Source organism: Oncorhynchus mykiss, chromosome 18 (genome assembly GCF_057628025.1).
Source record: "Oncorhynchus mykiss isolate SJ-2025 chromosome 18, ASM5762802v1, whole genome shotgun sequence".
Taxonomy (NCBI): Eukaryota; Metazoa; Chordata; class Actinopteri; order Salmoniformes; family Salmonidae; genus Oncorhynchus; species Oncorhynchus mykiss.
Genome location: NC_143039.1, coordinates 24,565,734 through 24,708,207, shown reverse-complemented (window position 1 = coordinate 24,708,207; position 142,474 = coordinate 24,565,734). Strand labels below are relative to the sequence as shown.

Below are 142,474 nucleotides of genomic sequence, written 5' to 3'. Positions count from 1 at the left end.
TGTATTTACATACTGAAAGGTCACAAATAGCCTCCAGGCGCTGTGCTAATTAGACTGTGCTAAAAAAAAACTCCAAAGATACATTAAAAAGACAAAAATTGAGTAACATCTAAGCATGTTTAGGTGTTGAAGGTGGAGGAAAAGACAGATGAAAGTGAATGAAAGTAGTACGGGACAGAGAGGAAGCTTCTGGTGTTTGGCTTGAGACGTGGGCCATCAAATGCAGGATTGCAGACTGGGAGTTTGGATGGTGAGATAAGCCTCAGCTGGCCGAGTGAACATCCCGTGACTTTCAGAAGGGTCGCTGTCCGTTTGGCTGAGGTTGGCCTAACTTCAGAGTAGCTTCCCCTGTAACTCTGGTTAGCCCAGTTAGCCTAGCTCTTCCCCTGTAACTCTGGTTAGCCCAGTTAGCCTAGCTCTTCCCCTGTAATTCTGGTTAGCCCAGTTAGCCTAGCTCTTCCCCTGTAACTCTGGTTAGCCCAGTTAGCCTAGCTCTTTCACTGGAGACGTTGACCATATGATGATATTCAGATGACCGGGCCTGTGTGATCGCACTTAGCCAAATAAGCGAATCAACCTTTATAATTCAAAGTGACAAGCTGACAGGGAAAATGAGTGTAAAATGATATACTTATATGAATTTGTGTGTCACATCGCCGTCTGTGCACTTGTTTATCTCCGTGGCCATAGCCGAAGGCTTCTTTCTCCACTGTGCGAGAGCACTTTGTTTCCCCGGCCTTCAGACTGATCCCCCTTCGCCCTGGTGAATTTGCTGATTAATTTTGGATGCTCTCCTTAATTAACACCCCAAAGGAAGAAGTGTAGATTTCCTAGCCGCGCGTAGCAACCACCCAAAACAAATGAGTCTGAGGGAAGGATGGGAGGGCCCTTAGGGAGACAGACGTGCTGATGTCCGAAATGACATTACAGGAGCAATCTAGAGTTCCCCTACCCAATGTGATGTAGGAGACCTGGACGCAGGCGATGCCTCGGGAGCTCCATAGACCTTTTAATCAGCGGCTGCCTGGAAACTAGCTTCCTATTAGTCTCATTTCATTTGCTTTACCGTTGATGAAGAGCCGGCCTCACAAGATGCCACCCGACGCTTGAAACATGCTGCACCAGTGCCAGGGAGGGCAGGGTGGTGGTGGGTGGTGCCGCCGGTGGTGGGTGGTGCCGCCGCCGGACCCCGGTCATTAATTGGTGCACTCTTACTTCCAGTGAAATTGGCAGATGATGGACGCGGGCGAAATAAAAATGCGATTTGTTTTAGAAAATCTGAAAGGATTTGGCTAATTGGGGTGAATTGCGCCCATCTCGTCCGTTGACAGCCAAGTGGAAATGCGTGAGGAGCTGCAGGCATGCAGCTTGTTGTGCTCTCACCCCTCGCATGACAACTTTTAAGACTCTGACAGGAGGGGGATGAAATAACAAAAGGCCAACAGAAATAGCCAAAAGCACACAGAGACATGGCACAGAAGTCTATGAAGCCACGCGACCTTGAAAGGCCAAACCAGCGCTGCCTCACAGAGTCCTACTGGGTAGAAACTTGATTGGTCAAACATGCACCAAGAAAGTACACCAAACTTAAACCCTAAGAGACAGGTCTCAGCCTCGGCCCCAGTATGGTCACACCACAGAGATGATATGGTCTAGATCACCATATCAGGAACTGAACAAAGTCAAGCCATGTGAAATGGACTAAACTTTATGACTGTACGCAATCTTGAAAAACGTTGTGCCAAACACAATCATTTAGCAACTGCAAAGGACAAAGGTTGCCAAACAGTAGCAGTAATGTCAGCATAAACAAGATCCGGGAAGCTAAAGAATCCATGATGCCCAGATCAATAACATTGTACATGACCCACAGCAGCTGTAAAATGTCAGTTTACAGAACAGTGGCCTGATACAGTGTTCAATTGAGGCCATTAAAAGCACATACGATCCTCTAACTTCCTGTCAAACAGACATGCCTGCTTGAGCACGTCGTCTGAGCTACTCCACTGGACAACTGTGGACTTTGTGCTCTCGGGGTCCAGAAAAAAATACACAGGGAGAATTCCTGTTACAAAAGGACAAGAAGTGCTAGTGTAATTGGGATATTTGGGAGCGTCTCGTTTCAGGGCCAGGTGAACTAACGCTGGTGAAATTAAGCCGGTAAGGGTAGAGCCCTGGTCCTGGTCTCACTGACTGGCTGGCTGGGAGCTTGGCCTCCCTCTATCCTCTTTCCCCTTAGTCTCCCCCACCTCTCTACCCTCTCTCTCTCGTTCTCCCCTCTGACTGTGACACTGTAGCAGATCCTGGCCGGGTCTAGGACTCTCTTTGGGACAGCCCAGCAATGATAGCAGCTTGATCGGAGAGGTATAAGTAACAAATTAGATCAATTAAAGTGTCCGAGAGGGGCACCTGCCCCAGAGTCCTGTTACACTAAACAATCCCCTCATCTTTGTTTCCTCCTGCAGGATTCCATTTGCAACCTCATCACTTCCAAAGGCTCCACAATGGTCCTGTTTGTTCGCTAATGGAGACGGCCAAGGAAACGACTGACCCTTTCCCCCTCGTTACTATCAGACCTCCACACTCGGGAACTAGGGGCAGAGGCAAGTTTGCAGAAACCAATCCCAGCCGCTCCCTCAGCCCCCCCCCCCCCCCCCCCCCGCTCCCTCAGTCCGTCTCAAAGCAGGATCTCAACAACCTTGATTTGTAACAAATTTGTAACTCCAACTATCTTTAATTGCCTGAAAGTGGCTCAAACAAGGAGCTGATTGAGATAAATAATGGTAGCGCTGAGAATATCAGAGCTGGGAGTTAGAGAGCCCTCTGGTCTGTCCTCAGCTCTTATTCACTACATAGTACTGCAGTGTGTTTATCACTACCTCCCAAATGACTGGACAGCAGACCAGAGGAGTTCAGAAGGACCAGATCACAGACTGTCAGGATTGTTTCTCAGACCAGAGGAGTTCAGAAGGACCAGATCACAGACTGTCAGGATGGTTTCTCAGACCAGAGGAGTTCAGAAGGACCAGATCACAGACTGTCAGGATTGTTTCTCAGACCAGAGGAGTTCAGAAGGACCAGATCACAGACTGTCAGGATTGTTTCTCAGACCAGAGGAGTTCAGAAGGACCAGATCACAGACTGTCAGGATTGTTTCTCAGACCAGAGGAGTTCAGAAGGACCAGATCACAGACTGTCAGGATTGTTTCTCAGACCAGAGGAGTTCAGAAGGACCAGATCACAGACTGTCAGAATTGTTTCTCAGACCAGAGGAGTTCAGAAGGACCAGATCACAGACTGTCAGGATTGTTTGTGATAACCTCTGATTTTCAACTCTTTGCTAGCAGAACGGGCTCTAAGGAATCAATTCAATACAACCAGCACTGCAATGTTCATACGGTTGCATTTAATACACCTTTCCCCTGTGGTCAAATACAATTGATGAATGGTAAAAATAGCAGGTAGATCCCGTCCAGTTATCAGAATAAGTGTCAGTAGGCAGAAGTGTAAACAAAGACAGTGAAGCAGAAGCATTAGTAATGTAATGGGCACAGCAAGACCATACAGTGCAGTATAACCCCATGCCAGCACGGTAAACCAGTGTCCATGCATTTTCAATACACCATAAGTCTGCACAGAGTGTTATGGGCATCATATGAATGAACCAAGGTGCACCTCAACATCATGATGAATGAGATGCTTCATATTGTTAATTGGTTATTAGGCTAAAATCCTCACAGGTTGTGTCTATAACCTGGCTATTTATTTGTATTAGGCTTACAACACTTCTCAAAATCAGCCTTTTCAAAAACTGCAGGACCATTTGTCAGTCACTCTTTAAAGTACTTTCTCCAGTGATAAAGCAACTCAGCTTGATGGTTAGAAGCATGATAACTAGGTAGAGGGCTGCAAAAATCACACCAGAGTAGAATGGCCAATTATCAGGAGAGTTAGAGAAGCGACGGTGGCCCCAACTATTGCACCCAACCAGGCAGACAGGCAGCGAGTCTGTTTGAATCTGCTTGATGAATGTGATGTGTGCTCCTCTTTCTCTCATCCCCCCCCCCTCCAATTCATCGGGAGTGAGCGCTTAGAGCCGATTGTTTACTATAACCTTGTAATCAACCTGGCTGACAGCACACTATTACCCATGATAGCAGGCCTAGCTGCAATTTGGGGACTGAAAGAAAAGCCCACCTCCTAGATGGAGCCCTTCTGATGCTGTACTGACAGAGCGCTGCCCTGTTATCTTTCGCCCTAATTTGTTTTCAAGAACTGTGATTTACATTTCAGTTGGATGACACCTTTTAATGTTGCAGCACAGGGATGAGAAGTGGGCCGGAGCGTCGCCGGGGCTGAATATTATTCCACATCTCCGGCTGCAGTGTTTCAAATGACGGCAGCGGCGTTTCCACCGTCCTCAAGTGGAGAGGATTACAATTAAAAATCAAAAGGCGGCGTGTCCATCAAACGATGGCCCACAACCCTTTGTGTACCACTACATATGATGTGGGCTCAGCCAGTGGAGGGGCTGGCAGATGCTAAACGGTTTCCAGCTAATCATAATGTACTAGTGACTGAGGCCCGCTCTCATTTGAATATTACGCAATGAGTGTTATTTCAGAGAAAAGGGCAGATTGCTAAAGAGCATGCAAGTCATTTGGCCAGCAGGTAAAAGAAAATCCATGCCCACCTCTATTAAAACAATAGAGGGGAGGCTTATTGCTAAGTTCAATTATCCTTTGCGGCAGTCCCTTGAAGTAGGGCGGCAGGTTATAGGAGCATCTCCCTTCCATTTGGTGCACCCCTTCATGTTGTTACCATAGATTTCAGTTGGTGAACAGGTTTTCTAGACAGCTGTATATTGAAGCAGAACGGTCTCTTTTATTCAGAATTCCAGTTTGGAATCCCAAAAACATTACCATTGAACCAGCGAGGGAAACTTGCACGGAGAAGAGATATTGTTTCACTGCCTACAGTAATAGGCCGTAGTACACAAATAACGCACAGTCGCCACAACTACTTCTACAGTGAGACATCAAGAGAGAGAGAGCGTGAGAGTGTGTGTGTGTGTTCTAAATATGTTGTAAATAAATCATTTATTTCATGTGTTTCTAAGGTATTAGATTCATATCATTGATGTGCAGCACATTTATCTTGAACGGCAAGATAAGTGGATTTTTGTTGTAATTTCTTGTCATACATCATTTATTTATTTAAATTCAATAGCATTTGAACATACACAATGTAGGCTACATAAAGTAGTGTAACCTTCTACAGTATTGACATGATAGCCGCCTTCATAGATCCTTAACATGTCTTAATCATGTGCTCTTTCTTGCTATGCAATTTAGATTGTGGCATTTTACATAATCCATTGTTTATTCATTTTGTTTCAATCGTCAATGAAATTATGTAAAACAACCTCTCAAAGCATGCTCAGAGTGTAGTAAAATGCAGACTTCATGTTATTCAAATACCTTCAGTTACTCGAAGGCAAAGGATTCTCATTTAAATAAGAATTGCACTTAAATGTCACATGGGTTTATCTAAAATTATGAGATTATGTATTTATTTCATTAAACTGGATTCTAATGCATGTTTGGGGAAAGTAAAATGAGGAAATGTGCTCCTAGCAAAATTCAAAAACGAATGAACATTTTAATTGTAAACGTTTTTTATTTTATTATTATTCTCCAGACATTGCACCTGAAGATTTGGTACTTGAATAGAAACTGCCTATGAGACCGCAAGTAACAATTTACTTTTATTCAAGTGATTATATCAAACTATTAGCCGCAGTCAAAAACCTAAGGGTCTTTCAACGGTCTCCCAGATAATACAATCTCTACAATACCTCTTGATAAGAAGTCATCATTATATTCCCTAATGAATTAGCTTGTAAGAAGATAATGCAACAACCGCTATTCAGGACGGAGTCGTCGAGATATCACGCCTCGTGTGCCGTGCTGGGAGCAGGAAAGAGGAGAAGAGCCTCTTGAAGGTTGTGTTATTCCGGGGCAAACCGTGGCGACTGCAAGGAGAGAGGAGAACAATTCGCCTACCTCATCAGTCGCCTTTGTGGGAAGACAGCATTCGTGCAAATCAGCATTGCAAGGAGGTGCGTGAAGAAGTTGTTCAAACGCAATCAATGTGATAGGTCTACCTGTCGAGTCGAGTGTTTAGTTAGTTCAGCTTCTCACACACACACTGGGCAGCAAAGTGAAAATGGCCATTAGCAGTTAACTCACTTGACCATCTTTTAATAACATTGCGAGTATTTATATTGAACACGATCTGACACAACAGAAGAACTGTCTGTCACTTCCTGTATCAATAACGTTTGTACATCAGTAATGGAAAGGCCAATTACAAAACAGATCATTAGTTCCCAGGTAAATAGTAGTTTACAAAACACCTGTTTCCATACGCTCACAGAGCCCAGTAATGGTGCACATACAATAATCTTACTGCAACATAAAGCATATCATGTTTATTAAAATGCTTTGTAAAAAGAAAAGCATAAGCTGAGTCAAATAAAACCAGCAATAATAGATTCTGTTTCATTTTATAGGGTCCTATGTTACAATATAATTAGATTGGTTATCGTCCCAGATGTTAGCCTCCCATCCCCAGCAGTTTGGTCCATATGTGTCTGCATTATGGAGATAAACAGAAGCATGTGCGTGTTGATGCTAATCAAGCATATGGGCACTTTACAAAAGGTTACCCCGAATAAATTGGATTGAATGACAATCTGTTTGGGAGATGTGATCTAGGACCTACTATGGGATCTCACTGTCTGAATGCTACAAGAAATAGTTAGGTGTTCCAACTTTCTGATCACACAGGCTTGGATCCGTATCACAAGGGGCACCGCCAATCGAGTTGTTGAGTTAGAGAAGGAGAAGTTATTTCCTGCAGTCAGCCACTCTCTAAAACTAATTGTGTGGTTGCACTCTCAAACAACATAAACAAGTAGCAATTGTAATCTGGAGAGAGAGAGAGAGAGACTTTGGTATGTGATTTGTCCTCCATCTTTCCTTTGTGATGACCGGGAGAGATGTAAAGCTTATCAGCGACTCATTTCAATGGACTTGATCATTTCGCTGAACTCCAGGGGTTTCTTATCAGTAGAACTAGGATAGAATGATGTATGCTGCTACATCCCTGCCTCACTCCCCTTCTCTTCATCTCCACAATGTGCTATACCATCAGCCACCGTCTATTGTTTATCTAAGCAGATTGTTGTGGATGTTCTTTTTTTATTGGCTAGTCAGATCATTGGCTATAGTTCAGTCTTTCTGGTTGATCCTTTGAAAATCTAACTTTTGTAAAGATTATGTTTACGTTTTATAGAGTGCATGTAGGATTCTCAGCATGTCTCGAAATGATATTATTACGTGGCTTTTGTATGAGTCTCAGATAGAAGGAATGGGATTCTTAACTACAAGAGAGCAAGTGTTTTGATGAGTAGCTATTTGCTTCGCTTCATAAATATATTATAATGCCAAAATAATAGATTATTTACACTACAATATTGGTAGACATGATATACCTCTGTTGAATAGGCCTTTGCTCTGTCACTTGCACTCAGATAACGTTGATTAGAATTTTTCCCCATGTCTTATAGTGACATCTAGCGGCCAAATAGTGAACTTCCTTCAAAATGTCCAATCAGACATTGCACCTCTACTTTGTATATTTTAGCATTAGTAGACATGATGACAAAGTGAGGAAATTTCCAACATCATTATTATTATTATTATTTATTTCCTCCAGGAGAGGAATATGCCACTTTTGACCTGTTCATCACCCTCATATTCTCTTCTGGGATCATGTGGACATATGGATGGACGAACTGCATGGATCTGTACATGGTTCTGGTGTCCCTAACCCTAGCCTCTACCCCTCTTCATCATCTTTAACCACCATCTCACACACACACACACATCTACCTCCAGCACTGATAACACTCCCTCTCTGATCCGCCTGTGTTTGCTCTCATCCAGAAGTTACCTTGATCACGATGCCCAGGGTTTTCAGTTGATTAGAAACAACAGCAGCTGACGATGTTGTAATAATTCACCCAAACAAAGCTGAAGCCTGATTCAAGAGGGTCTGTGATAGGGGGGGGGACAAGGGATAGGACGTGGCTGATGTCGCCGCTGCGTGGAGTTCTGAAGTGGGGCTAATTGAGCCTTTGTGGGCCAGATCGGGAGGAGGGGGAGGTTCAAAGACAACGTTGGAGCAACAACATTGTGTTTCATTAGGAGGACGTGGGGGAGCTTTGATGTGAAGCCACTCGTGCAGCACCTGTAGCTTTGATAGTGGGGGTCACAGAGTAGGGTCGAGAGGGCTCCACGGAGCACGGTACAGTACAGCCTGATGGGATAGCAGGGAGGGATTAGGCCCAAGAACAAGCCACTGGACAGGCCTGAAGTGGGAAAATCCATATTCATCTCTCCCTTCTTCATCTCTAATGAACATTCGTTTTTGATGCCGGTTAATTCTGTGCCAATGTAATTGTTTCATTGGTCGTTGGTCAATCCTAGCAGTTGTACTTGTAATGTCAGAAAACTGGCAAATGCGCCCTCCAATTTGGTGGTGGTTCTTGAGAACATGATAACTCTTTCCTCGTGGTATTACAGGTGACGTGGTCAGTGATAAACTGAGGTTGAGGGATCCGTAAGGCCCTTTTAACTGGAGATTAAGTACTGCTTAGATAAATGTCTTCACCTTAACAAGGTTCTCTTTTCTCTAAGACTGACACTTCTTCTTAGTGTAAATAACCAATGACATTTAGTCAAACCAGCCCTTTGGTTTTGTCTTTACCATCGATGGTCCCTAACTCACCCTGTCTCTGGCCTTTCACTGGTTATGCTTTTGTTCTGCAACATAAAAGGAGAGAAGAAGGGAGAGGAGCTACATGGGGGGAGGAGGGACATTTTGAATGAACCGCTGATCAATATTATGCCCCATCTAGCAGTGAGATAGTGGGGAAGACGGATGCTTCATGGATCTGGAGAGCAGGTCATTGTGGTGTCAGAAGCAAACAACCCTGGAATACATGGGCAGTTAATGGTCTCTTTCTTTTAGTTGACCCTGGAGCTCAATTCAAGTTCTGTCCAGTTTCCCGTCCAACTGTTACAGTCTGAATCTACTGTCTAATGACAACTTCCTCATGCTGTTCTATCTGACCTGGGGCCGGTTCAACCTCATACTGTTCTATCTGGCCTGGGGCCGGTTCAACCTCATGCTGTTCTGTTAGTCTGGGCTGGGGCTGGTTCTACCTCATGCTGTTCTGTTAGTCTGGGCTGGGGCTGGTTCTACCTCATACTGTTCTGTTAGTCTGGGCTGTGGCTGGTTCTACCTCATGCTGTTCTGTTAGTCTGGGCTGAGGCTGGGGCTGGTTCTACGTCATACTGTTTTGTTAGTCTGTGCTGGGGCTGGTTCTACCTCATGCTGTTCTATCTGGACTGGGGCCGGTTCTACCTCATGCTGTTCTGTTAGTCTGGTCTGGGGCAGGTTCTACCTCATCCTGTTCTGTTAACCTGGACTGCAACTGGTTCTACCTCATACTGTTCTGTTAGTCTGGGCTGGGGCTGGTTCTACCTCATGCTGTTCTAATAGGGCGGTGGCCGGTTCTACCTCATGCTGTTCTATTAGTCTGGGCTGGGGCTGGTTCTACATCATACTGTTCTGTTAGTCTGGGATGGGACTGGATCTACCTCAGACTGTTCTGTTAGTCTGGGCTGGGCCGGTTCTACTTCATGCTATTCTGTAAGTCTGGACTTGGAATGGTTCTACCTCATACTGTTCTGTTAGTTTTGGCTGGGGCTGGTTCTACGTCATACTTTTCTGTTAGTCTTGGCTGAGGCTGGTTCTACCTCATACTGTTCTGTTAGTCTGCGCTGGGGCTGGTTCTACCACATACTGTTCTGTTAATCTGGGCTGGGGCTCGTTCTACCTCATACTGTTCTGTTAGTCTGGGCTGGGGCTGGTTCTACATCATACTGTTCTGTTAGTCTGGGATGGGGCTGGTTCTATCTCATACTGTTCTGTTAGTCTGGGCTGGGGCTGGTTCTACCTCATACTGTTCTATCTGGGCTGGGGACAGTTCTACCTCATGCTGTTCTGTTAGTCTGGGCTGGGGCAGGGGCTGGTTCTACGTCATACTGTTTTGTTAGTCTGTGCTGGGGCTGGTTCTACCTCATGCTGTTCTATCTGGACTGGGGCCGGTTCTACCTCATGCTGTTCTGTTAGTCTGGTCTGGGGCAGGTTCTACCTCATCCTGTTCTGTTAACCTGGACTGGCGCTGGTTCTACATTATCTGTTCTGTTAGTCTGTGATGGGGCTAGTTCTACCTCATGCTGTTCTATCTGGGCTGGGGACAGTTCTACCTCATGCTGTTCTGTTAGTCTGGGCTGGGGCTGGTTCTACCTCATGCTGTTCTGTTAGTCTGGGCTGGGGCTGGTTCTACCTCATACTGTTCTGTTAGTCTGGGCTGTGGCTGGTTCTACCTCATGCTGTTCTGTTAGTCTGGGCTGGGGCAGGGGCTGGTTCTACGTCATACTGTTTTGTTAGTCTGTGCTGGGGCTGGTTCTACCTCATGCTGTTCTATCTGGACTGGGGCCGGTTCTACCTCATGCTGTTCTGTTAGTCTGGTCTGGGGCTGGTTCTACCTCATCCTGTTCTGTTAACCTGGACTGCCGCTGGTTCTACTTCATACTGTTCTGTTAGTCTGGGCTGGGGCTGGTTCTACCTAATGCTGTTCTAATAGGGCGGTGGCCGGTTCTACCTCATGCTGTTCTATTAGTCTGGGCTGGGGCTGGTTCTACATCATACTGTTCTGTTAGTCTGGGATGGGACTGGATCTACCTCAGACTGTTCTGTTAGTCTGGGCTGGGCCGGTTCTACTTCACGCTATTCTGTAAGTCTGGAGTTGGAATGGTTCTACCTCATACTGTTCTGTTAGTTTTGGCTGGGGCTGGTTCTACGTCATACTTTTCTGTTAGTCTTGGCTGGGGCTGGTTCTACCTCATACTTTTCTGTTAGTCTTGGCTGGGGTTGGTTCTACCTCATACTGTTCTGTTAGTCTGGGCTGGGGCTGGTTCTACCTCATACTGTTCTGTTAGTCTGGGCTGGGGCTGGTTATACGTCATACTGTTCTGTTAGTCTGGGATGGGGCTGGTTCTACCTTATACTGACTGTCCTGTTAGTCTGGGCTGGGGTTGGTTCTACCTCATGCTGTTCTATCTGGGCTGGGGCTGGTTCTATCTCATACTGTTCTGTTAGTCTGGGCTGGGGCTGGTTCTACGTCATACTTTTCTGTTAGTCTTGGCTGGGGCTGGTTCTACCTCATACTTTTCTGTTAGTCTGGGCTGTGGCTGGTTCTACCTCATGCTGTTCTGTTAGTCTGGGCTGGGGCTGGTTCTACCTCATACTGTTCTGTTAGTCTGGGCTGGGGCTGGTTATACGTCATACTGTTCTGTTAGTCTGGGATGGGGCTGGTTCTACCTCATGCTGTTCTATCTGGGCTGGGGCTGGTTCTACGTCATACTTTTCTGTTATTCTTGGCTGGGGCTGGTTCTACCTCATACTTTTCTGTTAGTCTGGGCTGTGGCTGGTTCTACCTCATACTGTTCTATCTGGCCCGGGGCCGTTTCAACCTCATGCTGTTCTTTTAGTCTGGGCTGGGGCTGGTTCTACATTATCTGTTCTGTTAGTCTGTGATGGGGCTAGTTCTACCTCATGCTGTTCTATCTGGGCTGGGGCCAGTTCTACCTCATGCTGTTCTGTTAGTCTGGTCTGGGGCTGGTTCTACCTCTACCTGTTCTGTTAGTCTGAGCTGGGGCTGGTTCTACCTCATGCTGTTCTGTTAGCCTGGGCTGGGGCTGGTTCTACCTCATACTGTTCTGTTAGTCTGGGCTGTGGCTGGTTCTACCTCATGCTGTTCTGTTAGTCTGGGCTGGGGCTGGGGCTGGTTCTACGCCATATTGTTTTGTTAGTCTGTGCTGGGGCTGGTTCTACCTCATGCTGTTCTATCTGGACTGGGGCCGGTTCTACCTCATGCTGTTCTGTTAATCTGGGCTGGGGTTGGTACTACCACATACTGTTCTGTTAGTCTGGGCTGGGGTTGGTACTACCACACACTGTTCTGTTAGTCTGGGCTGGGTTTGGTACTACCACATACTGTTCTGTTAGCCTGGGCTGGGGCTGGTTCTACCTCATGCTATTCTGTTAATCTGGGCTGGGGTTGGTACTACCTCATGCTGTTCTGTTAGTCTGGGCTGGGTTTGGTACTACCACATACTGTTCTGTTAGTCTTGGCTGGGTTTGGTACTACCACATACTGTTCTGTTAGTCTGGGCTGGTGATATCATATGCCGTTCTGCTTGTCTGGGCTGGTTCTACCTCATATTTTTCTGTTAGTCTCCGCTGGGGCTGGTTCTACCTCATACTGCAACAAATAATCTGCTCAGACCCCAACCAAGGAACATCAAAAGTCGTGCTATAAATTCACAGACAACACAAAGATTCCTTGATGTCCTTCCAGATTCCCTCTGTCTACCCAAGGACGCCAGAGGACAAAAATCAGTTAACCACCTAACTGAGGAACTCAATTTAACCTTGCGCAATACCCTAGATGCAGTTGCACCGCTAAAAACTAAAAACATTTCTCATAAGAAACTAGCTCCCTGGTTCACAGAAAATACCCGAGCTCTGAAGCAAGCTTCCAGAAAATTGGAACGGAAATGGCGCCACACCAAACTGGAAGTCTTCCGACTAGCTTGGAAAGACAGTACCGTGCAGTACCGAAGAGCCCTTACTGCTGCTCGATCATACTATTTTTCTAACTTAATTGAGGAAAATAAGAACAATCCGAAATTCCTTTTTGATACAGCTGCAAAGCTAACTAAAAAGCAGAATTCCCCAAAAGAGGATGGCTTTCACTTTAGCAGTGATAAATTCATGAACTTCTTTGAGGAAAAGATCATGATTATTAGAAAGAAAATTACGGACTCCTCTTTAAATCTGCGTATTCCTTCAAAGCTCAGTTGTCCTGAGTCTGCACAGCTCTGCCAGGACCTAGGATCAAGAGAGACGCTCAAGTGTCTTAGTACTATATCTCTTTACACAATGATGAAAATAATCATGGCCTCTAAACCTTCAAGCTGCATACTGGACCCTATTCCAACTAAACTACTGAAAGAGCTGCTTCCTGTGCTTGGCCCTCCTATGTTGAACAGAATAAACGTCTCTCTATCCACCGGATGTGTACCAAACTCACTAAAAGTGGCAGTAATAAAGCCTCTCTTGAAAAAGCCAAACCTTAACCCAGAAAATATAAAAAACTATCGGCCTATATCGAATCTTCCATTCCTCTCAAAAATTTTAGAAAAGGCTGTTGCACAGCAACTCACTGCCTTCCTGAAGACAAACAATGTATACGAAATGCTTCCGTCTGGTTTTAGACCCCATCATAGCACTGAGACTGCACTTGTGAAGGTGGTAAATTACCTTTTAATGGCATCAGACCGAGGCTCTGCATCTGTCCTCGTGCTGCTTTTGATACCATCGATCACCACATTCTTTTGGAGAGATTGGAAAACCAAATTGGTCTACACGGACAAGTTCTGGCCTGGTTTAGATCTTATCTGTCGGAAAGATATCAGTTTGTCTCTGTGAATGGTTTGTCCTCTGACAAATCAACTGTAAATTTTGGTGTTCCTCAAGGTTCCGTTTTAGGACCACTATTGTTTTCACTATATATTTTACCTTTTGGGGATGTCATTCAAAAACATAATGTTAACTTTCACTGCTATGCGGATGACACACAGCTGTACATTTCAATGAAACATGGTGAAGCCCCAAAATTGCCCTCGCTAGAAGCATGTGTTTCAGACATAAGGAAGTGGATGGCTGCAAACTTTCTACTTTTAAACACGGACAAAACAGAGATGCTTGTTCTAGGTCCCAAGAAACAAAGAGATCTTCTGTTGAATCTGACAATTAATCTTAATAGTTGTACAGTCGTCTCAAATAAAACTGTGAAGGACCTCGGGGTTACTCTGAACCCTGATCTCTCTTTTGAAGAACATATCAAGACCATTTCAAGGACAGCTTTTTTCCATCTACGTAACATCGCAAAAATCAGAAACTTTCTGTCCAAAACTGACGCAGAAAAATTAATCCATGCTTTTGTCACTTCTAGATTAGACTACTGCAATGCTCTACTTTCCGGCTACCCGGATAAAGCACTAAATAAACTTCAGTTAGTGCTAAATACGGCTGCTAGAATCCTGACTAGAACCAAAAAATGTGATCATATTACTCCAGTGCTAGCCTCCCTACACTGGCTTCCTGTCAAAGCAAGGGCTGATTTCAAGGTTTTACTGCTAACCTACAAAGCATTACATGGGCTTGCTCCTACCTATCTCTCTGATTTGGTCCTGCCGTACATACCTACACGTACGCTACGGTCACAAGACGCAGGCCTCCTAATTGTCCCTAGAATTTCTAAGCAAACAGCTGGAGGCAGGGCTTTCTCCTATAGAGCTCCATTTTTATGGAACGGTCTGCCTACCCATGTCAGAGACGCAATCTCGGTCTCAACCTTTAAGTCTTTACTGAAGACTCATCTCTTCAGTGGGTCATATGATTGAGTGTAGTCTGGCCCAGGAGTGGGAAGGTGAACGGAAAGGCTCTGGAGCAACGAACCGCCCTTGCTGTCTCTCCCTGGCTGGTTCCCCTCTTTCCACCAGGATTCTCTGCCTCTAACCCTATTACAGGGGCTGAGTCACTGGCTTACTGGGGCTCTCTCATACTGTCCCTGGGAGGGGTGCGTCACCTGAGTGGGTTGAGTCACTGATGTGATCATCCTGTCTGGGTTGTCCCCCCCCCCCCCCCCCTTGGGTTGTGCCGTGGCGGAGATCTTTGTGGGCTATACTCAGCCTTGTCTCAGGATGGTAAGGCTGTGCTTTGGCAAAGTGGGTGGGGTTATATCCTTCCCGTTTGGCCCTGTCAGGGGGTGTCCTCAGATGGGGCCACAGTGTCTCCTGACCCCTCCTGTCTCAGCCTCCAGTATTTATGCTGCAGTAGTTTATGTGTCGGGGGCTAGGGTCAGTTTGTTATATCTGGAGAACTTCTCCTGTCCTAATCGGTGTCCTGTGTGAATTTAAGTGTGCTCTCTCTAATTCTCTCTTTCTTTCTCTCTCCCGGAGGACCTAAGTCCTGGGACCTTGCCTCAGGACTACCTGACATGATGACTCCTTGCTGTCCCCAGTCCACCTGGCCGTGCTGCTGATCCAGTTTCAACTGTTCTGCCTTATTATTATTGGACCATGCTGGTAATTTATGAACATTTGAACATCTTGGCCATGTTCTGTTATAATCTCCACCCGGCACAGCCAGAAGAGGACTGGCCACCCCACATAGCCTGGTTCCTCTCTAGGTTTCTTCCTAGGTTTTGGCCTTTCTAGGGAGTTTTTCCTAGCCACCGTGCTTCTACACCTGCATTGCTAGCTGTTTGGGGTTTTAGGCTGGGTTTCTGTACAGCACTTTGAGATATCAGCTGATGTACGAAGGGCTATATAAATTTCATTTGATACTCTTCTATTAGTCTGGGCTGGGGATGGTTTTACCTCATTCTGTTCCATTAGTCTGGGCTGGGGCTGGTTCTACCTCATGCTGTTTCATCTGGGCTGGGGCAGGTTCTACCTCATGCTGATCTATTAGTCTGGGCTGGGGCTGGTTCTACCTCATGCTGTTCTATTAATCTGGGCTGGGATTGGTACTACCACATACTGTTCTGTTAGTCTGGGCTGGGGCTGGTTCTACCTCATGCTGTTCTGTTAGTCTGGGCTGGGGCTGGTACTACCACATACTGTTCTGTTAGTCTGGGCTGGGGCTGGTTCTACCTCATGCAGTTCTGTTAATCTGGGCTGGGGTTGGTTCTACCTCATGCTGTTCTGTTAGTCTGGGCTGGGGCTGGTTCTACCTCATGCTGTTCTGTTAGTCTGGGCTGGGGCTGGTACTACCACATACTGTTCTGTTAGTCTGGGCTGGGGCTGGTACTACCACATACTGTCATGTTAGTCTGGGCTGGGGCTGGTACTACCACATACTGTTCTGTTAGTCTGGGCTGGGTTTGGTACTACTACATACTGTTCTCTTAGTCTGGGCTGGTTATATCATATGCCGTTCTGTTTGTCTGGGCTGGTTCTACCTCATACTGTTCTGTTAGTCTGGGCTCTGGCTGGTTCTACCTCATTCTGTTCCTTTAGTTTGGGCTGTAGCTGGTTCTACCTCATGCTGTTCTATCTGGGCTGGAGCCGGTTCTACCTCATGCTGTTCTATTAGTCTGGGCTGGGGTTGGTTCTACCTCATATTGCTCTTTTAGTCTGGGCTGGGACTTGTTCTCCCTCATACTGTTCTGTTAGTCTGCGCTGGGGGTGGTTCTACCTCATACTGTTCTGTTAGTCTGGGCTGGGGCGGGTTCTACGTCATACTGTTCTGTTAGTCTTTGCCTGGGGCTGGGTCTACCTCATGCTGTTCTGTTAGTCTGGGCTGGTTCTACCGCATACTGTTCTTTTAGTCTGGGCTGGGGCTGGTTCTACATCATGCTGTTCTGTTATTCTGGGCTGGGACTGGTTCTACCTCATGCTGTTCTGTTAGTCTGGGCTGAGGCTGGTTCTATGTCATACTGTTCTGTTAGTCTGGGCTGGGGCTGGTTCTACCTAGTACTGTTCTGTTAGTCTGCGCTGGGGCTGGTTCTACCTCATACTGTTTTTTAGTCTGGGCTGGAGCTGGTTCTATGTCTTCCTGTTCATTTCGTCTGGGCTGGGGCTGGTTCTACCTCATACTGTTCTGTTAGTCTGGGCTGGAGCTGGTTCTACGTCATACTCATCATTTAGTCTGGGCTGGGGCTGGTTCTACCTCATACTGTTCTGTTAGTCTGGGCTGCAGCTGGTTCTACGTCATACTCATCATTTTGTCTGGGCTGGGGCTGGTTCTACCTCATACTGTTCTGTTAATCTGGGCTGGGGCTGGTTCTACCTCATACTGTTCTGTTAGTCTGGGCTGGGATTTGTTCTACCTCATGCTGTTCGATCTAGGCTGGGACCGGTTCTACCTCATGCTGTTCTGTTTGTCTGGGCTGGGACTGGTTCTACCTCATGCTGTTCTGTTAGTCTGGGCTGGTTCTACCTCATACTGTTTTGTTAGTCTGGGCTGGGGCTGGTTCTACCTCATGCTGTTCTGTTAGTCTGGGTTGGGGTTGGTACTACCACATACTGTTCTGTTAGTCTGGGTTGGGGTTGGTACTACCACATACTGTTCTGTTAGTCTGGGCTGGGGCTGGTTCTACCTCATACTGTTCTGTTAGTCTGAGCTGGTTCTACTTCATACTTTTCTTTTAGTCTGGGCTGGGGCTGGTTCTACCTCATACTGTTCTGTTAGTCTGGGTTGGTTCTACCTTATACTGTTCTGTTAGTCTGGGCTGGGGCTGGTTCTACCTCATGCTGTTCTGTTTGTCTGGGCTGGGACTGGTTCTACCTCATGCTGTTCTGTTAGTCTGGGATGGGGTTGGTACTACTACATACTGTTCTGTTAGTCTGTGTTGGTTCTACCTCATGCTGTTCTGTTAGTCTGGGCTGGGGCTGGTTCTACCTCATACTGTTCTGTTAGTCTTGGCTGGGGCTGGTTCTACCTCATACTGTTCTGTTAGTCTGGGCTGGGGCTGGTTCTACGTCATACTGTTCTGTTAGTCTGGGCTGGGGCTGGTTCTACCTCATACTGTTCTGTTAGTCTGGGCTGGGGCTGGTTCTACCTCATACTGTTCTGTTCGTCTGCGCTGGGGCTGGTTCTACCACATCCTGTTCTGTTAGTCTTGGCTGCGGCTGGTTCTACTTCATACTGTTCTGTTAGTCTGTGCTGGAGCTGGTTCTACCTCATACTGTTCTGTTAGTCTGTGCTGGGGCTTACTGCTATTGAAATGGCCAAACACAGAGGTCATTGAACCCATGTTTAGATCCTTCCATCTTCAGTAAGATTGTTGGTCTTTCCAAAACTGACCATTAAGGAACAGCTGACATCCTTCCCCGATTCCTCTATTTAAACACTGTCTTGTCTGGAGTGACTGCAGTGAAGGTGTGTGTGGTGTGTGTGTGTGTGTGGCAACATTAGCGAAATATCAGTGTTATCACCTGCTCCTTTCACTCTGTGTCTCCTGATGGCAGAGATGTGTGTTGCCTGCTGCAGAGTCTGTTGTTGGCTAAATCCTCCCAACAGCAGTCTGTGTAATCACACACCCCAATTATCCCAACCCCTGCTCTCCCTTTCTCCTTTTCTTTCCCCTATTTCCTCTCCTCCACCAACACAGCGGCCTCTCCTCTTCTCCTCCTCGCTACACGGCGTAATTAGCTTTCATCAGGCAAAGCGTAGGACAGGAGAATGAAAAAGAGCACCTCAGCGATTGTGCAAGCCACTCTCCTCCCTCCTCTCCCTCTATCTCTCTCATAATCAGACGCAATTTCAATCAGATGGATTTTTATCGCTAACACTAAGGAGAATTGGCCTTTGTCCCAGGCAACCCCCTCTCAACCCTCCCTCCCTCCTCTGAGTGGTTGCCTGGTGAAGCCGTCACTTAGGGGAACTCCTCTGTGCCTGAAGGACACCTTGTCTTCGGAATGAAATGTATATTTTGTCACAGTGACTCACGGACCTACCAAGGTGTACAGTAAGAAGTCAAGAATCTTCTCTGAGCGATAATTAGTCACTTTTGGAGATAATTGGTGGACACATTTTATTGAACCCCCCTTTTTCTCTCATGGTGGCTCAATGTCATTAGTAGATCCGAATGTATGTGTTTAGAAATCTTGTCCGGTACGACTCTGTTCTGTGGCTTTGTGCTCTCTGTCATCCCACCATATGGGGCAGAACAGAGGTGGCCTTATTCCTCAGAGATATCTAAGACATGTCATCTGCTTCCCCAGATGTTGGATAAAGGAAGAGCTGTACTGTGCTGTACACATGCACCTCCTCAACTGTATTTCTCAGGTGCTTAGTAAGACAGCAGATGCTACGGCAAATCAACCATGTGTTTAGCAGAGGAGATATTTTCTGATGAACAGTGGAGGCTTCTAGAGGAGGAAGGGGAGGATCATCCTTCTCAGTGAATTTAATTAAAAGAGTGAAACATTGAAAAAGTTATCCTTTTTAGAATTGACTATAGTAAATGTATGTCACCAAAACTGATTAAAACACACTGCTTTGCAATGAAGGTCTACAGTAGCCTCAACAGCACTCTTTAGGGTATCACCATGGTATAGCCGGAGGACAGCTAGCTTCCGTCCTCCTCTGGGTACATTGACTTCAATACATAACCTAGGAGGCTCATGGTTTTCACCCCCTTCCATAGACTTACACAGTAATTACTACGACTTCCGGAGGACATCTTCCAATCTTTCAGAGCTCTTGCATCATGAACTGACATGTTGTCCATCCAATCAAAGGATCAGAGAATGAATAGTACTGAAAGCAAAAGGTGCAGCTTCTGTAGCTTCCACTGCAGTGCATAAAATGTGGTAAGTTGTTGACTCAGAGAGAGAAAGATAATAGTTAAACAGTTTTGAACAAATAAATTTATTCACAAATTAAGGAGAAACAGCAGAGAGAGAGAGCTATATATATTTAAAAATTAACTTTCACTTACTTAGCTACCTAATGCAGCTAGCTAATTTAGCCTACTCAACAACCTGACTCAAAAAGAGAGGAATGCTATTTATGTTAGCTAGCTGGCTAAGGCTATCCAACACAGGAACTCTTCCAAGTCAAGGTAAGCTTTCGGTTTTATTTATTTATTGCCACCGGGACCCACCAGTGTAACTGCTAAACTGCTTGCTGTACACTGCCCTGTGTGATTGTAGCAAGTTTACTAACGCGTTAGTTCTAGTAGCTATGTTGACTATAACGTTAGCTAATATGGTGACAACGATGTAACTGTTGGCGTTTATGGTATGAATGTTTGGCTTGGATAGTTTTTTCCGCCTGGTCACAGACAGCTGTTGTGTTGTGCGCTGAAGTCCACAAGCAAAGGGAAAAGATGAGAGGAGGAATTATACAAAGAGCAAAGTGTTGATGTTGTTTGTATGTGGCTGCTATGAAAGTGAACTGTGGGTGTATTCCTTCTGCTGAATCTATTGCAAAACGTTACTTAAATGGAAGCAAACGGAACAAAATGGGGCTGGACCTACCAGAATTTGTCCAATAGAGACTCTCGTTTGCAAGAGTGTGCAAGGCAGTATTGAAACTGTGTCTGTGTGTCACCTTGATTACTCCAATTTTCTCTCGACCTGTGCTCCTACATTATAAATGTTCATTTGCAGGCTAAGTTGAAGCAACCTCATGATGGGTATAGGGCAAATTTGAGTATCATGTAGTAGCCTAAACCTAGCAATGTTACATTGAACTGGGTGAATGGAATATGAATGACAGTCATCCAATATGCTGTAATAGAAATACGGTCATTCCCATACAAATAAAATTGTCCTCCTTAATCTTATAGGGCACCGACTGCCACTGCTGGTGAGGTACTGTTCAATAGTGTGACTGTTCACACAGGTAATGTTAAATTAGCACCATACTGTATTTTGGCGTTACACAGTGTACAGCTCCAGGAGGATAAGGTAGCAGCTAATCATTGTTCACCCATGCATGTGGACTGATTCTTAATAGTACCACTCTCTGTATTTGGCCATGGTTGACATTTACTTGATAATGCGTGTTTGATCCTGTTTCTGAGGCGATTTGCAGGTAGAACGAACGGAGACCTTCAGTATATAACCATAGAAGAGAGAGGAGAGGAGAGAAGAGAGAGAGGAGAGGAGAGAGAAGAGAGAAGAGAAAGGATAGAGGAGAGAAGAGAGGAATGAGAGGAGAGAGGAGAGAAGACTGAATCTGGATCTCTCTCTATTCATCTCTCCTCTTCCTCCCTCTAATTATCTTTCTCTCGCTCTCTCGTCTCATTTTCTCTCTCTCCGCTCTTCTCTCCCTCTCAATTCAATTCAAGGGGCTTTGTTGGCATAGGAAACATACTGTATGTTTACATTGCCAAAGCAAGTTAAAATGATTGTCACGACTTCCGCCGAAGTTGGCTCTCTTGCCTGTTCGGGCGGTGCTCGGCGGTCGTCGTCACCGTCCTACTAGCCACCACCGATCCCTTTTTCGTTTGTCTGTTGGTTTTGTCTTATTAGTTTCACCTGTGTGTATTTTAGTTTAATTAACGTCCTTATATGTAGTAGGTTGTCCCGCCCTTGTTTTGTGCGGGATTGTTTGTATTCATGTATTTGGTGTAGTACGTGTGTGTTATTTCTCCGGTCTATTTTTGATCCTGTGTTGGATTATTTCACCCTGTATGTTGGGTTGACCGTGTTTTTGTGCGCCGGAGAATAAACTGTCGAATCACTGAAACCTGCTCTCTGAACAGTAAATATTACACTCACACAAGTTACAAAAGAATAAAGACATTTCAAATGTCATATTGTGTCTATATACAGTATATGTGCAAATAGTACAAAACGTGAAAATAAATAACATAAATATGGGTTGTATTTACAATGGTGTTTGTTCTTCACTGGTTCCCCTTTTCTTGTGGCAACAGGTCACAAATCTTGCTGCTGTGATGGCACACTGTGGTATTTCACCCAGAAGATATGGGAGTTTATCAAAATAGGATTTGTTTTCAAATTCTTTGTGGATCTGTGTAATCTGAGGGAAATATGTGTCTCTAATATGGTCATACACTTGGCAGGAGGTTAGGAAGTGCAGCTCAGTTTCCACCTCATTTTGTGGGCAGTGAGCACATAGCCTGTCTTCTCTTGAGAGCCAGGTCTGCCTACGGTGGCCTTTCTCAATAGCAAGGCTATGCTCACTGAGTCTGTACATAGTCAAAGCTTTCCTTACTTGTGGGTCAGTCACAGTGGTCAGGTATTCTGCCACTGTGTACTCTCTGTTTAGGGCCAAATAGCATTCTAGTTTGCTCAGTTTTTTTGTTAATTCTTTCCAAGTAATTATCTTTTTGTTTTCTCATAATTTGGTTGGGTCTAATTGTGTTGCTGTCCTGGGGCTCTGTGGGGTGTGTTTGTGAACAAAGCCCCAGGACCAGCTTGTTTAGGGGACTCTTCTCCAGGTTCATCTGTCTGTAGTTGATGGCTTTGTTATGGAAAGTCTGGGAATCGCTTCCTTTTAGGTGGTTGTTGAATTTAACGGCTCTTTTCTGGATTTTGATAATTAGCGGGTATCGGCCTAATTCTGCTCTGCATGCATTATTTGGTGTTTTACGTTGTACACGGAGGGTATTTAATTTTTTTTAAATGTGTTGAATTTTACCCCTTTTTCTCCCCAATTTCGTGGTATCCAATTGTTTTTAGTAGCTACTATCTTGTCTCATCGCTACAACTCCCGTACAGGCTCAGGAGAGACGAAGGTTGAAAGTCATGCGTCCTCCGATACACAACCCAACCAAGCCGCACTGTTTCTTAACACAGCGTGTATCCAACCCGGAAGCCAGCCGCACCAATGTGTCGGAGGAAACACCGTGCACCTGTCAACCTTGGTTAGCGCGCACTGCGCCCGGCCCGCCACAGGAGTCGCTGGTGCGCGATGAGACAAGGATATCCCTACCGGCCAAGCCCTCCCTAACCCGGACAACGCTAGGCCAATTGTGCGTCGCCCCACGGACCTCCCGGTCGCGGCTGGTTACGACAGAGCCTGGGCGCGAATCCAGAGTCTCTGGTGGCACATCTGGCGCTGCAGTACAGCGCCCTTAACCACTGCGCCACCCGGGAGGCCCCACGGAGGATATTTTTGCAAAATTCTGCATGCAGACTCTCAATATGGTGTTTGCCCCATTTTGTGAATTATTGGTTGAGTGGACCCCAGACCCCAGACCAGACCTCACAACCAGACCTCACAACCATAAAGGGCAATGGATTATATAACTGATTCAAGTATCTTTAGCCAGATCCTAATTGGTATATCAAATTGTATGTTCCTTCGGATGGCATAGAAGGCCGTTCTTGCTTTGTCTCTCAAATTGTTCACAGCTTTGTGGAAGTTACCTATGTTTTGGCCAAGGTATGTATAGTTTTTTGGAACACCAGTATTTGTGTCTTACTGAGATTTACTGTCAGGATTCAGGTCTGACAGAATCTGTGCAGAAGATCTAGGTGCTGCTGTAGGCCCTCCTTGGTTGGGGACAGAAGCACCAGATCATCAGCAAACAGTAGACATTTGACATCAGATTCTAGCAGGTTGAGGCCGGGTGCTGCAGACTGATCTAGTGCCCGCGCCAATTTGTTGATATATTATGTTGAAAAAGGTGTGGCTTAAGCTGCATCCCTGTCTCAACCCACAGTCCTGTGGAAAGAAATATGTGTTTTTTGCCAATTTAAAACACACAGTTTTTGTTTGTGTATATGGATTTTATGATGTCGTATGTTTTTCCCCCAACCCCACTTTCCATCAGTTTGTAAAGCAGACCCTCATGCCGATTTGAGTCAAAAGCTTTTTTGAAGTCAAGAAAGCAGGAGAAGACTTTGTCTTTGCCTTTGTTTTGGTTTGTTTGTTTGTCAATGAAGGTGTGCAGGGTGAATATGTGGTCCTTCATACGGTAATTTGGTTAAAAGGCAATTTGACATTTGCTCAGTACATTGTTTTCACTGAGGAAATGTACAAGTCCGCTGTTAATGATAATGCAGAGGATTTCCCCAAGGTTACTGTTGACGCATATCCATATACGGTAGTTATTGGGGTCAAATTTGTCTCCACTTTTGTGGATTGGGGTTATCAGTTCTTGGTTCCAAATATTGGGGAAGATCCCAGAGCTAAGGATGATGTTAAAGAGTTTAAGTATAGTCAATTGGAATTTGTGGTCTGTATATTTTATAATTTCCTGTAGGATAGCATCAACACCACAGGCCTTTTCGGGTTGGAGGGTTTGTATTTTGTCCTCTTCAAATCAAACTTTATTTGTCACATGCGCCGAATACAACAAGTGTAGACTTTACCGTGAAATGCTGACTTACAAGCCCTTAACCGACAGTGCAGTTCAAGAAGAGTTAAGGAAATATTTACCAAGTAGACTAAAATAAAAAGTAATAATAAAAAGTAACACAGTAAGAATAACAATAACAAGGTCATAGACAGGGGGCACCGGTACCGAGTCAGTGTGCAGGGGTACAGGCTAGTTGAGGTAATCTGTACATGTAGGTGGGGGCGAAGTGACTATGCATAGATAATAAACAGCGAGTAACAGCAGTATACAAAAGGGGGGGGGGGGTCAATGTAAATTGTCCAGTGGCGATTTTATGAGTTGTTCAGCAGTCTTATGGCTTGGGGTAGAAGCTGTTGAGGAGCCTTTTGGTCCTGGACTTGGCGCTCCTGTACTTCTTGTCGTGCGGTAACAGAGAAATCAGTCTATAACTTGGGTGACTAGAGTCTCTGACAATTTTATGGGCTTTCCTCTGACACCGCCTGGTATAGAGGTCCTTGATGGCAGTAAGCTTGGCCCCATTGATGAACTGGGCCGTTCGCACTACCCTCTGTAGTGCCTTAGAGTCAGATGCCGAGCAGTTGCCATACCAGGCGGTGATGCAACCGATCAGGATGCTCTCGATGGTGTAGCTGTAGAACCTTTTGAGGATCTGGGGACCCGTGACAAATCTTTTCAGTCTCCTGTGGGGGAAGAGGTTTTGTCGTGCCCTCTTCACGACTATCTTGGTATGTTTGGACCATGATAGTTTGTTGGTGATGTGGACACCAAGGAACTTGAAACTCTCGACCCGCTCCACTACAGCCGCCTTTTCCTGTAGTCTACGATCAGCTCCTTTGTCTAGCTCACATTGAACCAGAGGTTGTTGTCCTGGCACCACACTGCCAGTTCTCTGACCTTCTCCCTCTCTCATTGTTGTCGGTGATCAGGCCTACCACTGTTGTGTCGTCAGCAAACTTAAGGACAAGATGAAAGGAGGGATGGGGAGGACAGGAGGAAAGGACGGATGGGGATGACAGGAGGAAAGGAGGGATGGGGAGGACAGGAGGAAGGGAGGGAAAGAGGGATGGTGAGGAACGGATGAAAGGAGGTATGGGGAGGACAGGAGGAAAGGAGGGATGGGGAGGACAGGAGGAAAGGAGGGATGGGAGGACAGGAGGAAAGGAGGGATGGGAGGACAGGAGGAACGGAGGGATGGGGAGGACAGGAGGAAAGGAGAGATGGGGAGGACAGGAGGAAGGGAGGGAAAGGAGGGATGGTGAGGCAGGAGGAAGGGAGGGATGGGGAGGACAGGGGGGACAGAGGGAAAGGAGGGATGGTGAGGAAAGGAGGGATGAGGAGGACAGGAGGAAAGGAGGGATGAGGAGGACAGGAGGAAAGGATGGATGGGGAGGACAGGAGGAACGGAGGGATGGGGAGGAAAGGAGGGATGGGGAGGGCAGGAGGAAGGGAGGACAGGAGGAAGGGAGGGAAAGGAGGGATGGTGAGGACAGGAGGAAGGGAGGGATGGGGAGGACAGGAGGAAAGGAGGGATGGGGAGGACAAGAGGAAGGGAGGGATAGGGAGGACAGGAGGAAAGGAGGGATGGGGAGGACAGAAGGAAAGGAGGGATGAGGAGGAAAGGAGGGATGGGGAGGACAGGAGGAAGGGAGGGAAAGGAGGGATGGTGAGGACAGGAGGAAGGGAGGGATGGGGAGGACAGGGGGGACAGAGGGAAAGGAGGGACAGGAGGAAAGGAGGGATGAGGAGGACAGGAGGAAAGGATGGATGGGGAGGACAGGAGGAACGGAGGGATGGGGAGGAAAGGAGGGATGGGGAGGGCAGGAGGAAGGGAGGGATGGGGATGACAGGAGGAAAGGAGGGATGGGGAGGACAGGAGGAAGGGAGGGATGGGGAGCACAGGAGGAAATAAGGGATGGGGAGGACAGGAGGAAAGGACGGATGGGGAGGACAGGAGGAAAGGATGGATGGGGAGGACAGGAGGAAAGAAGGGATGGGGAGGACAGGAGGAAAGGAGGGATGGGGAGGAAAGGGGGGACAGAGGAAAATGAGGGATGGGGAGGACAGGAGGAAGGGAGGGATGGGGAGGACAGGATGAAGGGAGAGATGGGGAGGAAAGGAGGGATGAGAGGACAGGAGGAAGGGAGGGATGGGGAGGACAGGGGGGACAGAGGGAAAGGAGTGATGGGGAGGACAGGAGGAAGGGATGGATGGGGAGGACAGGAGGAAAGGAGGGATGGGGAGGACAGGATGAAAGTAGGGATGGGGAGGACAGGATGAAAGGAGGGATGGGGAGGACAGGGGGAAAGGAGGGATGGGATGACAGGAGGAAGGGAGGGATTGGGAGGACAGGAGAAAAGGAGGGATGGGGAGGACAGGAGGAAAGGAGGGATGGGGAGGAAAGGAGGGATGGGGAGGACAGGGGGGAAGGGGGGACAGGGAAAAAGGAGGGATGGGGATGGCAGGAGGAAAGGAGGTTTGGGGATGACAGGAGGAAATGAGGGATGGGGATGACAGGAGGAAAGGAGGGATGGGGATGACAGGAGGAAAGGAGGGAATGGAGTGATGGGGAGGACAGGAGGAAAGGAGGGATTGGGAGGACAGGAGGAAAGGAGGGATGGGGAGGACAGGAGGAAAGGAGGGATGGGGAGGACAGGAGGAAGGGAGGGAATGGAGTGATGGGGAGGAAAGGAGGGATGGGGAGGACAGGAGGAAAGGAGGGATGGGGTGGACAGGAGGAAAGGAGAGATGGGGAGGACAGGAGGAAAGGAAGGATGGGGAGGACAGGAGGAAGGGAGGGAATGGAGTGATGGGAGGACTGGAGGAAAGGAGGGATGGGGAGGACAGGAGGAAAGGAGGGAATGGAGTGATGGGAGGACAGGAGAAAAGGAGGGATGGGGAGGACAGGAGGGAAGATGGAATGGGGAGGACAGAGGGGACAGGGAAGGGAACAGGGGGACAGTGACAAAAAATGAAGCTCTTCTATAACCTGCATGTCCCATGTCGACCTTGCAAGCTGAAACCAATAAGGTTGGAGGGCCACAATGCAGCCGTATCTTAGTTCTGTAAGACACAGAACAGTCAAAGCATAACACAAGTCAAAACGGAAAAACTAAATTAATTTCGACTAAAGAAAAATCAAACTTGTCATACAACATTAAGAATAATGTTATTACACTACTATGCAAATGAGCATTGCTTCAGGCTGGTGATCATGGTTGCTTATGCATGAGCAAATCTAAGATGCTTCTCCCTGTGTCTACAGGAGGAAATGATGCAGGATCCATTTGGGCTTGTTTCAGACCATGAATATGTATTTGAAATCAAGGAAAATATTACTGTTTTCATAATGATTCGTTATTTACACACAATTTCTATGGAATTATTAGCCTATTTTGAATAAGAAAGAGAAACGTCTTGGAAAAGTTTGTCAAAGTAAGGCAAAACATTTTTTTATAATAATGATTTCCTGCTGATGGTAATGGTGAAGAACAGACATGGATAGATAGACTGTTCATGTCTTTGGATGGCATCGCCTTATAGCGGAACAGTGTTGGTAAAGAAACCCATAATGGGTTCAGAAACACGTGAATAATGAAACCTATTTGATGCATTTTAAATGATGATAGAACACATCTTGTGCTATTGGCATCCATTGTCTGTGTGGCGATTCAAAAGGGGGTATCTGGTATCTGTGAAACATCTTCCAGGTTTTCCGGGTCAACTCTTTTAAAGGGGGTACAGAAAGCAGGTATGTTTTATCAGTGGCCCTCCAGTGTACCCACCTCACATTAACCACACACCTGGCCCCTGCTCAGGTCGATTGAGATGAATTAGCCTGGACCGGAAGCCAATGGCAGGACAGTGTGAGAGCTCTGAGAGAGTGTCGACCCCTTGCATGTGGGAACGGCTTCCGCCCTGCTTCAGACCCCTTTCTGGGCTGTCTACATAGAGCAGCTTATCCTCTTAATAAATAAACCTGGAACAGGGAATCGGAAAACACAGGGATCAGTGGTTGGATCCAGCTGGCATGCATCTAGCGCTCCTCTGTGGAACGAGGGAGGGATTATCGCTTTCACTTAGCGCCGCCGTTAATTTCTTCTGCCAGGTTGAACTCCCAGAATGCACCAGGGGGATTGGCTGTCGACTCGCTCCCTCTCTCCCGACTTTCTTAGAGGCAGCGAGAACAGAGCAGGAGATATAGAGTTTGCCGCCCTCTTTGATGCTGTTTTATACATTCACCCCACCAAGCTTTGGAGAGAGCGTTCTGAGACAAAGTGTTCTCCAGTCTCAGCCCAACAATGTACTGTAAGTCTCTGTTTTCAGTCATCGTTAAAAAAAAAACATTTAAAAAACAACATCAATAGTGTTAGATCCCTGTTTTAACACATAAGGCATCTGTTGTTTTGTTCCCTCGAAGCCGAGATGTTTGTAATCTGTTTTAAACCTGTCGTTAACAGCATAACGACTTGTGTTATGTCTCTAACAACATACTGTAGCGTGGAGAAACTGTTGGAAACAGAGATGGCTTGGATGCCAATATACTCTCAATGGACTAATAAAAGCATCCATCTTGGATCCCATGCTAGAGTTTGTCTTCCAGCCCAGGATTGTATTCAGTCAGGATAATTGTTCAAAACGTTGCAGGTTGAGAATCAGATGTGTTCTATACCATACAATACAGTTCTGTTTGAACACACTGTAACCTTGCACCATGCTGAACGGGGCCTCTTTTCTCTTCTTGTTTTGTTGACAGAGTGCCATCTTGGGCTCTACAATGGGCACAACCTGGCCTCAGGGCAATTCGTATGATTTAAGATGTACTTTCCTATCCCTCCATTTAGTATGATATGTTACGAACAGAATAGCGGTCACACAATATCCTACAAATTGGATGACGTAACATATCATACATCTTGCAGGATGTCTAGTATTAGGCGTCTTTCTTTGAGACCAGGCTGCTTGTTGCATCATAACAACAAAGGTTAGGAGAGATTACATTGCAGGTTAGGAGAACTAACGACAAAGCAGTGGAGGCTCCTCAGAGGAGGAAGGGAAGGACCATCCTACTCAATGAATTTCATACAAATTAAAGTAGTGAAACATTGAAAAGTTAGCATTTTTAGATAAAACTACACTAAATATATTCACGTCACCAAATAACTGATTAAAATTAAGGTTTAAAGAATTACGAATATATCAATATTTGGACGACCCATGTCGGAGTGGAATAGACTAAAATACAGTAGAATAGAATACAGTATATACATATGAGATGAGTAATGCAAAATATATACACATTATAAAGTGACTACTGTTGCATTATTAAAGTGGCCAGTGATTTCAAGTCTATGTATATAGGGCAGCAGCCTCTAAGGTGCTAGTGATGGCTATTTAACAGTCTGATGGCCTTGAGATATAAGCTGTTTTTCAGTCTCTCGGTCCCTGCTTTGATGCATCTGTACTGACCTCACCTTCTGGATGATAGAGGGGTGAACAGGCAGTGGCTCGGGTGGTTGTTGTCCTTGATGATCTTTTTGGCCTTCCTGTGACATCGGGTGCTTTAGGTGTCCTGGGGGGCAGGTAGCTTGCTCCCGGTGATGCATTGGGCAGACCACACCACCCTCTGGAGAGCGCTGCTGTTGCAGGGCTAATATTCTGGGCTAATAATGTAAGAAATAACACACACAAACAAAAAAAAAATACTACCAAGTTGCTTAGGAGCTAGAAGCACTGCTGCCCTATCTGTCAGAGCCATTACGTTACGTTCAACGGCACTCTGTAGGGTATCACCATGGTTAACCGGAGGGCAGCTATTTTACATCCTCCTTTGGGTGCATTGACTTCAATACAAAAACCTAGGAGGCTCATGGTTCTCATCCCCTTCCATAGACTTACACAGTAAGTATGACGACTTCCGGAGGACGTCCTCCAAGCTATCGGAGCTTTTGCATCATGATCTGACATGTTGTCCATCCAATCAAAGGATCAGAGAATTAATCTAGAACTGAAAGAATAAGCTACAGCTAGCTAGCACTGCAGTGGAAATAAATTTCTTCTAAAATTAAGGAGAAGCAGCAGAAGGTGTGAGAGATATTTTGTTGTATTTTTATTTTCTTAACTTTCACTTATGCTAGCTAATTTAGCCTACTCAACAATCTGACTCAAACAGACGTGCAAGGGCCATCTTGTTTCTCTGTGAATAGATCAGACTAACTAGGGCAAACCAGGTGATAGGGGTGTGAGAGGGGAGAGGGAGAGAGGGGGAATGGGCTGGAGGATGTATATACCACTGTGTTTCCCATCAACCCTAGGGCACGACAGGAAATTACATTACTGTTCGGAAAGGCAGAAACGTACTACATATAAAATATATAGCTATATTATAAGGGCTATAGGTATGATGGAAACCAGATTGTTCGTAGCTTTTGCCCACGCTCATCAATAATATAGTCATACTACTGTAATAATGTGCAAAAAATAATATGTTGTCAATGATGATACTGTGTTTTCCTGTCTTCGTTTACTCGGCAGACTGGGGTTGTCTCTCAGTTCCCAGTGATTTCTCTCACCTTCCATATGAAGCTAATGAGACTCAGTGCTTTGTACCAGGAAATGGATACGTCAAATAATGAAGGTATCATGTTTTGAATCCTATTCAGCAACTTTCAGAGCTATTCACCACTGTCATATGATAACAGTCTTATTTTTGGCGAGTGTAAGTTGGAACCATAGAAAAAGAGTTTGGACATCTCAGTGGGACAGCCTGGTTTGGACATCTCAGTGGGACAGCCTGGTTTGGACATCTCAGTGGGACAGCCTGGTTTGGACATCTCAGTGGGACAGCCTGGTTTGGACATCTCAGTGGGACAGCCTGGTTTGGACATCTCAGTGGGACAGCCTGGTTTGGACATCTCAGTGGGACAGCCTGGTTTGGACATCTCAGTGGGACAGCCTGGTTTGGACATCTCAGTGGGACAGCCTGGTTTGAATAAAGGCTAAATATATAAATCCAAGTGTCACAAAAATATCCCACTGCCAAGAATGTACAGAACAAAATGCCTCAACAAATGCAAAAACATTTTCTTTGATTTCTGGTACTCTTAGTCCTTTTCTCTCCCTGTCTGACCCTGCATGCTGCCCAGTACTTCTGGAAACCTCTGGAAGTGTCTTCTCCTCTCTGTCAACCTTGGCACCTGAACGCAGCCAGCATCACAAGTGACACGCTCCTTCTGACTCCCGTCTCCCCCCTGCTCGCCACCGCTCCCTCGCTAGCTCGCTGCTGACTGTTTGTTTAGGAATCTGGGCTCGAAAATGTTATTCCATCGACCATGCTCGCTATCAACACACAATTATCTGGGTTAATCATGTGGAACAGTGGCAAATTCACCTGGGGCTTAGGAACTAATGACATTCTCGTCTGGCCTGCTTTAGTGAAATGGCCTAGCACCTGCAGCAGAAACAGGGAGATTGCCAAAGAAAATGTGGTCTCATTTCGTCCTCCTTCCCCTCCACTCCTCACCACCAACCTCCCTCTCCCCCGGCCCCCAGCCCCCACCTTGCGATTCTCTTTCTCCTACTCCCTCTCTCTCTCTCTCTCTCTCTCTCTCTTGCTCTATCTTTCTCTATCTCTTTCTTTCTCTCTCTCTCTCTCTCTCTCTCTCTCTCTCTCTCTCTCTCTCTCTCTGTCTGTCTCCACACCTATACTATGTCTCTCTTCCTCTCTCCTGTACATATTAATCTCTTTCAGGTTTCCCTCTATTGTTTTGTTTCTCTTGTCTCGCTTTTCATTCCACATCTACAGACACTCCACTGTTCATCTTCAAAGGCCAAATTAATAGAGGCAGTCATATCAAATCAAATGTTATTTGTCACATGCTTCGTAAACATCAGGTGTAGACTAACAGCCCTTCCCAGCAATGCAGAGAGAAAAATGTAGAAATAATAGAAAAATAATAATACAAGGAATAAATACACAATGAGTAACAATAACTTGGCTATATACACAGGGTACCAGTACCGACTCGATGTGCAGGGGTACGAGGAAATTGAGGTACATATGTACATATAGGCAGGGATAAAGTAACTAGGCAACAGGATAGATGATAGACAGTAAGCAGCAGCTGTTGGAGAGTTGGAGACTTTTATTTCCTTCACCAACTTTAAACATCAACTATCTGAGCAGCTAACCGATCACTGCAGCTGTACATAGTCCATCTGTAAATAGCCCACCCAATCTACCTACCTCATCCCCATACTGTTTTTATTTTATTTTTTTATTTTTTATTTTGCACACTAGTATCTCTACTTGCACATCATCATCTGCTCATTTATCACTCCAGTGTTAATCTGCTAAATTGCAATTATTCACTCCTATGACCTATTTATTGCCTACCTCCTCATGCCTCTTGCACACACTGTATATAAGACTTTCTTTTCTCTACTGTGTCATTGACTTGTTTGTGTTGTTGGCTTGTTTATTGTTTACTCCATGTGTAACTCTGTGTTGTTGTCTGTGTCACACTGCTTTGCTTTATCTTGGCCAGGTTGCAGTGGTAAATGAGAACTTGTTCTCAACTAGCCTACCTGGTTAAATAAAGGTGAAATAAAATAAAAAAATTAAAAAGTGTTGCTTGCCTCGAAGAGAGCAAAGAAGGAATTTAATTTGTCTGGTAGGCTCGCGTCATTGAGCAGTGGCTGGGTTTCTCTTTGTAATCCGTGGTAGTTTGCAATCCCTTCCACATCTGATGAGCTTCAGAGCCGGCGTAGTAGTCCTGTACTGACATGTTGACTGTTTGATGGCTTGCCAGATGTCATAGTGGGATTTCTTATAAGCATCCAAATTAGTGTCCCGCTCCTTGAAAGCGGAAGCTCTAGCCTTTAGCTCAGTGCGGATGTAATCCATTACTCCTGGTTGGAATACTTCTGGTAGGGCTCCCAAGTGGTGCAGCGGTCTAAGGCACTGCATCTCACTGCTAGAGGGGTCACTACAGACACCCTGGTTCAAATCCAGGCCGTGATGGGGAGTCCAATAGGGTGGCGCACAATTGGCCCAGTGTCGTCTGGGTTTGGCAGGTGTAGGCCATCATCGTAAATAAGAATTTGTTCTTAACTGACTTGCCTAGTTTTATAAAATATATATTTTTTAAATATGACGTCGTTGATGCACATATTAATGAAGCTCTGAAAATATTCCAGTCTGTGCTAATGAAAAAGTTCTGTAGCTTAGTATCTGCTTCATCAGACCACTTCCGTATTGAGCGCATCACTGGTACTTCCTGTTTTGCTTGTAAGCTGGGATCAGGAGGATAGAGTTATGGTCAGATGTACTAAATGGAGGATGAGGTAGAGCTTTGTTTGCGTTTTTGTGTGTGTTGTAAAAGCTGTTCTATAGTTTCTTCACCTCTAGTTGCACAGGTGACATGCTGGTAAAAATGAGGTAAGACAGATTTTAGTTTCCCTGCATTAAAATGAACGGCCACTAGGAGCACCACCTCTAGATGTGCATTGTGTTGTTTGCTTATGTCCGTATACAGCTCGTGGAGTGCGGTCTTATTGCCAGCATCGGTTTGTGGTGGCAAGTAGACAGCCCTGAAAAATATACCAGTCAAAACCTTGGAGTCAGCTACAGTACTCATTCAGTACTTTATTTTTACTATTTTCTACATTGTAGAATAATAGTGAAGACTTCAAAACTATGAAATAACACATATGGAATCATGTAGTAACCAAAAAAGTGTTAAACAAATATATAGCTCATGGGAGAATGCCAAGAGTGTGCAAAGTTGTCATCAAGGCAAAAGGTGGCTACTTTGAAGAATCTCAAATATAACATCTATTTTGATTTGTTTAACACTTTTTTGGTTACTACCTGATTCCAGATGTGTTATTTCATAGTTTTGATGTCTTCACTTTTATTCTACAATGTAGAAAATAGTCAAAATAAAGAAAAACCCTTGAATGAGTCGGTGTGTCCAAACTTTTGACTGGTGCTGTATATGAAATCTCTTGGTAAATAGTATGGTCTGCAGCTGAGGTATTCCAGCTCAGACGAGCAAAATCTTGAGACTTACTGCATTTAACATTAGAGGTCGCGCACCAGCTGTTTTGAACAAAGAGTCACACACCTCCTTCCTTAACCTTACCCGAAGCTGCCGTTTGCCTTGACGATGCATAGAAAAATCTGTCGTTCTGCCCCTGAACAAGGCAGTTAACCCACTGTTCCCCGGTAGGCCTTCATTGTAAATAAGAATTTGTTCTTAACTGACTTGCCTAGTTAAACAAAGGTTAAATAAATGAATCAAATAAAAAATGTAAATGCCGACGTAGTCTCGTCAGGGAGCCCGCTCGTCTGCCTCTCTTGTGCCGGGGATTAGGGCCTGGTCTGGATTCAGCACTACATCCACAGCTTCTGCCTTGTTGAAATACAAATCCTCATCCAGAAGTTGTCATCGGAAATGATGGCGGAAATGTTATGTACAATAAAAGTTAAGATCAATGTCAAAAATAACAAAATAAAAATAGCAGTCGGCAGCTGTCCACTGCAGCGTCATCTTGTAGATCCCTCAACCCAATACCTTACAGTACCTATTATCTTCATTATCATCACAGAACACATACACCACAGTACTGTCAGTCTGGAGAAACAGAAAACAGAAAAAGTGAATGTGCAAGAGGAGAAGAAGCGGAAGAGGAAGAGGAGGATGTGTTTGTGAGGAGAGGAAGATGAAGAAAATGTCTGTTGATGACAACGTGTCTATCACACTCACACACACACACACACACACGTTGCGGACGGACAATGAGTGAGCAGTGTGTTCCGTTCTCGCTGCATAATCAGGTGATGATTGAGTGCAGTCAGCAGATCTCTCTCTCCAACACCATCTTACAGCCTTCTATGATGTCATTTCATATGACTTACAGGAAGTAGAACTCGATGCGCATAATTATATATCAATACCAACATATGTTTCCCATCACCGCTGCCATCCATGTGTGAAATGGGTGTCTGACTGTTGGGGGGCTCATTATACTGTGGAGGCATCTAGTGTAGCGTAGTGGATGGTAGGATAGCTACATTGGTCACACTGACTAACATGGTTATTCTGATAGCTACACCTTTCTCTCTCTCTCCCTGGTCACACTGACTAACATGGTTACTCTGATAGCTACACCCATCTCTCTCTCCCTGGTCACACTAACTAGATAATCTCGGGGCAAGGCACTTGAGATGTTGTAGGATTTTGCGTACACCACAGATATTGGCTTTTGGTTGTGTTTGAAAATGAATGTATTTGATGTTAGGTGATAATGGAATCCTTCCTTCCATTTGGACTGTGGTAGGTCAATATGGTTTGATTACCCATTCACTGAAGTGGATGCGTGTCTTCTTGTTTTCCTTCTTTTGGGTCTATTTAATGTCTTTGTCATTAGATAAAGGCCAATACCAGGCAACTGCGAAGACTTGAGCCGTCATGGATACTTGGCTTACATGCTGGTTAATATCCTGCTATGTCCAAATAAGGGCAGAGGTCAATGCGGGTGACAACCATTAGAGTGTTTAGCTCCGCTGGTGAGAGCCGGTCAATGGAGGGGACAGGGAAGCTTAACCTCACTTAGACAGCACGACACAACACGACACAGCACAACACAGCACAACACAACACAGCATACATACATACAACAGCATGATGCTCTGTTTATATTAATGCATCTGCATTTAAGCTTCTGTTCACATACATATGGGTGCATACAGACAGACACACACACACACACACACACACACACACACACACACACACACACTGTCAGAGAGAGACATAATAAGTGAATACCAAGTTTATACAGGGCCGTGTTATTCTTCAAGGTAATTGTAACAGGCACCCACAATAATTGAATTTGGAGCTTAAGGATGTGTTTTAGTCCACATAAGGAGCATCTAGAGAACACTATAGGGAGCCCTGTCTTTTTGCTCCAAAGTCCATGACGTGGCTTAATAGTCTCACAGAATTCATAAGACGCCCCTGAAGGCTCCATAATCTCTGCTTTTTTCCTGCTTAATAGGAGATAATACAAAAGTGTTGCACCCGATGAATCAATATGCACCAGCAGCTTCAGTTTGATAATTAATACCGACGTTGGAAATAGATTTGTGATTTGGCAGGTCTCATAGTCTGATGCTGGAGCTCCTCTCTCTCTCTCTCTCTACCTCATCCTCTCTCTCCTCCTCCCCGTGCCTGTCTCTCTCCACCTCCTCCTCTCTCTCCTCCTCCCCGTGCCTCTCTCTCTCCACCTCATGCCCTCTCTCCTCCTCCCCGTGCCTCTCTCTCTCCACCTCCTCCTCTCTCTCCTCCCCGTGCCTCTCTCTCCACCTCCTCCTCTCTCTCCTCCCCGTGCCTGTCTCTCTCCACCTCCTCCTCTCTCTCCTCCTCCCCGTGCCTGTCTCTCTCCACCTCCTCCTCTCTCTCCTCCTCCCTGTGCCTGTCTCTCTCCACCTCCTCCTCTCTCTCCTCCTCCCCGTGCCTCTCTCTCTCCACCTCATGCCCTCTCTCCTCCTCCCCGTGCCTCTCTCTCTCCACCTCCTCCTCTCTCTCCTTCCCGTGCCGGTCTCTCTCCACCTCATCCTCTCTCTCCTCCTCCCCGTGCCTCTCTCTCCTCCTCCCCGTGCCTCTCTCTCTCCACCTCCTCCTCTCTCTCCTCCTCCCCGTGCCTGTCTCTCTCCACCTCCTCCTCTCTCTCCTCCTCCCCGTGCCTCTCCCTCTCCACCTCATCCTCTCTCTCCTCCTCCCCGTGCCTGTCTCTCTCCACCTCCTCCTCTCTCTCCTCCTCCCCGTGCCTCTCTGCCCGCCAAGCCCTCGTTCCGCGGTTTCAGACCCGTATCCACATCCCATTGAACTAATCTCATTTTTTCAATAGCGTTAATGCTTTGACTAAAGCCTGTTATCTCATTATGGGGCCCACGATGGGATTTGATGGCATCCTGACATCTGTATTCATTTGCCTCGAAATTAGTCTGACACACATTTAATGAAAAAACACTTGGAACAGTCGAGATTAGAAGTCAAGCCAAGTAGCTATCACAGGAGGGAAATATAATTTATTATTTTGGTTTTGGTTCCATTTTTGGGATTAATGATATTCTTTGGCATTAATGTTTTTATTTTGTCTTGTCTTTTTGCTTTTAGTTCAATATTTTTCCATGTGAAAAAAGAGAAGACCTGCTGAGTGTCGACCTACTCCAGTGATCATGTACCCTGTGCCATTCTGTTTGTATTGTATCACAATTCTCTCTCAGTGTGAGAGAGAATTGATCAGCCTCTCAGCTCCAACATGGACCCTAACCAATACTGCGATGAGAAGTGCATTCCATTTCTGTATTGACAGCCACCTAATATACCACCACCTCCTCCCCCCTCACCCCCCTCCCTCCTCTCTTCTCCCTCCTCCCCCTCACCCCCCTCGCTCCTCTCTTCTCCCTCCTCCCCCCTCACCCCCCCCTCGCTCCTCTCTTCCCCCTAGTAGAGCTTGTATCAGTAGCACCACCTCCTCCCCCCTCACCCCCCCTCTCTCCTCTCTTCCCCTAGTAGAGGTTGTATCAGTAGCACCACCTCCTCCCCCCTCAACCCCCCCCCCTCTCTCCTCTCTTCCCCTAGTAGAGGTTGTATCAGTAGCACCACCTCCTCCCCCCTCACCCCCCCCTCACTCCTCTCTGCCCCTAGTAGAGGTTGTATCAGTAGCACCACCTCCTCCCCCCTCACCCCCCCCCTCTCCTCTCTTCCTCTAGTAGAGGTTGTATCAGTAGCACCACCTCCTCACCCCCCCTCGCTCCTCTCTTCCCCTAGTAGAGGTTGTATCAGTAGCACCACCTCCTCCCCCCTCACCCCCCCTCGCTCCTCTCTTCCCCTAGTAGAGGTTGTATCAGTAGCACCACCTCCTCCCCCCTCACCCCCCCCCCCCTCACTCCTCTCTTCCCCTAGTAGAGGATGTATCAGTAGCACCACCTCCTCCCCCCTCACCCCCCCCCCCTCGCTCCTCTCTTCCCCCTAGTAGAGGTTGTATCAGTAGCACCACCTCCTCCCCCCTCACCCCCCCCCCTCGCTCCTCTCTTCCCCCTAGTAGAGGTTGTATCAGTAGCACCACCTCCTCCCCCCTCACCCCCCCCTCGCTCCTCTCTTCCCCTAGTAGAGGTTGTATCAGTAGCACCACCTCCTCCCCCCTCACACCCCCCCCCCCTCGCTCCTCTCTTCCCCCTAGTAGAGGTTGTATCAGTAGCACCACCTCCTCCCCCCTCACCCCCCCCTCTCTCCTCTCTTCCCCCTAGTAGAGGTTGTATCAGTAGCACCACCTCCTCCCCCCTCACACCCCCCTCTCTCCTCTCTTCCCCTAGTAGAGGTTGTATCAGTAGCACCACCTCCTCCCCCCTCACCCCCCCCTCTCTCCTCTCTTCCCCTAGTAGAGGTAGTATCAGTAGCACCACTTCCTCCCCCCTCACCCCCCCCTCTCTCCTCTCTTCCCCTAGTAGAGGTTGTATCAGTAGCACCACCTCCTCCCCCCTCACCCCCCCCTCTCTCCTCTCTTCCCCCTAGTAGAGGTTGTATCAGTAGCACCACCTCCTCCCCCCTCAACCCCCCTCTCTCCTCTCTTCCCCTAGTAGAAGTTGTATCAGTAGCACCACCTCCTCCCCCCTCACCCCCCCCTCTCTCCTCTCTTCCCCTAGTAGAGGTTGTATCAGTAGCACCACCTCCTCCCCCCTCACCCCCCCCTCTCTCCTCTCTTCCCCTAGTAGAGGTTGTATCAGTAGCACCACCTCCTCCCCCCTCACCCCCCCCCTCTCTCCTCTCTTCCCCTAGTAGAGGTTGTATCAGTAGCACCACCTCCTCCCCCCTCACCCCCCCCTCTCTCCTCTCTTCCCCTAGTAGAGGTTGTATCAGTAGCACCACCTCCTCCCCCCTCACCCCCCCCCTCTCTCCTCTCTTCCCCTAGTAGAGGTTGTATCAGTAGCACCACCTCCTCCCCCCTCACCCCCCCCTCTCTCCTCTCTTCCCCTAGTAGAGGTTGTATCAGTAGCACCACCTCCTCCCCCCTCACCCCCCCCTCGCTCCTCTCTTCCCCCTAGTAGAGGTTGTATCAGTAGCACCACCTCCTCCCCCCTCACCCCCCCCTCTCTCCTCTCTTCCCCCTAGTAGAGGTTGTATCAGTAGCACCACCTCCTCCCCCCTCACCCCCCCCTCTCTCCTCTCTTCCCCCTAGTAGAGGTTGTATCAGTAGCACCACTGATAATTCCATCAGTTTGAAAAAAGAGATGAAAGCGCTCATGGATGAAAGAAACTTGGATTTATTTTTTTTCTCTCTCTCTCTCTCTCTCTCTCTCTCTCTCTCTCTCTCTCGCTCTCTCTCACTTGTTCTCTCTTCCAGTACACTATGTTGATAATTTTCTTTGGAAGAGGAGAAGGAGAGGGAGGAAAGAAGAAGAAAAATAGAAAACGGGAATGAGAGAGAGAGAAAAAGAACAGGCTTATGCCCCTTTTGGTCTCCAAGGAGGAGGTGAGGTGAAGGAGGTGGCTAAATATAATTTGTTTACCTTCCCTGTACCTAATGTACACACTGACCTAATGTACACGCTGACCTGATGTACACGCTGACCTAATGTACACGCTGACCTGATGTACACACTGACCTAATGTACACACTGACCTAATGTACACGCTGACCTGATGTACCCACTGACCTAATGTACACACTGACCTAATGTACACGCTGACCTGATGTACACACTGACCTAATGTACACACTGACCTAATGTACACGCTGACCTGATGTACACACTGACCTAATGTACCCACTGACCTAATGTACACACTGACCTAATGTACACGCTGACCTGATGTACACACTGACCTAATGTACACACTGACTTAATGTACACGCTGACCTGATGTACACACTGACCTAATGTACACACTGACCTAATGTACACGCTGACCTGATGTACACACTGACCTAATGTACACACTGACCTAATGTACACACTGACCTGATGTACACGCTGACCTGATGTACACACTGACCTGATGTACACACTGACCTAATGTACACGCTGACCTGATGTACACGCTGACCTGATGTACACACTGACCTGATGTACACACTGACTTAATGTACACACTGACCTAATGTACACGCTGACCTGATGTACACACTGACCTGATGTACACGCTGACCTAATGTACACACTGACCTAATGTACACGCTGACCTGATGTACACACTGACCTAATGTACACACTGACCTAATGTACACGCTGACCTGATGTACACACTGACCTGATGTACACGCTGACCTAATGTACACGCTGACCTGATGTACACACTGACCTGATGTACACACTGACTTAATGTACACACTGACCTGATGTACACGCTGACCTGATGTACACACTGACCTGATGTACACGCTGACCTGATGTACACGCTGACCTGATGTACACGCTGACCTGATGTACACACTGACCTGATGTACACGCTGACCTAATGTACACGCTGACCTGATGTACACACTGACCTGATGTACACACTGACTTAATGTACACACTGACCTGATGTACACGCTGACCTGATGTACACACTGACCTAATGTACACGCTGACCTGATGTACACACGGACCTGATGTACATGCTGACCTGATGTACACACTGACCTAATGTACACACTGACCTGATGTACACACTGACCTAATGTAAGGAGGAAGATATGGATGGAGGATGAGAGAGGGACGGATGAAGAGAAGTGTTCATCTCTCCGCGGGCTCATCCTCCCCTCCTAATGATAAGTGCTCCACAGTCAGGTATTTGTGCTCATAAGTCATTCTTCTCCTGGTGAGGTGAAAGGGGCTGTCAAAGAAGGTGATGATAAGGGACCCGTGAACACAGATGAGATAGAGAGGAGGGGGAGAAAGAAAAAAGAGAAATGATAGCAATAGGATGAGAAGATTAGAAAGGGAGGTTAGACAGAAGGAATGCAAAAGGAGACGTGGCAAGAGAAAATAGACACGAGAGAGAGAGAGATGGGGAGAGAGAGATGATGAGAGAGAGATGATGAGAGAGAGATGGGGAGAGAGATGATGAGAGAGAGATGATGAGAGAGAGATGGGGAGAGAGAGATGATGAGAAAGAGATGGCGAGAGAGAGATGATGAGAGAGATGATGAGAGAGATGATGAGAGAGAGATGGGGAGAGAGATGATGAGAGAGAGATGGGGAGAGAGAGATGATGAGAGAGATGATGAGAGAGAGATGGGGAGAGAGAGATGAGAGAGAGATGATGAGAGAGAGATGGCGAGAGAGAGATGAGAGAGAGATGATGAGAGAGAGATGAGAGAGAGATGGCGAGAGAGAGATGATGAGAGAGAGATGGGGAGAGAGATGATGAGAGAGAGATGATGAGAGAGAGATGGGGAGAGAGAGATGATGAGAAAGAGATGGCGAGAGAGAGATGATGAGAGAGAGATGATGAGAGAGATGATGAGAGAGATGATGAGAGAGAGATGGGGAGAGAGATGATGAGAGAGAGATGGGGAGAGAGAGATGATGAGAGAGATGATGAGAGAGAGATGGGGAGAGAGAGATGATGAGAGAGAGATGATGAGAGAGAGATGGCGAGAGAGAGATGATGAGAGAGAGATGATGAGAGAGAGATGGGGAGAGAGAGATGATGAGAGAGAGAGATGGGGAGAGAGAGATGATGAGAGAGAGATGATGAGAGAGAGATGATGAGAGAGAGATGGCGAGAGAGAGATGATGAGAGAGAAATGGGGAGAGAGAGATGATGAGAGAGAGATGATGAGAGAGAGATGATGAGAGAGAGATGGGGAGAGAGATGATGAGAGAGAGATGGGGAGAGAGAGATGATGAGAGAGAGATGATGAGAGAGAGATGGGGAGAGAGAGATGATGAGAGAGAGATGGGGAGAGAGAGATGATGAGAGAGATGATAAGAGAGAGATGATGAGAGAGAGATGGCGAGAGAGAGATGATGAGAGAGAAATGGGGAGAGAGAGATGATGAGAGAGAGATGATGAGAGAGAGATGATGAGAGAGAGATGGGGAGAGAGAGAAGATGAGGGAGAGATGGCGAGAGAGAGATGATGAGAGAGAGATGGGGAGAGAGAGATGATGAGAGAGAGATGGCGAGAGAGAGATGGCGAGAGAGAGATGAGAGAGAGATGGGGAGAGAGAGATGATGAGAGAGAGAGATGGCGAGAGAGAGATGGTGTGAGAGAGAGATGGCGAGAGAGAGAGAGAGATGCCAATAAAGCCCCTTGAATTGAATTGAGAGTGAGAGATGGAGAGAGAGAGAGATGGTGTGAGAGAGATGTCAATAAAGCCCCTTGAATTGAATTGGGAGTGAGAGATTGAGAGAGAGAGAGATGGGGAAAGAGAGAGATGGAGAGAGAGAGATGCCAATAAAGCCCCTTGAATTGAATTGAATTGAGAGTGAGAGATGGAGAGAGAGAGAAATGGGGAGAGAGAGAGAGAGAGAGGTAGATGGGTAATAGGATTTACTGTAGATACTCAAATGTCAGGTCAGAGCAGGACAAAAAGGTTCCCATGCCCTTCTCTTTACCCTGCTCCTCTCTTCCTGCCTTCTTGGCACAATCCAGCCTGCAGCCCCACATCTCTGCCAGGGCCAGTGTCATTTCTAACAGCTGCTTTTTAATCCACAGGATCTTCATTAACCCCCAGGAAAGAAGCAGAGGACACAGGAAGAAAGGAGGAGAGCGGGAGAGAGCAGGGCAGATCGGGGGAGAGGGCCACAGAGCAATCACAGACCTCATTATGAACACTGAAAGACCTGGCCAGATGAGATAGAGAGGAGAAGAGGGAAGAGAGAGAGAGGGGGAGAGAAAGATCTCATGTTAGAAACAGGGAAATAGAGCTAAATAAGAGGATGTGAGCAGGATGAATAGAGAAGGGTAATAATAGAACATACAATGTGAAGAAAGTGCCATGGAAGAAAAAGGACAGGACATGCTGTCGTGTAGAGTCCAACAAGTTATTAACATCAGATCTATTCATATACACTCATGGACATATGACTGAAATCCATGAAAGATTTCTGAAGAGTCTGACTCTCCTCTATTCCTCACATTTATCATCCATCAGTCCAGTATACAGTATATCACAAAAGTGAGTACACCCCTCACATTTTTGTAAATATTTGAGTATATCTTTTCATGTGACAACACTGAAGAAATGACACTTTGCTACAATGTAAAGTAGTGAGTGTGCAGCTTGTATAACAGTGTAAATTTGCTGTCCCCTCAAAATAACTCAACACACTGCCATTAATGTCTAAACCGCTGGCAACAAAAGTGAGTACACCCCTAAGTGAAAATGTCCAAATTGGGCCCAATTAGCCATTTTCCCACCCCGGTGTCATGTGACTCGATAGTGTTACAAGATCTTAGGTGTGAATGGGGAGCAGGTGTGTTAAATTTGGAAGTTCAACATGGCACCTCATGGCAAAGAACTTTCTGAGGATCTGAAAAAAAGAATTGTTGCTCTTCATAAAGATGGCCTGGGCTATAAGAAGATTGCCAAGACCCTGAAACTGAGCTGCAGCACGGTGGCCAAGACCATACAGCGGTTTAACTGGACAGGTTCCACTCAGAACAGGCCTCGCCATGGTCGATCAAAGAAGTTGAGTGCACGTGCTCAGCGTCATATCCAGAGGTTGTCTTTGGGAAATAGACGTATCAGTGCTGTCAGCATTGCTGCAGAGGTTGAAGGGGTGGGGGGTCAGCCTGTCAGTGCTCAGACCATACGCCGTACACTGCATCAAATTGGTCTGCATGGCTGTCGTCCCAGAAGGAAGCCTCTTCTAAAGATGATGCACAAGAGAACCCACAAACAGTTTGCTGAAGACAAGCAGACTAAGGACATGGATTTCTGGAACCATGTCCTGTGGTCTGATGAGACCAAGATAAACTTATTTGGTTCAGATGGTGTCAAGCGTGTGTGGCGGCAACCAGGTGAGGAGTACAAAGACAAGTGTGTCTTGCCTACAGTCAAGCATGGTGGTGGGAGTGTCATGGTCTGGGGCTGCATGAGTGCTGCCGGCACTGGGGAGCTACAGTTCATTGAGGGAACCATGAATGCCAACATGTACTGTGACATACTGAAGCAGAGCATGATCCCCTCCCTTCGGAGACTGGGCCGCAGGGCAGTATTCCAACATGATAACGACCCCAAACACACCTCCAAGACGACCACTGCCTTGCTAAAGAAGCTGAGGGTAAAGGTGATGGACTGGCCAAGCATGTCTCCAGACCTAAACCCTATTGAGCATCTGTGGGGCATCCTCAGACGGAAGGTGGAGGAGTGCAAGGTCTCTAACATCCACCAGCTCCGTGATGTTGTCATGGAGGAGTGGAAGAGGACTCCAGTGGCAACCTGTGAAGCTCTGGTGAACTCCATGCCCAAGAGTGTTAAGGCAGTACTGGAAAAGGATGGTGGCCACACAAAATATTGACACTTTGGACCCAATTTGGACATTTTCACTTAGGGGTACACTCATTTTTGTTGCCAGCGGTTTAGACATTAATGGCTGTGTGTTGAGTTATTTTGAGGGGACAGCAAATTTTCACTGTTATACAAGCTGTACACTCACTACTTTACATTGTAGCAAAGTGTTATTTCTTCAGTGTGGTCACATGAAAAGATATACTCAAATATTTACAAAAATGTGAGGGGTGTACTCACTTTTGTGATATTCTGTATGTGTCTCTTCAGCTCCTAAACACATCTATTTTTCCCTAGCTACCTGAGGGACAGTGAACACACACAGCCTGCAGGCTACAGCTCCACAGACCCACACCAGACAGAGCATGGGCTGTGTGAGAACAGTACAACAGGGTCCAGCCTCATATTTATGGAAAACACTGGGTCTGGAGAGTGGAGGCACGGGGGGTCATAATTGTAGCCAAGGCAGGGGGCTTCAGCCTGGGGTTCTGATTCAGGTTAGAAGATCCTGGATCTGGAGAGAGGATCATTTATTCTAGTTGGCTGAGCTAAGGGATGAATAATTGTGGCCCCTGAGTGGGCCCCGAGGCCCTGGACTGAGTGGACCAAACCAACTGGGAGTACACGGTGTGTTTAGGGAGGATGTGGAGGATAAGAAGGAGGGGAACTATGCCATGATTGTACCCAGTAATATGTGAGGGTGATTTACACTCACACACAAAAGCAAATCATGCAAGTACTGATTTGCTGATTGTACAGTGCCAATCAAAGAGCTAAGGAGTATTTGTAGAAAATAGATTTAACTTTTTGTAATCTGTAATTTTTGTAATCCATTTTGTAATCTGTCATGTGACTTACATTTGATCCACCTTTTTTCATTTTGAATGGGAGGGAGAGAGAGAGAGAGAGCAAGACGAGAGAATGAGAGAACAAGAGAGAGACTTTATTGCTCTTGTAGTAATTGTTGTGGACAGTCTCATTTCTCAGGGACAGAGACCCAGGTGACGAGGGGATCAACAGCAGTGTGTGAGCAACGCTGGGGTGACAGTGACACATAACACTGAATCTGGAGGATGTTGGATTGGGGGGGGGGGCACATACTGGAAATGAATCTGCCAACAGAATCTCTTTTTCTAAAAAATACAAGATTGAAAGCAAGAGATGACTGAATCAGGCTATCATTAAAATCTCTCCCTTTTAAAACGGTGTAGGTAGGGGGTGGGTTTAACGCAGGCGGGTGGTGATGGGGGGTGTAGGTAGGGGGTGGGTGCTAGTGCCAGAGATGTTTCAGGCGGTGTGAGGCCACAGAAGTGAATGTGACAAGCTCCTAGTGTAATTACGCTCACCTTGTTCACAGCTCAGACTAGGAAGAGGAGGAAAGACATTCAAAGAAAAGAAAAACACACTGATGAGACACTTCACCTCTTCTCCTCCCCTCCTTTCCTCCCCCAGGCAGCCTCATCTCATCGCTGTCTTACTGACTCAGGCCCTCGCCACTGAGAGAGAACTCATAATGTTTGCCTTTTCCAATTATTAAGGTGTGATGGTGGGCTTTCTGTATCAGTTACTTTAATATGGAGTTAACCGTACTGTACAGAAGAAGGAAAAAAACAGAACATATATTATCTTTTGTTTGGTCCAAAAAAAAAGGCAATTGAATAAATTATCTCACCATTTCCTCTTTCAACTTTTTAATCCCTCTGCTGTAATGACATATGAATGATGCAACTTCACGTTGGCTGGGATACGCCTGTTCCCATCGAAACTATAGAAGCTCTCTGAGATGGCTTGAAGTATTTGGGTTAGGAATACTGTAAACAGTGTTGTATTTCTCCTACTTTACTACTGTTAAAGCAGCACTGCTCTCTAGTGGTGGTAGTGGAACCCAGCTGTATTTCCATTCAGATGTGTTGCAGTTGATTAGGAACCCGCTGTCCCGTCCGTCATGATTATCCCAATAGATAATGACAATCTAATTCATTACCCTCCATGACTGGACTGTCTGATAGAGTCCAGAACTGGTTGCAAATAATCAGTGGAATTAAATGTAGTCACAACTCCCAATGAGACTGTAGCCTTTTTATTCAAAGCTAATCACAGTTGATTATTCCAAATGTATTTAATATGGTCCATCTGTATTACTCTGTGAGAGCCAAAGACTTGACCATGGTGTCAGTCACTACTGGCTCTTGTTATAGACTGAACATGGAGGTCTGGGCCTTTATGGCACTGGAGTCACTGTTCATTCCCAACTTCCTCTTTGGCTGTTTCCCCCCTCAGTCACTACATTGGCACTTTGTGATGGCACCTCCGCACTGTTCGTCCAATCAGGAGGAAGAGCAGTGCTGCCAGCAGGGAGAAGAAGACGGAGATGGGAGCAAACAGGAAGGAGAGGCCGTATTGGATGCTGAGGTGGTAGACTGTTGGACACTGAGAGGAGTGTTGTTGCTGGGCAGCGTAGTCCTCCAGAGTGTCCAGTACCTGGGTCCAGACTACATACATCATTATTACAACCAGGAGACATAGACCTGGAGAGAGGAGAGGGAGAGGGGGAGGAAGAGGGAAACATTCAATAAAAGTTAATAGAACATAAATGTGTCTCCTGATTAGTGGCAACCCGTCATTCAGGGCAGGTGGGGATGCCTGTTTGACGTGTTATTTTTTGCATTAATACGTGTCACATATCAGTTTGCAAACAATTAAAAAGTATATATATAATAATGTTAATAAAGCCGCATAAAAACATGGTCAATTTTTTTGCTTTCTTGAGTAAGGCAGCTCTAAAATGCAGGTGTTTCAGCCTAGCTCAGTGCTTTCTGTGGTGGTGGGGCAGCCAGCGGAAAATACGGAGCGTAGGGGTTGGTAATGTTCTCTAGTTGTGTCGTGATTGGCTCAGTGTTCTGTCACTCGTGGGGACACTACGTCACCGCCAAATCTAAGGGCAGAGCTAAAGAATTCAAGCCCCTTGGGTGCTGCCATAGAGTTACATTAGAAGTGCCCATCCAAGAAGGATCAAGGTCATTGGCCATTGACCTCAAATCACGTTATATCGATGGCAGCTTTGATTGGACTGATCATGTCAACATCATACTTTCAAGATCTTGGCTATCAAGCTAGCAGTCATCATCATGAATCAAGTCAGAAATCTACTGACACATGTTTTTAAATCGTTGTCATATGAAGAGAAATAATGAAGAGAAATGATAGATACAATGTACCGGTGCTCATCGGCCATTGGACATTACACAACAAGTTGGAAATTGCAAATTCAACAATGAGTGGTTTGGAAGGAATCAGTGGCTAAGTGCAAGCATTGCAAAGCGATCACTAGCCTGCTATTCAGTGGAGTGGCTGTATGGTCTCAAGTCTGGGTTTAAGGGTCTCTTTTCCAAGCTGAAAAGGATAAGTATGTTTTAGAGAAATGTTATCATTGAGTTTTAAAAGAGCTTTCATTGTCTTAATATATGCCCCTTAGATTTATCCTATCATTTTTGACTTGGTGTACAGGGAGAATATTGTAAAAACGTCCCATGTTTTGAATTCTGTTGTGCATTTGACTATGTCCGTCCTAGCACGCGCATTCATGTCTTAATCAAAATTACGGATTGCCTCATATCCCGTTATGCCATAATTTGTACATCTCAATTGTCAGTAGAAACCGCATTTGTTAAAACAAGTCAGCCATATCAGCTATGTTTTTTTTAAAGAAAGTAAATGCGGCTGAATGAACTATTTCCCTGCCAGACAAGGCTCAGCTGATAGCCAGGTGTAGCAGTGGTAAAGTCTTGGGACTTCTGTTGGGACTCTGCTGTTGGGACAGCTTTATGTAGGCACCCTGTGTGGGCAACGTTTGTCACTGTTATAGTGTAATTCATGTAAAAGAGATGGTAAAATCGCCACTGGTCCAAATTTAACTTTGAGCTTCATGTAAAGTTGAGTGGACCCAACCATAGCTAGTAACTCATGATGATCGTGTTCCCCTGCTCTGATCAGACAATGGTTGCGCACTACATTATTGACTATGCCTTCTGGCACCAGATTTCTATAACATAAGATGTGGTTAGCTGATATGTAAAAATACCTCTCCAGGCATTGTAAGATTTGGCATGCGACAGCAATGTCTGAGCAGAGGAACACAACCGATAACTCACCTCCAGTGAGCAAGAGTGCCCCGCCTACTTTGTAGAGCCTGTGGCTGGCCAATGGAGAGGCACAGATGATGACAAACACACCAATCATAAGAGTGACCATGCCCACTAGAAGGAAGATGCTCCAGAAGGCCCTGTAGACTGCAGTGTCAGGTGCCTGGTAATCCGTGCTTTGCTCAGAAGCATAAAATGGGAAGAGGTAGGCAGGCACACAGACCTTTTGGTGTGGTTGATTGGCTTTGAAAAAAAATTTATGTTGTATTTTTTTTGTTCATTATATTACAGTTCAGGTCATTCTTGTCATTCATCAATGAATGTATTGTCTGCTACAGTATTTCTATTTCATAAATAGGTGAAAAGAACTCTCCTACTTACTGATCCAGAATTGCCACATCATGTTCTCCTCTCTCCTCCCACTGAAGGAGCACCTCCAGAAGAATCCCTGGTGGAAGAATGTCACAGTGTCCTGATCCTCCATCTCCCCAGGTCTGAGGGCCCCAGCCTCCCAGGTCTCTGATGCCCCCCCAGGACCACAGGTCTCCAAGGCCAGCAGCCAGTAGTCTGTCCCAAAGGAGAGCATCAGGGACAGGGCCCCCAAGCCCCCGAAGAACCCAGCTAGGAAGAGGAGCACACTCAGCCTCTCAGCAGGAGACATGACACTAGTGAGGCCTGTCTGTCTTCAGTCGGTCAGTGAATTGTGAAGATGTGTCAGTCTATCGGTGTGCAGGGTGGTTCGGTCTGTCCGTATGTCCGTCTGCCTTTATGCGTCACTGTTTCTCTGTTCGGATGTTTGTCTGTCCTCCAGTATGTCGATTCGTCTATCGACTTCGTCTCCACCAATAGCAGGACAGGGAAGGAGCCAGATACTATCCTACGTACTGTAGCAGACCTATCCGCCTTGATTTCCATTAGTAAATCCTCAAATACTTTGTCATAGGGGTGTGTCCAGGGGCAGAGCAAATATAACCGTCCGATGACCATCCAATCAGAAGTATCGTGTTTGACATGGAGGCTTCTAAACAGGAGCTGGTTATTTATGCTTCATCTATTTCCAGCAACTCCCACTCACCAATCAGATGTTGTGGAGAGACCTGTGAGTGTGTGTGTGTGTGTGTGTGCGTGCGTGCGTACGTGAGTGAGAGGCATAAAAATAATCACTGTCGTCATGCGTGTGACACTTCCAGGGATACTGTTGCAATGTTTTTACACACATAAAAATAGAAGTGTGTGTGTTGTAGTGTACCGTCTGGTACTCAGACCTCTGATGGAACCCTCTATCTGAGTGTCGCAGCCTGTGCTTGTGTCCCCAAAATTCAACAAAATGAACAGATGTCTAATAAAGCGTTTTTTTTTTTTCAAAACAGGAAAAACAGCCTTCGGGAAGTATTCACACCCCTTGATTTATTCCACATTTTGTTGTGTTGCAGCCTGAATTTAAAATTGATTATATAGATATTTTTTCTCACACACAATACCCGATAAGTAACATGTTTTTAGAAATTATTTTAAATGTATTGAAAATGTATTACAGAAACATCTAATTTCCATAAGTATTCACACTCCTGAGTAATACATGATAGAATCGCCTTTGGCAGTGATTACAGTTTTCTTTCAGGTTAAGAATATAAGAGCTTTGCAAACCTGGATTGTACAATATTTTGTCTTTTGAAATTATTCAAGCTCTGTCAAGTTGGTTGTTGATTATTGCTACAGATTCATTTGCAAGTCATGTCATAGATTTTCAAGACGATTTAAGTCATAACTGTATATAGGCCACTCAGGAACGTTCAATGTCATCTTGGTAAGCAACTCCAGTGTATGTTTGGCGTTGTGTTTAAGGTTATTGTCCTGATGAAAGATTAATTTGTCTCCCAGTGTCTGTTGGAAAGCAGCACACACAGGCTTCCTTCTTTTCACTTTGTCAATTAGGTTAGTATTGTGGAGTAACTACAATGTTGTTGATCCATCCCCAGTTTTCTCCTATCACAACCATTAAACTCTGTAACTGTTTTAAAGTCACCATTGGCTTCTGAGCGGTTTCCTTCCTCTCCGGCAACTGAGTTAAGAAGAACTCCTGGATCTTTGTAATGACTGGTTGTATTGCTATACCATTCAAAGTGTAATTAATAACTTCAACCGGGGCTTGTAAGTAAGCATTTCACGGTAAGTTCTACACCTGTTGTATTCAGTGCAAGTAACAAATAAAATTGGATTTGATATTCATTGACTGCTTTCTCAAAATTTTACCCATCTACCAAAAGGTGCCCTTCTTTGCGAGGCGTCTGTGTTTGAAATTCACTGCTCAACTGAGGGACCTTACAGATAATTGTGTGTGTGGGGTACAGAGATGAGGTAGTCATTCATGTTAAACACTATTATTGCACACAGAGTGAGTACATGCAACCTATTTCCACTTTGACAATATTGGTTATTACAGTGACACAAAATCTCAATATAATCCGTTTTAAATTCAGGCAACAAAAACAACAAAATGTGAAAAAAGTCAAGGGGTGTGAATACTTTCTGAAGGCATTGTATATCTTAAATATCCAAAATTTGTTCATATTAACATACCCATTAGACAAAAAAACAAATATTAATACAAAGATATTTAGAGATGTTTTAATGTGGTTTTTTAAATGAGAGGATGTTAGACTGTCATAGAGGTTCATAGTTTCTGACTCACTACGGTCCCTGATCTGTTCAGAGAGCATGTTCATCCTGCACTATGACATGATATGTCCAGACTGTAACACCCTGCCTGGTCAGCTGGCCTGCTCTTCCTTCTCCTGGCCCACATTGCCCCAGTCTTCTTCCTCCAGTTCTTTGGTTCTCACGGGGTGGGTGGACTGCGAGAGCCCCTGGAAGCCTGCCTTAGGAGGGGGTTCTGTGTCGCTGCCCTTGTGGTGTCCTGATGCTCTGGGACCCAGCCTGGGAGGTGGAAGCAGAGGAGGAGTATCCACAACCTCTTAACCAGGCTCCTGGTCCCTGAGACCAGAGTCATTCTTCTCAGAGAGCCTATGAAGTGAAGAAGGGTCTGGAGCTTTTCTGGCTCTGGTGAACTGACGACCCTATCCCAGACACCGACCTCCAGGCCCACCCTGTGTAACGGTTTTCTTGAAGTGAAGGAGAGGCAGACCAAAACGCAGCGTGGTGGTTATTCATGGTTCTTTAATATAGACACTATACATGAATAAACTAACAAAACAAGAAATGTGAAAAACCAAAACAGCCCTATCTGGTGCAAACACTGAGACAGGAACAATCACCCACAAAACCCAACACCAAACAGGCTACCTAAATATGGTTCCCAATCAGAGACAATGACTAACACCTGCCTCTGATTGAGAACCATATCAGGCCAAACATAGAAATAGACAAACTAGACATGTAACATAGAACGCCCACTCAGATCACACCCTGACAGGGTGTGACACCCTGCTCATCGGTATAGTCCATCCCAGGGGAGGGGGACTGTTCTCTGGAGAGTAGAGAGGACTTGGCCACATTCTGACAGAGAGAGAAATATTTATTTATCAATAAACATCCTCATTCCTTCTATAAATTGTTGATCATAAAGGAAAAAGTGCACTTTTTTTTTAGCAAATCTGATTTTGGAAGCAAATGGCATGTTATAGAAGAGTCCAGACGGGTCACTCTCACTACCTGAAAATGTTAGATTAGGATCTGTATTATCTATTTCATAATTATTATTATTATGTTTATTGATCAGATGTTATGGATTTGACCATATTTTCCATAACTACCAACTGTCAATGCCCTGACCTTATAAAAATCTCTCTGTCTCTATTTTGGTTTGGTCAGGGTGTGATTTGGGTGGGCATTCTATGTTCCTTTTTTCTATATTTTGTATTTCTTTGTTTTGGCTGGGTATGGTTCTCAATCAGGGACAGCTGACGATCGCTGTCTCTGATTGGAAACCATACTTAGGTAGCTTTTCCCCACCTATGCTTTGTGGGTAGTTATTTTCTGTTTAGTGTTTTCTGCTCCTTACAGGACTGTTTTGGTTTAGTTCATTCTCTTTGTTATTTTGTTATAGTGTTCAGTTTAAATAAAAAGCATGAACACTTACCACGCTGCGCTTTGGTCCGATTATTCCTCCTCTTCAGACGACGACACCCTTAACAGAACTACCCATCACCAACAGACCAAGCAGCGTGGTATGGAGAAGCAGATGGTTCAGGACTCCTGGACATGGGAGGAGATATTGGACGGAAAGGGACCCTGGAGACAAGCTGGGGAATATCACCGCCCGAAAAAGGAGCTGGAGGCAGCTAAAGCTGAGAGGCGGCAATATGATGCAAGGCAGTGCAGCAGGCACGGGAGGCAGACCCCAATTTTTTTGGGGGGGGGGGGGGGGCACGGGGAGATTGGCGGAGTCAGGCGATAGACCTGAGCCAAATCCCCGTGCTTACCGGAAGCAGCGTGTTATGCGGTAAAGCGCACGGTGTCTCCAGGGCGCGCTCATAGCCCTGAGCACTATATGCCAGCCCCCCGCAAGTGCCATGCGAGAGTGGGCATCCAGCCAGGGCGGAATGTGGCAGCTCAGTGCGCTTGGTCTCCGATGCGCCGTTTCGGCCCAGTGTATCCTGCGCCGGCTCTGCGCACTGTGTCTCTGGTGCGCTGGGAATGCTTAGTTCCTCCTATGCCTGCGCTCCACCCGTGCCGGACTAAAGTGGGCATTGAGCCAAGTGGAGAGGTGAGAGTGGTAAGCACCAGATCTCCAGTGCTCCCCCACAGTCCGGTTCAACCTATGCCTGCACTCTGGAAGGGCCGGGCTAAAGTGGTCATCCAGCCTGGAGGAGTGGTGCCAAGGCTGCGCGCCAGTGCTCCCCCACAGCCCGGTCCATCCGGTGCTTCCTCCACCCACCAGGCCTCCTGTAGGTCTCCCCAGCCTGATGGGCCCTGTGGCAGCCCCACGCACCAGGCTGTCTCTGCGTCTCCTCCCTCCAGAGTCGCCCTCCAGTCTGGACCCTCCAGCGACGCCCTCCAGTCCAGAGCCTCCAGTGTCGCCCTCCAGTCCAAGATGGACAAAGGAGGCATTGTTGGGGCTGTGTTTCTGGACCTAAGGAAGGCTTTTGATACTGTTAACCATAAGATTCTCATCACAAAACTGTCCAAGTTCAAATTTTCCCCTGATGCCTTGAGATGGATGAAATCATACCTTGAAGGCAGAATTCAGTGTGTCAGAGTGAGCAATGAGCTGTCGCCCACTCTTAGCTATGATGTGGGCGTGCCCCAAGGGTCAATACTGGGGCCCCTCCTGTTCAGCCTGTACATGAATTATCTGCCTTCTGTCTGTACTTGGTCTGAAGTTCAAATGTATGCAGATGATACAGTGATATATGTGCATGCAAAGAGCAAACAACAAGCTGCACAAGAACTCACTACTGTAATGGTCCAGGTTACAAAGTGGCTCAGTGACTCGTGTTTGCATCTCAATGTGAAAAAAACTGTTTGCATGTTCTTCACTAAGAGGGCAACAGATGCTACTGAACCAGATGTCTATGTGTCAGGGGAGAAGCTCCAGGTGGTATCTGATTTTAAGTACCTTAAGTACCACACTTGATTCCAATCTCTCTTTTAAAAAGCATGTGAAAAAGCTTATTCAGATAACCAAATTCAACCTAGCTAATTTCCGATTTATACGAAATTCTTTGACTACAGAGGTAGCAAAACTGTATTTCAAATCTATGATACTCCCCCACTTAACATACTGCTTGACTAGTTGGGCCCAAGCTTGCTGTACAACATTAAAACCTATTCAGTCTGTCTACAAACAGGCTCTCAAAGTGCTTGATAGGAAGCCTAATAGCCATCATCACTGTTACATCCTCAGAAAGCATGAGCTCCTGAGTCGGGAAAATCTTGTGCAATACACCGACGCATGTCTTGTTTTCAAGATCCTAAATGGTCTGGCTCCCCCTCCACTCAGTATTTTTGTCAATTAAACAGAAAACCCAAACATATGGCAACAGATCCACAAGGTCTGCCATGAGAGGTGACTGTATAGTTGTCACGCCCTGGCCTTAGTTATCTTTGTTTTCTTTATTATTTTGGTTAGGCCAGGGTGTGACATGGGTGATTTATGTGTTTTGTCTTGTCTAGGGGTTTTTGTAGATTTATGGGGTTGTGTTCTTTTAGGTGTCTAGGTAAGTCTATGGTTGCCTGGATTGGTTCTCAATCAGAGGCAGGTGTTTATCGTTGTCTCTGATTGGGAGCCATATTTAGGCAGCCATATTCTTTGGGTATTTTGTGGGTGAATGTTTCCTGTGTCAGTGTTTGTGCCACACGGGACTGTTTTCGGTTTTCACGTTTCTTGTTTTGTAGTTGTGTTCATGTTTAGTGTCTCTTATTAAAGAACCATGAACTATAACCATGCTGCGTTTTGGTCCGCCTCTCCTTCCCAGGAAGAAAGCCGTGACAATAGTTCCCTTAAGGAAAAGCACTTTTATTAAATCCGCTTTCTCTGTGAGAGCTTCCCATGTCTGGAATACACTGCCATCAGACACACAACTGCACCACCTATCACACTTTCACAAAATGTATGAATACATGGCTAAAGGTAAATAATTGTGATCATAATCCCTAGCTGTGTATTGCAGCTTTCCATGTTGTCTGTTGTCTGTAGCTTGTGAGGTGTGGAAACTCTTTGTTGCCTTTATGAATTTTGTCTTGCTGCTTTTTGTCCTATGTTGCTCTGTCTGTATGCTACGTCTTGCTTGTCCTATGTTGCTCTGTCTGTATGCTACGTCTTGCTTGTCCTATGTTGCCCTGCGTGTGCTCACTGCTCAATGATTGTCTATATTGTAATTGTTTTTAATAACCTGCCCAGGGACTGCGGTTGAAAATTAGCCGGCTGGCTAAAACCGGCACTTTTACTGAAATGTTGATTAATGTGCACTGTCCCTGTAAAAATAAAATAAACTCAATAAACTCAAACATAAGACACTACAACTAGAACTCAGAGAGACATAAGATACCAGAACTAGAACTCAGAGAGACATAAGATACTAGTACAAGGATTCAGGGAGATATAAGACACTAGAACTAGAAGTCAGAGAGACATAAGATACCAGAACTAGAACTCAGAGAGACATAAGATACTAGTACTAGAATTCAGGGAAATATAAGACACTAGAACTAGAACTCAAAGAGATAAGATACTAGAACTTACAGAGAAATAAGATACTAGAACTAGAAGTCAGAGAGACATAAGATACTAGTACTAGAATTCAGGGAGATACAGTGCCTTGCGAAAGTATTCGGCCCCCTTGAACTTTGCGACCTTTTGCCACATTTCAGGCTTCAAACATAAAGATATAAAACTGTATTTTTTTGTGAAGAATCAACAACAAGTGGGACACAATCATGAAGTGGAACGACATTTATTGGATATTTCCAACTTTTTTAACAAATCAAAAACTGAAAAATTGGGCGTGCAAAATTATTAACTTACAGAGAAATAAGATACTAGAAACTGGAAGTCAGAGAGACATAAGATACTAGAACTAGAACTCAGAGAGACATAAGATACTAGAGCTAGAACTCAGAGAGACATAAGATACTAGACCTCAGAAAGATATAAGATACTAGAACTGGAATTTAGAGAGACTTAAGATACTAGACCTCAGAGAGACATAAGATACAATAACTAGATCTCAGGGAGACATAAGATACTAGAACTAGAACTCAGAGAGATAAGATAGGAGAACTAGATCTCAGAGAGACATAAGATACAAGACCTCAGAGAGACATAAGATACAATAACTAGATCTCAGGGAGACATAAGATACTAGAACTAGATCTCAGAGAGAGACAAGATACTAGAACTAGATCTCAGAGAGACATAAGATACTAGAGCTAGATCTCAGAGAAACATAAGATACTAGAACTAGATCTCAGAGAGACATAAGACACTAGAACCAGAAGTCAGAGAGACATAAGATACTTGAACTGGAATTTAGAGAGACGTAAGAGACTAGAATTAAAACTCAGAGACATAAGATACTAGAACTAGAACTCAGAGAGACATAAGATACTAAAACTAGAAGTCAGAGAGACATAAGATACTAGAACTAGAAGTCAGAGAGAAATAAGAAACTAGAACTAGAAGTCAGAAACATAAGATACTAGACCTCAGAGAGACATTAGCTACTAGAACTAGAAGTCAGAGAGACATAAGATACTGGAACTTTAATATAGAGAGACATACTAGACCTAAGATAGACATAAGGTACTGGAAATACATTTCAGAGAGACATAAGATAGTAGAACTAGACCTCAGAGCATCATAAGATACTAGAACTAGAACTCAGACAGGCATAAGATACTAGCCCTCAGAAAGACATAAGATACTAGAACTCAGAGAGGCATGAGCTCCTGGAAAAAGAACTCAGAGAGACATAAGAAACTAGAACTAGAACTCAGAGAGACATAAGATACTAGAACTAGAACTCAGAGAGACATAAGATACTAGAACTAGAACTCAGAGAGACATAAGATACTAGAACTAGAACTCAGAGAGATACAAGATGCTTGACCTCAGAGAGACATAAGATACTAGAACTCAGGGAGACATAAGATACTAGAACTGGAATTTAGAGAGACATACTAGACCTAAGATAGACATAAGGTACTGGAAATAAATTTCAGAGAGACATAAGGTACTAGAACTAGAACTCAGAGAGACATAAGATGCTAGAACTAGAACTCAGACAGACATAAGACACTAGAACTATAACTCAGAGACATTAGAACTAGAACTCAGAGAGATATACGATACTAGACTTCAGAGAGACATAAGACAATAGAACTCAGAGATACATGATACTAGAACTAGACCTCAGAGAGACATAATATACTAGAACTAGAACTCAGAGAGACATAAGATACTAGAACTAGAACTCAGAGAGACATAATATACTTGACCTCAATGGTCCCAGTCTGAATGGGCATGGAAGGGTAGAAGATAACAACGCCTTGGATTAACTATCTAAGCAAAATGATTGATGGTTATCCAGCTAGCTAGCGCTCTACCTTCCCTGATGTATACCTTGACATTAATGGTGTTTATGTTGCGATTGGTCATTAGAATGTGCACTAATTCCATCAAGGGCCAGTTGCCGATATCCTGTGTGAAAGGTCAGAAGTCACACAACTGAAATCCTCTTCATATCATATTTGCATCAACTTGTTTTTGTGCACCACAGTGTTCTGAATGGACTAGCATTATATATGCACGGGCTGCCATGATCAAATTCCATACCTGGATGAAGACAGTTAATATGATGGTGGTGATGGATGCAGTAACAAATCAATTATTTTGCTGGATGCTGTCTGGTAAGTTAAACACTATGACAAAGCAGATGGCCCCTCGCAGGCCATGTTGAAGGGAACGGTACGGAAAAGGTTAACGATTTGAGTCAAGACTCGCACACCTGGATGAGAGCGAGAACACAGAAGAAGGAGTGGAGCTGTGTGTAGAGTATATGAGCACACACACACACACATTAACAAGTGACATCAACAAGGGATCATAGCGTTCACCTGGATTGACCTGGTCAGTCTATGTCATGGAAAGAGACAGGTGTTCATAATGTTTTGTACACTCAGTGTATATGTGTGTGTTAACACACTCCCACCATGATGCTGGAGATGGAGAACAGCTCAGCCACCAGGTTGGCCGGGTAAGTGTACATGAAGACAACCACGAAGACCCTAGTTGAAGCAGGTCAACTAATCATCAAGCCCTAAATGAGTTGAATGAGGTGTTCTGGTCCAGGGTTACAATAAAATGTGTACTGTTGGGGATACTCGAGGACCAGGGTTGGGAAACACTGCTCTAGATAGCACATTTTCTTTTAAGAGAATAGAGACCACACAAATGTGAAAGCTGCAACTGCAAATTGTGGCCACATGATGGTAGTACAGCTTAATCTGTTTACTGAAGAAGAAGAATGCATACTTAATCAATAAGGCCCGGGGGGGTGTGATGTATGTCCAATATACCACAGCTAAGGGCTGTTCTTATGCACGGACACAACGTGGAGCATACTGGTATATTGGCAATATATCACAAACCCGCGAGGTTCCTTATTTCTATTATAAACTGGTTAGCAATGTAATTAGAGAAGTGAAAATACATGTTTTGTCATACTGTCATATACCAAGGCTTTCAGCCAATCAGCATTCAGGGCTCAAACCACCCAGTTTGTAATAGTAATAATCGGTAATATGCTCAGATATATGACATATGATAACATTTGAAATTATTGTAATAATGACTGTCTATGCATGGCAGGAACATAATGCTGGACCATGCCTTACTGGAGCCAAGATGTTGCAAAGATAGACTTAAAACAAGGATTTAGCCAGGATTCATCACAGGCCTGACTGAGCTACTGTACAGCATCCCTCAACCACAAGAGTGAAGCCATTTTTATTTGAGACAGATAACTTTTATAATAATAATGATAATTATAATAATAATGTATGTAATTTAACAGACGGTTTTATCCATGTAAGTGTATTTGTATCAGTTCAATCATAGCATAGACTCATATCTTGATTATATTCTTTAGCCTGGTTTTTCCAATGTCATTGACTTCTGTTTTGAATCTAAATATCGTTCTTCATCATGCCTTTTATTGGTCATTCCAAAATCGAATTAGATTTTTCCCAGGACACTGTACAAATATGTAGCCTATCATGATTTACTGAAAATAGATTTGTCTTCAATAAAGTTGTGTCCTTCTGAATGTGCCTCAGATTCAAGTAAGGGGAGGTTCCTTTGTTGGCAACGTCACATGACACAATGTAGCGGAGAGGCGAGATCACACTGCGGAGTGCAGACAGGCTGGAAACAAATGAAACAAGCGAGCGTCAACACCAACGGCTGTCTCTTTCCCACCAAATTAATTGTCATCAAACGTCGTAGAAAGGTTTGTGTCTTCATCTTGAAATGCAGTTATCTGGTTAGCTGGAGAGGCAGGAAAAGTCGCCATGAGAAGGTTAGCATAATAGCTAATTTGCTCATTAATGGTTTACACCTCCTTGCGAAAAAAGCTTCAACTTCAAAGTTGTATTCTTCTCTGTATAGTCAGTTATCACCCATATGCTTTTTATTTCTTGTGGTCTAAGCTAGTTATTGCCTGTGATACGTTTAGGTATGAACACCACCTGCAACTTGGGCTAGTCGTCTTATTTTCACGCAATGTTCTCATATGGGAAGAGAGGAGCGAGCAGATGATGCGCACTCTGCCTCCAATGACCAAGACATACGGGTCTTTTAATGTCGATGGACATTGTATTCTTCCCTGGGCATCCTATGTATTCTTCCCTAGGCATCCTATGTATTCTTCCCTAGGCATCCTATGTATTCTTCCCTAGGCATCCTATGTATCCTTCCCTAGGCATCCTATGTATCCTTCCCTAGGCATCCTATGTATCCGTTCCTAGGCATCCTATGTATTCGTTCCTAGGCATCCTATGTATTCTTCCCTAGGCATCCTATGTATTCTTCCCTAGGCATCCTATGTATCCTTCCCTAGGCATCCTATGTATCCTTCCCTAGGCATCCTATGTATCCTTCCCTAGGCATCCTATGTATTCGTTCCTAGGCATCCTATGTATTCTTCCCTAGGCATCCTATGTATCCTTCCCTAGGCATCCTATGTATTCGTTCCTAGGCATCCTATGTATTCGTTCCTAGGCATCCTATGTATTCGTTTCTAGGCATCCTATGTATTCGTTCCTAGGCATCCTATGTATTCTTCCCTAGGCATCCTATGTATCCTTCCCTAGGCATCCTATGTATCCTTCCCTAGGCATCCTATGTATCCTTCCCTAGGCATCCTATGTATCCTTCCCTAGGCATCCTATGTATTCTTCCCTAGGCATCCTATGTATTCTTCCCTAGGCATCCTATGTATCCGTTCCTAGGCATCCTATGTATTCGTTCCTAGGCATCCTATGTATTCGTCCCTAGGCATCCTATGTATTCTTCCCTAGGCATCCTATGTATTCTTCCCTAGGCATCCTATGTATTCGTTCCTAGGCATCCTATGTATTCGTTCCTAGGCATCCTATGTATTCTTCCCTAGGCATCCCATGTGTTCGTTCCTAGGCATCCTATGTGTTCGTTCCTAGGCATCCTATGTATTCGTTCCTTGGCATCCTATGTATTCGTTCCTGGTATTTTATGACTGCATCTGCAGTCAGGCTGTGAAATTATATCCGTAGCCCACTGAGTGCCTGTCTCTTTGTTCATCCACTTAAACACTCTTGGTCCATGATCAACCATATTCTAGTATTTTATTAAACACTCTTATTACCATGAAATTCTCTCAGCTAACATTCATTATCAACATGACGGGTTCTTGGCACTGCCAGGGCAGCATTGTACGTTCAAATCTATGACGACTGTGTTTTGTGTTGGCTGATCTTGAATGGTGGAGTCAAGGGGGTTCTAGTTACTGAAAGTGGAAGTGGTGGGTTATATAAGCCTGTTGGCAGAGTGGTGGTGCGGTTGACAGCCCTTTCCTACGAGCCTCGGTTAGTTCCACATGGCTAAAATGAAAACAAACGGTGCCATGTGTCAGCTATACAGACCAGATGGGTGCATTGTTGAACACTCTCTCTTCTACCACAGCTTTAACTGGAACTCTGTTTTCTACTAACTCTGTTTTCTACTAACTCTGTTTTCTACTAACTCTGTTTTCTACTAACTCTGTTTTCTGGTAAGATTACTATTGAATTTATTTTATACATGTGTGTGTGTTATCAGTATCAACACAGTCACTGTTATTGTATTGTAAATCATCCCGCTGTGACACAGGCTGAAGTGGACAGTGAGCGTCCAGAAGAGTTCGTTATGAACCGGTGAAACCTCATCAATGTGATTTATCACCATTCATCCTCAGCAGTGTTTTCTCTGACCTGGATCTGAGAGTGTAAATTGTGTATATTGCATGTCTCCCTTGTAAAAGAGACCTTGGTCTCAATGGGACTCCGCAACAGGCCTACCTACACAGGCTCCTATCACACAGCTTGTTGAAATCCCTGAGAATACCAGGAGGTTGGTTGCACCTTAATTGGGGAGGATGGGCTCATAGTGATGGCTGGAACAAGATCAATGGAAGGGTATCAAATTCATCACGCATGGTTGCCATATGTTTGATACCAGTCTATGTACTCCATTCCAGCCATTATTATGAGCTGTCCTCCCCTCAGTAGCCTCCTGTGCTGTTTGTCTACGTTCAAATTGGCACCATATACCCTAGTATATTTTGCACTACTCTTGACCAAAGCCCATAGTACACTATATAGGGAATAGGGTGCATTTCGGTTCATTAGGGAATAGGGTGTTGTTTTGGACACAGCCTTTGTACTGCTGGATTAGCTCTGTCTCACATGGACCAACGTGGAGATAATGTGTTAGTGGCGATATGATAAGAACAACTGATGAACATGACCAAGTGAAAAATGACATCAGTTTGAGAGACATACTTCAGTGCATGGCCAGAGGTGACGGTTCTTAGCTGCCTTTGCTGTGTGCTAGTTTGCGTATATAATCACATTAGCATGATTTACTAATAATCCATTCAACTTTTGTAGCGCTATTTATTCCATACTGATTCTCAAAGAGCTTTAAAGAGAGAAAAAAAGACACCAGTCATGAGATGGACAGTCATTAGAGGGTTGGTTATCTGAATTGATGACTACTACAAATCCCTATCTGATTTGTAGTGAAGAGTGTAGTGAGGCCGTAAAGGCAGACTGTCAGTGGTTTCCTGGTAGGAGCCATCAGAGCCAAGGTCAAGGGGAGGGGACATGCTTATTGATTGAGAGGAAGCTTACGAGTTACGACCAGGCATCTGGAAAGACCAGGAACCGTTTGTGAGACTACTCCCAGTTGGCTTGACTAGGCTGTGGCTCACAAGATTCTACAGTGATTTGTAAACAACTACAGTACTACATTGTACTAAGTTGGGCACTGTAGTTTTGCAATTCAATATAGTAGCTATACCTCTTGCGCGCGCATACAGACTCTGAGACCACTGTGTATGTACTGTATGTAACTATGTATGGGGGAGTGCTGTGACTCAGCGATGGGATTTTTCTCCCACTGGGCTCAGAGGGCAACCAGGAGCCTGTTGATTCATCCTACACTCTCTCTCTCTCTCAACGAACAACACTCAAACTGTAAACAAGCTCAGAGAAGACACTCTTAAGATTCATATCAGTATTGAACACAGTGAATCTGACACACACACACAGCCAGTTGAATGCTCTGCCTACTCTGTTGCTCTTATAAGCCAATAATAGCTTCCCACATAAACACACACTCAATCCTGCAACACACTACACTCAACTCCTCTACACTCTCATGTCGTCACACACACACACACACTGACACACTTCATATGGTTGCTATCTTACTTATTACTTTGCTATAATAATCAGGTATTTTTTTCTCCAGAGCCTTTGTCATAAAAGTCTGCTAGTTAAACTCTCCTTTCTTTTTCATGAATTTACTTATGAGCGATGTTGTAAATTCTTCTACTTCGTGGATAGCCGGTGCCTCAGACAGCAATAGCTACTCTGCCTCGCTGCATTGCCTTGCCTGTCTTTGATGTTTTACACTGAAGTCCATTAGACCTGAGCCAAAGTTGTTGTTTTGGGGCTCTGCGCTGACGGGTCTGTAGTCAAGTAGTGGCGGGTGCTACCCCGAGTCCACTGTCTCTGGCTGTGTCTCAAATGACACCCTGTACCCTAAGATGTGCACTACTTTTGACCAGTGCCCCTAATGCTCTGGTCAAAAGTAGTGCACTTTATGGGAATAGGGTGCCGTTTGGGACATAAACCTCTGTTTCCCTCTTATGCAACAGACTGACTTATTGATGATGGCAGGCTAAATGGAGACCATAAATCCACATGTGGAGAAAAGTGAAACCTGCCGTTGGTCAGTCGGCCTGGCCCTATACTAAACAATACTAAGGATAGGACCCATGGAGAGAGGGAGAGCGTGACTGCAAACATGACACAGTGCAGGGAAATGTTCTCCAGCCACCACAGTTGATTATTTATTGGTTTGGGAATCAACATGTGACAGGCCTACAGCATACAGCTCTTTCACAGTTTCTTCCTGGAAGTTTCCCAAGTCACTGAGGAGGTTCTGGAGCAGGGTTTAGGATGGGAACAGTGACACCTCTCTCCTTCCCTTCCCCGTCTGGACAAAGCCTGTCTGGGTCCTGTCAGCCCAGTTTGTCACGAAGCATCCACAGTCCCATCTCTCCCTGTCCCTCTCTGTCCCTTCCTGTCTCTCCTGTGTATTTCTGCTGGAAAACAGTGTCAGCCAGAGAGAAGACATTACCTTATCAGCCTGCTTCTCTTAGCTACTGCAGGAATAAGGAGGGAGAGAAATAGAGAGGGACATATGGGGAGAGGGAGGGCAAAGGAGGCAGGCAGACAGTATGAGAAGAAGGGATGAAGAAAGTGGGAGGGAGAGAGATGGGGGAGAGTGTAAGCAGTGATGACGACGCTGCTGCGTGTGGGTTTGTTTACATGCTGCTCTGCTGTGAGGAGACCGCATCCACAGCCGGGCCCTTCACTCGCTACGCAGACTGTCATCTTACCCTATAGACGAGGAACCAAGCTCAGCTGTTAGGAGCAGAGATGTACTAGTCTGTCTGTACAGCTGTAGCATGCAGCCGGATATGGATTAGCCCTTCTACAGGCCTGCACTGTGCTGTGTCACTCGCCACCATGCTGCTTTTACATTTACTAGCTGCTATGATAATGCTACTATCTACAGGCTGCCTGTAGCATTCACTGGATAAACGTAGGGATTTTTGGGGAGGTTTTAAATATAGTCTATGTATTGTATCTGATTTATGTGCTGACTGGACTGTAGCCATTTTGCGAAGACGACTATTTAGCATCCCTTCTCATGCTCTGTAGAATTAGGCACTACTCTAACCCCCTATGGTGGTTTTGGCTGGGGTGATGCGCTCAGATGGGCGGTTGACAGGGAATAAATAATACCCAGAGTCCTCTGCATGCTGTTCTAAACGGCCCTCGTCGGCCGTAATGAGTGAGTCCTCTTCAGACTGCCTATGAAGGAGGAATCTAATGGCAGAAACATGCATTTATCATAGTGTGGGTTTATCTATTGATTAAATAGGAAAGCAGCTCCTTGCTGCTCTGTGGCAATGTTTATCTCGTCTTTTTTGCCCTGTTCAGTGTTTGTCTGTTAACTCCCATTGGTGAGATTATAGGCCTAGCTTCTCAGCTATGCCAACATTGGGTTGAATCGGATGGGTTAGCGCTGAACAGTAACAAAAGCCTACACTCACTGGGTCCCCACGACCAGGCTTGAAGAACACTTCGTATCTTGGAATGTGCACAGGTTTGCTTCACGCTGTGAACAGTGTGGTAGCCAGGGGACCCAAAACAGTGGAGAAGTTGAGCCTTGCACTTCAACGCTCTAAGTTTTTGCAGAAATGTACCCACTATGCTGTACACTTTCTGCATATACAGTTGCAAGAATAAGTGTGTGAACCCTGTGGAATTACCTGGATTTCTGCATAAATTGGTCAAAAAATGTGATCTGATCTTCCTCTCACAACAACAGTGTGCTTAAATTAATAACACACAAATTATTGTATTTTTCTTGTCTATATTGAGACATAATTTAAACATTCACTGTGTAGTTTGGGGAAAGTATGTGAACCCCTAGGCTAATGACTTCTCCAAAAGATAATTGGAGTCAGGAGTCGGCTAACTTGGAATCCAATCAATGAGACGAGATTGGAGATGTTGGTTAGAGCTGCCCTGCAATTTAAAAAAAACTCACAAAATGTGAGTTTGCTACTCATATGAAGCATTGCCTGACGTGAACCAATTGTTGACTTGCATAAAGCTGGAAAGGGTTACAAAAGTATCTCTAAAAGCCTTGATGTTCATCAGTCCACAGTAAGACAAATTGTCTATAAATGGAGAAAGTTCAGCACTGTTGCTACTCTCCCTAGGAGTGGCCGTCCTGCAAAAATGACTGCAAGAGCACAGCACAGAATGCTCAATGAGGTTAAGAAGAATCCTAGAGTGTTAGCTAAAAACTTACAGAAATCTCTGGAACATGCTAACATCTCTGTTGACGAGTCTGCAATAGGTAAAACACGAAACAAGAATGATGTTCATGGGAGGACACCACGGAGAAGCCACTGCTGTCCAAAAATACATTGCTGCATGTCTGAAGTTCGCAAAATAGCACCTGGATGTTCCACAGCTATTCTGTGGATAGATTAAACTGAAGTTGAGTTGTTTGGAAGGAACACCCAACACCATGTGTGTAGAAAAAAAGGCACAGTACACCAACATCAAAACCTCATCCCAACTGTAAAGTATGGTGGCGGGAGCATTATGGTTTGGGCTGCTTTTCTGCCTCAGGGCCTGGACAGCTTGCTATCATCGACAGAAAAATGAATTCCAATTTTGCAGTAGAATGTAAGGCTGTCTGCCAATTGAAGCTCAACAGAAGTTGGGAGATGCAGCAGGACAGCAAAGTATTCAACAACGGAATGGCTTGAACAGAAGAAAATACGCCTTCTGGAGAGGCCCAGTCAGAGTCCTGACCTCAACCCAATTGAGGTGCTGTGGCATGACCTTGAGTAGTTCACACCAGACATCCTCAAGAAAATTGCTGAACTGAAACAGTTTTGTAAAGAGGAATGGTCCAAAATTCCTCCTGACCATTGTGCAGGTCTGATCCGCAACTACAGAACACGTTTGGTTGAGGTTTATTGCTGCTAAAGGAGGATCAACCAGTTGTTAAATCCTAGATACTCCTACATACTTTTCTCACACTGCACTGTAAATGTTTACATGGTGTGTTCAATAAAGACATACAAATGTATAATTGTTTGTGTTATTAGATTAAGCAGACTGTTTGTCTATTGTTGTGACTTCGATGAAGATCAGATCAAATTTTATGACCAGTTTATGCAGAAATCCAGGTAATTCCAAAGGGTTCACATACTTTTGCTTGCCATTTTGTTACGTTACAGCCTTGTTCTAAAATGGATGAAAAGTTTTTTTTTGTACTGGGCTCTGTAGCGCCATTCGAACGATCAGATGCCGAGCAGTTGCCATACCAGGCTGTGATGCAACTGGTCAGGATGCTCTCGATGGTGCAGCTGTAGAACCTTTTGAGGATCTGGGGACCCATGCCAAATCTTTTCAGTCTCCTGAGGGGGAAAAGGTGTTGTCGTGGCCTCTTCACAACTGTCTTGGTGTGTTTGGACCATAATAGTTCCTTGGTGATGTGGACACCAAGGAACTTAACTCTCGACCCGCTCCACTACAGCCCCGTTGATGTTAATGAGGCATGTTCGGCCCATCTTTTCCTGTAGTCCACGATCAGCTCATTTGTCTAGCTCACATTGAAGGAGAGGTTGTTGTTGTTGTCCTGGCACCACACTGCCTGATCTCTGACCAGGTCTTGTCGATGATCAGGCCTACCGCTGTTGTGTCGTCAGCAAACTTAATGATGATGATGAAGGTGTCGTGCTTGGCCACACAGTCGTGAGCGAACAGGGAGTACAGGAGGGGGCTGAGCACGCACCAATGAGGGGCCCCAGTGTTGAGGATCAGCGTGCCAGATGTGTTGTTGCCTACCCTTACCACCTGGGGCGGCCCGTCAGGAAGTCCAGGATCCAGTTGCAGAGGGAGGTGTTTAGTCCCAGAGTTCTTAGCTTAGTGATGAGCTTTGTGGACACTATGGTGTTGAACGCTGAGCTGTAGTCAATGAACAGCACTCTCTTGTTGGTGTTCCTCTTGTCCATGTGGGAGAGGGCAGTGTGGAGTGTAATAGAGATTGTGTCATCTGTGGATCTGTATGTGAATTGGAGTGGGGCCAGGGTGTCTGGGATGATGGTGAAGTCGGAAGTTTACATACACCTTAGCTAAATACATTTAAACTCAGTTTTTTTACAATTCCTGACATTTAATCCTAGTAAAAAGTCCCTGTCTTATGTCAGTTAGGATCACCACTTTATTTTTTTTAATCTTTATTTCTTAAGGACTTTGTTGTCCTTAAGCCATTTTTCCACAACTTTGGAAGTATGCTTTGTGTCATTGTCCATTTGGAAGATCCATTTGCGACTAAGCTTTAACTTCCTGACTGATGTCTTGATGTTGCTTCAATATATCCACATCATTTTCCTTCTATATGCCATCTATTTTGTGAAGTGCACCAGTCCGTCCTGCAGCAAAGCACCCCCACAACATGATGCTGCCACCCCCGTGCTTCACGGTTGGGATGGTGTTCTTTGTCTTGCCGGCCTCCCCCTTTTTCCTCCAAACATAACGATGGTCATTATGGCCAAACAGTTCTATTTTTGTTTCATCAGACCAGAGGACATTTCTCCAAAAAGTACGATAGTGTGGTCTAAATCTTATCATGAGGTATTCAACCTCAGGCGAGCAATACCTTGAGGGAAGTGGTGGTTTACCTACTCATCTGCTAATTCTTACAAGCCACTCCGCCGCCTTCCCCCTGTTCCTCCGTATTAAGAATGATGGAGGCCACTGTTCTTGGGGCCCTTAAATGCTGCAGACATTTTTTGGTACCCTTCCACCAATCTGTGCCTGGACAGAATCCTCTCTCGGAGCTCTACGGATAATCCCTTTCGACCTGGTTTGGCTTTTGCTCTGACCTGCACTGTCAACTGTAGGACCTTTGTTTATATAGACATTTCAAAGTGAAAAATTGGGGTCCCTACCTGGCCTGCGCCCAAATGTAGGCATATAAATGTGTCCATTTGCGGATCTGATTGGCTTAATGCACCACAACTAATGAACTGTTGAGCTTCTCAGAGTGATGTTTACTTCACCTCAAACTGAGAGCAAACAAAGTCTGTTTTTACATCCATTGAGAATTACAATCGTTCCTCATTGTATTTGAAAAATATTTTCCATCTCTCTCCCTTTTGGTAACCGCTCAGCGTGAAAGGGAAAAATGTCATGCTCTGATCCAGTCAGAAACGTCATGAAATAGACCTGATTACTTCTTATCAGTGCATGACTTGAAATACATTCAGTAACTCATTTTGGGTTCTGGTACTATTCATATTTAGGTGCAGGAGCTCCACAATAGTTTTTAGATAATATTCTATAAGAGGAATAGGAGCTCAAGCAGTAGACCATTTGAGGTGCCGGTACTCAGTTTAGGCAATGTGATTTATAGAATATTTATTTTTATCAGGATATTTTCTATCTGCAGGCTGCAATGTTTTTTACATTTTTTTGGCTTAATGTAGGCTGTTTTTACGTAGTTGGCAATGGCTTTTCGTTTAGATTTCATTTAGATTTTCATTTAGATTTGGATAGAATTTTGATTTAATCACATGACAATGATTTTGAGATATGAAGACGTTATTCAATTGGTTGAAAGAACAGACTGCTTTTGGTCGACCAAGGTAGGGCTATCTCCGGGGGGAAAAAAATAACACACCGTGACAAAAACACACACACACAATAGGAGTGTGTGTGTGGAGAGGGTGGTCCGGCGGCGCCAGTCCATTGATCAGTGTCTCTGACTGATGATGGACTGAGCAATGCAGGATTGCTTCTGAAATGGAAGGAAGCACACACTGCACTGCCTCAGTAGAGCTTCAAACTAACACACACACATACGTGCACACTGGCAGGCACACACACACCTTCAAAAGGCGAGTTATCTCTTTGAAGAGTGGTGTTTTGGGCCAGGCCATGGCAGAAACAGAATGTCAGATGTGAAGGTTAAATTGTGAAAATGTCTCCTCTTCTGGTTGCCATCATGTGTTGTTGCACACCTCACTACCTATGACTGTGACTTGGCAGTCCTGTAGCCTCGGTCACTGTCAAACCCAATGCACAGATACAGATCATAGCTACTCTGCTGTATTCTCCACTATATACAGTTAGGGGAAGTGGAGCAAATACTGAAATATCCTTATTTTTAGTTTTTCTGACATGTTGTCTCCTCTGGTCAGATCCAGTCTGTTGCTCCTCTCTGACTGGATCAGCTGGCTTCCCCTCCCTCTGGGAAAGGAAAGGGGATACCTAGTCAGTTGCACAACTGAATGCATTCAACCCAAATATTAAGTCCGCATTTAATCCAACCTCTGACTCGGAGAGGTACGGGGGGGCTGCCTTAATCGAGTTGCCCGGGGAGCAGTTGTTGTTTAACTGCCTTGCTCGAGAGCAGAACAGAAAATGTTTCTACTTTGCCAGCTCAGGGACTCAAACCAGCAACCTTTCAGTTACTGGCCCAATGCTCTTAACCACAACGCTACCTGCCACTCTCTGCCTTCCCCACTGACAGTAAGTACACCTGAACACATCTCAGGGACTTTGTCATGGTGTATTTGCTGTTGGGATGTGGCATCCTAACATGACCCTGAGAGAAGGCTGGTGACTGGAGAGCGAGAGAGATGGAAGGGGGGGGGGGGGGGGGGGGGGGGGGGGGGGGGGGGGGGGGGGGGCAGGCACACCATAAGCTGTTGAACGTCAGGTCACGTTCACGTCAGTCCCTCCTTCTCCCTGACATGAACAAGGCCTTGATTTGTAAGTAAGGCAGACAGACCCTACTGTAGGAACTAGGCAGCTAGTCTGCAGGGCTGCACTCACTACTGTAGGAACTAGGCAACCAGTCTAGTCTGGAGTAGATTGATTTTTCAACTCTGATACCGATTTATTGGAGGACCAAAAAAGACAACATACTGATTAATTGTCCGATTTAAAAAAACATGTTTTGATTTTTTTATATATATATATATATATATATATATATATATATATATATATATATATATATATATATATATTTTTTTTTTTTTTTTTATAATATTTGTAATAATGACCATTACAACTACTGAATGAACACTTTTATTTTAACTTAATATAATATAATAAAACCAATTTAGTCTCAAATAAATAATAAAGAGTTCCATTTGGTTTAAATAATGCAAAAACTGTTGGAGAAGAAAGTAAAAGTGCAATATGTGCCATGTAAGAAAGCTAACGTTTCAGTTCCTTGCTCAGAACATGAGCATATATGAAAGCTGGTGGTTCCTTTTAACACAAGTCTCAATATTCCCAGGTAACTATCATTTCGATTTCAGTGAAATATGGAACCGTTCCATATTTTATCTAACGGGTGGCATCCTTAAGTGAAAACATTGCTGTTACATTGCACAACCTTCAATGTGTCATAATTATGTAAAATTCTGTGTTTGTTAGGAAGAAATGGTGTTCGCAATGAGTCGGGTGGCTCAAACTGCTGCATATACCCTGACTCGCAATATTAAAGTTGCGACGAGCAAACCCGGATCCGGGATCCTATTTATAGCCTCAAGCTCATTACCATAACGCAACGTTAACTATTCATGAAAATCGCAAATGAAATAAATATGCTAGCTCTCAAGCTTAGGCTTTTGTTAACAACACTGTCATCTCAGATTTTCAAAATATGCTTTTCAACCATAGCAAAACAAGCATTTGTGTAAGAGTTTTGATACCTAGCGTAGCATTTAGCGTAGCATTTAGCGTAGCATTCAGCGTGCAACATTTTCACAAAAACAAGAAAATCATTCAAATAAAATAATTTACCTTTGAAGAACTTCGTATGTTTTCAATGAGGAGACTCTCAGTTAGATAGCAAATGTTCAGTTTTTCCAAAAATATTAATTGTGTAGGAGAAATCGGTCCGTTTTGTTCTTGTTCTTCACGTTTGGCTGAGAAAAAAAAACGAAAATTCAGTCATAACAACGTGAACTTTTTTCCAAATTAACTCCATAATATCGACAAACATGGCAAACGTTGTTTAGAATCAATCCTCAAGGTGTTTTTCACATATCTATTCGATGATAAGTCACTCCTGGCAGTTTGGTTTCTCCTCTCTTCGAAATGGAAAAATGCGCGCACCTGGAGATTGCGCAATAGTTTTGACGGAGGACACCCAGCGGACACCTGGTAAATGTAGTCTCTTATGGTCAATTTTCCAATGATATGCCTACAAATATGTCACAATGCTGCAAACACCTTGCGCATTCACAGCCATATAAGGAGACATTGGTACACAGCGCCTCAAAAATCTGGCTCAGTTCCTGTATGAAATTTCATCTTGGTTTCGCCTGTAGCATTAGTTATGTGGCACTCACAGACAATATCTTTGCAGTTTTGGAAACGTCAGTGTTTTCTTTCCAAAGCTGTCAATTATATGCATAGTCGAGCATCTTTTCGTGACAAAATATCTTGTTTAAAACGGGAACGTTTTTCATCCAAAAATGAAATACTGCCCCCAGAGTTTCATGAGGTTAACTAAATATGCAGGTCTAAAAAAATATAGTGCTTTTTTTCGAGAATGAGCGTGTTAAATCTTCACCCATTTGGTGAAGTAGACAGTGATTCGATGATAAATTAACAGGCACCGCATCAATTCTATTCAACGCAGGACAAGCTAGTTAACCTAGTAATATCCTCAACCATGTGTAGTTAACTAGTGATTATGTTAAGATTGATTGATTGATTTAAAAAAAAAAAAAAAAAGATAAGTTTAATGCTAGCTAGCAACTTACCTTGGTTCCTTGCTGCGCTCGCGTAACAGGTAGTCAGCCTGCCACGCAGTCTCCTCGTGGAGTGCAATGTAATCAGCCAAAATCAGCGTCCAAAAATGCTGATTACCTATTGTTATGAAAACTTGAAATCGGCCCTAATTAATCGGCCATTTCGATTAATCGGTCGACCTCTAGTCTGGAGGGCAATACTAACCACTGTAGGAACTAGGTAGCCAGTCTAGTCAGGAGGGCAGCTCTAACTACTCTACATCCATGTAAATGAAGGTGAAGAATATGTAAGACTTTTTGCACCTACAAATTCATCTGGATATTTATTCAGGAAATGAAAATGTCAGGGAAGTCTTAAGATTTTGGAGATATTATTTTGATAGGGACTATTAAATTATATGATGAATCCAGTGCTATTTGACCCTGATACAGGGCTTACTCACAGCACCTCATTTAGACATATAAAATAAGCACTGTTAGTGTCAAGAGATGTATTTTTTTAATGAATGTACTCTGTTTGCTCTCCAGCAGTGTTTACCTTCTCCATAGTCATTATGACACAGATACTGGTGTGGTGCAGAGTTGAAGTCTGTTTAGACAAGGCCGGGGCTATAAAAATAACTAATGTGGGCTGGGAGTGCAGGAGGACGACAGTAAGATGGAAACTAGTGACATGGAGGGAGAGCCGTTATCCTGCCTTCTGTATAGGTGTGTTTGATAAGGGAGAGATGGGAAGTCAAGATCTGAGGAAACTCTGAGACGGTATGCTTTTGAGGCGGTATGCTTGTCGTCGTGTGTGTGTATGCGCGTGCGTGATGCCTGGCCTGGACAGTCAGAACCTTGGCAGTCAGTCAACACAGAAACAATTTTTTGCCTTTTAAGGGCAACAGGACTGAGCTCGTCTCCACACTGCCCTTCTCAGGCTTGGAGACTGTCTGAGACTGAGAGCAGAGAAACCCTTGACACAAACACATCCTAATTTCCAGGTGTGGTTGGACAAGACCCCTCCGTGTGATAGTGTCAATCCCACTCAGAGAAGTTCCGGGGGGAGGTTCCTGAAACCAGCACAGAGTGGGAAGAACCACGGCGCCTTGAGGTGCTTTCACAACCAAGGCAAGCTGAGGTTTTTAGATTCAAGACAAATTAAAGAATGATCTTGTCGCTTGGCTAGTAATCCTGATGGAGTCAGAGTCACATGGCTGAATTAGACTCATTAACGGTAGAATTAGCAGGAGTGTAGTCTGCTGGGTAGGAGTAAACAGGGAGAGAAAGGAGAAATCTTTCAGGCAGTACCGTGGACGCCTCTCAATGTTAACGCGCTCACTCACTCACCCGGTTCCTTCATAGAGAGCTTTCCAGTTGCGTGCAGCATTAGACTTAACATAACAGCAGAAGTGAAATCCACTAAACCCTGCCAGTCAGATCGGGACGCCAGTAAGACCAGCTGTCGCCGTTGGTGTCACTTCCCTCCTTTTTAAGTTAAATCAGGTAGAAACCTATGCATCGCATTGTCCTTACCAGAGAAGCTAAGGACTTACAATGTCTCAAGTGTCAATGTCTGTTTACTCATATCTGGTTAACCTACAGTACCAGGTGCCCAGGGTAAAACGAAGACACTGAAAATTCATCAAACCCGTATTCGCAAACCTAGAAACCGGTTTGAACCGAGTCTGGTCCCGGCCCAGTCTGTGCGGTATTCTCCAGTCGTTACTGGGTGTGAGAAACTACGTCAGAAACCCAGCAAGGATTTGTTAACCTAGCCGTGGAAGCTCCAAAAGCACATGTGTCCCAGTTCACGTGAGTTACTAATCATCAGGGTCTCCTCACTCTGGTGCTATAAATCAAATGTTATTTGTCACATGCTTTATAAACAACAGGTGTAGACTAGCAGTGCAATGCTTACTTACAGGCCCTTCCCAACAATGCAGAGAGAAAAATATAGGAAAAAAATGGTAAAACAAGGAGTACACCGTGAGTAACAATAACATGGCTATATACACGGGGTACCAGTACCGAGTCCATGTGCAGGGGTACATTGTAATTGAGGTAGATATGTACATATCGGTAGGGGTAAAGTGACTAGGCAACAGTATAGATAATAAACGGTAGCAGAAGTGTATGTGATGGGTCAAAAGATTTTGAGCAGGGGGGTCAGTGCAGATAGTCAAGGTAGCTATTTGGTTAACTATTTAGTAGTCTTCTGGCTTGGGGGTAGAAGCTGTTAGGGTCCTGTTGGTTCCAGACTTGATGCATCGGTACCGCTTGTCGTGCGGTAGCAGAGAGAACAGTCTGTGACTTGGGTGGCTAGAGTCTTTGACAATTTTTAGGGTCTTCCTCTTACACAGCCTGGTATAGAGGTCCTGGATGGCAGGAAGCTTGGCCCCAGTGATGTACTGGGTCGTATGTACTACCCTCTGTAGCGCCTTACGGTCGGATGCCAAGCAGTTGCCATAAACGGTGATGCAGCCAGTCAAGATGCTCTCAATGGTGCAGCTGTAGAACTTTTTGATTATCTGAGGAAGAAGAGGATCTGTGATGAGTGTGCTAACCAGACCTGTATCTGCTGAGCTTTTCACCACCAGCAGCATCCGTTAGCTATCGATGGGCTCTCCTCCAGCATTTTTGCCTGATTAAACAAGACAGGCCTCCAGCACCTTGTACTCCTGCCAGGAAAGCCCCCAGCCCAGCCTCTGTGGGATGATGCCCAACTGACGGCACTCTGGGGATGTGTGTCTCTACGACAGGGTTTCCCCTATGAATGCATAGGCGGGACGCCCACCCTCATTCCCTAGCTCTGTTGCACACCCCTGCCTAAACGTAGACCAAAATATTTGAGGCTATGCAGTCTGGGTATTTAGTTCCCTTCCTTTCTTTTGATGCAACCTAGGAGAAACACTGGCCTGCAGGGGAAGTTTACCTACTTGATCAGAGCAGACATCATTAAGCTAGCAGGATGTCCTTGATGTAACCTAGGAGAAACACTGGCCTGCAGGGGAAGTTTACCTACTTGATCAGAGCAGACATTAAGCTAGCAGGATGTCCTTGATGTAACCTAGGAGAAACACTGGCCTGCAGGGGAAGTTTACCTACTTGATCAGAGCAGACATCATTAAGCTAGCAGGATGTCCTTGATGTAACCTAGGAGAAACACTGATCTGCATGGGGAAGTTTACCTACTTGATCAGAGCAGACATCATTAAGCTAGCAGGATGTCCTTGATGCAACCTAGGAGAAACACTGGTCTGCAGGGGAAGTTTACCTACTTGATCAGAGCAGACATCATTAAGCTAGCAGGATGTCCTTGATGCAACCTAGGAGAAACACGGGCCTGCAGGGGAAGTTTACCTACTTGTTCAGAGCAGACATCATTAAGCTAGCAGGATGTCCTTGATGCAACCTAGGAGAAACACTGGCCTGCAGGGGAAGTTTACCTACTTGTTCAGAGCAGACATCATTAAGCTAGCAGGATGTCCTTGATGTAACCTAGGAGAAACACTGGCCTGCAGGGGAAGTTTACCTACTTGATCAGAGCAGACATCATTAAGCTAGCAGGATGTCCTTGATGTAACCTAGGAGAAACACTGGCCTGCAGGGGAAGTTTACCTACTTGATCAGAGCAGACATCATTAAGCTAGCAGGATGTCCTTGATGAAACCTAGGAGAAACACTGATCTGCATGGGGAAGTTTACCTACTTGTTCAGAGCAGGCATCATTAAGCTAGCAGGATGTCCTTGATGTAACCTAGGAGAAACACTGGCCTGCAGGGGAAGTTTACCTACTTGATCAGAGCAGACATCATTAAGCTAGCAGGAAGTCCTCATCCTTCTGCTCCTACTCATCATCATCATAACACACAGTAATGTGCCTTCCAGTCAAACTGATGACTAACCCTTCTGCCATGTCTATGTCCTTACAGTCCAACTAAATAAGTAAACCTTTTTCTTCAGGAAACCTGGTTAATGGGTTTCATTGAGCAAAGCCCAGAGTGATACTTTGAAGAGCGCACTGTTGTTACCATGGAGACAATAGGGGGCAGATGGAGTGGTTCCATCAGAATCCTTAATACAAACAGCAGGATGTTTTTCTATCTCGCCACAGCTGAATCTCTGGGAAAGTCCACATGAACGCTAGAAAGGCTCTCTGCATAAAGGATGCCCTACATATCAGCCAAACACTTGTCATTTAACACAGAAGTGGACCTGTGGTATCACAGAGGAACAAAGCGTTCAACGGAACCTTGATAAGTGGTTTTGTTTATACGGCACATCCAGGCAGTGTTGATCATCTTGACTCAGCTGGGTATTGTCAATAGACGTATGTGAAAGCAAGCAGCTCTGACCTTTTCCTCCTTGCCTGACCTAGTCTCTCTGAGGTGTTCTAGCCCTAGTGCTGTGGGCTGTTGCTAGCTACTATACTCCAGATGTTAGCAGTGACAGAAATAGAGTGTGGATCTCTATTGAAGCTGTTAAGTAGACCAGGGCTGGTCTACTACCCACAGCCTCCAGCCTCAGTGTAAATGGGCTAATTGTTCCTGTTTGAGGAGAGACCTGGTTCCTGGGCTAACTGGCCAATGGCTGAGGGCCTTCCCTGGACGAACTATGTCCCCTGAGGGGGAGGTGTGGGGAGAGGATGAGGAGTGGGAGGGACATTGGATGGTTTTGTGATGAAGAGTGAGAGCAGAAATGTGCTCTATTTGGAATACGCATCACTGATATGAAAGTGGTCAGGTCAACATTGAGAAAAACGTCTGTCACCACTCATTGTTATTTTGCGTGAAGGGCACAAGTTGCTCCATTCATGCCTATTCAAACCCTTCTTCAGTTGATGCCAGCTTATACAGTGCATTCGCTGCACAGCTATTCTCAGGTCTTTCCAGGGATGTTCGATCGGGTTCAAGTCTGGGATCTGGCTGGGCCACTCAAGGACATTCAGAGCCACTCCTGTGTTGTTGTCTTGACTGTGTGCTTAGGGTCGTTGTCCTGTTGGAAGGTGAACCTTCACCCCAGTCTGAGGTCCTGAGCGTGCTGGAGCAGGTTCTCAGTACTTTTGCTCTGTTCATCTTCCCCTTGGTCCTGACTAGTCTCCCAGTCCCTGCCGCTGAAGAACATCCCCACAGGATGATGCTGCCACCACCATGCTCCACCGTAGGGATGGTGCCAGGTTTCTTCCAGGCTTGATGCTTGGCATTCAGGCCAAATAGTTCAATCTTGGTTTCATCAGACCAGAGACTAATTTTTCTCATGGTCTGAGAGTCCTTTTGGTGCCTTTTGGCAAACTCCAAGCGGGCTGTCATGTTCCTATTACTGAGGATTGGCTTCCGCCAGGCCACTCTACCATAAAGGCCTGATTGGTGGAGTGCTGCAGAGATGGTTGTCCTTTTGGAAGGTTCTCCCATCTCCACAGAGGAACTCTGGAGCTCTGTAAGTGTGATGACATAGGGTTCTTGGTCACCTCCCTGACCAAGGCCCTTCTCCCCCGATTGCTCAGTTTGGCCCGGGGGCCAGCTCTAGGAAGAGTCTTGGCGGTTCCAAACTTCTTCCATTTAAGAATGATGGAGGCCACTGGGTTCTTTGGGACCTTCAATGTTACAGAAATGTTTTGGTACCCTTCCCCAGATTTGTGCCTGGACACAATCCTGTCTCGGAGATCTACGGACAATTCCTTCAACCTCTTGGCTTGGTTTTTGCTCTGACATGCACGGTCAACTGTGGGACCTTTTATTTAGATAGGTGTGTGCCTTTCCATATATATATATTTTAGAAAAATCAAAACCTTTTCACTTTGTCATTATGGGGTGTTGTGTGTGTAGATTGATGGGACTAAAATATTGTATACATTTTAGAATAAGGCTGTTGCATGACAATGTGGAGGGGTCTGAATACTTTCTGAAGGCACTGTATGCTGCCATTATTTAATACGTTTTATAACTCTCAGTTCCTCTATGCAATCAATTAACTGATGACTTGAGGGTTGAAATATGTGTGATTTGACACCTACTCTATCGTGGCTTCTCTCTGAATTAATGTGATAAAGTGCCCCTTGAAATTGTAAGCAACCGTTTTGAAATGACGTGAGAGCATTGTGTAAACAGGACGAATAACATTGTCGTATTCAGAGCTTGTTCCTGTCTGCTGGCAGGCTGAAGGACAGTCTGTGTTTACTTCATGTTGTACACTTTGTGCCCAAACAAAGACCATGCATCCACTGTATCAAAACTCTGAACATAGGATTCCATGGACGAAAGCCTTGCTAGACAGTCAGACACGAGTACACACATAGACACACACTGAGGGACGTACACACACACACACACACACACACACATAATCTAATTTGTCAGATGCGGTTGAGAGCAGATTGTGCAGCAGAGAGATGGATGCAGTGCCCTGGGGATGCTGTTGAAGCAGAGTAATGATGTCTAACTGCATGTTCAGACACGTGCTGCTCTCTCTGTCGATGTCCCTCCATCCCTGTCTCTCTATATATATTTCCGTCCATCCCTCTCTCTCTTTGTATGTGGACTAGCCTCTCCTCTGGGAGTCCAGCCACCTCCACAGCCTGCAGTGCTCCTGCACCAAAAGTGAAATTTGAGCGGAGAAGATGAAGGGGGGGTACAGAGAGGGAAAAGAGAGAGAGAAACAATGGTCAGAGTGGAGATGTGAATGGACGTATAGTTGGTGTGGTCCCTTATGTTTATCATTGTCTCTCCCTCCTTCGCCCAGCTCGTAGAGGAAGGCCCAGGCGGGGCCGTGGAGTGGCTCAGTACAAGGGTGTGTGTTCTCACCACCACCACCCGTGCCTCTCCTCCCCCCTGGAGCAGGCCAGCAGGATCAGGATGTCGGAGGCTAGAGAGCGTAGCCCCCGCCACCAGAGACCCTGGTCAGTGTACCGGGCCAACACCTTTGACCTCTCCTCTGAGATGATCGGCCTGGCACTTGCAGGTGAGAATGGGAAAGGGTTGTGTGTTGGACACAGACTATATCAAGGAAACAAACAATAGAGACCATGTGATGAACAATTGGTAATGGAATTACTTCCTGCCTTGTACACATCCTGTTGATCCAGTCTGTATATCAAGGTACACCAACATGTTTTTATCACTGTTGTCCTTTCATTTCTGCCAACTGAATTAGTGGAAAATGACTTGTATGAGTTAATGCTACTTTGCTGTTTTGTAGGGAACAGCCAGGATCCAGATGAGCCTGTTCTAGAGTTCAGTGTGGGTGAGTACAGTAAATTAACTTCTATAGGAATTTGTCTTTCATTTCTTGTTCCGTGCGTTCCAACGTGCTGTGTCCCTCCCTCCCCAGCCTGTAATGAGTTGGTGACACCAGCTCTGGAGCGGAAACCCAACAGCTTTGTGGCAGTGAGCTGCACCACCCCTCCCCAGGCCTTCTGGACCAAACACTCCCAGACGGAGATCATCGAGGTGAGACAGGCCATCATCCATCGTCCCTCTGCCCCCTGGGGCCGTCGTCCCTCTGCCCCCTGGGGCCGTCGTCCCTCTGCCCCCTGGGGCCGTCGTCCCTCTGCCCCCTGGGGCCGTCGTCCCTCTGCCCCCTGGGGCCGTCCATTGCACTGCTCTGTTGTGTTCCTATATGATTGTAGGATGTTATCCGGCAGGTAGCCTAGCGGTTCAAAGTTTGAACCAGGAACTGAAAGGTCGCTGGTTTGAATACCCGAGCCGACAAGGTGAAGAATCTGTTAATGTGCCTTTGAGCAAGGCACTTAACCCCAATTTTCTCCAGGGGCGCCGTACTACTATGGCTGGCCCTGTAAAACAACACAATCTACTGCACCCATCTGGTGTATGTGACAATAAAACATGATTTTAGAACGTTGTTAACTAATATCTTACTGTATGTGTACAGTTTAGATGAAGCAACAATGAGAGCTTCATGGATTGATTGCTTCCCCCTACAGGGCACCAATAACCCTATATTCCTGAGCAGCATAGCCTTCTTCCAGGACTCTCTGATCAACCAGCAGACGCAGGTCAAGCTGTCTGTGTACGACGTCAAGGACCGCTCTCAGGGCACGGTGGGTAGAATATTAGATAAGATGACATTAAAACACCAAGTAATATGTCCCCATCAGATAATAAACTACTAGGTCAGTCCCATTCCTCTCATCACCTCCCTTCCCTCACCAGCCACCTTGGGAGTGTTGTTGTCTTCGATGTCTCTCTGTTTTCTTTCTCTCTCGCTCACTCCCTCCCTTGTTCTCTCCCTCGCTTTCTCTCTTTTTATTCTCTCGCTTTCTCTCTTTCTCCTGACCTAGATGTATTTATTGGGCTCAGCTCTGTTTCCTGTGAAGGAGTTGCTGCAGGAGAAGAACCACAGGTTACACCTGACCCTGAGGTAGGAGAGAGACAGGTTACACCTGACCCTGAGGTAGGAGAGACACAGGTTACACCTGACCCTGAGGTAGGAGAGAGACAGGTTACACCTGACCCCGAGGTAGGAGAGACACAGGTTACACCTGACCCTGAGGTAGGAGAGACACAGGTTACACCTGACCCTGAGGTAGGAGAGACACAGGTTACACCTGACCCTGAGGTAGGAGAGACACAGGTTACACCTGACCCTGAGGTAGGAGAGACGCAGGTTACACCTGACCCTGAGGTAGGAGAGACGCAGGTTACACCTGACCCTGAGGTAGGAGAGACGCAGGTTACACCTGACCCTGAGGTAGGGGAGACGCAGGTTACACCTGACCCTGAGGTAGGGGAGACGCAGGTTACACCTGACCCTGAGGTAGGGGAGACGCAGGTTACACCTGACCCTGAGGTAGGGGAGACGCAGGTTACACCTGACCCTGAGGTAGGGGAGACGCAGGTTACACCTGACCCTGAGGTAGGGGAGACGCAGGTTACACCTGATCCTGAGGTAGGGGAGACGCAGGTTACACCTGACCCTGAGGTATGGGAGACGCAGGTTACACCTGACCCTGAGGTAGGGGAGACGCAGGTTACACCTGACCCTGAGGTAGGGGAGACGCAGGTTACACCTGACCCTGAGGTAGGGGAGACGCAGGTTACACCTGACCCTGAGGTAGGGGAGACGCAGGTTACACCTGACCCTGAGGTAGGGGAGACGCAGGTTACACCTGACCCTGAGGTAGGGGAGACGCAGGTTACACCTGACCCTGAGGTAGGGGAGACGCAGGTTACACCTGACCCTGAGGTAGGAGAGACACAGGTTACACCTGACCCTGAGGTAGGAGAGACGCAGGTTACACCTGACCCTGAGGTAGGAGAGACGCAGGTTACACCTGACCCTGAGGTAGGAGAGACGCAGGTTACACCTGACCCTGAGGTAGGGGAGACGCAGGTTACACCTGACCCTGAGGTAGGGGAGACGCAGGTTACACCTGACCCTGAGGTAGGGGAGACGCAGGTTACACCTGACCCTGAGGTAGGGGAGACGCAGGTTACACCTGACCCTGAGGTAGGGGAGACGCAGGTTACACCTGACCCTGAGGTAGGGGAGACGCAGGTTACACCTGACCCTGAGGTAGGGGAGACGCAGGTTACACCTGACCCTGAGGTAGGGGAGACGCAGGTTACACCTGACCCTGAGGTAGGGGAGACGCAGGTTACACCTGACCCTGAGGTAGGGGAGACGCAGGTTACACCTGACCCTGAGGTAGGGGAGACGCAGGTTACACCTGACCCTGAGGTAGGGGAGACGCAGGTTACACCTGACCCTGAGGTAGGGGAGACGCAGGTTACACCTGACCCTGACAGTCATGTGTCTACCATAAACACCTCTCTGATCAGACAGGATTCGTATGTGATTAATTATAATTATAATATCTATATAATATAATTATTAATATAATTATAATAATATAAGATATAATTATCTTCATATTGCTCCCGAGTGGCGCAGTGTTCTGCATCTCAGTGCTAGGTGTGTCACTACAGACACCCTGGTTCGAATCCAGGCTTTATCACAGTAGGCCGTGATGGGGAGTCCCATAGGGTGGCGCATAATTGGCCCAGCATCGCCGGGGTAGGCCGTCGTTGTAAAATAAGAATTTGTTCTTAACTGACTTGCCTAGTTAAATAAAGGTCAAATAAAAATAAAATATGCCATGCCTTTGGTACGGTGGCAGGTAGCCTAGTGGTTGGAGCGCTGTGCCAGTAACCCGAGCCGGCAAGGTAAAACTAAATCTGTGTGCCCTTGAGCAAGGCACTTAATCCTAATTGTTCCAGGGTTGCTGTTGTATCAGGTGTGTCCTTCTTGCTGCCAACGCTCACTAATCCTGTTTCATTCTTTAGTTATCAATGGCTGACCCTGGCCGTGACCCCACTCTGTGAGGGGGTCTCAGGAGTTGGGATATGGGAGAAGAAAAATAAATGTATAATATATTCTTGTACATTTGTGAAATGGGACAAATGTAAACACCCAAATGATTATTGTCTTAGAACAGATGAGGATGCTTAAATGTATGGCTCCATAGTAATGTAAATATGAAGCCTATACATTTTTCAGCTAGATTGTTTTGGGTCTGTCATAGTTTTCTGCTGTTTGATCGTTGCTTACTGTAGACTGTGTGTTCCTGGGGGATGCCGTTGACAGCCCTATTGGTGTGTGTTATTGATGAACAGATCTGCAGAGAACAAGCACGTGGGGAACATCACCATCATTGCCTGGCAGATAGAGGAGAAGCGGGACCAGAGGACTCTGCCTGTTGCCAGGTTACCAGACGCCATCAACGGCAGGGTGAGCTTCCGAGACTCTCGCCGGATCCCTACCGCTGACACCAAATGTCAGACACCCGTGACCTGTGAGACCGTGGCCAGGGTCGTGTGTGTGTGTGTGCATATGTCCTGCATGTGTGACTCTTCTATCCTTGTGTGCCACAGACCGTGCTTCCGGTGGATGAGAGCCTGACAGAATCCATGGGTGTCAGAGCCAAATATGCATCTTTATGCAAAGACACCCTGCTGACATCAGGTAGGAGGGACAGCTGGGTCTGTCCCATTATCTCAGCCCACTGGCACCACCTCTACCAAAGCCCACTAGAAGAGCCTGTCACCCCACTGAGACACTTTGTAAGCAGGCGCCAATATTTCAGTGTCACCTGAGACGAATGCAGTTAGGTATCATCTTCCGGAACATTTCACCTAATGTCATTGTCTGTTCTAAAAATGATTTCTGCGGCTCTAAATGATTTGATTGGACATCCATCTGATCCGTCCCTCATGGCTGGATGTTAGCAGGTTTCACTGAGTAATGTCATTACCCGTACGCTCAGTGAGAGATTGTTGCTTTTCTTAGTCACCACTCTCAGATGTGTGTGTGTGTGTCTGGACAGACATCTGTATACAGTGGAATGGCTTATTGTCCTCTGGGAAGGAAATACTTTTTCACATGCTCCTCTTACACTTTAAATCACCACGAGACAAAATATGACCTTTCGAAATATGCAGGTCCTTTATCATTTATTACTTGACCTGTGGAGCAAAAGAAATGATTGAGAGATTGTGGTAGATGATGTTGAGCATGTTCCGTGTGTGTGTCTCTCTCAGTGTTTGGAGGCACCATGTCCAGAATGTATCGTTTCCCCACCACGGACGGTCACCACCTGCGGGTGCTAGAACAGATGGCTGAAAGTGTGTTGTCTCTCAACATCCCCAGACAGTATGTCAAACTACTGCTGGAGGAGGACGCTGCCAGGTACACTACTACACATATTCACACACACAGAGACAAATACCTCCACGACATGTGTCCAGGGATTTGTTAATTGAGTGTGCATTAATAAAATATAATTTAATTCCTAAGTTGCCAAAGTGTGTGTGTTTGACGTGTTTTCAGGGTTTGTGAGCTGGAGGAGCTGGGGGAGTTGTCACCATGCTGGGAGAACCTACGACGACAGATAGTCACTCAGTACCAGAACATCATCCTCGCGTACCAGGAGACTCTCTCTGACCTCACCAACTACAAGGGTTAGTACTGTACACACACACACGACTACCAGGAGACTCTCTCTGACCTCACCAACTACAAGGGTTAGTACTGTACACACACACACACGACTACCAGGAGACTCTCTCTGACCTCACCAACTACAAGGGTTAGTACTGTACACACACACACGACTACCAGGAGACTCTCTCTGACCTCACCAACTACAAGGGTTAGTACTGTACACACACACACGACTACCAGGAGACTCTCTCTGACCTCACCAACTACAAGGGTTAGTACTGTACACACACACACGACTACCAGGAGACTCTCTCTGACCTCACCAACTACAAGGGTTAGTACTGTACACACACACACACGACTACCAGGAGACTCTCTCTGACCTCACCAACTACAAGGGTTAGTACTGTACACACACACACACACACGACTACCAGGAGACTCTCTCTGACCTCACTAACTACAAGGGTTAGTACTGTACACACACACGACTACCAGGAGACTCTCTCTGACCTCACCAACTACAAGGGTTAGTACTGTACACACACACACGACTACCAGGAGACTCTCTGACCTCACCGACTACAAGGGTTAGTACTGTACACACACACACAACTACCAGGAGACTCTCTCTGACCTCACCAACTACAAGGGTTAGTACTGTACACACACACACACACACACAACTACCAGGAGACTCTCTCTGACCTCACTAACTACAAGGGTTAGTACTGTACACACACACACGACTACCAGGAGACTCTCTCTGACCTCACCAACTACAAGGGTTAGTACTGTACACACACACACGACTACCAGGAGACTCTCTGACCTCACTAACTACAAGGGTTAGTACTGTACACACACACACACACACACACGACTACCAGGAGACTCTCTCTGACCTCACCAACTACAAGGGTTAGTACAGTACACACACACACACACACACACACACACACACACACACACGACTACCAGGAGACTCTCTCTGACCTCACCAACTACAAGGGTTAGTACTGTACACACACACACACACACACGACTACCAGGAGACTCTCTCTGACCTCACCAACTACAAGGGTTAGTACTGTACACACACACACACACACACACACACACGACTACCAGGAGACTCTCTCTGACCTCACCAACTACAAGGGTTAGTACTGTACACACACGACTACCAGGAGACTCTCTCTGACCTCACCAACTACAAGGGTTAGTACAGTACACACACACACACACACACACACACACACACACACGACTACCAGGAGACTCTCTCTGACCTCACCAACTACAAGGGTTAGTACTGTACACACACACACACACACACGACTACCAGGAGACTCTCTCTGACCTCACCAACTACAAGGGTTAGTACTGTACACACACACACACACACACGACTACCAGGAGACTCTCTCTGACCTCACCAACTACAAGGGTTAGTACTGTACACACACACACACACACACGACTACCAGGAGACTCTCTCTGACCTCACTAACTACAAGGGTTAGTACTGTACACACACACACACACACGACTACCAGGAGACTCTCTCTGACCTCACTAACTACAAGGGTTAGTACAGTACACACACACACACACGACTACCGGGAGACTTTCTCTGACCTCACCAACTACAAGGGTTAGTACTGTACACACACACACACGACTACCAGGAGACTCTCTGACCTCACCAACTACAAGGGTTAGTACAGTACACACACACACACACACACACACGACTACCAGGAGACTCTCTCTGACCTCACTAACTACAAGGTTTAGTACTGTACACACACACACACGACTACAAGTAACACACTAACTTATTTCAGCCTCAGATAACTATGTCTAAGGTGGTTTGTTGTGGTTTAACATGAGAATCCTACTCTGTCTATTCCACCCCTCTCTTTTCTCTGGTCTTTCTTCTAGGTCCGTCGTTCAAGGCCAGTAACCTGAAGGCAGAGAGGAAGCTGGAGTTCATACCCACTAACCTTCATGTCCAGAGGATGAGGGTGCAGGATGAGTCTGGCTTTGGTGAGCTGAGCCCCATTCCCTGTTTCCCCCTCCCTGGATGTTCATGCAGCTCTCCACTTTGGCCTTAATAGTTATGTTCCCCCAGACCACACGTATGACGTGGTGACTATCGGGGCTCCCGCCGCCCACTACCAGGGCTTCAAGAACAGCGGCCTGCGCAAGCAAATCACCAAGTTCGAGGAGGCCAAGAAACAGTGAGTACAGAACCTCACAAAGAGGTGGAACCGGGGTAGAACCTTGGTTAGACCTTTGTATTAGGTGTATCCTTCTTGCTGCCAATGCAACACATGTTTTTCAGCTAACAACCCTACTGACAGACTATCTGGCTGTGTATGGGCTTGGCTTTTTAAGTCTTGTTTTTAACAGACACATTTCTAATCAAGTGAATCCGAAGTCTGTTTTTGGTAGAGAAACACCCTTGTATCTCTCCCCATCCCCTTTTAAAATGGTATTGGAACATTGGACTGCATCAACATGTTTACGGTGTTTTAACAGGTTTTAACCATTAGGTAGAATGAATACCTGCATTAAACACAAACCACTGCTTTTGTCGAAACATTAACGTCATTATACAGTTGAGAATCACATCCTGAGAATATTATGTATGTGGTTAATGAATGATTCCCCACAACATACTGTCAAATGCAATGCCTCATTTATCAAATCCATGTACGTCTGTTTTCCCTTGTTCCTGTGCTACTGCATGATCCGTATTTTGACGGCCGACTTCCTGTCTGTTTCCTCATTGTACACTACATGCTATGCTGCTTTTAGCCTTGGCATTTCCCCTTAATTATATTTCAGAGACGATTTTCAGTTTTCTGGCTTTTTAATTTTTTCCAATTGCATCTTTATTTTCTAATCAGCGTTTATGAGGAAGAATGGTGAGTTCCTATGTACTCTGATTCTGTTCTTTAGTCATTTTATTCTCCCCACTGTTTGTTTGGTTCTTTCTGCACGGAAATAATTGTTTGTTCGCCGTCACTGAGTTTGTTGTTTTAGCTGTAAGGCTGAGTCATTCAGTCACCTACCTGTGTTTCACCACTGTAAGTGTGAATCCACAATGGCTACCTGTGAGTACCATCGTAAGCTACTGTATATGGACAGAGGGTGATCTACAGTAGAGCGCTTGCTATGGGGTTTGAGGCATAGAACATTCTACATCTTAAACAGTCTGCCTCACTCTGAACATCTGTGGTTCTATGTCTAGATAGTGTTGTCTGTGTTCCAGGTGAGGAACAGGCTTGTGCATGCAGATATGAATGCTCACCTCAGTCCCAGACCTGCAGAGTAGAATATTCTAGCAGAGTTTAATTATTCAGATATGTATTGTATGCAGCCAGGTGTGTAATCTGTCAAGCAGTGTGAGAGAATGTTGCAGAAGTACAATCTCCTTCAGTTCAGTTCCCAGAAAGCAGTCTCACGTTCCTGTGTGTGCTCTTACCATCTTTGTCTACACATCTGCGTCTACTGTCTCTGTCTGTACGTGTCTACTGTCTCTGTCTGTGTCTGTCTACTGTCTGTGTCTGTCTACTGTCTGACTTCTGTGTCTGTGACTACTGTCTACGTCTCTGTGACTACTGTGTCTGTGACTACTGTGTCTACTGTGTCTGTGACTACTGTGTCTGTGACTACTGTGTCTACGTGTCTGTGACTACTGTCTCTGTGACTGTGTCTACTGTATGAGTGACTCAGGGTAAATGCTGTGTTCTCTTAACACCCCACCCTGTCCGTCCCTGCAGCAGTGCCCTGTCCAGCTGTCAGTCTATAGTGTACATCCCCCAGGACATTGTCCGGGCCAAGGAGATCATCTCCCACATCAACACCCTGAAGACCCAGGTCAGCTACTATGCTGAGAGGCTGTCCCGCGCCGCCAAGGACCGCTCTGCCAACGGTCTGGAGAGGACCCTCGCCATCCTGGCTGATAAGGTGAGGGAAAGCCTCTAGCCTGGTATCAGGTCTGTTGGGGAAGAAGAGCCCCTAGCCTGGTACCAGGTCTGTTGGTGAAGGAGAGCCCCTAGCCTGGTACCAGGTCTGTTGGGGAAAGAGAGCCCCTAGCCTGGTACCAGGTCTGTTGGGGAAGGAGAGCCCCTAGCCTGGTACCAGGTCTGTTGGGGAAGGAGAGCCCCTGGCCTGGTACCAGGTCTGTTGGGGAAGGAGAGCCCCTGGCCTGGTACCAGGTCTGTTGGTGAAGGAGAGCCCCTAGGCTGGTGCCAGGTCTGTTGGGGAAGGAGAGCCCCTAGGCTGGTACCAGGTCTGTTGGTGAAGGAGAGCCCCTAGCCTGGTACCAGGTCTGTTTGTGCTGTTTTATTGACCTTTGTGGGGTGTGTATTTTGTCTTCAGTCATAAACCCAAAGAGATTAATAAATAATTTTACCAATTTAATTTGTCATCATGTGGACTGAAGAGAATACAGAATGGCCTCTCTTGCTTGGCTCAATTCCCGCTGTGTGGTTCGTATGACCTTTACCCTCAGACTCGCCAGCTGGTGACTGAGTGCGACTGCAAACTGCTGGCCTCGGCCATCCAGGCGCTGAACGCGGCACGCCCCGAGTACATCGCCTCCAAGGCGTCACCCTCCGCCGACGCCACCGATCAAGTAGTCCTGCGCAACGACCAGGACACGCTGTTGGCCAAGTGGAGCGGATGCAACAGCCGCTCCTCGCTGCACGTCGACTGGCACGAGGAGGAGTGGGTAAGGCAAGGGGTCACCAGGGCTCAGGGGTTCACAGGTCAACTCCAGTTTAGCCTTCGTGGTTTAGGAGCACTTAAATCCAGTTCCAGTATGTAAGGAAGAAAGCAGTGTGTTTACTGAGGGATTTGGTTTGTTGGTCCATCAGATGTCTAGACTGGAACACTAGATTTTATTGGCTTTTGTTTATTCTCTTCTCTTGTCTCTCCTCCCTTCTCCTCTCTTCCACCCTTCTCTCCCTTCCCCTACACTGTACTTCTCTTTTGTGTTCCTCCTCCCCTCTTCATTCCCTCCCCCCAGGAGAAGGTGTGGCTAAATGTAGACAAGAGTCTGGAGTGTGTTATCCAGCGGGTGGACAAACTCCTTCAGAAGGACCGTCTGCCTGCCGACAGCAGCCAGGGGGACACTACCCCAGGCCACCAGCAGGGCGGCAGCAGTAAGAAAGGTAACCAGAGTACCAGGGCATTCTGGATCAACCCTGAATGCATGACCCAGGAGGAGCCTTCATCATCACTACCTTCCCCCCCATCATCATCATCCTCCCTCCTGCCTGCTCTCACCCTGAATCTGACTCATGCATGCCCACCCAGCCCTGACAAAAACCCATGTAGGTTTCTTTCCTTTCTTACTTCACTTCACTTGCTTTTTAGCTTTGTCATGCACATTTGTCCTCTCATCATACTGCTATCATATTCGTCATATCTCAACCTATTAGAATTGGTCTACCTTGTTTTTGTGCAGTATTTTGTTCTTAAACATTCCAAAGATGTATATTTCCTATGTGTGAATGGTTCATTTTTCTCTGTGTTAGGTAGGTCTGTCAGTGCTTGTTGTATTCTGGAGGCCAGCCAAAGTCCCGTTGCTGTGGCCTCCTATGTGCCAGCTCAGCCTACGTACTGTAGCCATCTAGCTTATTATGTGCTTACTGTACTGTGTGCTGTCTGCCATGTTGCTGGTGGTGCTCCCTAACCATGCATGTGGCACCTCCACCCCTTCCAGATGGCAGCCCCAGTGGCGAGGAGGCTTTCCCAGGTAAGAGCTCTGTCCTCTCCCCAGCTTCTGTCTCTCTGACTGCTTCTAGCTGCAGCCCAGCTCAGTGCCACTGCTTCGTCTAGCTCTATATATCACCGTCTGTATGACACCTCTGTTTCTAGTACCTTATCAGAGATGAAGGACTTAAAGGCCAATGTGTTGTCACATGTTATTGTCTCACATTATATGAAGGAGTTGCAGCAGCAGTTTAAGGGTCTCAGGATGCTTTCAATGCAGAAGAGTACATAGTGTGTGTTACTGTGTGTGTGTGTGTGTTACTGTTTTTGTTACTGTGTGTCTGGCCCAGGGGAGTGGAGCGAGGCCCTGTACCCTCTCCTCACCACGCTGACCGAGTGTGTGGCTATGATGAGTGACAAGGCTAAGAGCTCCATGGTGTTCCTGTTGATGCAGGACAGTGCTCCTACCATCGCCATGGACCTCTCCCTGCAGTACAGACGAGACGTGGTCTTCTGCCAGACGGTCAGCACAGGACACATCCACACATACTGACGTGCGCACACACGCAGATGCATACACGTGTGTGCATGTGCACCCATTAGCAAACACACATGTGCGCATACATACAGACACACAAGCAGTGAGGTATAATGTGTGTAAATAAATAATGTATGTGACGTTGAAGTGAATGTTGATTGTTAATATTAACTGAGTATACCAAAATTAGGAACAATTCCTAATATTGAGTTGCACCCCCCCCCCCCCCCCCCCACCCTTTGCCCTCATAAGTCTCAATTCGTCGGGGCATGGACTACAAGGTGTCAAAAGCGTTCAACAGGGATACTGGCCCATGTTGACTCCAACACTTCCCACAGTTGTCAAGTTGGCTGGATGTCCTTTGGGTGGTGGACCATTCTTGATACACACGGGAAACTGTTGAATGTGAAAAACCCAGCAGCGTTGTAGTTCTTGACACACTCAAACCGGTGTGCCTGACACCTACTACCTTACCCCGTTCAAAGGCACTTCAGTGTTTTGTCTCGCCCATCCACCCTCTGTATGGCACACATACACAATCCATGTCCCAATGCTTAAAAATCCTTCTTTAACCTGTCTCCTCCCCTTCATCTACACGGATTGAATTGGATTTAACAAGTGATCAATAAGGGATCACTTCACTTTCACCTGGCCAGTGTCATGGAAAGAGCAGGTGTTCCTAATGTTTTGTATACTCAGTGTTTATGTTAATATCTGTCTCCAGCTCACTGCCCTCATCTGTGGCTTCATCATCAAGCTGAGGAACTGTCTCCGTGACGATGGCTTCCTCAGGCAGCTCTACACCATTGGCCTGCTGGCCCAGTTTGAGTCTCTGCTCAGCACCTACGGTAAAGTACACTCTCCTCTCTCATTCTCTCTCTCTGTTTAATGATTGTTCACTCTCTCACATACCTCCCACCTCCCAGGCGAGGAGCTGTCCATGTTGGAGGACATGTCGGTTGGCATCATGGACCTACGGAACGTTACCTTCAAGGTGACCCAGGCAACCTCCAGCTCCTCCCCCGACATGCTGCCGGTCATCACTGGCAACCGGGACGGCTTCAACGTCCGCATCCCGTTGCCGGAGACCATGTTTGACGCGTTGCCGAGGGAGATCCAGAACGGCATGCTGCTGCGCGTCCAGCCGGTGCTCTTTAACGTGGGAATCAACGAACAGCAGACGCTGGCAGAGAAGTGAGCGGGGGGGAAGGAATGATGGAGGGATGAAGTGGTGATGTCCCTGTATTGTTGACATGTCTCCTGTTTGTGACAGGTTTGGAGACACGTCTCTGCAGGAGATCATTAACCTAGAGAGTCTGGCCAGACTCAACTCCTACTATCAACAGTTCAAGGAGGTCCTACCTGAGGACTGTAAGTCACCATGAAGTAAATGGCCCTATATGGTCCTACCTGAAGTAAATGGCCCTATATGGAGAATATTGTTAAGGTGTAACCTATAACACCCCTCTCTCCTGGTCTCAGGCCTGCCCAGGTCCCGTTCCCAGACGTGTCTACCAGAGCTGCTGAGGTTCCTGGGACAGAACGTCCACGCCAGGAAGAACAAGAACGTAGACATCCTGTGGCAGGCAGCAGAGGTAGGCCCATTTTTTTCGCTGCAGGTCCATTAATGAATTATTGGAGATGATCCTTTCGAGTCCAGTCCATTTCCTTCTGTATGGATGTTACTAATGAGGGTCCAGTCCATTTCCTTCTGTATGGATGTTACTAATGAGGGTCCAGTCCATTTCCTTCTGTATGGATGTTACTAATGAGGGTCCAGTCAATTTCCTTCTGTATGGATGTTACTAATGAGGGTCCAGTCCATTTCCTTCTGTATGGATGTTACTAATGAGGATCCAGTCAATTTCCTTCTGTATGGATGTTACTAATGAGGGTCCAGTCCATTTCCTTCTGTATGGATGTTACTAATGAGGGTCCAGTCCATTTCCTTCTGTATGGATGTTACTAATGAGGGTCCAGTCCATTTCCTTCTGTATGGATGTTACTAATGAGGGTCCAGAGCAGGCCTGAATAATAATTCTGTAGTGAGCAGCCTGCTGTCTATTATTTCCTGGTATCTCTCCTCCCCAGATCTGTCGTCGTCTGAACGGTGTGCGTTTCACCAGCTGTAAGAGTGCTAAGGACCGCACGGCCATGTCCGTCACCCTGGAGCAGTGTCTGATCCTACAGCACGAACATGGCATGGCCCCACAGGTCTTCTCCCAGGCCCTCGACTGCATGCGCAGGTAGGTGTCCAGCCCACTGCCTGAACTAAAATGAAACACACACATATTGCTCGCTCCATATGCTGGGATAGTGCCAACTACAAGGTCTCCTCTCCCCCATTTAAAAATAATAAAATATATAAAAGTTATATTTTAATTCTCTGTAATTCAGCATTGGTTCCTCACGCAGCATCTGCTTGACAGTCTGTCCAGACAGTTTGTGGAGAATGCTCCCCCATGATGACAGAGCTCGCTTTCCATACCCCCACATCATCCCCCCCATCCAGCTCTCCTCCAACCCCATCCCCCTGTTCTCTGACACTGCTTGCTGAGAAGATGAGAAGGGCTAGATGAAGTGAAGGAGGGTAGAAGGAACAGAAACCTTGTGTAAGGATGTGACGACTCCCAGAACAGGAGCCCTGTAGAGTACAGTAGGTTATGTGAAAGATCTGTTGGGTAGTAATGCCATTCTGTCCTGCAGCTCCCTGCATGGTCTCTCACTCCTCTCTTCACCTGCCCACTTCCTGTTCCTATTTGGTATGGGGAATTTTAGGTGCATGTCTTGAGGCTGGCATACCCCCCCCCCCCCCCCCACCTGCTATTCAGGAAGTGAATCCAAATTCAATGACTTGACTGAAATGAAATGGATTGGAGCACAACCCCCCCTACCCCCCCTACCCCCCCCCCCCTCCCCATATCTGTTGTCTGTGGTATGAACATGGAGAATCATCACTGTCTTCTCTTCTTACCTCTTGATTGTTTCTTTCCTAAAGATGCAGAACATTTATCTTAATTTTCTCCTTTCTCTCTTTCTCTTCCTCTTTTATGACAATGTATTTGTCTAACGTTTCCCTTTTTTTTTGGAATGATTTCCTTTATCCATTTTTAATTTGGGGTGTTTCTTGTTTGGGATTTGTTTCTGGCTGAATGGGTCTTTTCACGTTCCATTCCACTGGCTGTGGCCCTAATGTTATCACACCCCACCTGCACCATCACTGGTATCTCTCTTTGTTATCCATGGCTGATCATGGCCACCACATATCATTCATATTGTGTATTACCATCTCCTCCACTCTTATTGGCCACTTCATCCCTGTCCCAATGCATGTGTCCATCCATCCATCCATCTATCCATCTATCCATCCATCCATCCATGCCACCTGTACTTTTTGGCCCCGGCTTCTCCTCCCTCCCCCTCTCCGCAGCATTGGGACCAGGGAGGGGGTCACCCAGAAGAACCTGAGTGGCCTGTTGCCTGTGCGGGATTTCAGGCTGGACCCCAGCCTGCTGTACTCCCTGCCCCTGCTGGCCCTCAGCCCCAACCTGCTGGTCGTCTGGCTGTTCCTCAGCGTCGCCTACTTCCTGGCCAAGCTCCGCTGCAGCTGAAGGCACAGCCCCTCTGCCACCCAGCCCCACCTACTCTCGACCTCTACTCATCTCTTCTCTCTGCCCGTTCCCCCCAGTGTGTCAGTCAGTCAGTCAGTCAGTCGGTCAGGAAGAAAGGCAAAAAGTTAGTTTGTCAGTCAAGATGGAAGACAGGGAGTCAGTCGCTCTGTCTGTCTGTCTGGAGCTCAGCCGGGAGAACCCTCTGATTGGCCGAGGGCAGACCGTGTGTACCTGACTGGACTTTATGTGCGTCACTCGGCTAAACTGCCAGCTGTTCCACCTAATGGGCAGCGAGCACTCCTCCTGCCCTGCTCTCTGTCCTAACCAATCCAGTCAGAGCAGGAGGCTGGTCTAAAGGTCTATGTGCAGTACTGTATGAGACTGTTACTGTCAATGTCCTGACATATTTCTCAGTTTAACACCCATTGTTTTACAACAATCAAAAACAGAGTATGGAGAGAAACTTTGTGAAATATAGCCGGTAAGAAGTTTTAGCTGAATTTAATGGAAGTTTTGTCCCAGTTGTCCTTGAGTATTTATAATGCCGCTTCCCAACTCATGACATGACTATAACCATGCTATTATGATGATATGATGCCATGGATCCTTTGGTTTTGCACAGAGCTTATTTTCAGTCATGCAAATGTTCTGGCTTGCTTGACGTTTACGTCTTTCATAAGGTTTGCATACAGCATAAGCCAAGGGATGGCTTGGCCATGCAATATCAAGCTGATGTTGTTTTGATCTGGTGGCCATTTTGTTGTTGTTCCTCAGGCCTTCCTACTCTTACAGCAGGAGAGACTTGTGTCCACTTTCACTTTAAGCCAATGCACTTTTGTATCAACGTTGTCATCTTAATGAAGGTTATCCGCTTGTCTTGCCAATTGACACAGTTTCATCTTGGTCGGAGCAATTTGAATTGGCCAATTCTGGGAATGTATGATATTTCAGGGGAGCTTTGTTGGCTTGTTTGATTATGCAGTGTAGTTTTTCCAAAGTGTTTATTTTTTAGTTGATATAAGATTTCATGTCTGTACCAAGTTTCCTATTTGTTTGTATATATGAATTGGTTCTTTGTTTGAGAACCTATATGGGTTGCAGTTCTAGGGAAATGACAGAGAAGATGAAAAGAATGTACATGGGCGAACCTCAAATGGCTCCCTACCACCAAATGATGCACTACCTCTGACCAGTAGTGCACTAAATATAGGGGATGATTTGAGACACAGCCCATGCTTGTTGTGCCAAATGTTTTAGCCAGGTCTCAGATGGTAGATACAGGTCTTGGATCTGTATTCCAGGTCAAAGTATTACTTCCAGATCTCCCAGCAGCCCAAATCCATCCCGCTTCCACAGAGAAGTGCCCTAGAAAGGGAGATTTGATATCAGACTCTTTGGGTTACTTCCAAGCCTTGCACTCTGGACTTCCTGGTCTCTGCCGAGAGAGTCCACGCACCATTATCATATACAGTAGTTGCTATCTAGTCCCATAAAAACATGATTAGCCATGTAATGGTATATGCACTCATTAATATGTAGACTAATGGTATTATCGTTTTCCAGCCCCATAGCCTCTCTCCGTTTGAATCAGTATAATACCTGTCTTCAGTGCTGTGTTACGTCCCAAGACGGCCACACTCAATCCAATCTAAAGTGACCTATTAAAGAAATGGACCATCGGTCCCAAAATAGCCTCCCCTGTGAGATTGTCACGCTTGTCTTACATCCCCTCCACCCCTCATTTCCAACTCCTCGACCCCCACAATGGAAAACTGGAGGGATTATTTTGTCCTTGTTGGTTGAGCTTTATGCAAGCTTCTTAAAGGCCTCTCACCTGTGTGACTGGTATGAGAGCTAGGCTGGGTTTAATGGTGTATTTATGTTAGTTCATTGGTTTGGTTTTGAATATTCAGAGGTTTATTATTTTTACTGATTTTGTGCAATGTTACTGTTTTACATTATCAACAAATACGTACATGCAGTATTTATTTCTCAGTATTCTACAGTATTTACTTTTTCAATCTTGTAAATCCATATTGTAAATAATAGAAATGTATAAAATCAGATCATCTATTGATAAGTATGCTGGTGTAGAACTACCTCTATTGTCCCATGAAAACACCATCTGACTGTCAGCCAGGGGAGAGAGCCGAGGGACGGAGAGTCGAGGGACAGCCAGGGGAGAGAGCCGAGGGACAGCCAGGGGAGAGAGCCGAGGGACAGCCAGGGGAGAGAGCCGAGGGACAGCCAGGGGAGAGAGCTGAGGGACGGAGAGTCGAGGGACAGCCAGGGGAGAGAGCCGAGGGACAGCCAGGGGGGAGAGCCGAGGGACAGCCAGGGGAGAGAGCCGAGGGACGGAGAGTCGAGGGACAGCCAGGGGAGAGAGTCGAGGGACAGCCAGGGGAGAGAGCCGAGGGACAGCCAGGGGGGAGAGCCGAGGGACGGAGAGTCGAGGGACAGCCAGGGGAGAGAGTCGAGGGACAGCCAGGGGAGAGAGCCGAGGGACAGCCAGGGGAGAGAGCCGAGGGACGGAGAGTCGAGGGACAGCCAGGGGAGAGAGTCGAGGGACAGCCAGGGGAGAGAGCCGAGGGACAGCCAGGGGAGAGAGCCGAGGGACAGCCAGGGGGGAGAGCCGAGGGACAGCCAGGGGAGAGAGCCGAGGGACAGCCAGGGGGGAGAGCCGAGGGACAGCCAGGGGAGAGAGCCGAGGGACAGCCAGGGGAGAGAGCCGAGGGACAGCCAGGGGAGAGAGCCGAGGGACAGCCAGGGGAGAGAGCCGAGGGACAGCCAGGGGAGAGAGCCGAGGGACAGCCAGGGGAGAGAGCCGAGGGACAGCCAGGGGAAAATGTGCTCCATGAGAACAGCACCCAAGTTCTGTCCCAAATGGCACACTATTCCCTACGTAGTGCCCTATAGGTCCTGGTCAAAGTGGTGTACTATATAGGGAATAGGGCTCTGTTTAAGACGCAATCCCAGTATGTACAATGTTAGGATGGCGTTTGCCTCAACCAAATGTGAAATAGCTCGCCCTGCTGGTTGGTAATGATACTACAGAAGCTTGTCACCCAGTAAGTCCTATGAACAGATTTGGATTGCTCCGTTCTGGGGATACATGCAATTAGGAGCCCATTCTAAAGTTGTAGAGAATTGCAGAATATGCTGGTGGCAGTTGGTTCTGCTGGTGTATTTAATTCCGATGAAGAAACCACTGCGTTAAACATGTTGTAACCATAGTGATGCTAAATCCAGGAATATTCCAACTAAAACCCAAGTTCTTGACTCAATTCTCAAGTTTTAATTTTCTGTTTCTCTTGAATTCCTTAGTGCTTTTGACTATAGAGAATATATTTATATTGCGTTGCATTATATTTTCATGCTTGTATGTCTAAATGCTCACGTTTGCTAAATATATGTATTATTATGGAAAGTTTGATGTGATTACATCATCGTCATGCAGGTGTCACTTTATAATGAGAGGGAGAAATTCTAGTTGCTGTTCCAGATATCATTGTATTAACCCTTGTCTGGTACTTTGCCAAGTTCAACCCAATATCAGGGTTGCTTGGATAACCATTTATGAGTATGCTCTGAAATACTATCCTTTCTCCCCTTCTCTCTGAAGTAGTATGCGTTTCTCCCTTTCTCTCTAATGCTTCTCTCTGAAATAGACTTTTCTGTCTTTCTGGTTCTCTATGAAATGGTATGTGTTTCTCCCTTTCTCTGGTTCTCTCTGAAATAGACTTTTCTCCCTTTCTGGTTCTCTATGAAATGGTATGCGTTTCTCCCAGTCTCTCTGAAATTGTTTGCGTTTCTCCCTTTCTCTCTGAAATGGTATGCCTTTCTCCCTTTCTCTCTGAAATAGTTTGCCTTTCTCTCTGAAATAGCATGCCTTTCTCCCTTTCTCTCTGAAATCGTTTGCGTTTCTCCCTTTCTCTCTGCTTCTCTCTGAAATAGTAGACTTTTCTCCCGTTCTCTCTAATGCTTCTCTCTGGAAAGTGCAATAGCAGTCAATTAGTCAGCAGCCCAAAGAATCAGCTTTAATGTTGTTCTATAATAAAGGTCATGCCAAATGTATCAGAGGAGAAGGTGTATACTTCACTATAGAGTATTTGAATAGTTGTTTGTTTTCCCTGGAATGGAACTGTTGCATTGAAATTAGAATGTAGAACATTTAAGTCTGTGCGTTTTGCTATTGCTCTTGTTTCACTTTATCTGTGGTGCTCGTAACTCTATCTAGAAAGCAGGTCTTCTGTACACAGTATTAGAGTTCTGTACCGCTCCCTCCAACAACATCCCGATATTTCCCAGGACAATCTGTCCGTTCGCTTTAGCTGTTGCCCCCATGTTTCTTTGACAGTGGCGTCAATGTGTTGGTTGGTTTTTGGGTTTCTCATTGTCTTTTAACACAAGCCCTTTTTTGTTTTGTTTTCTTCACTTTGCTGTCATCCTCTCTCTCTGTGCTTGCCCCCCCTCCCCTCCTCCTCCTTTTTCCCAGTGAGGGCTGCAGACGGGAGAATACCATGAAGAACGTGGGATGTCGCAAGTATGCTTTTAACTGTCTGCAGCTCAAGGCCTTCCCCAAACATTACAGGCCCCCCGACGGAACGTTTGGGAAGGTTGACACTTGATTTGGATCATAATCTATTCTATTGTAATAGGGACAGCAACAACAATGGCAGCATAAAAAAAATGAATCAATGGTTAGATGGTCTTCAACCTACGGTAGTTGCGGAGGTCCTGTGGTAAATGCCTGTGCACTGAATCAATGCATATTTTCCATTTCAAAGAAGAATAGCAAAAACTATGGAATGGGGAAAATGCCAAACCACTACTGGTTGAGAAACGATATACCATTTATTCAGACCTCACATGCATACCTTTCTAGATTGTTCTGAAGTTGTAGATAAGTCAGGTGGGACTAGTGACAACACTGTCTGGTTACATCACATTTTTAGAGTAGTCAAGATACAGCAAGGAGGTCGTTTTCCTGAAAAGACGGTCACTGATTCTTTACCATTATACACAGTGATGACTTTTAGTTCTTTTCAGAGCCTCAGGCCATCTATAGGTCACCAAACGTTCATCCTGGGACGATGCTACTTCATGCTGACTATGTTCAAAGTCGTGTCTCTCAACCCATAGTTAACATGTAAACTGGGATTCGTACATTTGGTTGGCATCATTGGCCAGAGCCTATGCATTTCAGAGTTCTTATTTAGGTAGTGTTTTACGTATGGACTACACATTGTGGAAGTCAAGCTAGTCTGATGGACTTGATGAAGGATTCCTTCCCCACGTGGATTTAGCAGTAATCTAATCCTGTAGAGCAGGGGTTCTTTCAACGTTTTCAGCTCCAGAACTGAATAAGAAATTGACCATCCTCCTGTGACCCAAATGGTTCACCAGTGACCCAAATGAAGACGAAATAGTGCGTGATTAGAGATGTATTCTCATAACTCACGACCCACCTCTTGCATGCCCAGGGCCCACTTTGGAACCCGACCCATAGTTTAAGAAACCCTGTAGAGAGACGTCCCACCGACTGCAATGGCAACCCAAGACCAACCAGAGCTTTCAGTGTCTGACGCGTATGTCCTGTTTCCCTTTTCATATCTGTAAAGCCTGCGTTTAACTTCTTTGCCAAATGAAGGGTTGTGATTGTGAATGGATTTAGCTGTGTGGCATTATCTGGCAGCTCACTGTGAAGTCTTAGCACTGTCTTAAAGGGATAGTTTGGGATTTTGGCACAAGTTCACCCGGGAGTCGGGTGAAGTTAGCTGTAGTTTCGCGAGCCAATGCTAACTAGCTTAGCACAAAGAGGGCCTCATTGCCAAAATCCTGAACTATTCCTTTAAGACTTAGAGGAATATGGAAAAAGCTATGAATGTTCTAGAAAGATCCACTTCCCTCTTTTTCCAAGTTAATTTCTGGAAAAAGTTGGGTTTGAGGGTAGCAAATGAAACATAACACATTATAAGATTGACTTGTAAAGGAAATCGAGTAGATTACTTAAAATAAAGGCCAGTAGGAAACCATTTAAATACCCAAGAAGCACTTTTCTTTAAAATCATTTTCTGCATTTGTTGCACTGTTATTTTAGGATTGTCTTGTTGGCAGGCGTTGTTGACCAGGGTAAAATAGTCAGTAGAATGTTATTGGTATGGGAGTTACATTGTACGTTAATCTGGAAACTGTGCTGCTCAACAACAACAGATTTGTCATGTCTATTTTCACCACCGAGCGGCAATGTTGACTTTCTGTTTTGCAACATTTAATGAGATTGCAATTTGATACACAATTGAGCCAGAGGAGACTTGACCCTACAAATGAGTCATATGTGTGTGTGTGTATATGTAGCAAAGCTTCACATATGTTTGCTTTTCAACAGGCACTTCTGTACTGCACACGACCCATAAACTCAACTGAGATGCAGTTTGTGTACATTTATTGTATTGTTTACTCTAGTGTCTTTCATGCTCATAAATATTTTTAGTATTATTGGAAACATATTTTACTATCTGCAGACTTTATTTTGCATTTATGTACTATACTATAGGGTATAATTCAATAAGTGTTGGGATTGGATTTGTATTTCTTTCTATTGTAATGAGCATATCTTGTATCCTGCACAAAGAGGATATCTGTATAGGCCTGACTGTTGCTTTAGATGAAGCTTTCATCAATATCTGACGCTAATAAAATAATGTTCAACGTCTTTGTTTTTGTCTTTGTAATGGAAGACTTGAAAGTTTACATCAAGATGTTGGGTGTTGGAATGTTCCGTTCTTCCAATTGCTGCAATTCATTGTATTCCAGAATCTTCTCTGGGTGACTCCAGCTAGAGTGAAATGTCATCCAGCCAGGTCACAGCCACAGTAAAACAAAAGACCTTGTGTCTGTTTACTAGGATTTTTTTTTTTGTTCTCTGCAAGATGCCACTTGTTATACAGTAGCAAAGCTGTAGAGATATGAAGCCAGTTATGTCTGTGGTGTGATCCAAAGACGTACTCATAGTCACAACTAGAAAGAAACAAGGTTCAACACATTTTGATTCCTAAAATACAGTGCTACTTGAAGACAATGGCAGCCCCATTGGCATACGGCACACTATGGAGATCAGCGTCTCGTTTCCAGAGGTGGAGGTAATTGGGTTTATTTTTATTTAATCATTAATATTTGACGCACTTTATTTTGACTAAAACATCTCTGGAATATATACATATTTTCCTCCACTGTTCAGGATATGTCCAAAGATGTGGTGTTTTAATACGTTTGACTGAGTTAGGAAAATGTTTTGGAGAACTACACAGTCTGCTACGAATACAGCCTTGGCATTCATGTGGTCTATTACTCTCGATCACACTCCAGTCCAGACGGTGGCAGTAATGCACTCAACATCTGGTTTGCACACTGAAGAACGAACAAAAAGGGGGGAATAAGAAGAACTCTATAGTAGTGGCTGCGGTTACGTGAACGGACGTCTTTATTTCGCGCAGAGCAATGGCTTCTCTTAATGTTGGGTCGACATACTCAAATTATACAGACTTTAATAATGCGCTCACCGCATTCGAAAATGAGAATTTTGTCCAGTTTTACCGCCGCGACGCAAGAACAATTGAAAAAGTCAAACGGCTGGACAATAATTAAGACTAGACAAAACTAGAGCCTGCAGAAATTGTATTTTGGAGTGGTGTCAAAAAAGCAGAGCATCTCTGTATTGCGGCTAGACCTCTCCCCATCTTTATAACTATTGAATCTATATTTTTGACCATGACAGTTTACAATCTAAGGTAACTCCAAGTAATTTAGTCTCAACTTGTTCAACAGCCACACCATTCATTACCAGATTCAGCTGAGGTCTAGCTGAGGTCTAGCACTTAATGAATACAGTGCTCTTAGTTTGAGATATTGAGGACCAGTTTATAACGAGGTCTAGTGCTTTGTTGCCAAGGTGTTAAGGGCATTTTTTGTCCCTTCATAGTAGATGTCTGGATTGACTCAGTGTTGTTTCTGTCCAGGTGTGCCTGGTAGCTATGGCCCGTTGACCAACCTGGCCCTTGCAGTGAAGATTGACCCCACCCTCCCTCAGAAACTCAAAGGTCTCTTCATCATGGGAGGCAACACTGACTGTAAGGGCTTTGTCTATAATGCAATTTACATAGGCCTAGGGACTTGTTATCAACATACTTTGTCATACAGTCAATTGACCTGGTAGGATGTTACGTTATTATTTATATAATTTCATATGTTTCTTGGATATTGTTATTTGTGTGTGCAGAGTTCAACTTTGCTGCCGACCCGGAGGCTGCTTACATCGTCCTGAACCGCTTCTTCTGTCCAACCTACATCGCTACCTGTGAGTTCTGCTGTGAGAACAAGCTACCATGGGTAAGACCACAGGTTCTGGTCATCTACCTTTTCAGACTAAGCATTGGTCCAGCTCTCACATCAGAGCAGATGGGAGGAAATGAGACAAGGAGAGGTGGCCACTTTTAATTATTGAGATGCAGCCACTGGTTTACTTAGACAATTCATTACTATCAAAATATCTCTTGCAGCCTTTTTACAAAGATATTACATTTTGTTTGAGCAAATTGATTAGTCTTTTCTCCAAACCCAATTATCCAATCCGTCTCTAATCTGCACCCTGCAGTCATTCTGTGACAACTGGCTGGCCCGGGACTCAGACAAGGCCCGCTTCGTGAAGAGCATCTTCAAACACACCGTGGCCACTTGTGCTCGCTACCAACGGGAGATGACTGCTGGCCCGGGTTTTGTCGTGCGACTCGTACGCCATGGCGGCAGCCATCAATGACGGTTTCGTGTGGGTGTCAGCCGGTGGCGGTTACGGTGGAGCTTCAGGGGACCTACACCCGGGGCATGATGGTCCTGGAGAAGGAGCACCAAGTTGTCATCATGAGGACAGTGGACCTGGAGAGCTTCAAGGAGATGTTGATGGACTCCCTGAAGTAATAAGGGAACTACACCTATACCGCTGTCCCATATTTCTTTCAATTGTTTATTTTTACAAAATTATAGGGGAGGGCTCAAATTCCACTCTTCGTAAAGATCTTGATAAGAGGGAGACAGTTTGAGGTGGTGGATGTGTCTGTTTTGACTTACCATTATGTTCTGAATCACCATTTTACTTTATCAGGAAATAAATATTCTACAGTTGTCTTACTATATATATATATATATATATATATATATATATTATGAGGTCAACAGCAAATGTCCATGAGTGATATCAGTTGTTTTAGATTGCATTTCTTTCCTGTTAATGAAAAGGGGGATGAAGTAAAGCCTCTTTATTGAAAGTGCCCAGGAATGTACTCAGAGAAACGCCCCTTAGTCCAATTGAAATACAAATTCACCACTTTTCATTACTTCTTTCTCTTCAATAAACAAGCTTTTCAGTACGTCATGTTTAAAATAAAAAATAAAAACAAACCACAATTTGTATCTTACAGCCAAAGTATTATTTACAAAGTATACAAAACTGCATCACCCCATCCAATCACATTCCAGAATGAAAACATTGTCCATGAGTCCTCAGAGCCACCTGACTGTCTGTGGGCTCTGGTCCTGACTAGTGTCTACTGGACGCGGTACTTGTAGAACCAGCAGAGGCCCTTGGTGAAGTTCCATCCCAGGGAGAGAGAGAGGATGTAGAGGAGAACTAGCAGGGCGAAGGGGTAGAGCAGAACCACTGTGTTCTGCAGTTGGGGCAATGCTGAGGAGGGACAGCGAGAGAGGAACTGGGGTAAATATACAGTTGGTAGACGTAACCATTGATGGTTTCACCCCCTTAAAGGTGAATAAAACCACAGAACAAATAAATGTGTAGCATCCGCTTGTCATTTCCACTCACTACCAAATATGGTAGTGAGAGGAAGCGGCAGGTAGCCTAGTGGTTACGAGCATTGGGACAGTAACCGAAAGGGCCCTGGTTTGAATCCCTGAGCCGATTAGGTGGGGGAAATCTGTCTATGCCCTTGAGCAAGGCACTTAACCCTAATTGCCCCTGTAATAGCATCTGCTAAATGACTGGAATGTAAACTAAAGCCCAGTGGCCAGCAGAGGAAGGATGACTGACATTCTGCAAGTTTTGAAACATTTGATCTCAATACAGTTTTCTGTTCCCAAAACGAGAATCTTGTGGACTAAGTCTTGTAGACTTTACCCTTTGCCAAAGTCGTAAAAAAACACATTGTTTAGGAGTGCAAAGGCGAATTGAGTTATAGCACATGGACACTTAAGAGTAGGTTTGCAAGAACGGGCCAATAGGATCTCGCTAGCTCGTGCTTGGCTATGCCCACCTCCTTGCTTGTTCTGCCCACTATGACTCATTTGTTCCCATTGGAAACGACAGGCTGTGGTCTATCTTGGTTAAGTTATAAAAACATCTCTGATAAAACTGTTATAGGGGGCCTCACCGTTGTATCCCAGGAATGTAATGTATAGATAGTAGCTGATGGCTGTCAGCCACAGACTGTTCCCTACAAAGTACCCCAGGAACCAGTCTGAGTTTATCACTACGATATCTGAAACAAACAGCAGAGATCAGACACCGTTACAACAAATAACACCGTAACATGTTAGAAATGTGTAATAACAAGTCTGCACTCACGGTTTATAAAGAAGAGCTGTAGGAAGTGCAGGATGACAAGCAGGGGGTAGAAGGCATTGAGATGCACATCGAATGCGTAGCCCCACTCTACATCATAGTCCTTACTGGGCGGCTTCAGCAGGTACTTATTGGTGATGAACCTGGGGATACAGCACGGACAGGAAAGGGCCTTTAGAAGAGCATGGGGAAGGACCAACATTTGCACAGCCCGAAGACAACCTCTACCCTGTATCTGAAGGGACCAGATAGACATACACACAATATGATGCTTCCAGCCATTCCATCTAGCTCTTTCTGTAAATCTCTACTCACCACATGAGTGTGGAGATGAGCAGGCCCACGCCGATGCAGTCTATGAACACCACCCACAGCAGCAGCTTCAGAGTCTCCACAAAGCCCATGTCCAGCACCAGCCCAAAGCCCACTGTGGACACTACACACAGAGGACAAGAGACCGGTGTCAACCACAGCCACAGGACAAAAGCAGAAAGATGATAATATTGTAATTTGTAATATATGTTATTTATTAGGATCCCAATTAGCTGCTGGAAAAGCATGAGCTCCTCTTCCTGGGGTCCACATAAAACATGGCATAATGCATAGTTAAGGACTGAAATACATGCATTTAAAATGACACAGCATACATATCAGTACATACAATATCTAGGTCTAATACATAGTACATTGCAAGTTGCAATACAAGATATATAAAATGGCTGTCTCTCTTCGCAGTAAGGTGTGCTATTATTATTTTAAACTGGTTTTATTTCTAGCTTGAGTTACATGGGGTGGCAGAGAGTTCCATGTCGTCATGGCTCTATTTAATACTGTGTGTTTCCCAGCCTCTGTTCTGGACCTGGGGACTGTGAAGAGACCTCTGTTTGCATGTCTTGTGTTGTACCGGTTAGTGTCCGAACTGTGTAACAACTGCTTGAACAGACAGTTTGGTACCTTCAACACATCAATATCTCACACAAAGACCAATAGTGATGCAGTCAATCTCTCCTCAACTTTGAGAAAGGAGAGACTGACATGCATGTTACTGACACTTTCCCTCCAAGTGAGATACGGCCTGCTTTGTTCTGGGCCAACTGCAATTTACCCATGTCCTTCTTTGCCACAACTGGGCAGTAGTCCAGGTGCTCCAAAACTAGAGCCTGTAGGACCAGTCTGGATGACAGATGTCAAAAGGCTGAGCAACGCCCTATCACGGACAGACTTCTTCCCATTTAAGCAACCATCTAGTCTATATGTTTTGACCATGACAGCTTGCTATCTAGGGTTACACCCGGCAGTTTCATCTCCTCAACTTGCTCAATAGCCACATCATTCAATAATAGATCTAAACGAGGTTTAGCATTGAGCGAGTGATTTGTCCCAAAAATTATGCTCTTCGTTTGAGATATTTAGCATCAGCCTATTGCTAGTTACCCGTTGTAAAACTGTCTGGAGCTCTGTGTTGTGTCTGTTATTTATTTTACTGTATAAGTCTAACAAAAACAGCTCCCAATCTTCTTACTATCAATTTCTTTCAGTCATTCATCATTTTTTTAAATGTATTATTAGAACGACAGATTTTTACCTCGTCAGCTCGGGAATTCGATCTTGCAACCTTCCGGTTACTAGTCCAACCCTCTAACCACTAGGCTACCTGCCGAGCATTTGGAGTAACTGATCATCAAAACATTTCCTTGAGACTACACAGTCTCATCACAAACTCTTTATGTCTCTGATCTGTTTTAATCACATGTGAGATGAGACCAATGGAAAGAGGGTCCCATAACCAGGCATTAATACTCCAAATGATACATTCATTCCTGTCTGATTGGTGGTTACATCCTATACAAGAAAGCCTTATTTTGAGTTTGTTAATGATTTCTGTTGCTGCTTCATTTCTAGTCAAAGCTTTAATAAGATGCTTTAAAGGTGCTTTGCTTTTTGTTGGGTTGTGCATATTTATACTTTCTCTAAATTGCAAAAAGTTATTTTAGTGGTCAAACTATTGCTACACAGTTCCCACTCCTTGTTTTTATAAAGCACACTTGTTCAGAAAGGGCAGGTGATTGTTAAAGATCGACTGCTGTGAAAAACACCCAAGATACTGACCACAGAGCCAGATGCTGAGTAACACCAGGAAGGCAGGGTCGTCTCTGGCCCACTGGTCCTTGGTCTGCTTCCTGTAGTGGAAGTTACGATAGACTCTCTGTGGGGAGGTGAACAGGTAGAGCATCTGCCACACGGCAAACTCAAAGTCCATGGCTTTGAAGTGCAGCAGCCTCCTCAGGTATTTGTAGCGCTTGGCGCCCGCTGTGTGGCGTGCCGCATCGCGGGCGCTCAGGCTTCCGTTCTGCGGCGAGGTGGTCGGTAACATAGTGCTGGGAAACACAGGAAGCATCACGATGACCAAATCAGAGCCATAGATATACAGAATTTGATTTACAGTGGAGGTGCAGTCTTCCCTTTCTCCCTGCATAGGCCTCACCTGGTGACACAGTACTGTCAGCTTATGTCAACATCCAAGAACCTGTACAATAATGACTTTTACCATGCAATTACATTAAGTCATTGCAACAGTCACATTGATTATTTCCTAAATGACCTTGTCCATCCTGTCAGTCTGTCTGCGGTAGTTTAGTTTGGACATCTTACTAGCTATCTGATATGTCTGTAACACACTCCAGCAGTCACGACAGATAGTGTGATATACTGTGCTCAGATTTTTGTTGACATGCCAGGCTAACAGACTAGTAGTAGCTAGCTAGATGGCTCTTGAAAGCTAACGTCAGCTGGCAAACTGTGGTTTTCCCTGCCAACAATATTGTTTAAACTAAAGTCAGTTGTGCCAGCGAATATCAAAACGTAAGACTAAACAAAGTGGCTAGCTATGGCTAGCTGACGTTAGGTCGGTGGCATAGACCCTTTGATGGACATGTAATTGGCTGGCCTTAGTAGCACCTTAGACAAGACTACAACAGAATGTATGGTTTAGTTGCAAACAGAGATAAGAATGTTGGAATAAACGTACCTACTAAACCTCCTATTTTTAGAAGAAAGTTCCTTTTCCTCAGTAAAAAATAGCTCTTCCGGACAACTGAACACGTAGAAACTTCCGGTAAGTGACCAAGAGGCGCTTAGACATTGCATCTTGGGAATTGTAGTCAAAACGAAATTAAACAAGCTTTGTTGTAGTACAATCTATCATAACATATCACCACTCCCTCTGACATAACCAAAATAATAGATATGGATTTTTGCATGTGTTTTAAAATTAAGCGGACAGTATAATGAATATGCGTGTGAAAGCAGTATAGCATAGGTGATTCAGAGTGTTTATTAGTCACATGTACAGGGTTGCAGGTGTGAGTGAAAATCTTTGGCTTTGAGCTCCAACATGCAAGAAATGTCGATGGGTGGAGTACTGGGGGGCGGGGCGAATGTCCATAGATGGAGTAGCAGGGGGGAGCGGGGAGCGGGGTGCAGGTAGCTGACTAGTGGTGGCTATTCAGCAGTCTGATGGTCTGAGGGTAGAAACTATTGGCCAGTCTTTCAGTTTTTGCCATGATGCTCCTGTACTGCCCACTTCTGAGTGATTGAAGCAGGGAGAACAGGGCATGGCTTGGGTGGCTGGGCTCCCTGATGATCTTCTTGGCATTCCTGCGACCCCTGGTCTTGTAAACTCAGCAAAAAAAGAAACGTCCCTTTTTCAGGACCCTGTCTTTCAAAGATAATTTGTATATAACTAACTTCACAGATCTTCATTGTAAAGGGTTTAAACACTGTTTTTCATGCTTGTTCAATGAACCATAAACAATTAATGAACATGCCCCTGTGGAACGGTCGTTAAGACACTAACAGCTTACAGACAGAAGGCAATTAAGGTCACAGTTATGAAAATTTAGAACACTAAAGAGGCATTTCTACTGACTCTGTAAAACACCAAAAGAAAGATGCTCAGGGTCCCTGCTCATCTGCGTGAACGTGCCTTAGGCATGCTGCAAGGAGGCATGAGGACTGCAGATGTGGCCAGGGCAATAAATTGCTATGTCCGTACTGTGAGACACCTAAGACAGCACTACAGGGAGACAGGACAGACAGCAGATCGTCCTCGCAGAGGCAGACCACGTGTAAGAACACCTGCACAGGATCGGTACATCCGAACATCACACCTGCGGGACAGGTACAGGATGGCAAAAACAGCTGCCCGAGTTACACCAGGAACACACAATCCTTCCATCAGTGCTCAGACTGTCCGCAATAGGCTGAGAGAGGCTGGACTGAGGGCTTGTAGGCCTGTTGTAAGGCAGATCCTCACAAGACATCACGGGCAACAACATCGCCTATGGGCAATAACCCACCATCGCCTATGGGCAATAACCCACCATCGCTGGACCAGACAGGACTGGCAAAAAGTGCTCTTCACTGATGAGTCGCAGTTTTGGCTCACTAGGGATGATGATCGGATTCGCGTTTATCGTTGAAGGAATGAGCGTTACTCCGAGGCCTGTACTCTGGAGCGGGATCAATTTGGAGGTGGAGGGTCCGTCATCCGTTTTGTCACCAAAGCCGCATATACTACTCACCACTGCGACCTGTACGCTCTCGTTGGCTGGCCCTCGCTTCATACTCGTCGCCAAACCCACTGGCTCCAGGTCATCTACAAGACCCTGCTAGGTAAAGTCCCCCCTTATCTCAGCTCGCTGGTCACCATAGCAGCACCCACCTGTAGCACGCGCTCCAGCAGTGACTGCCAATGACTGGAACGAACTACAAAAATCTCTGAAACTGGAAACACTTATCTCCCTCACTAGCTTTAAGCACCAGCTGTCATCGCAGCTCACAGATTACTGCACCTGTACATAGCCCATCTATAATTTAGCCCAAACAACTACCTCTTTCCCTACTGTATTTATTTATTTATTTTGCTCCTTTGCACCCCATTATTTCTATCTCTACTTTGCACATTCTTCCACTGCAAATCAACCATTCCAGTGTTTTACTTGCTATATTGTATTTACTTTGCCACCATGGCCTTTTTTGCCTTTACCTCCTTTATCTCACCTCACTTGCTCACATTGTATATAGACTTATTTTTCTACTGTATTATTGACTGTATGTTTGTTTTACTCCATGTGTAACTCTGTGTTGTTGAATGTGTCGAACTGCTTTGCTTTATCTTGGCCAGGTCGCAATTGTAAAAGGAGAACTTAAATAAAGGTGAAAAAAATGGTCTGGGGGGAGTGTATCATAGCATCATCAGACTGAGCTTGTTGTCATTGCAGGCAATCTCAACGCTGTGCATTACGGGGAAGACATCCTCCTCCCTCATGTGGTACACTTCCTGCAGGCTCATCCTGACATGACCCTCCAGCATGACAATGCCACCACCAGAGTGTGATTTCCTGCAAGACAGGAATGTCAGTGTTCTGCCATGCCCAGCAAAGAGCGCGGATCTCAATCCCATTGAGCACGTCTGGGACCAGTTGGATCGGAGGGTGAGGGCTAGGGCCATTCCCCCCAGAAATGTCAGTCAACTTGCAGGTGCCTTGGTGGAAGAGTGGGGTAACATCTCACAGCAAGAACTGGCAAATCTGGTGCAGTCCATGAGGAGGAGATGCGCTGCAGCACTTAATGCAGCTGGTGGCCACACCAGGTACTGACTGTTACTTTTGATTTTGACCACCCCTTTGTTCAGGAACACATTATTTAATTTCTGTTAGTCACATGTCTGTGGAACTTGTTCAGTTTATGTCTCAGTTGTTGAATCTTGTTATGTTCATACAAATATTTGCACATGTTAAGTTTGCTGAAAATAAACGCAGTTGGCAGTGAGACAATGTTTCTTTTTTGCTGAGTTTAGGTGCTCTGTAGAGCATACAGTGTGCACCCAATGGTGCGTTCGGCTGCACGTATCAACCTATGAAGAGTCTTGCGGTCCGCGGCGGTGGAGTTGCCGTACCAGGCTGTGATGCAGCCTGACAGTATGCTCTCGATGGTGCTCCTGTAGAACACTATGAGGGCCCTCGAGGACAAGGCAAATTTCTTCAGCATACTGAAGTTGAAGAATCTCTGTCGTGCCTTCTTCACTATGGTGTTCGTGTGGTTAGACCATTTCAGATTCTCTGAGATATGTACGTCAAGGAATTTGCAGTTATTGACCATTTCCACGGTGGCCCCATTGATGAGGCAGCCCCATTGTGGTTGATAATAGCTTATTGATGGTTGATTGAGCCCACACAATTCAAACTAGTCAGAATACAATTTACAGTATATTTATTCCAGACAACAGGGATCAAGCATGGAGTGATATGTCAAAAGCAGTGAAAAAACTGAATCAGAGTTTGAACCAGCAACAAACAAGAGTATGCCCTCTTGCCATAAAATTCCAGACCTCTTGGTTTAGTGTTGTTATGCGCAGTAGTTTAGCATCAGTCTGGCCGATGTGAAATATAAGTAATTTTAAAAATGTAATGGTTAGAAGAGTAAGGCATAGTAAAGGGAAAGAGGTTTTAAACTCTGAATCCAGTAGGTTGAAATAATAGTCAGCAACAAATCATTATTTTATTTCAGTCTTCTTCTTACTCTCTTTAGGAACCTCTTTACCTCCCTCAAACACACACGCACGCGCGCATTTCTCTTAGTCCATAGTCTTGTCACTCCAGGCCAGAGATTTCCTCTTGGCAAGTTCCATCCAGGTTGGCTGACCCCGGTGTGACAATGAGGATGATGATGATGAAGAAGAAGGTATCTCAGGATTTGCGATGTGAATCTCAATTTGACCATTGCTAGATTCCTCCTAAGATAAAATACAGAGATGACATATTACTTACTAAACTGGCCACATTACATCTTAGTTACAAAATGAAGACTTACTCTGGTTGAGTCAGTTGTTTTTCCTCACCACTTGAACTGACCAGGAAAAATGTCTGACCCTAGTGGGGGCACAGTCAAATATTTACCATAGTCCCAGTCGGGAGCGCTCTTTCTGTCCATTTCTCCACAGGCATCTTCTCAGCTCTCTTCAGAGACGTGGAGGATCTCTCAGATGCTCCTCGTAGAGTTGGTCTGGTTGGCGTGTGAGGTTGGGAGGACGGTTGTGTCAGCTGTTGAGCTGTTCCTTGTGGTGTCGGTTGTGATGCTGTTTGTGTGTTAGGCTGATCTGAAGGCAATGTTTTGAGTTTAGCTGTCAGATGCATTCCCCGTAGGATTGGTCTACCGCTTGGTATTGGTTGAGATGGGGGTTGTACTACTGGGGGTGATGTTTGTTTTTGCGAGGCTGTTTTTGTGCTTGGCTGTGATTGTGATGGAGGTTGTGTTGATGGCTGAGCTGTTGGTTGTAATCTCGGCTGTGGGGCTGGGGTTGGAGCTGGCAGTGGTGATGGGGTGTACTGGGGCGTTGTTGTCCCCCCTGTCCCGGGCACTGTCTCTGGACTGAGATGCTGTTGGAGACTCCTGGTCTTTTCCCGGGCCATGGACATCCAGACAGGCTCCGATCCAGCTGACCCATTAGACCCAGGGGTCTCAGCCCATCTTGGGAGCCCCAGAGCAGGTCTGGAGGATGGGCCTTTGTCTGAGGAACAATGGGTGACATTGTTGAAATCAAGTCAAACTTTATTTAAAGTGTATTTAAAAGATACTGTGGTGTTTGATGACTGGAGTTGTGAATCCAATATTTAATCAGAACATCTTCATTTATTCTGTGGTTCATTTGGTTTGGTCGATATTGGCAATATTATGATTGAGGTGAAACAGAGATCTTATTACAAACAGTGCCCCTGTAATTATTTGGACAGTGAAGCATGTTTTCTTCTTTTGGCTCTATACTCCAAATTTTGGATTTGAAATTAAACAATGACTCTGAGGTTAAAGTACAGACTGTCAGCTTTAATTTGAGGGTATTTTCATTCATGTCAGGTGAACCGTTTAGAAATTACAGCAGTTTTTGTTCATAGTCCCCCCATTTTAGGTGAGCGAAAGTATTGGGACAAATTCACTTATGTGTATTAAAGTAGTCAAAGTTTAGTATTTGGTCCCATATTAATAGCACGCAATGACTACATCAAGCTTGTGACTGCACTTTTGTACATTTTCTGTTTGTTTTGGTTGTGTTTCAGATTATTTTGTGCCCAATAGAAATGAATAGTAAAAAATGTATTGAGTCACGTTTATTGAAAATAAGAATAGAATATGTTTGTAAACACTTCTACGTGAATGTGGATGCTACCATGATACATGGATAATGCTGAATGAATCATCAATAGTGATGAGTGAGAAAGTTACAGATGCACAAATATTATACCCCCAACAAAATGTAATGGTGAGAGGTTAGCATGTCTTGGGGGTAGGATATTTGTGCATCTGGAACTTTCTTACTTATTCAAGATTCATTCAGGATTATCAGTAATCATGGTAGCATCCACTTTAATATAGAAGTGTTTAGAAACATATTCTATTCTTATATACAATAAAAGTGACTCAAGAATGACACAATACATTATTTACCATTCAATTCTATTGGGCACAAAATTATCTGAAACACAAATGTAAGCATCCAGCAAATTTGTAGAGTCACAAGATTTAGGTAGTCATTGAATGCTAGGAATATGGGACCAAATATATAGAGTATTGAGCCAAAGGAAGAAAAAATGCTTCACTGTCCCAATAATTACAGAGGGCACATATAGTATACATTATTGTACTGGATCCAGTTTTGACTGGAGGGGAAATTGCCCACTGATTCAGAAGTGATCATTATACTGTAACTACTATTGTATGATTGATTATTAGAGAAGTTTTCAGTGGTTCAGTGGATATATGTTACCTGGGTCTGAAAAGGCATCTACTACCAGGTCAGTATCATCATCATCTAAGGATAGAACCAAGACAGTGCCTAGAGGTGAGTACATGCTATTGAAACAGGGCCCTGAGTAGACTGACATAGCTGCAACCGTGTGAGCTAGAACACCTTGTTAGCGCAAAGTTAGTTAGTGCATAGTTCAAGTTAATAGTTATTCAATATAGACTCAGCGATATGACGTAGATTCAGAAAGTAAACAGCGTAGTAGGTCAATTTCCGCAACAACTCAGAGCGTTGAACGCGAGGCTCAATTTCTCTGCTGAACTATCGACGACGTTCTAGAGGACATACGTACCTTGGTTCACGTTGAGTCTGTTTCTTTCAGGGGTGTATGAGGGGGGGCAGTCAGACACTTGTGACGGGCCCTTCCTCGAAGCCTTATTTGCCAAGTCATCCCTGACCTTTGAACTTGTGCCAATTTCGCCTTTGACTGGTTCTGCAGTTGTTGAGACAATAGGACACTTAACCCTGAATTCTTGGTCCCTTTGCAAGCGATACTTCAGAGACTGAGAAGTGGTGCGCAGCTTCACTCCGAAAGCACTCCTCCTCTCCTGCTCCTGCTCCTTCTCCTCATTTCCCTCACTCTGCCCATCCCTTTTCTCTCCTCCCTTCAGTCCTGTCTCCTCCACTACTTCTACCTCTGTTTGTACATTTCTCTCCTGACGTGAGGGTTGTGGTTGGTTTTCCTTCAGACCTTTAAATGTGACCTGCTCTGGTTTTACCTCTTGCCTTCTGACAGACTCCTGATGAGGGTTCTTGGCCACCAAACCCTCCCCTCCTTTTCCTTCTGCATTCATCTCCTCATTTCTTGTCCCTGTTTGGGCTCTGCCAGTGGCGCTCTTGGAACGTTGTCTCAAGGAGGTGGAGAAACTGTTTGCTCCAGGCAGTGTGTCTTCAGGGCCAGTAGGTGGCCCTGTTGTCCTCTGCACCAGGTCCAATTTGGAGGTTTCTTCATTAACGCCCGACAGTGGGACTGCTGTAGTCTCTCTGACAGACTCTCTCTCAAAAGCAGGTCTCTGTGTTTGTCTTATAACGCGAGAGGCAGGGGTAGGTAGAGCAGAGTGGTGTGTAGAGCTGCTGGTGTCTGCTAGGCTCACACCCTGTGTGTTTCTGCTCAACCTGTCTCCCTTGTTAGAGGTGGCTGGGGTCATATTCTCCTCTGGCTTCTCTTTTGAGGGCAGTTGATTTGTGATGGAAGTGACATTATCTGATCCATAGACAGGACTGAGAGGCCTGGAGAGGGTATTTTCCGATGTAGACCCAGGCCGACTTCCCCGGTCTGAATTATCCTGGATGAGAGTTCTTGGGCGTTTGACCCGGATAGGTTCCGGGGGCTTCTGTGGCTCCTCCACTGCTGCTGAAGGGGGAGTGGGCAGGCTCGGGGTCTCCAGGATGGAGGTCTTGGTCATGGGTTCTGGTAGAGGAGAGGTCATAGCCTGGAGGTAGAGAGGGTTGGTGGTGACGCGTCCCTCTGTCTCGGAGGACTCTTGTCTTTGTAATACCTCTTTCTGACCACCAGGGGGTATTGACTGCCAGGGCTTGTCCTCAGAGTCTTTTGGAGATGAAGAGAACAGTCGCTCCCTCTCCTCCTCTTCCTCTCTGTCCTCGTCCTCTGTTCCATCCTGCTCTTCCTCCCTCTCAGACAGGGGCTGGTCTGGGTCCAGGTCACTCAGGCTCTCTGAGCCAAGTCTGCTTGCTCTCTAGTAATGACACAGACAAGAAAAACAGCCTGTTAAACCATGGTCTTATATTTACACTGTAATGAAGGCATTAGAGATTGAAATGCTGCCCAGTACCCACTATTTGGTGTTTTGATGTTACACTACACAGTGAAATCTTACCAGGGGACCTTTCCTTCCCTTGGCGCTGGCCCTCTGGTTCCTGGGTTTAACAGACATGCGGTGACGTGCGGCAGAGCTGTCCAGGCTAGGAGTGTACTGGGCTGGGCTGGTAAAGTCCACTGCAGGGGAGGGCTCTGGATCACAGGGGGAAGCAGGATTCGGGGAGAGAGGACGGGAGGAGGGCTGGGAGAGGCACTGAGAAAGTAGAAAAGCACATTAACAACTGAAATGGACCCAACAAACATGTTTTCGGTGAATGTTGTTAGGATGATCAATATGTGAATGTGGGATGTGGTGTAACGCAGACAGGAAGTTGCATCACCTGCTCCTCCTCCTCACTTCCTGTCCCTGCTAAACTCAGAGAGCTATGGTGCCTGTGAGTGTCAGGGAACTGGGGATGGAATGGAGGAAGAGGTGTCAATCAGTCAGTCACACAAGGTGGTGGAAGAGTAATGAGGAATGATGATGATAATGGTGATGATTACATTGTGTTTTGTTTGCAAGTGTACCAACAGACTCTACTGACTACAGCAAGGTTTGTTCTCTAAAAATAGATGTTATCTCAATGAGACTATCCTGGATAAATATAAGTTAGATCAATTGTATCTATGTGTGTGCAGTAAATGTGATCAGCCCCATTCACCTTGTAGGAAGGCCCCTGTGCTGTTCGGTCATGGAACAAGATCTCTGGAGGGCTCTGGGGTAAACCATCATCCTCAGAGGTAGCTCCGGAATCTTCCATTCTCTTTCCAGGGATCAGCAAGGGGGGAGGGCCCAGACACATGTTCTGCCGCTGCAGTTTCAGCTGCCCAATCAGAAACAGTGCATGTGTGATGAGCACACTCCTGGACCAATCACAACAGTAGATTAGACTATAAGGACCCTCCCACCTACGGATTCACCTGCAGTTCTCGTATCCTGCTGTGTACATTCTCCTGAGACAGAACCCTCGTCGGCTCAGAGGAGCTCTGTGATTGGTCAGCCAGGAAGATGCTGTCATGTGACAGAGCTCTGGACCCCAGTGTATTTGGACCGCCCCTGTAAGTGACACAGTTCAAAAATATGTTTACTACATACATACAGTATTTCCCAGTCGACGTGCTACTAAAACTTGATAACTTGATCAACTTGACATGCTACTATTTCCAGTGAGTGAAAGAGGTCAGATGCTTACAAACAGTCATCCTCTGAGTCGTCGTCCCTCGGAGCTATGACATCAGCAGTGACATCACTGGCGGACTGGCTCTGCTTCATCAGTCCTTCAGTCTCCTTCCTCTTCAGACGGCCAAACAGACGACTCTTCAGCAGCTTGAACCGAGACTTCTTCCTCCCTGAAACCACCACGAAGTTACTGTCCTACATTTGGTTTTGTTTGCAGAGTCAGACATGAGACTTTGGCTGTGAAGTTCATTCCTGTTTGCATTGCATAATATACTGTATATGAATGGTGCATTGGGAGTGAATGCTTTGCCAGCTACGTATGTCTGTTTACATTTGAAAGTAGACGTGTTCTACCTGTGAGCTCTTCTCCTGAGTCCTCCACTTCCCCAGCGTTGGTATCCATGACAGGAGACTGGAGTTAGCTGCTCTTACCTAGGAAGAGAGACAGGGCAAGACAAAAACCAGTATTTAGCAACGCCTGAGGGTTCTGTTTGAACAATGGCTCTTCCTGTGAGCCATTCAGGAGCCAGTAGACTGCAGGTTACAGCTCACCTCTATCACACCACTCCCTCCCTGGACAAAGTGTGCTTTCAGGACTGTCCTCAGACTTACTGCCTGAGTATTGGTACTGTGCACACACTGCCAAATATACCTCTCTATACCCCCTTGGCGATGTGGGTTGGAGCCCTGTCTCAGCCACCCTCTGTCTATGCTCTTACTAGCTGTCTCCCTTTACATTTCCTGCACTACTGTCAAAAATACTAAAAACCATTAAAAATATATATATACATATATTTGAATACATTGTCTCAACAGATTTTGGAGTTGTCGTATTTTAATAACATGTATTTATTTATTTAATATTTAATTATAGCACATTTGATTATCCAGCTGACATACCAGTAAATTACTTCATTGATAATAAATAGTTTCACACCCTCTTTTCCTTGAACAAGCTGATAACACCTCTGAACTCAGCCAACGTTTATAAAACCTAACAAACCTGATAAATGGTCTACTTTTTGTCAGGCGTTAGATATTAGCTTTGCTATTGTCATTGTTCTAGCTATTCATAGTTAATAAATAAGCGCTTTTCATTTGATGTAACATTTTCTCAAGTCAAGTTTGCCAGTTCAGTGATTATTGTGTCAGCAGTTCCAATTAGTTTCAACAGTATTTCTCTTTCAGCAGATATCATGGAGCGTTTGATTGGAGCAAGCGGACCAGACAAGAGGCTTTCAGCTCCTGTGTTGACTTTGTGCCTGGTCCTGAATAGGAGTTGCCTAGCAGTCCACTGGTGACGTGATGTGACATTAAATAACAAGGAGACAAATTAAACACGACCTGAGTTCAACCTTTCCCAGACTCATAATGCTTACACACACGCACACGCACACACATGCACAGACACACACACGGACAGCTCTTTCACACAATGTCTGAAAGAAGACAACAAAAACCAGAGGTTCACCAGAGTTCTAAGCACCCCCAAACTCCCCCAATCCATCTTTCTTCAAGACGTATCCAAGCAGGGAGAACTCAGGGAGAAGACAGGGTTAGTGCACTGAACCCAGCCAGCAAACCACATGCAGCAACCCAGTCTAATACAGCAACCCTGTTTAATACAGCAACCCTGTCTAATACAACAACCCTGTCTAATACAACAACCCAGTCTAATACAACAACGCTGTCTAATACAACAACCCAGTCTAATACAACAACCCAGTCTAATACAGCAACCCTGTTTAATACAGCAACCCTGTCTAATACAGCAACCCTGTCTAATACAGCAACTCTGTCTAATACAGCAACTCTGTCTAATACAACAACCCAGTCTAATACAGCAACGCTGTCTAATACAACAACCCAGTCTAATACAGCAACGCTGTCTAATACAACAACCCAGTCTAATACAACAACCCAGTCTAATACAGCAACCCTGTTTAATACAGCAACCCTGTCTAATACAGCAACCCTGTCTAATACAGCAACTCTGTCTAATACAGCAAACCTGTCTAATACAGCAACCCTGTTTAATACAGCAACCCAGTCTAATACAGCAACGCTGTCTAATACAACAACCCAGTCTAATACAACAACCCAGTCTAATACAACAACCCTGTTTAATACAGCAACCCTGTCTAATACAGCAACCCTGTCTAATACAGCAACTCTGTCTAATACAGCAAACCTGTCTAATACAGCAACCCTGTTTAATACAGCAACCCTGTCTAATACAGCAACCCAGTCTAATACAGCAACTCTGTCTAATACAGCAAACCTGTCTAATACAGCAACCCTGTTTAATACAGCAACCCAGTCTAATACAGCAACGCTGTCTAATACAACAACCCAGTCTAATACAACAACCCAGTCTAATACAACAACCCTGTTTAATACAGCAACCCTGTCTAATACAGCAACCCTGTCTAATACAGCAACTCTGTCTAATACAGCAAACCTGTCTAATACAGCAACCCTGTTTAATACAGCAACCCTGTCTAATACAACAACCCAGTCTAATACAGCAACCCTGTCTAATACAACAACCCAGTCTAATACAGCAACCCAGTCTAATACAGCAACGCTGTCTAATACAACAACCCTGTCTAATACAACAACCCAGTCTAATACAACAACCCAGTCTAATACAACAACCCTGTTTAATACAACAACCCTGTTTAATACAACAACCCTGTTTAATACAACAACCCTGTTTAATACAACAACCCTGTTTAATACAGACACCCAGTCTAATACAGAAAACCCTGTTTAATACAGCAACCCTGTCTAATACAACAACCCTGTCTAATACAGCAACCCTGTTTAATACAGACACCCAGTCTAATACAGCAACCCTGTTTAATACAGACACCCAGTCTAATACAGCAACCCTGTTAAATACAAACACCCAGTCTAATACAACAACCCAGTCTAATACAGCAACCCTGTTTAATACAGAAACCCTGTTTAATACAGACACCCAGTCTAATACAGAAACCCTGTTTAATACAGACACCCAGTCTAATACAACAACCCTGTATAATACAACAACCCAGTCTAATACAACAACCCAGTCTAATACAACAACCCTGTCTAATACAACAACCCAGTCTAATACAACAACCCAGTCTAATACAACAACCCAGTCTAATACAACAACCCTGTCTAATACAACAACCCAGTCTAATACAACAACCCAGTCTAATACAACAACCCAGTCTAATACAACAACCCTGCTCTGCAACTAGCTGTCAACTGGAACATAATCTCCCAGCAGAGTAGAAGACTAAAGGTCGGTGCAGCTCACTGAGCAACCCAACTACTGAACCACACACAGCAACCAGGCCTTGAACCCTGGTGCCCAGCAGAATGGATATCTGCAGAGAACAAGCCCAACAATAGGGAACAGCAGGGGTACTGTCTGGTGAAATCCTATCCTGCAGCTACAGGATATTACTGAAGTTGGCTGGCCAGTCCTGATCCAGCTGGCTACAAACAGCACAGTACAGATGCCATATCTTAATTTGATCATCCTGTTGTTGAAGGAATTGTAATTTCCACTTTAAAATGTCAGACTCGATTTGCCCTAATGATAAACGTATCAACCCCTACAAAACATGTTCATTAATTATAATCCACATAACAATTCACATTTCCTGTTGCTGCAGGATTATATGCTGTTATCATGCTGTTTTAACTGGCTCAAATTAAGATACGGCATCTGTATACTACGTATGCACTCTTTTTATTTTATTTTATTTATTTATTTATTTATTTTTTATTTCACCTTTATTTAAACAGGTAGGCCAGTTGAGAACAAGTTCTCATTTACAACTGTGACCTGGCCAAGATAAAGCAAAGCAGTGGAATAAATGGAATAAACAAACATACAGTCAATAACACAGTAGAAAAAAAAGGGGAGTCTATATACATTGTGTGCAAAAGGCATAAGGAGGTAGGCGAATAATTACAATTTTGCAGATTAACACTGGAGTGATAAATGATCAGATGGACATGTACAGGTAGAGATATTGGTGTGCAAAAGAGCAGAAAAGTAAATAAATAAAAACAGTATGGGGATGAGGTAGGTGAAAATGGGTGGGCTATTTACCAATTGACTATGTACAGCTGCAGCGATCGGTTAGCTGCTCAGATAGCAGATGTTTGAAGTTGGTGAGGGAGATAAAAGTCTCCAACTTCAGCGATTTTTGCAATTCGTTCCAGTCACAGGCAGCAGAGTACTGGAACGAAAGGCGGCCAAATGAGGTGTTGGCTTTAGGGATGATCAGTGAGATACACCTGCTGGAGCGCGTGCTACGGATGGGTGTTGCCATCGTGACCAGTGAACTGAGATAAGGCGGAGCTATACCTAGCATGGACTTGTAGATGACCTGGAGCCAGTGGATCTGGCGACGAATATGTAGCGAGGGCCAGCCGACTAGAGCATACAAGTCGCAGTGGTGGGTGGTATAAGGTGCTTTAGTGACAAAACGGATGGCACTGTGATAAACTGCATCCAGTTTGCTGAGTAGAGTGTTGGAAGCAATTTTGTAGATGACATCGCCGAAGTCGAGGATCGGTAGGATAGTCAGTTTTACTAGGGTAAGTTTGGCGGCGTGAGTGAAGGAGGCTTTGTTGCGGAATAGAAAGCCGACTCTTGATTTAATTTTCGATTGGAGATGTTTGATATGAGTCTGGAAGGAGAGTTTACAGTCTAGCCAGACACCTAGGTACTTATAGATGTCCACATATTCAAGGTCGGAACAATCCAGGGTGGTGATGCTGGTCAGGCGTGCGGGTGCAGGCAGCGAACGGTTGAAAAGCATGCATTTGGTTTTACTAGCGTTTAAGAGCAGTTGGAGGCCACGGAAGGAGTGTTGTATGGCATTGAAGCTTGTTTGCAGGTTAGATAGCACAGTGTCCAAGGACGGGCCGGAAGTATATAGAATGGTGTCGTCTGCGTAGAGGTGGATCAGGGAATCGCCCGCAGCAAGAGCAACATCATTGATATATACAGAAAAAAGAGTCGGCCCGAGAATTGAACCCTGTGGCACCCCCATAGAGACTGCCAGAGGACCGGACAGCATGCCCTCCGATTTGACACACTGAACTCTGTCTGCAAAGTAATTGGTGAACCAGGCAAGGCAGTCATCCGAAAAACCGAGGCTACTGAGTCTGCCGATAAGAATATGGTGATTGACAGAGTCGAAAGCCTTGGCAAGGTCGATGAAGACGGCTGCACAGTACTGTCTTTTATCGATGGCGGTTATGATATCGTTTAGTACCTTGAGCGTGGCTGAGGTGCACCCGTGACCGGCTCGGAAACCAGATTGCACAGCGGAGAAGGTACGGTGGGATTCGAGATGGTCAGTGACCTGTTTGTTGACTTGGCTTTCGAAGACCTTAGATAGGCAGGGCAGGATGGATATAGGTATGTAACAGTTTGGGTCCAGGGTGTCTCCCCCTTTGAAGAGGGGGATGACTGCGGCAGCTTTCCAATCCTTGGGGATCTCAGACGATATGAAAGAGAGGTTGAACAGGCTGGTAATAGGGGTTGCGACAATGGCAGCGGATAGTTTCAGAAATAGAGGGTCCAGATTGTCAAGCACAGCTGATTTGTACGGGTCCAGGTTTTGCAGCTCTTTCAGAACATCTGCTATCTGGATTTGGGTAAAGGAGAACCTGGAGAGGCTTGGGTGAGTAGCTGCGGGGGGGGGCGGAGCTGTTGGCCGAGATTGGAGTAGCCAGGCGGAAGGCATGGCCAGCCGTTGAGAAATGCTTGTTGAAGTTTTCGATAATCATGGATTTATCGGTGGTGACCGTGTTACCTAGCCTTAGTGCAGTGGGCAGCTGGGAGGAGGTGCTCTTGTTCTCCATGGACTTCACAGTGTCCCAAAACTTTTTGGAGTTGGAGCTACAGGATGCAAACTTCTGCCTGAAGAAGCTGGCCTTAGCTTTCCTGACTGACTGCGTGTATTGGTTCCTGACTTCCACTCTGTGGTAGAAGAGCCTTTAAGCTAACTATCCTCCTTGTTGGCACCAAACGTTCCATGATTAAAACATTCTAATTTGCATTGTAACTAGAAGTGTCAATGTCTCAGGTGTAACTTTTAGTGTCAACATGGTGTCTATTGAGATTCTAAATCAAGCCAAGAGACTGTATATGATGGCTGGCTATCCATGGCTCTGTCTATCTGTGGATCTGGCGAGGATAAGCCTGTATATTACTGTTTAATGAGATGATGAACTTGTGTAACCTTTTAGACCTCACACACACACACCTGCGGCTGCGACACCTCAGGTCCTCGAGTGCCTGTAGTGACGTCCGCATGGCCGGTTGTTCCCCCAAGGCTATGATGGAACCCCACAGCTGAGCTACTGTATAGATAAGAGGAAACCATCTACTTTTTACAGTACCACGCATACAATAAAATAATCAGATTAAATGTTTCCGGAGTGTAAATGAATCCATTTGAATAAAAATATATTTATTAGACTGGAAATGGCTGTGAACAATAAACAAAGAATAAACAAAGAAATACATTGCTCAAAGTATAGAAGGTCTATTTAAAAAAAAAAAAATGTACACCCCTTTTTCGTGGTATCCAATTGTTAGTAGTTACTATCTTGTCTCATCGCTACAACTCCCGTACGGGCCCGGGAGAGACAAAGGTTGAAAGTCATGCGTCCTCCGATACACAACCCAACCAAGCCGCACTGCTTCTTAACACAGTGCGCATCCAACCCGGAAGCCAGCCGCACCAATGTGTCGGAGGAAACACCGTGTACCTGGCCACCTTGGTTAGCGTGCACTGCACCCGGCCCGCCACAGGAGTCGCTGGTGCGCGATGAGTCAAGGATATATTGTGCGTGGCCCACGGACCTCCCGGTCGCACCCGGTTGCAACAGAGCCTGGGCGCGAACACAATGAGTCTCTGGTGGTACAGCTGGCGCTGCAGTACAGCACCCTTAACCACTGCGCCACCCGGGAGGCCCAAAAGTATAGAAGATCTTAACATCGTTTGACCTGCTTACCACAGGAGGTTGGTGGCACCTTACCTGGGGAGGACGAGATTGTGGTAATGGCTGGAGTGGAATGGGTGGAATGGTATCAAATACACCAAACACATGGTTTCTATGTGTTTGATACCATTCCATTCGCTCTGTTCCAGCCATTATTATGAGCCATCCTCCCCTCAGCAGCCCCCACTGCTGCTTACTTACCATGTAAGTAAATAGAAACCAGGTACCAACATGGTCCCTCCCTGGAAAAAGCCTCTAAAAAGGAAGTGTGACTGATAAGTCCTACGTAACAGCACTGCACAATGAGAGCCAAGGGACTCCTCAGCGAGCCAAACAACACAAGCCCAGGGGACCTGACACTTTCAGTAAGTCTCCACACATCACAGCAGTGCAGTGAACATATGGGATAATACCTGTTGATAATGGAGGGACTAAGGTAGAGAGCTACCCCCTATGATCTATCCCTGGGTACTAGACTAAAGAAATATGAACCGGAACTCAATGGTTTTGTGCTCTCCCTTTAATTAAGGTATTTTAACCAAACAGCCATTATGAAATCTGATTGTCCAGTGAATGATCAGCGATTACTCTGGTCCTGTTCACAACCAGCATTATGCTTTATATACAGAGCAGTGTTGTTTACCAAAGGCAGTTTTATTAGATGACAATGAAGGATAACTTAGGAAAGACAAACACTGTAATGGCAGTCATCCTTCTTGCTGGATGAGTGCATAGTGTTGTTTTTACAGAAACAGGTTGAAGCCTATCTGTAGGCTTCTGTTTTGGCAGTGGAATAATCACACATAATCTGGAGTTTTCAAAACCCTAGCACGTCCTAAAAAAATAAATAAAAAAAAACCTCCAGAGATCATAACAGTTGTTATTGTTTAGGTCATCAGACACGATTTGATTCTTATCAGTTAATCCCATTTTGGAATGTAGAACTCGTGCTCAACACACTGTAGTTAAAAGTTCAAAGGTTATGGAACAAGAAACAGTTGAAATACTGTACAACACCATGGAAGATCATATGTTGCAAATTATCTTATCAATTATCATTTTTATCAACAGATACAACTGTTTGTGGGTGGTTTCTAGTTCATTTACAGTAAGAGTCAAGTTCAGTCGGGTGGAATTGTCTTACCCTGTTACTGGAGAGCAGCTGCTTCTTCTTCCTCTCTCTCTTTCTCTGTTTCTCTTTCTCTCCAAGGGGAGGATGTGTCCTTCCACGCACTCACACACATACTGGTCCTCAGCCACCTCACTACACCGCCATCTGCAAATGAAGGGAACGAGAGAAGGAGAGGTGATAGGAGAGAGGTGATAGGACAGAAAGGGAGAGAGGGAGTGGATAGAGGGAGAGAGAGAGAGAGAGAGAGAGAGAGAGGAGAGAGGCGCTGCAAGGGTAGTGTTCATAGGATCAGCGACAGGAGTGGAAAGCTGTCTTAAATGAACTGTGTACAGAGAACAAATGTGTTGTGTTGTCCTGCATCATTTATCCCCTCTATACCTTTTAGGGTCTTCGGCAAATGTCTACATTTAAAGACATTTCCTAAGTTCTCCCATTCAAAAGTATTTAAATGTCTGAATGCAGTTACGTATCTCAGTATGTGTTCATAAATAGTTAATAATTAGAGTGAATAAGTCACTTTTCTCACAAGTAGTAATTAGTGACCCGTTGTAGGCATTGGGTCTACCTGACAGCCTCCTGGGTCTACCTGACAGCCTCCTGGGTCTACCTGACAGCCTCCTGGGTCTACCTGACAGCCTCCTGGGCTTACCAGGTTTCTACAGGCTTGAAAGACAAGACCCTACAAACATGGATGTTTTCCCCCCTCTGTGTACTTCACTGTTTAATCCTGTGTCCTGTGTGTTATCTAACAATATTCTGACTACTCCAATTCAAGTACACTGTTGCCTGAGTGAAACATTAGCCCCGGTCCTTACAAAAGCAGCCCAGGCAGTCCCACCCACCCAATCAATGGTTAGGCGTCAGACAGCTCACCTTTCTGACACCACTCCCTCCACTCCCTCCCTGGACAAAGTGTGCTTTCAGGACTGGCCTTCTGAAAATCATTGTGAAATACAAACATGTAATAATACTACCTCTATGAGTGTGGCCTTATGTTGCCTGTACAGGCAAAGGAGGAACCTGCACACCTCAGCCCAGAAAACATTGACCACCAGAGTTAGAAATGTCCAATGTCTTGTGTGTTGCTCCCCAACAAAGAAGGCTTGTGTAAACATTAACCTCGCTGTCATGGTTTCCAGAGGAATGGTGTGGCAAGGGAGAGGCGAGCATCTGTTCGATTATTAACTATCCTTTCTGAGACCCACTTCTTTCTTTCATATTTATGAAGAACATGGGGTGAATTCCAAATGAAGGTATAGCAAGGTACAATATCTTCCCATTTCAAAGCTTTTCACATTCATCTCTCAGAGTTCAGTGCATTTCTCAGTGTTCTTCACATTTGTGGAACAAGACCCTACAAACATTGATGTTTTCACCCCTCTGTGTACTTGACTGTTTAAAGTAAATGGCAACTTCTGTTGATCCACTATAATGGGAACACCACTGTCATGGCAGAACGGAGTGCTTAGGTTGGGGTGTAGGATGTTGAGCATAGCCTGACGGTAGGGAGGGTCATTTCCTCTTACTGCTCGGTAGGCCAGTACCATGGTCTTGTAGTGGGAAAAAAATCCAATTGATATCCATTCTACTCTTTCTATTTCTATGTAGATGATTTCTGCCATTCTAGAGACCCGCTAGAACAGAGATCATCAACCAGATTCAGCCTCGGGACGATTGTTTCTTGAGCGGCTGGTCAAGGGGCCAGAACATAATTACAAATCATTTGTAGACTGTAGATTGACCGCAAGAAGCCCAAACAGATCTAATATTTGACTAAAACATAATCATTTCAACCCTTGTTTACATGTCTAAAGGATCACATACACTGTGTATCTCTATCACGCATAGGAATTTTTTGTAACAGATTTCCAAATTAACAATAAAATGAAATACAGAAAACTTGGGGGGGACTAGAAATTCTGCTCTCCTGCATCCTGTAGTCAGGCAGCAGCCTGGCAGCAACCTGACAGCAACCTTTGGATAGTCATTACCTTGGGCAGGACGCAGACATTCAGCCTACCCAATCTACTTCTGAGACAGAACAGGAGTGTTATGACACACCTGGCACACTGCTAGTCACACCATGAAACTACACACACACCCCCCTCCCCCCCAATACTAATTTCTACAGAACGCCCTCCACAGGTATAACTAGCTGGTACCCCCCACTGTGTCTTCACTGCTCTCTCTCTCTTTCCGTTCTCCTTCCCTCTTCAGGGCTTTCCTATTTTAGTGCTGAAGGTGACCTTGTTCTCACGTCTTTCCTCGTTATTAGTCTTATTATTGGTCTTATTTCATCTCTCCGAAGCACATCTTTCCACGCCCAATGAACCATATTATTACACAATGTCATAAAATAATGCTGGATAGAAACAGTGCAAGCTTCTTTTTTTATTGTTGATTGATGTGTGATGTGAGAGTATCGGTTTATGCCATAGAAACGGTATATTCAAATAGATTGCCGCTTGTGTTTCACAAACCCCTGTGATATTATCTTTCCTAATGATTGTAAATGCTGTTTCCCATGTTGGGTGTACTGTGCCTGTCCAATCTGTTTAGTTTATTGCAGGATTACCATGTGTCTGTCTAGTCATACAGTAAACATGGTGATTGGTCATAGCACGTATAACCTACTGTACCTGCCTTCTGTTGAGTTAGAGTAGGGATGGGCGACTTTGATTGGGGTGGGGGCCGGGAATAAACTGAACTCATGTAGCTAGCAGGTCTGCATACCGAACACATGCAGTCAGAGTCGGCCATAGCACTTTGGGGGCCCTTGTGAGCAAAACATTTTAGTGGCAGCAGAGAGAAAACATTTATGTTTCAGTTCATTTCCTGCAGTTTTCCACATTTTGCCTTGGGGCGTAGAGAAAATGTTGCAGTTTTAAAGCAAGATTGAGGCAATTATAAACATTTTGCCATTGGGCTGAGAATACTTAGAAATTGTATATTTTATGTAAAAAAAATGTATTTAACCTTTATTTAACTAGGCAAGTCAGTTAAGAACAAATTCTTATTTACAATGAAGGCCTACCGGGGAACAGTGGGTTAACTGCCGTGTTTACCTCGTCAGCTCGGGGACTCGATCCAGCAACCTTTCGGTTACTGGCCCAACGCTCTAACCACTAGGCTAATTTCATGCAATTCTGCTCATTATGCAATGGCGCAGAGAAAAATGAGCAGTGTTACAGCTAATTTCCTGCAATTCTATTAATTTTGCCATAGGTTGGAGAGAAATAATTGCAGTTTTTAATATGATATCTGAGAGTGAATAACATTATCAATGGGGGCCCCCAGTCGGTAATTTCACCAAGATTACTATAAGTTTAGATGGCTCAACTAACTTACCAATCATAACTCAAATTTGCTGACGGGCTAATTGAGTGACCGTCAGTGACTGACATTACAAGAGAAAAACTGCTGATGCACAATTGCACCGTCTACTATTCTAACTCTCAACAGTAAGTTGAGACCCCAGCAACAATAAATCAAAATAACAAATTTTGTAAATTGATCCGCGGGCCTACAAAAGGGGGGCTGTGCAGACCACCAGTTTCCCATCTATGATTTAGAGAACAAAGCAACCCAGGGCGAGAGACAGAGACTGAGTGGCCAGTTGAACATGTAGCCTACAGTACCATTCTGCAAGGTTCAACTGACTTATGACTGAAAAGTAAACCAGAACAAAAAATATTATTTTTTATTAAAGCCCTTCTCTCAGAAGTTTTACAAAAAATAGAATACATTAATGAAAGAACATAATTTCCCTCTTTTAGCTGTAGTTCATTTGAATCAAATCTTCATCAAAAATATACTAAATGGTCACTCATTTTACAGATCAATACACAACCAAACACAGTGATGTCAGTTCATTTGTACAATTTAATAAAAAATACATTTGAGATAACACTTGTTGAAACTATTTCCGGTCTAGGAGGGTTGTTCTGAACCTGAGGTCCTGATTATGACATCACAAGTTTGAGTTGAAGAATGACATCATAGCACAGTGAGGACTAGAGAGAAGGTTGGGGTATCTTTCCTCCAGAGAGAGATCTGTTCAGTCGTAGAGGTCCTTGAACCCCAGGCTCCTGTCACCACACACACACACACACACACACACACACACACACACACACACACACACACACACACACACACACACACACACACACACACACACACACACACAGTGAGATGTAGAAATATATGTGTGCTGTATTCAGTGTGAGGTGTTCAGGGAGGGGGCCCACCTCTCTGGGGATCTCTCTCTGGCCAGGTGGTCTGGGGTGGACCACAGGGGCCTGCTGGGGCTGAGGGAGCGACGCAGGTGAGGGGAGGAGGGATGCAGGCCAGAGGACGATGACGACAGACCCTGACGACGCAGCTCCTGCACTGCCCTCTCCCTACGAGAGAGAGAGAGAGAGAGAGAGAGAGAGAGAGAGAGAGAGAGAGAGAGAGAGAGAGAGAGAGAGAGTAAATCACAAGCCAAGCCTTTACAACAAGCAAGGAGAGACAGACAGACTGACAGACGGACCTCTCAAACCGCTCAGTAGATAGCTGTCTTTTGGTCATGTCCAGGTCAGCCTCTAGCTGTGCCGAACGAGTACTCAATGTAGCCACCTCTCTACGCTGAGAGCTCCTGAGAGAGAGAGAGAGAGTGAGTAGGAGAGAGAGAGAGGGAGAGAGAGATAGACAGACCGAAATGTAGAGAGAGAGAGAGAATTGAGTTGGAGGTGGATAGATGAAAAAAAGAGAGAGAAAGAGGGAGAGAAACAAAGAGGGAAGCTGTCAAAACAGGCAACCGAACAAATCAGAAACCTTTCCAACAGCGACCAAGTGTCTGCTCACGCCTTGCTGTCGGCCGCGGTGAGTTTGTCCCTGAGCAGCTGGATCTCGGTGTGTCTCTCCTGGGAGCTGAGCTGTCGGTGTAGCTCCTTCTCCCTGGTGGACACCAGCATGGATTCCAGGCTCTTCATGCTCAGACGCTCACTGGACAGCTGCTTCCTGAGCAGCTCCAGCTCACACTGCACCTACAAGCACACACACAGTGTACTGTTAACACACACACACACACAAACATGTTGACATACACTACCGATTAAAAGTTTTAGAACACCTACTCATTCCAGGGTTTTTCTTTATTTTTACTATTTTCTACATTGTAGAATAATAGTGAAGACATCAAAGCTATGAAATAACACATATGGAATAATGTAGTGACAAAAACAGTGTTAAACAAATCCAAATATATTTTAGATTCTTCAAATAGCCACCCATTGCCTTGATGACAGCTTTGCACACTCTTGGCATTCTCTCAACCAGCTTCACCTGAAATGCTTTTCCAACAGTCTTGAAGGAGTTCCCTACATATGCTGAGCACTTGTTGGCTGCTTTTCCTTCAATCTGCGGTCCGACTCATTCCAAACCATCTCAATTTGGTTGAGGTCGGTGGATTGTGGAGGTCAGCTCTCCTTCTTGTTCAAATAGCCCGTACACAGCGTGGTGGTGTGTTGGGTCATTGTCCTGTTGAAAAACAAATGATAGTCCCACTAAGCTCAAACCAGATGGGATGGCGTATCGCTGTAGAATGCTGTGGTAGCCATGCTGGTTAAGTGTGCCTTGAATTCTAAATAAATCATAGACAGTGTTACCAGAAAAGCACCCCCACACCATAACACCTCCTCCTCCATGCTTTACGGTGGGAAATACACATCCGGAGATCATCCGTTCACCCACACTGTGTCTCACAAAGACACTGCGGTTGGAACCAAAAATCTCCAATTTGGAATCATCATACCAAAGGACAGATTTCCACCGGTCTAATGTCCATTGCTCATGTTTCTGGGTCCAACCAAGTCTCTTCTTCTTAATGGTGTCCTTTAGTCATGGTTTCTTGGCAGAAATTTGACCATGAAGGTCTGATACTGTGTCTGGGAAGCATTTACTTGGGCTGCAATTTCTGAGGCTGGTATCTCTAATGAACTTATCCTCTGCAGCAGAGGTAACTCAGGGTCTTCCTTTCCTGTGGCGGTCCTCATGAGAGCCAGTTTCATCATAGGGCTTGATGGTTGATGTTTTTTGCGACTGCACTTGAAGTAACTTTCAACGTTCTTGACATTTTCCGTATTGACTGACCATCACATATTAAAGTAATGATGGACTGTCATCTCTCTTTGTTTATTTGAACTGTTCTTGCCATAATATGGACTTGGTCTTTTACCAAATAGGGTTATCCTCTGTATACCACCCCTACCTTGTCACAACACAACTGATTGTCTCAAACGCATTAAGGAGGAAATAAATTCCACAAATTAACTTTTAAGAAGGCACACCTGTTAAGTGAAATTCATTCCAGGTGACTACCTCATGAAGCTGGTTGAGAGAATGCCAAGAGTGTGCAAAGCTGTCATCAAGGCAAAGGGTGGCTATTTGAAGAATCTCAAATATATGTCACGTTCTGACCTTAGTTCCTTTATTATGTCTTTGTGTTAGTTTGGTCAGGGCGTGAGTTGGGGTGGGTAGTCTATGTTCCTTTTTCTATGTTGTTATATTTCTATGTGTTTGGCCTAGTATGGTTCTCAATCAGAGGCAGGTGTCGTTCGTTGTCTCTGATTGAGAACCATACTCAGGTAGCCTGTTTTCCCCATTTTGTTGTGGGTGATTGTTTTCTGTTTAGTATATGTCACCTTGCAGAACTGTTTCATTCTTCCATTTCACTTTGTTATTTTGTTTTGTGCGTTCAGTCTAATAAATGATGATGAACACTTACCACGCTGCATATTGGTCCGATCCTTCCTACTCTTCCTCAGAGAAGGAGGAGATTTGTTACAATATAAAATATATTTAGATTTGTTTAACACTGTTTTGGTTACTACATGATTACATATGTGTTATTTCATGTGTTATTTTGATGTCTGCACTATTATTCTACAATGTAGAAAATAGTGAAAATAAAGAAACCCTTGAATGAGTAGGTGTTCTAAAAATTTGACCGGTACTGTATGTGCGCGCACACACACACACGCACACACACACACCATCCCCTCTATGACTCACAGCCTCCTTGCTGGAGTCCAGTTTGACACAGAGCTCCCTGGTCTTCTCCAGGTCAGTCTGAGTGGCGGTGTGTTCCCCCTGGGTCTGTCTCAACTGCTCCTCAGTGTGCAGCAGACTCCTGTTGAGCTGAGACACCTGGCTGCTGCAGCTCCGCTCTGCAGACAACGCCTAGGATACACACAACTATAGGAGTCCAGGGTCATCTTCATTATGCACAACATGGTAAAACGTAGCTAAAAACCTTTTACAATAGAAAACTAAAATGAGCTTTTGTTATTGGACAACTTCAGGTAGTCCCACCCTGTTTCAGTCCGTTTGGTGTCTAATGAATACGACCCAGTGTGTAACCAGTGATAATCCCTCATGATAGAGACAGTGAGGTTATACAGACCTCCTGCAGACTGGCCTCCAGAGCCTCCACCTTCTCCTTGAGTCTGCGTCTCTCCATGTCTGAGGACATCAGCTCCAGCCTCAGCTCGCTGATGCTCCCCTCCGCCTGCCGCGCCTGCCCCTCCCAGCTCTCGGCCTGGGCCGACGCACGCCGCCGAGCATCCTGGTGCTCCCTGCACTCCCGCTCCTGGTGAACACACACACACAAACACACACACACACACACACACACACACACACATTTGGATTATTTGTTTAGCTCCACAATGAATCAGTGCAAGTGAAAAGGTCTTGGCTATCAATCCCTACCCAACTCCAGTCTGAAAACGTTGATTGCCGCTTACAGTAAGCACAAGGAGGAAAGGAAAAAAACACATTTTCAAAAAGGAATTGATCTGGAACTCAAAGGCTGCGTTTACACAGAACCCCAATTCTGATTATTGTTCCACTAATAGGTATTTTGACCAATCAGATCAGCTCTTTTGACAATGTTTGGGCTAAATATCAGAACTGGGCTGCCTGTGTGAAGCCATAGCTACTCTGGATAAGTGATAATTTGTTTGACAAGACATAACTAACAGATCACAGATTGAAATATCATCCATTCAGTTACAGCAGAGGGTACCTTGGTGGACAGCAGGTTCTCGGTGCGGGAGATGTCAGCCACATAGTCCTGTACCTTCCTCTGCAGCTCATTCACCTCCTGGGCAGAGTCCTCAGAATTCAGCTCCAGGGCCTGGACAGCAAAACAAACTAGACCTTACAAAGTGTTCGTGAGATTCTAAAGAGATAATGGCCATGAGGTTTGGTATATCATGAATAATATGGCATCCTAGTGTTTTCTACTACTGTTTGCCCTAACCAATCACCTGGGATGAAAAACTATTCTGGACCATGAGCCCATGGCATCTAGTCAAGTTCCAGTCTTTTTAGCTAACATTCCAATCCTTGCCACTCCTGTCACTTGGCAAATGACACATAGTACAATAGCTGAACAGAGACAATAGCTGAGTACAATAGCTGAACAGAGACAGATACCAGGCTACATACCATCCTCCCTAAATAATATAAACCCTAAAAGGTTGATCATTTCAAAGTTAAAAAATAATAATTGTGCTCTGGTTTGGTCAGAACGTGCTGTATCTGACCTGGTTGTTGAGGCGGCTCATGTCCAGTTCCTCTTGGAGTTGGGCATTCTCCCTCAGGGTGGAATCCTTCAACTTGGCCAAAGCCCCCAGCTCCTCCTCCGCATCCCCCAGCCTCCTCCTCAAAGCCTCCAGCTCCCTCTCCCGCCCTGCCAGCTCCTCACGAACACTCCTGGGGAACAGAAAGGTCACAGCCAGGGGTCAGAGTTTCGAGGTTAACTTACACAGGTGGTGCAATCCGTATGCGTTTCTGAGTGAGCCTTAGTATGGTGACCTGGCATCTGATGCTGCTGTGTGAAGCTTTGTGGTACTGGACAACTCAGACTCACTCTGCTGATGTCTCTAGATCCTCAATGGACAACCTGAGATTCCTGATGGTCTTCTCCTGAAGAAAAACACATAGAAACCAAAGAGACCATCACTCAATCACTGATACTAGACCAATGTGTCACATCTCATGAGGTGATATCCAAGTGGGCATTTCAACTTCCTAAAGTGGCTGGCAGGTAGGCTGGCAGGTAGGTAGGCTGGCAGGTACAATTGGCTGTGTGTGTAGTTAGTGTTCAGTTGATTACTTTGTCATCCAGCTGGTTGTGGGCTGAGTTAAGGAGGTCAGTCTTGTTCTCCAGCTGCTCCTGCAGGGAGTCTCTCCTCTGGTCCAGGTCAGTGATGGTGGACTGTAGACTGCTCACCTCCTCTCTTAGACCAGACATCTGCCTCAGTAGAGAGTCTGACACAACAGATAAGGCTCAGTTTGGTAAGGTTATCTGAAATAGTGTTATTACACACACACACACACACACACACACACACACACACACACACACACACAGAGGCAGACCTCGTCTCCTCACCGTTCTTCTCGTCCAGCAGTTTGTTCCTCTCCTGGGAGTTCTGTAGTTCTCCGATGCGGGAGGTCAGTCTGCGCTGGCTGTCACTCAGGGCGTTCTGTGTCTCACTGTTGGACAGTCTGAACACACACGTGCGAGCACACACTTAAAATGATGATATTAAAGGGATTAAATGGACACTATAGAAGTAACAGCTCCCACACATGTCCAGTATGTGGCTGATGCAGGAAGGGAATCCCCAACCACATGACTTCATACATCAGTGCTGGTTCCTTACTTACCTCAGCATGACACACTCGTTCCTGGTCCTGCTGTGTTCGTCCTCAGCAGCGGTCAGCTTCCTGCCCAGGGTGTGGACCTCCTCCTCCAGCCCCATCATGGACTCCCTCATCAGGGCAAGACGGCTCTTCTGGTCCCCCCGCTCATGCTCCAGCTACAGCAAGGAGAATCACCATGAAATGCAATTAGCAGAACGAACATTCCATTTCAAACTTAGGACATTTAAAGAGTGTGTCTGTTCTAATCATTGTGTTTCTATGGAGGTTTTCACCTCCTCACTCACAGTGAGAATGGCTGTCTGCAGGTCCTCCACCCTCTGCTCCAGATGAGCCCTCTCACTGATGGCTGTCTCCTGAGAGATCTGACAACACGCAACACAAACATAGACACTTTCTCTCAGCAGGATACACACACATTAATTGGTAGTCAATAGATGGCCATGCTGGAACACTCAGAAGTAGATTGTCCAATCTGGTTAATATATTGACCTTGAGTCTCTCCCTCAGACTGTCCCTCTCTGTGCTCATACGGTGGAGGTCGACCTTGGCCTCGTCTCTCTCCGCCTCCACGCGCTTCAGGATGCTCTGAGCCGACACAGTGACACTGCTCTTAGCTGCGCGCGACGACTTGGATTTCAGTACCTCGCGACGCAGCGACGCTATCTCCTGCTGGGCCTGATGAAGAATTGGATTGTTACCAGCAAAATTATTTCCCATTCATTTGGTCCTGAGCAAAGAAAAAGTCGGACAAAACGTGTTGTTGGAGTTAACTATTCCTTTAAGAATGGTACTGGCCTGCTGGTAGTGCATGCTGGTCTTGTCTCTGTCGGCAGTCAGAACTTTCACGTTGGCCTGGATCTCTGACAGGTGGCGCTCATACTTATCCAGCATGTTCTGCATCTCGTCCCGCTCTCTCAAGACCCTGATCAGCTCAGAATCATAGCTGCCCCCCTGCCCAAAACAGGGGAACAGGACATGATGTCAGATTTCAAAAGAGTACATCAGCTGTTACATTAGTATTATGACAAAGTGCTCACAGTCCAGGAGACATTGGTCAGAAATTAGATGTTTTTCTGATTAATATGGAAAAAGTAATATTTGAAGAGTTTATTTACAAAATGCTATGTCCACCAATTTTCATCAGAAATGATTGCTTATGGGTACCTTCATGTGTGTGTAAAATATTACTGTTCTCAGATGTTTAATTAATAGATTAAATGAAAATGTGTTTCTTTTGCTAAACGCTATATTGTTTCGCTGGAATGTGTCACGCCCTGGCCTTAGTTATCTTTGTTTTCTTTTTTATTTTGGTTAGGTCAGGGTGTGACATGGGGGATTTACAGTGCCTTGCGAAAGTATTCGGCCCCCTTGAACTTTGCGACCTTTTGCCACATTTCAGGCTTCAAACATAAAGATAGAAAACTGTATTTTTTTGTGAAGAATCAACAACAAGTGGGACACAATCATGAAGTGGAACGACATTTATTGGATATTTCAAACTTTTTTAACAAATCAAAAACTGAAAAATTGGGCGTGCAAAATTATTCAGTCCCCTTAAGTTAATACTTTGTAGCGCCACCTTTTGCTGTGATTACAGCTGTAAGTCGCTTGGGGTATGTCTATCAGTTTTGCACATCGAGAGACTGAAATTTTTTCCCATTCCTCCTTGCAAAACAGCTCGAGCTCAGTGAGGTTGGATGGAGAGCATTTGTGAACAGCAGTTTTCAGTTCTTTCCACAGATTCTCGATTGGATTCAGGTCTGGACTTTGACTTGGCCATTCTAACACCTGGATATGTTTATTTTTGAACCATTCCATTGTAGATTTTGCTTTATGTTTTGGATCATTGTCTTGTTGGAAGACAAATCTCCGTCCCAGTCTCAGGTCTTTTGCAGACTCAGGTTTTCTTCCAGAATGGTCCTGTATTTGGCTCCATCCATCTTCCCATCAATTTTAACCATCTTCCCTGTCCCTGCTGAAGAAAAGCAGGCCCAAACCATGATGCTGCCACCACCATGTTTGACAGTGGGGATGGTGTGTTCAGGGTGATGAGCTGTGTTGCTTTTACGCCAAACATAACGTCTTGTTGTTGTTGCCAAAAAGTTCAATTTTGGTTTCATCTGACCAGAGCACCTTCTTCCACATGTTTGGTGTGTCTCCCAGGTGGCTTGTGGCAAACTTTAAACGACACTTTTTATGGATATCTTTAAGAAATGGCTTTCTTCTTGCCACTCTTCCATAAAGGCCAGATTTGTGCAATATACGACTGATTGTTGTCCTATGGACAGAGTCTCCCACCTCAGCTGTAGATCTCTGCAGTTCATCCAGAGTGATCATGGGCCTCTTGGCTGCATCTCTGATCAGTCTTCTCCTTGTATGAGCTGAAAGTTTAGAGGGACGGCCAGGTCTTGGTAGATTTGCAGTGGTCTGATACTCCTTCCATTTCAATATTATCGCTTGCACAGTGCTCCTTGGGATGTTTAAAGCTTGGGAAATCTTTTTGTATCCAAATCCGGCTTTAAACTTCTTCACAACAGTATCTCGGACCTGCCTGGTGTATTTATCATCATTAGTCATTTAGGTCAACATTGGATCATTCAGAGATTCTCACTGAACTTCTGGAGAGAGTTTGCTGCACTGAATGTGGCAAAAGGTCGCAAAGTTCAAGGGGGCCGAATACTTTCGCAAGGCACTGTATGTGTTTTGTCTAGTCTAGGGGTTTTGTATGTTTATGGGGTGTTCTCTAGTCTAGGTGATTATGTAAGTCTATGGTTGCCTAGATTGGTTCTCAATTAGAGGCAGGTGTTTATCGTTGTCTCTGATTGGGAACCATATTTAGGCAGCCATGTTCTTTGGGTATTTTGTGGGTGGTTGTCTTCTGTCTATGCACCAGATAGGACTGTTTTTTGTTTTTTCTCCCCCCCCACATTTGTTGTTTTGTATTTTGTAGTGTTCACGTTTATTGTCCTTATTAAACATGTTGAACACTAACCACGCTGCATTTTGGTCCTCCTCTCCTTCAACAGAAGAAAACTGTTACAGAATGCAATGTTGGTATCCTGTATATTTGACTGTGAAATGTGGTTGTCGCACCTAGCTACCTTAAGATGAATGCACTTACTCTAAGTCGCTCTGGATGAGAGCATCTGCTGAACGACTAAAATGTCAAATGTAAATGTTTCACAGATCTTATATTACTCAATGAATTTTTATTTAATTGTTTTATTTTATTGATGTCAAAAATGTATCATTTCTGAGGCCTCCCGGGTGGCACAGTGGTCTAAGGCAGTGCTAGCTAATTTACCAACATTTCTGAAAATTGATATATAGCCTCATTTATACATTTATAACACTGAAGATGGTGTAACAAATCCCTATTTACATTTCTAGTTAATATTAGACAGACATTCCTTTACCTTGACAGGGGACTGGCGGGTGGGGCTGCGGCTCTGGAGGTGCCCCCGACAGGGGCTACAGGAGCACCTGCCCCTCAGCATCCTCCTCAGGCTGTCTGCTTCCTGTCTGTAGTAGTCCCTCTCCTCCTCCACGCTCCGCAAGAAGCTGTCCAGACGAGAGCCACGTTTCCCCCTGCTGCCTGGCTCTGTGAACAGGACCTGCTCTCTCTCTGTAGGATAGCCAACAATGTTACATCACATTCTGGCATCGCGTTCTCCACTACCCCCTCTCCTCTCAGTCCAGCCCCAGAGTAACTCACCTGTGAGGCTGAGCTTCTGCACCAGTCTGTTCAGACTGTCTCTCTCCTGGTGCAACTGGTCCAGTAAGGCCTGCAGGTCCTGCTCCTGATTCTGCTCTACTGTGGGGTTCAGCTGGGTCTCAAGTTCTATTGGTTCAGTGTCTGCCGACTCGCTATCCTGAGACATAGCCCAGAACCCAGAAGCCAGGGTGGATGGTAAATGTGGGCTATTGATTATACTATTTTCTTTATGCCTGTTGAATTAGAATGCAATATAGTGGTATCAGTCGTGGTCTTACAGGTGTCACTTTGGTGATAGCGCCCTCTAGTGACGTGATCTTCCTCTGCAGGTTTTCGATGATGCTCTACAAAACCAGACCCCAAGAAATCTTGCATTGATTCAATCAGACATTCACTCATCCATTGTGTTCAGTATTCACATCGCATTCCCTCTTTGGCACACAGTAAGTCTACCTCTGCATGCTGTGTGTGGTCCTCTGTTGTCTCCAGTGTGGGGCCCTGCTGGTCCTGCTCTTCCTGCAGCTGAGCTGGTGTACTGATATGGCCTGGCTCCTGGTGGTTCTCCAAAGATAGCTCCTCCACCTCCTCCTCCCCCTCCCCTCACCCCCTGCTGAAGCTGCACCTCCTCAGCCCGCACACGAGCCACACTAACCTCTGCAGCCTGACACAGGAAGGGCAATGGGGATTAGGTGAAAATAATTCACATAAGAAAATGTCTGTATCAAGCTGATAGATAAAAAAATAACAAGAAGTGCCTGATTTATGACACTGTTCTAAACAATTTATGTTGTCATGGTAACCAAGCATATTCAAATTTGACCTTGCAAACCAAAACAGTGCATTAAAGTTCCTTATTTGGCGAACAGGTTATTTTAATCGAGCTATTGATTATGAATGTATTATAAACCGCACAGTATTGGTGTTCAAAAGGTTGCTAGTTTGCAAAGTAGTGTCTTCCAAATCACAGCAATCTTGCTAACGACGCTAGCCTTGAAATGTCGAATGCGCTACTGATTTGATTATGGCAAGATTGCTCGCTAAACACTTAACTATAATTAGGCTAAATCTACTCTGCTTGTCTAAGTAAAACGTTAGATGTAAACAAAAACAAATAATGGTTGAGAGAGAGATCTTCAACTTACTTTATGGAAGAAATAGTTATAGCTGTAGCTAGCAAATAGTTACGTGAGGTTATCTGGATAAATCACTGGGGTTTGCTGTTGTAAACCCTGAATGGCTCCTAAACCGCTTTTCATACGGATAAACGATCTGACCAATCAGATGTCAGGATTCGATGGGAATTCGCGATATCGCAAGCTTGCAAGCCAATCAGCAAAGGCCCTTTCTTCACAGTGTGCGTCCATTACCTTGACAACGCAGTGACCCGGTACTCCACCACACACTGACAGCACGTGCTGATAATGTTAGCAGAAGATAATGTTAGCCTAGTGTAATTCCAAATCTAAATGCAAAATATTATGCATCAGAATGACTGATTTGAATGCATTGCTAAATGCATTGCAGTGTTCTATGCAATTTATGCTACCATTTTAAAATAAAATGAATGCACCCCAGGCTTCAAATAAATCAAAGTTATGTTGCCTTCCTCAGGATTAAAAAGTAGGCTACTATAATAAATTGCACTGTCAATCTGTTTTGTGCGAGCCTAGCTGTTGTCCCTCTACAGTACATGATACTTCCATATAGTGAGCCTTTTGTGGCTGCTTTTGCAGAGGGGCAAGTGTTACCCTGTTACTTTGTTGATTTTGAAAAATAAGCCAAAAATAATATTTTAAATCCAACCCAGCCAGCCCCTCAGGAACGAGTCATCCTTTTTGACTCAATATACGATTTATGCCACTGGGTGGCGTGGAAAAAGCAGCATCGAAAATCATTTGTGCAACATGGAGTCGATATCGCTCCAGCACAGCAGATGGCAGTGTTACAACAAGGGTAAATAAAGTGCCTTTAAGAAAATAAGAGGAAGAACAGCGGAAATCTGTGTAAAAACTAATTGGATCTGAAAACATATTCACTCTGAATGTTTCCATTCATGTATTTTGAAAAGTTTCTTTCCACAAAAGGGATAAACTATTTTCAGATGCACAGAAGAAACGACAGATAGAGGCGCGATGATTTTAAGAACATTCTCGAATTTGTGCGCACAATCCCAAGCCTGTTTTCGATCGGCTCGAGCCAAGAGCACATTGTCAGCTGTCATTGACGAGACTGGTAAGTCAGGACTTATCCTCAAATCTTTGTCAACAGACATATTTGAAAACTTAGCATTGGAGGACTGGATACACAATCATGTTGACCTCCAAAACCGTAACATGCTCTTCTTATGGAGTAATGCCCCAGCGGTGGTGATAGGGAGACATCAGAACCCGTGGCAAGAGTGCAACCTTCAGGTCATGAGACAGAAAGGGATACCGCTCGCCAGGCGACGCAGTGGGGGCGGGACTGTGTTCCACGATTTAGGAAATGTCAATTTGACTTTCTTCACCTCCAAGAAAAACTATGACCGTCACAGGAATCTCCAAGTTGTGACAAGTGCTCTGAAAGGACTCAGGCCAGACATGGATGTACGTGCAACAGAGAGGTTTGACATCTTGCTGAATGGCCAACACAAGATTTCAGGAACCGCTGCTAAATTGGGAAGGACAGCAGCTTACCATCACTGCACTCTGCTGTGTTCGGCTGACAGGGCACTGCTGTCCGCGGTGCTGAAATCCACCTGCCAGGGTATCAAGAGCAATGCAACGCAAAGCGTGCCATCCCCTGTGAAAAACCTGCTGGATGAGGACCCGACGTTGGACTGTGACACTATCATGGATTCAGTGGCATCCCAGTACAACACAGAGTTTGGTTTCAGCAGCCCTGTAACACTTGTGGACCCAAGTGATGAGCTGTCCTTGCCTGGTATCCAAAGAATGGCCCGTGAACTGTTGGCATGGGAGTGGACATTTGGAAGGACTCCTAAGTTCAGTATCTGTACGACTTTTGAGTTGAAAAATGACACATCTATCTGCAATGCAACTCTAAACATGGACATCAAAAATGGCATTATAGAAACTTGTGACATTGAGGTTCCCTCGGACTGGTTACCTGTGGAGTTGTCTCGAGAGTTCTCCTTACACCTGATAGGTGGGAAATTATGTCCCTATGAGACATCAGTAATCGCAGCAGAATTTCTGAGGACAATCCCACAAAATAAAGAACTTGAAAGAAAGATGTATAATCTGTGCCGAAGAGTTGTCTTCATGATGTGAATAAAGCACTGCTGCATGACATACTGAGTTGTCCAGGGTTTTGTTATTGGGATGGTTTAATCACCAGCTTCTCTGGACCAAGGGAAGGGGTGCTCTCTGTATAGCTGTTCTAGAAAGTTATCTGTAGACCCTGGCTTTATATGCACACAAAGTATTTCTATAGCACAAATTCTGCATAAACATCTAATTACGCTGGTAACCAGTTTATAATAGCAATAAGGCACCTCGGGGGTTTGTGATATATGGCCAATATACCATGACTAAGGACTGTATCTAGGCACTCAGCATTGCCTTGTGCATAAGAACAGCCCTTAGCCGTGGTATATTGGCCATATACCATACCCCCTCTGGCCTTATTTCTTAAATATACCCTTTAGAAAATAGGTTACATCCTTTTCCAGAGTGCAATAAATGCTGCCTCTGTAATGGGGGTCAGTGTGCTGCTAACAACTTAGCTTCCCCCACATCCTTCAACTATCCTCTGCTTTGAAAAACAAGTGATGAGAAGAAGCCCAGTGGCGGGCAGTGGGGGAAGATGGAGCGATATGGATTTTGGCTGACATTCTGCAAATTTTTGTCATCGATGAAACATTAGATCCCAATACAGTTTTCTGTTCCCAAAACTAAAATCTGTTACGAACAGAGTGGACTAAGTTTAATAGATTTTACCCTTTGTCAAAGTTGTAAAAAATAGCTTTGTTTAGAAGGAGTGTAAGGGCGAAATGCCAATTGACTTATTTCACACGCACACTTCACAGAGTGGCGTTCCCTAACTGAAATATGCAAATACATGCTAGAAGGTGCCAATAGGATCTCGCTAGCTCGAACACAGTGCCCACTATGATTAATTTGCTCTCATTGAAAATGACATGCTGCTGTTTATCTTGGGTTGATTATAAAACTATTTGGCCTAGCGGTTAGTGTTGGACCAGTAACTGAAAGGTT

At 45.4% G+C, this 142,474-nt stretch overlaps 6 protein-coding genes and 1 pseudogene across 30 annotated transcripts; 3 read left to right on the top strand and 4 right to left on the bottom strand.

The window, feature by feature from the left end:
* Positions 1-46,635: 46,635 nt before the first annotated feature.
* LOC110495692 (transmembrane protein 182) lies at positions 46,636-49,788 on the bottom strand. Of its 3 annotated transcripts, none has more exons than XM_021571074.3 (3): positions 49,096-49,776; positions 48,724-48,957; positions 46,636-47,100 (listed from the first exon to the last, which is right to left on the bottom strand). In XM_021571074.3, exons 1-3 carry the CDS (start codon positions 49,373-49,375, stop codon positions 46,856-46,858), a joined length of 759 nt encoding a protein of 252 aa, XP_021426749.3. In that variant the 5' UTR covers positions 49,376-49,776; the 3' UTR covers positions 46,636-46,855. The 3 variants fall into 3 exon arrangements, with proteins under 3 accessions (XP_021426749.3, XP_090064065.1, XP_090064066.1); XM_090207939.1 differs by having other exon boundaries at positions 46,636-47,965; positions 49,096-49,656; XM_090207940.1 differs by lacking the exon at positions 48,724-48,957 and having other exon boundaries at positions 49,096-49,788.
* A 9,747-nt stretch (positions 49,789-59,535) lies between these two features.
* LOC110495689 (inositol polyphosphate-4-phosphatase type I A) lies at positions 59,536-100,890 on the top strand. 13 transcript variants are annotated; one of them, XM_036952068.2, is made up of 24 exons: positions 59,536-59,684; positions 79,074-79,292; positions 79,530-79,574; positions 79,662-79,780; positions 80,275-80,391; positions 80,632-80,711; positions 82,967-83,081; positions 83,225-83,315; positions 83,891-84,038; positions 84,180-84,310; positions 86,241-86,345; positions 86,431-86,539; positions 87,212-87,229; positions 88,088-88,274; positions 88,822-89,040; positions 89,338-89,482; positions 90,037-90,069; positions 90,377-90,549; positions 91,289-91,412; positions 91,491-91,758; positions 91,838-91,935; positions 92,047-92,159; positions 92,656-92,810; positions 98,671-100,890. In XM_036952068.2, exons 2-24 carry the CDS (start codon positions 79,187-79,189, stop codon positions 98,801-98,803), a joined length of 2,832 nt encoding a protein of 943 aa, XP_036807963.2. In that variant the 5' UTR covers positions 59,536-59,684; positions 79,074-79,186; the 3' UTR covers positions 98,804-100,890. The 13 variants fall into 13 exon arrangements, with proteins under 13 accessions (XP_036807963.2, XP_090064062.1, XP_090064058.1 ...); XM_036952064.2 differs by having other exon boundaries at positions 59,539-59,684; positions 89,338-89,644; XM_036952060.2 differs by lacking the exon at positions 98,671-100,890 and adding an exon at positions 93,995-95,928 and having other exon boundaries at positions 59,539-59,684; positions 89,338-89,644.
* A 667-nt stretch (positions 100,891-101,557) lies between these two features.
* On the top strand, positions 101,558-103,208 carry LOC118941063 (nucleoside hydrolase-like; annotated as a pseudogene). Its single transcript, XR_016488643.1, has 4 exons — positions 101,558-101,819; positions 102,194-102,328; positions 102,442-102,563; positions 102,829-103,208. The product of XR_016488643.1 is annotated as a nucleoside hydrolase-like (transcript).
* A 263-nt stretch (positions 103,209-103,471) lies between these two features.
* Positions 103,472-107,937, bottom strand: LOC110495691 (unc-50 homolog (C. elegans)). Of its 2 annotated transcripts, none has more exons than XM_021571073.3 (6): positions 107,838-107,937; positions 106,915-107,183; positions 105,121-105,241; positions 104,809-104,948; positions 104,615-104,722; positions 103,472-103,911 (listed from the first exon to the last, which is right to left on the bottom strand). In XM_021571073.3, exons 2-6 carry the CDS (start codon positions 107,177-107,179, stop codon positions 103,775-103,777), a joined length of 771 nt encoding a protein of 256 aa, XP_021426748.1. In that variant the 5' UTR covers positions 107,180-107,183; positions 107,838-107,937; the 3' UTR covers positions 103,472-103,774. The 2 variants fall into 2 exon arrangements, with proteins under 2 accessions (XP_021426748.1, XP_021426747.3); XM_021571072.3 differs by having other exon boundaries at positions 107,834-107,932.
* Positions 107,938-111,061: 3,124 nt separating this feature from the next.
* Positions 111,062-125,201, bottom strand: LOC110495688 (uncharacterized). Of its 8 annotated transcripts, XM_021571068.3 has the most exons (12): positions 124,835-124,974; positions 122,949-123,045; positions 117,019-117,096; positions 116,678-116,834; positions 116,406-116,541; positions 116,147-116,308; positions 115,826-115,894; positions 115,504-115,698; positions 113,958-115,362; positions 113,627-113,671; positions 111,765-112,375; positions 111,062-111,601 (listed from the first exon to the last, which is right to left on the bottom strand). In XM_021571068.3, the coding sequence occupies exons 3-12, from the start codon at positions 117,065-117,067 to the stop codon at positions 111,443-111,445; spliced, it is 2,988 nt and encodes a 995-aa protein (XP_021426743.3). In that variant the 5' UTR covers positions 117,068-117,096; positions 122,949-123,045; positions 124,835-124,974; the 3' UTR covers positions 111,062-111,442. The 8 variants fall into 8 exon arrangements, with proteins under 8 accessions (XP_021426743.3, XP_021426742.3, XP_090064054.1 ...); XM_021571067.3 differs by lacking the exon at positions 122,949-123,045 and having other exon boundaries at positions 124,835-125,201; XM_090207928.1 differs by lacking the exon at positions 113,627-113,671.
* A 3,483-nt stretch (positions 125,202-128,684) lies between these two features.
* LOC110497065 (centrosomal protein of 135 kDa) lies at positions 128,685-139,526 on the bottom strand. 2 transcript variants are annotated; one of them, XM_090207926.1, is made up of 20 exons: positions 139,400-139,526; positions 138,711-138,918; positions 138,536-138,601; positions 138,258-138,414; positions 137,959-138,167; positions 135,338-135,493; positions 135,032-135,217; positions 134,827-134,904; positions 134,546-134,697; positions 134,268-134,383; positions 133,989-134,143; positions 133,743-133,798; positions 133,417-133,585; positions 132,894-133,004; positions 132,270-132,455; positions 131,879-132,046; positions 129,671-129,852; positions 129,357-129,461; positions 129,073-129,225; positions 128,685-128,910 (listed from the first exon to the last, which is right to left on the bottom strand). In XM_090207926.1, exons 5-20 carry the CDS (start codon positions 138,037-138,039, stop codon positions 128,880-128,882), a joined length of 2,085 nt encoding a protein of 694 aa, XP_090064052.1. In that variant the 5' UTR covers positions 138,040-138,167; positions 138,258-138,414; positions 138,536-138,601; positions 138,711-138,918; positions 139,400-139,526; the 3' UTR covers positions 128,685-128,879. The 2 variants fall into 2 exon arrangements, with proteins under 2 accessions (XP_090064052.1, XP_036807950.2); XM_036952055.2 differs by lacking the exons at positions 138,536-138,601; positions 138,711-138,918; positions 139,400-139,526 and having other exon boundaries at positions 138,258-138,524.
* A 623-nt stretch (positions 139,527-140,149) lies between these two features.
* On the top strand, positions 140,150-141,550 carry LOC110495687 (lipoyl amidotransferase LIPT1, mitochondrial). Its single transcript, XM_021571066.3, has one exon. The coding sequence runs from the start codon at positions 140,390-140,392 to the stop codon at positions 141,527-141,529; it is 1,140 nt and encodes a 379-aa protein (XP_021426741.1). The 5' UTR covers positions 140,150-140,389; the 3' UTR covers positions 141,530-141,550.
* The last annotated feature ends 924 nt before the right edge of the window (positions 141,551-142,474 follow it).

Bases quoted from the DNA above. Each gene is read 5' to 3' on its own strand.
- LOC110495692 (XM_021571074.3), bottom strand. From the start codon at position 49,375: ATGTCTCCTGCTGAGAGGCTGAGTGTGCTCCTCTTCCTAGCTGGGTTC. The intron at 48,958-49,095 runs GTAAGTAGGAGA...TTTTTTTCAAAG, and splicing joins GATGTGGCAATTCTGGATCA to CCAATCAACCACACCAAAAG. The intron at 47,101-48,723 runs GTGAGTTATCGG...TCCTCTCTCCAG, and splicing joins GGCACTCTTGCTCACTGGAG to GTCTATGTCTCCTGGTTGTA.
- LOC110495689 (XM_036952060.2), top strand. From the start codon at position 79,187: ATGTCGGAGGCTAGAGAGCGTAGCCCCCGCCACCAGAGACCCTGGTCA. The intron at 90,070-90,376 runs GTAAGAGCTCTG...TGTCTGGCCCAG, and splicing joins TGGCGAGGAGGCTTTCCCAG to GGGAGTGGAGCGAGGCCCTG. The intron at 90,550-91,288 runs GTCAGCACAGGA...ATCTGTCTCCAG, and splicing joins ACGTGGTCTTCTGCCAGACG to CTCACTGCCCTCATCTGTGG.
- LOC110495691 (XM_021571073.3), bottom strand. From the start codon at position 107,179: ATGTTACCGACCACCTCGCCGCAGAACGGAAGCCTGAGCGCCCGCGAT. The intron at 105,242-106,914 runs GTCAGTATCTTG...CTCTGTGTGTAG, and splicing joins ACTCAGCATCTGGCTCTGTG to TGTCCACAGTGGGCTTTGGG. The intron at 104,949-105,120 runs GTGAGTAGAGAT...CTGTATCCCCAG, and splicing joins CTCATCTCCACACTCATGTG to GTTCATCACCAATAAGTACC.
- LOC110495688 (XM_021571067.3), bottom strand. From the start codon at position 117,067: ATGGATACCAACGCTGGGGAAGTGGAGGACTCAGGAGAAGAGCTCACA. The intron at 115,363-115,503 runs GTAAGATTTCAC...TGTCATTACTAG, and splicing joins AGGGAAGGAAAGGTCCCCTG to AGAGCAAGCAGACTTGGCTC. The intron at 113,672-113,957 runs GTACGTATGTCC...TTCTATCCTTAG, and splicing joins CAGACTCAACGTGAACCAAG to ATGATGATGATACTGACCTG.
- LOC110497065 (XM_036952055.2), bottom strand. From the start codon at position 138,423: ATGTCTCAGGATAGCGAGTCGGCAGACACTGAACCAATAGAACTTGAG. The intron at 132,047-132,269 runs GTCTGTATAACC...TGTGTATCCTAG, and splicing joins TGGAGGCCAGTCTGCAGGAG to GCGTTGTCTGCAGAGCGGAG. The intron at 128,911-129,072 runs GTGGGCCCCCTC...GTGTGGTGACAG, and splicing joins AGAGAGAGATCCCCAGAGAG to GAGCCTGGGGTTCAAGGACC.
- LOC110495687 (XM_021571066.3), top strand. From the start codon at position 140,390: ATGATTTTAAGAACATTCTCGAATTTGTGCGCACAATCCCAAGCCTGT.